The sequence below is a fragment of the Ascidia mentula genome, chromosome 2 (assembly GCF_947561715.1).
Source record: "Ascidia mentula chromosome 2, kaAscMent1.1, whole genome shotgun sequence".
In the NCBI taxonomy this organism is placed as follows: domain Eukaryota; kingdom Metazoa; phylum Chordata; class Ascidiacea; order Phlebobranchia; family Ascidiidae; genus Ascidia; species Ascidia mentula.
This window is the reverse complement of record NC_138567.1, coordinates 6300903-6438949: the sequence shown is the minus strand read 5'-3', so window position 1 is coordinate 6438949 and position 138047 is coordinate 6300903. Positions and strand designations below refer to the sequence as shown.

General features: G+C 39.7%; 14 protein-coding genes and 1 non-coding gene across 19 annotated transcripts; 8 read left to right on the top strand and 7 right to left on the bottom strand.

Annotated features, from left to right (window-relative positions):
- The first annotated feature begins 6832 nt into the window (after nucleotides 1-6832).
- Nucleotides 6833-8978, top strand: LOC145889526 (uncharacterized). Its single transcript, XM_082980495.1, has one exon. The coding sequence runs from the start codon at nucleotides 6867-6869 to the stop codon at nucleotides 8868-8870; it is 2004 nt and encodes a 667-aa protein (XP_082836621.1). The 5' UTR covers nucleotides 6833-6866; the 3' UTR covers nucleotides 8871-8978.
- A 3883-nt stretch (nucleotides 8979-12861) lies between these two features.
- Nucleotides 12862-15869, top strand: LOC145889987 (lysosomal proton-coupled steroid conjugate and bile acid symporter SLC46A3-like). Its single transcript, XM_082981033.1, has 11 exons — nucleotides 12862-12972; nucleotides 13031-13134; nucleotides 13359-13520; nucleotides 13591-13716; nucleotides 13871-14181; nucleotides 14528-14677; nucleotides 14742-14911; nucleotides 15140-15302; nucleotides 15380-15463; nucleotides 15533-15689; nucleotides 15797-15869. The coding sequence occupies exons 1-11, from the start codon at nucleotides 12862-12864 to the stop codon at nucleotides 15867-15869; spliced, it is 1611 nt and encodes a 536-aa protein (XP_082837159.1).
- Nucleotides 15870-18111: 2242 nt separating this feature from the next.
- Nucleotides 18112-22468, top strand: LOC145890545 (lysosomal proton-coupled steroid conjugate and bile acid symporter SLC46A3-like). The gene is made up of 11 exons (XM_082981653.1): nucleotides 18112-18324; nucleotides 18385-18488; nucleotides 18958-19119; nucleotides 19194-19319; nucleotides 20204-20484; nucleotides 20901-21065; nucleotides 21126-21298; nucleotides 21566-21728; nucleotides 21793-21876; nucleotides 21971-22127; nucleotides 22193-22468. The coding sequence occupies exons 1-11, from the start codon at nucleotides 18214-18216 to the stop codon at nucleotides 22263-22265; spliced, it is 1599 nt and encodes a 532-aa protein (XP_082837779.1). The 5' UTR covers nucleotides 18112-18213; the 3' UTR covers nucleotides 22266-22468.
- A 139-nt stretch (nucleotides 22469-22607) lies between these two features.
- Nucleotides 22608-51573, bottom strand: LOC145890544 (papilin-like). 2 transcript variants are annotated; one of them, XM_082981650.1, is made up of 27 exons: nucleotides 51240-51573; nucleotides 45096-45229; nucleotides 40297-40357; nucleotides 38239-38341; nucleotides 36936-37072; nucleotides 32518-32641; nucleotides 31116-31196; nucleotides 30648-30820; nucleotides 30448-30580; nucleotides 29297-29417; nucleotides 28940-29038; nucleotides 28721-28841; nucleotides 28507-28659; nucleotides 27928-28107; nucleotides 27406-27583; nucleotides 27032-27205; nucleotides 26622-26775; nucleotides 26229-26335; nucleotides 25953-26132; nucleotides 25319-25789; nucleotides 24973-25164; nucleotides 24585-24698; nucleotides 24380-24518; nucleotides 24025-24161; nucleotides 23667-23798; nucleotides 23197-23337; nucleotides 22608-23077 (listed from the first exon to the last, which is right to left on the bottom strand). In XM_082981650.1, exons 1-27 carry the CDS (start codon nucleotides 51321-51323, stop codon nucleotides 22872-22874), a joined length of 4029 nt encoding a protein of 1342 aa, XP_082837776.1. In that variant the 5' UTR covers nucleotides 51324-51573; the 3' UTR covers nucleotides 22608-22871. The 2 variants fall into 2 exon arrangements, with proteins under 2 accessions (XP_082837776.1, XP_082837778.1); XM_082981652.1 differs by having other exon boundaries at nucleotides 27041-27205.
- A 2687-nt stretch (nucleotides 51574-54260) lies between these two features.
- On the top strand, nucleotides 54261-67482 carry LOC145890412 (polypeptide N-acetylgalactosaminyltransferase 2-like). The gene is made up of 13 exons (XM_082981404.1): nucleotides 54261-54512; nucleotides 54665-55041; nucleotides 55256-55425; nucleotides 56115-56180; nucleotides 56804-57013; nucleotides 57705-57792; nucleotides 62003-62106; nucleotides 62171-62297; nucleotides 64004-64096; nucleotides 65376-65459; nucleotides 65828-65957; nucleotides 66160-66282; nucleotides 66409-67482. Exons 1-13 carry the CDS (start codon nucleotides 54387-54389, stop codon nucleotides 66562-66564), a joined length of 1854 nt encoding a protein of 617 aa, XP_082837530.1. The 5' UTR covers nucleotides 54261-54386; the 3' UTR covers nucleotides 66565-67482.
- Nucleotides 67483-68203: 721 nt separating this feature from the next.
- LOC145888809 (uncharacterized) lies at nucleotides 68204-76920 on the top strand. Of its 3 annotated transcripts, XM_082979669.1 has the most exons (25): nucleotides 68204-68385; nucleotides 68439-68608; nucleotides 68667-69532; nucleotides 69593-69649; nucleotides 69709-69798; nucleotides 69900-69998; nucleotides 70201-70317; nucleotides 71495-71584; nucleotides 71782-71838; nucleotides 71897-71986; nucleotides 72088-72186; nucleotides 72389-72505; nucleotides 73088-73177; nucleotides 73469-73648; nucleotides 73784-73821; nucleotides 73884-73949; nucleotides 74252-74440; nucleotides 74572-74703; nucleotides 74758-74858; nucleotides 74927-75121; nucleotides 75261-75493; nucleotides 75597-75686; nucleotides 75766-75852; nucleotides 76017-76162; nucleotides 76222-76345. In XM_082979669.1, the coding sequence occupies exons 1-25, from the start codon at nucleotides 68353-68355 to the stop codon at nucleotides 76231-76233; spliced, it is 3444 nt and encodes a 1147-aa protein (XP_082835795.1). In that variant the 5' UTR covers nucleotides 68204-68352; the 3' UTR covers nucleotides 76234-76345. The 3 variants fall into 3 exon arrangements, with proteins under 3 accessions (XP_082835795.1, XP_082835793.1, XP_082835794.1); XM_082979667.1 differs by having other exon boundaries at nucleotides 76017-76920; XM_082979668.1 differs by lacking the exons at nucleotides 71782-71838; nucleotides 71897-71986; nucleotides 72088-72186; nucleotides 72389-72505; nucleotides 73088-73177 and having other exon boundaries at nucleotides 76017-76920.
- Nucleotides 76921-78622: 1702 nt separating this feature from the next.
- On the top strand, nucleotides 78623-83762 carry LOC145890602 (cell division control protein 45 homolog). The gene is made up of 16 exons (XM_082981719.1): nucleotides 78623-78733; nucleotides 78804-78929; nucleotides 79190-79311; nucleotides 79595-79715; nucleotides 79780-79845; nucleotides 79933-80028; nucleotides 81055-81173; nucleotides 81500-81613; nucleotides 81772-81930; nucleotides 82005-82131; nucleotides 82220-82270; nucleotides 82340-82401; nucleotides 82672-82810; nucleotides 82868-82960; nucleotides 83229-83344; nucleotides 83604-83762. The coding sequence occupies exons 1-16, from the start codon at nucleotides 78644-78646 to the stop codon at nucleotides 83743-83745; spliced, it is 1743 nt and encodes a 580-aa protein (XP_082837845.1). The 5' UTR covers nucleotides 78623-78643; the 3' UTR covers nucleotides 83746-83762.
- Nucleotides 83763-84062: 300 nt separating this feature from the next.
- LOC145890601 (protein misato homolog 1-like) lies at nucleotides 84063-86060 on the bottom strand. The gene is made up of 2 exons (XM_082981718.1): nucleotides 85727-86060; nucleotides 84063-85606 (listed from the first exon to the last, which is right to left on the bottom strand). Exons 1-2 carry the CDS (start codon nucleotides 85995-85997, stop codon nucleotides 84072-84074), a joined length of 1806 nt encoding a protein of 601 aa, XP_082837844.1. The 5' UTR covers nucleotides 85998-86060; the 3' UTR covers nucleotides 84063-84071.
- A 523-nt stretch (nucleotides 86061-86583) lies between these two features.
- On the bottom strand, nucleotides 86584-94085 carry LOC145890369 (cartilage oligomeric matrix protein-like). Of its 2 annotated transcripts, XM_082981361.1 has the most exons (22): nucleotides 94052-94085; nucleotides 93736-93822; nucleotides 93460-93663; nucleotides 93273-93387; nucleotides 92401-92545; nucleotides 92162-92318; nucleotides 91886-91984; nucleotides 91626-91760; nucleotides 91411-91568; nucleotides 91159-91233; nucleotides 90939-91026; nucleotides 90554-90726; nucleotides 90283-90426; nucleotides 90083-90206; nucleotides 89758-89876; nucleotides 89526-89648; nucleotides 89148-89309; nucleotides 88542-88734; nucleotides 88071-88267; nucleotides 87571-87743; nucleotides 87062-87201; nucleotides 86584-86847 (listed from the first exon to the last, which is right to left on the bottom strand). In XM_082981361.1, exons 2-22 carry the CDS (start codon nucleotides 93797-93799, stop codon nucleotides 86801-86803), a joined length of 2835 nt encoding a protein of 944 aa, XP_082837487.1. In that variant the 5' UTR covers nucleotides 93800-93822; nucleotides 94052-94085; the 3' UTR covers nucleotides 86584-86800. The 2 variants fall into 2 exon arrangements, with proteins under 2 accessions (XP_082837487.1, XP_082837485.1); XM_082981359.1 differs by lacking the exon at nucleotides 94052-94085 and having other exon boundaries at nucleotides 93736-93932.
- Trnah-gug (transfer RNA histidin (anticodon GUG)) lies at nucleotides 93002-93073 on the top strand. The gene has a single exon. It is a non-coding gene; the product is annotated as a tRNA-His (tRNA).
- A 1206-nt stretch (nucleotides 94086-95291) lies between the features above and the next one.
- On the bottom strand, nucleotides 95292-107456 carry LOC145888658 (uncharacterized). Its single transcript, XM_082979458.1, has 30 exons — nucleotides 107305-107456; nucleotides 106922-107077; nucleotides 106419-106551; nucleotides 106143-106271; nucleotides 105455-105524; nucleotides 105229-105321; nucleotides 105077-105159; nucleotides 104777-104902; nucleotides 104553-104718; nucleotides 103889-104172; nucleotides 103761-103804; nucleotides 103574-103647; nucleotides 103316-103425; nucleotides 102577-102693; nucleotides 102274-102414; nucleotides 101764-101845; nucleotides 101594-101697; nucleotides 101195-101436; nucleotides 100722-100866; nucleotides 100187-100361; nucleotides 99417-99543; nucleotides 98606-98796; nucleotides 98373-98467; nucleotides 98140-98305; nucleotides 97924-98054; nucleotides 97457-97552; nucleotides 97286-97397; nucleotides 96886-97022; nucleotides 95911-96115; nucleotides 95292-95650 (listed from the first exon to the last, which is right to left on the bottom strand). The coding sequence occupies exons 1-30, from the start codon at nucleotides 107328-107330 to the stop codon at nucleotides 95373-95375; spliced, it is 4038 nt and encodes a 1345-aa protein (XP_082835584.1). The 5' UTR covers nucleotides 107331-107456; the 3' UTR covers nucleotides 95292-95372.
- Nucleotides 107457-107866: 410 nt separating this feature from the next.
- On the top strand, nucleotides 107867-111840 carry LOC145888810 (conserved oligomeric Golgi complex subunit 1-like). The gene is made up of 5 exons (XM_082979670.1): nucleotides 107867-108115; nucleotides 108206-108373; nucleotides 108488-108596; nucleotides 108662-111021; nucleotides 111172-111840. The coding sequence occupies exons 1-5, from the start codon at nucleotides 107994-107996 to the stop codon at nucleotides 111401-111403; spliced, it is 2991 nt and encodes a 996-aa protein (XP_082835796.1). The 5' UTR covers nucleotides 107867-107993; the 3' UTR covers nucleotides 111404-111840.
- Nucleotides 111841-112426: 586 nt separating this feature from the next.
- On the bottom strand, nucleotides 112427-113973 carry LOC145889866 (uncharacterized). Its single transcript, XM_082980912.1, has 4 exons — nucleotides 113848-113973; nucleotides 113380-113532; nucleotides 112905-113070; nucleotides 112427-112699 (listed from the first exon to the last, which is right to left on the bottom strand). The coding sequence occupies exons 1-4, from the start codon at nucleotides 113920-113922 to the stop codon at nucleotides 112515-112517; spliced, it is 579 nt and encodes a 192-aa protein (XP_082837038.1). The 5' UTR covers nucleotides 113923-113973; the 3' UTR covers nucleotides 112427-112514.
- A 473-nt stretch (nucleotides 113974-114446) lies between these two features.
- LOC145888795 (receptor-type tyrosine-protein phosphatase epsilon-like) lies at nucleotides 114447-121132 on the bottom strand. Its single transcript, XM_082979650.1, has 25 exons — nucleotides 121038-121132; nucleotides 120769-120945; nucleotides 120553-120694; nucleotides 120308-120423; nucleotides 120044-120205; nucleotides 119794-119988; nucleotides 119556-119656; nucleotides 119338-119442; nucleotides 119112-119208; nucleotides 118890-119052; nucleotides 118646-118713; nucleotides 118340-118485; nucleotides 118028-118124; nucleotides 117764-117966; nucleotides 117378-117509; nucleotides 116916-117055; nucleotides 116573-116708; nucleotides 116410-116513; nucleotides 116188-116276; nucleotides 116051-116124; nucleotides 115863-115988; nucleotides 115685-115801; nucleotides 115187-115332; nucleotides 114926-115061; nucleotides 114447-114849 (listed from the first exon to the last, which is right to left on the bottom strand). The coding sequence occupies exons 1-25, from the start codon at nucleotides 121102-121104 to the stop codon at nucleotides 114775-114777; spliced, it is 3114 nt and encodes a 1037-aa protein (XP_082835776.1). The 5' UTR covers nucleotides 121105-121132; the 3' UTR covers nucleotides 114447-114774.
- A 5383-nt stretch (nucleotides 121133-126515) lies between these two features.
- LOC145888845 (receptor-type tyrosine-protein phosphatase epsilon-like) lies at nucleotides 126516-132566 on the bottom strand. Its single transcript, XM_082979715.1, has 21 exons — nucleotides 132514-132566; nucleotides 132250-132444; nucleotides 131988-132088; nucleotides 131727-131831; nucleotides 131499-131595; nucleotides 131327-131441; nucleotides 131093-131163; nucleotides 130757-130896; nucleotides 130346-130442; nucleotides 130083-130285; nucleotides 129243-129374; nucleotides 129049-129188; nucleotides 128711-128846; nucleotides 128546-128649; nucleotides 128329-128417; nucleotides 128184-128257; nucleotides 127979-128104; nucleotides 127801-127917; nucleotides 127477-127622; nucleotides 127019-127154; nucleotides 126516-126951 (listed from the first exon to the last, which is right to left on the bottom strand). Exons 2-21 carry the CDS (start codon nucleotides 132431-132433, stop codon nucleotides 126877-126879), a joined length of 2388 nt encoding a protein of 795 aa, XP_082835841.1. The 5' UTR covers nucleotides 132434-132444; nucleotides 132514-132566; the 3' UTR covers nucleotides 126516-126876.
- Between the last annotated feature and the right edge of the window lie 5481 nt (nucleotides 132567-138047).

Here is a 138047-nt window from a genome sequence, read left to right as displayed (position 1 = left end):
TGTCCAGTCTTGTGCTCGCACGAGATGCTCCTGGTTTTGTTTGCTTAGCACAGCAGTGGCCAAACTGCGGCTCTTTGAGCCTTTGATTGCGGCTCTTTAATGAATTAGCATTGATGAATTGACATGCATTTTCCCGGTCTTGGCGAGTTAACGTCATATCAGCCTAATTTCAAACATCTTGCAGCCCAGGTGGAGACTCACAGTATCACCACGCAGCACTAACATTAATCAATAGCTGCACTTCGCTGTGAGTGAATAAATTCGTATTTTTTATTGTGTTTGTGTTGTGGCTCTTTTGAAACTGGATTTTGTTATATGCGACTCGAGCATGAAGCAGGTCTGGCCACCCCTGGCTTAGCATGTAATTGATTGCTCGCACGCGATTTCAACGCGACCTGTCCATGCAGTGTCGTTTAGCGACTGTGCGTTTCCCGCGGAATCGTTGTCGCGCAACTCCTAGAAATTTTGGTTCCGCTTTGGTTTTCGAGTACTTGTTTGTCATGATAAAAGGCTGCTGACCATTAGGTTGGATGACAATCTTTCTTTGTTGTCATTTCAAACCGTCAAATGTATGTTAACCGTAAGCCTTTATACAATCCTTTTCCAGAACTCTTAAACCGTCTCTTTCCCGTGTATATAAAGTGATTAAACTTCCTTATGTAACTCACTTCTTTGCTTAGCTTAACACTTCAAATTTTAACTCACTGTACTCGTATATCGGATTGTGTAGTTATTAATACGTGTGTCTATAATGTGTCAACTGATCTTCATAAAAAAATATAAATATCAGGTTTTTAGTTAAAGTCAGGTTAGGAATCAAACAAAAGAACTCGTGTGCGACTTTATTTCAAGTGTACAGATCAGAAAGGATATTCTTACCAATTGTTCATTACTTCATTAACGTTCGGAATCTCTTAATTCGACTTCTACGGTATATAGATTTACGGGGATATGCGCATACGTCAGAGCATCTCATTTCAAAATGAAAGGTCAATTGTGTTTTGACCCACGGTTGCTACGCGATAAGTGTCCAGTCTTGTTTGTAATGACGAGTTTCACTTGGCATTTTGATTCGATATACTCATGTATGTTATAAGTGTATTATGTTCACAAAAAAATAGTTTCGTAGTTTCACATCAGGTTTTCAAATAAAGTCAGTCAAGTTAGGAAACACAACGATTAGAATTGGCGTGCGACCTGATTTGCTAGTTGGCTTGTTTTACTCTTAAATACACTTTGATTCCAATCGGCGGTTTGTTTGGAACTTAACCAGCCCACTTCCTTTTTTCGGTGCGAGACGTCAGCGTATTATTGCACTAAATCCTTTCGTGCCGAGAGGACCTCTTAATCAACTCTTGTCCAGTTCCGCTACATACTGACGCGATTGGTTGCTGGACACAGGCTGGGTTACTATGCAGGCTGTTGTGACGAAACAGGAAGAGGTGGTGGAAACAGGTTGGAACGAGAACTCAGTGTGTTGACTGCCGACTTACGAAATCACAGTAGTAGTTATGAGAGTGAAACACGCACTAGGTGATTTACTTTCATATATTTTTGTTATTATTTCTCTGTTGGACAATGATTTCTGGAGACCTTGGAGTAGTATAGTTCATTGCGCGTTACCGTGTGGCTTGTTTACCATTCTCGGCCTAAGCTTGTTATCCGTTAATTGGCCTTGTTGGGCCCAAAATCGGGCTAGCCGAAGGTTTCAAACTACATAGTAAACAAAATTATGATAGAGGATACAAACGAATATAATCAATAGAATCAAGTTAAGTAATGTCAAGAATATATTTAAAGCTATTGTCTTTCTGCGCTTCCATGGCAATCATGATTGTTTCTTGTGGATTGTTTAGTGCATAACTTTTTCTAATATTTAAATCACTTCTATACGAAAAGTGATCGTATAAAATCAACTAAAGTAAACCCATCTCTCTATTGAAAATTTGTATACTTTGAATCTCTTATTTTCTATATGGCCAACAAAGACTCAGTAACAGATTTTATAACAATACCTGCTAGTAATCCTAAGTCGGTTGTTTGGCGTTGAATACATGCATCAACGGTATCGCTTATTCAAATAGAATCTATTTTTTTCGAATTCAATCATGACTCATTGCAAGCATGGCACAAGGGTGTACCTTAAATATGAAACCGTACATTGCAATCATACTCGGTGTCATCGTGATGTCGGTGTCGGCGCTTGTTTTCTCAGTAACTATACGTCCACCATCTGTCCGACCGTATATCTATCGGGTCGTTTTTTTTCAAGTGTCTCCCGCTGCTTTGCGACCAGCAGTTTATTCGTTTTAATCAACGGGCTGTGGACCGCACATGCCCGCGGTGGAGATCATAACACAAAGTAATCCCTAGCCAAGCCACCCCCATTTCCTAATCCCAGTTCCACACGCAGTATAATTGTTCGAAAGTTTTAGGGGCAAAGGGATTGCGAACGAACGGCATCTGCCGCTTTGAAACAAAAGAAATGAATTAGGTCGATTCGGGCCAAAGAAATTCTTTGATCATGAACGAGTGCAAGTGCACGAACAGAAACTATATGGTTGAACGCTAGAACCCACAAATTATTTGTCAACTTGTAATCCAGTTCTTCGACTATAAATGTTACGTCACAATCAGTCTAAAAATGCAAATCAATCGTGACCCATCTCATATGTAATGGCTTATGTCATATACCTTGTGTGTATATAGCTTGAGCAAGAGGGCTCTGCAATGCACAATATGTTGTGGAGGCGATGGTCGACTTTATTGTGTTTCAGGAAACGAATGTAAACTTTCGTGCTATGGGATATTAAACGCGTATCCTGTTTTGATTGCACTTTACTGACTATATGTATACAAATTATTTAAATATTGACCACAGAAGTCTAACGTTTTCCACTGTATAACACTTTACGTCAGAGAGTCATAAGCAGTAGAAGGCAAAAAAGAATCAGAACTGTAGATTTATATTTGTATTAGTTAGCATAATGTCTTATGTTGAAAGTGTTGCCTCACCGATCCAGAATTAGCCGTTGTTGACGCCCATTTGTGTAAGTTCAAATGAACCATTTCTTCTGTATCACATTAGCCTATAGTTTGAGGCATTACAAACAATTAAGGTGACTGCGGGGACACAGAAACCTTATGACAGGTTATTGCCTGCAAAGCGAAACTATTTTATGAATCCAGTGGCTTCCCGACGAGGGCAATGGATGTTGGCAACCCTGTTCGTTTTTAGCAGCGCACAGTAAGTTTTGAAGTTGTAAATATGGCATTTTTCAAGCCTGTTGCTATCGCAGTTGCACTTCAAACTTGCGACACATTTGACCTCATGTTGTGGCACTTTTGAAACGTTATTCTTTGTGTGCGATAAGACCGCACGAATGCTTTGTGTGTCACATTAAAAAGTGCTGTCTTCAGCTTCCCGATTCAGCAAAAGTTGCCAAACGCCCGAAGGGCATTTTCTTATCTTTGGACAGCGCTGTGCTAACTTGTAATTCGCCTGATTGCCAGTTGTTGTGCTGCAGTAGCCTCGCAAAAGAGGACAATGAGGTCTTTGATGCGGGTATAGCTTTTGTTTTCTTGTCGGGTAAAATGAAACCGTTTTTCTAACAAAAACAGGTGTTTTTACCATTATCAAAGAATTCAAATATATAAACCTGCCGTAATATTTTACATGTACAGTAGTCACGAAAACATCAGTACTACTGTTTTATGTGCTAAACTCGTCATATAATTTTCTATTGCATATTCGTCACTCCGTTGTAGTGTATGTCGTAGAAGTTTTACATTTCAACGTTTAGGTACCGTAACATCTCATTAATGGAGATTCGTTGGTGCGCTTGGTGTGGAATTTCGCCTAATCAGACGGCAATTATAACCTGATACTCGACCGTAGGCCAAGGAATGCTGTAATCGAACCAGCGCGATTGCTGAACGCTTCTAGGAAAAGCTTTTAGCCGGTCACTTCGTGGAAGTCGATTGGAATTCGCCTAGTTACAACAAAGTAGGCTATGTAAGGCATTCACACCTGCAATGTCGAAGTTCTTTCTGTGACGTAAGAACACTCCCCTGACTTCGTATGTCAAGAAATTTCGAACCAAACAACTCTGCTACCTTTAATTGCCATATATAATGACGAAAGAAAATAACAGCACTTACTACGGAACACGATGAAGCAACGGCGTTTATAGTAACACTCATTGCTGTCCCTCAGTTTGCTTCTTATGTATCTATAGTTCTCTGTCTTGTCTTATGGACGCGAAAATAACTTTGAGTGTTTATTTAATTATTCGACTGTGGTTTGTATGACATTAACAACGGAGTCGTTACTATTATTTCCACGAGAAACCTATACTACTTATAATGGGGCCATAAATCCACAAATCCCAAATTAAAAAACGGTCCAATTGTGGTTGGTCAATGCTTGTGCAACAAAACTTCTCAAAACATTCGGCGAATATGAACAACATATATAACTTGTACACCCACCAGCCGTTTGCAAAAGACTGTCATGTGTGCAAAGGTCGGCCATGTTTTCATTGGATTTGTTGGATACTTTTGAGTTGTCACTTTGACAATTTACCTGACATTTTAACTTTGAAGGCAAATGTCAACTTTATACCTATGCGTGGGAGACGTCGGTTTGATGCCGGAAACCTATTTTGAGATACACTGGTATGCGGCGTTACAAAGCTGATATTCTCTTGGTTTTCATTTGCCCAAGAAGCATTATTCCTTATAAAAATTGTCTTTAATCAATACTAACATAAAAAATGGCATCACTGCGTTCGGACGGTTCGAAATTATGACATGTCGTACATGTAATGGTTGTCGCAGGGGTTGTATCTGTGACACATTCATCACATTGGCAGCTTGTTAACAATTACAGCTGCACTGTTTCCAGGGGCAGTTTGCAAGCGTCCGCTATCAACTCCCAGGCGAGAAAAAGGCAGTCGCCTCCGCTGTCTCAATCAGAACCACATGTCTCATATATAAAGGACACGCATTCACGGCGCAGTGTTGAAGGCGATGTCTTGTTTTTCAGTTGGATGTGTTAAATTGAAATGCATCAACGTACTGTTGGTTCATATTTTGTTAAACACTGAGTGCGTTTAGTTGCAAGGTATCTTGTCGCAAAAACGTTTCGAGCACGTAGTCTACATATAAATTTGCTTGTTTTTAAAACATTTAGAGTCATGAAAGGGATTGCTGTTGGACTTAATCAATGTTTGGCCTTCAAGTGGTATTTTGATTTGGCAATCAGTGACCAATCAGGGTCTGTTATTCAGCTTTTATCTATTGCCAGATGACGCGAGCGCTTCCGGAATGGACAAGGTTGCAATCCATTGCTTAACCTTCACAGCGATGTCTGTTTAATTGCACTGTGTAGTGGTTGGAAGGGGGCGATTGTCCACCTGGGCCTAGAGCATGCCGTAACGCTGAACATAGCCGATGTAGTGGGAAACGAAAGGAGTTTTCTTGAAACTGATTTTAGCTCATCATAGCCTACTAGTATGCATATGTAGCGCACAAAATTGCCTTTATTGCTTCACTATGAATTTTTGATTGCAACCGCCCTCCCTGAAGAAATTTCTGGGTCCGCCCTTGACCCTACTGTACTGTATGCAACGCTAGTTTAGTTTTAGTGGCGTTAGTTAAAAATTTTAATATTCCTTTTCTTGCTAATGTTGTTTGGCATTTATTGCTACCTCTGTTGTATGTGTTTTTTACGCTTGCAAGCAAGCAATGAATAGCTTGTTGTAGCTTGCAGGTATTACAATATTTGTGTGTTCATGAGTAACGTGGCCACACAAACGTGTGTTTCCATTGTCATATGTTTGCACACTAATTATCTTCACAGTAAATTAGAACACCTGTCGGCGCCGAGCGCTCTAAACAATGTGACTGAATTATTGACCACGCTCGTCTGTCTACGCATGTCGCTGCAAAACTATTGTATACAACGCGCCATATAATCAAACAGTGTTTCCTTTAACTCTGCTTTCAAACGACAACAATGCTTTACATTTACTTGCTGATCTGTTGGTCGCATTATGGCGGCAACATAAAGATTAAAATTCCTGAACGACGAAGACAGTAGGCCCACATTGTTCCGTTTATAAATACCTAAAGCAGCGGTTATAAATACCTAAAGCAGCGGTTTGCACACCTTGCTGTACTTGCCTTCTTTTTCTCACTGATTATATCATCTTACTGTGCGCTTACTTGGAAGGTTCGAAAGGGCAAGCACCGCATTCTTGTGTTCGTGTACTGTTTTTGTGATTGGTTTATTGTTGTTGAATTCATTGACCCCAAACTTGCATTGTCAACGGGCATTCAGTTCGTAGATTTGTCCCAAATGACTTCCAGTGCTACAGTCGACCACTAAATTCCCAACAGACTCGATTACTAAATTCCCAACTTATTTATCGATTACTGCCCTGCACTGCTATCCACCGAAAGCATTTGAATGTGTATTTATTTCAATCATTCTTTGTCATCAAATTCATCGGCTTTCTAGTTTTCTGTACTTGGCGACAACTTTTGGTGCGATCTAATATTTTGTATTTTATATTACTGCTTATTCAGTGTATGTACACGAAACCTAACCTAACAACTTATTTGCAAGCGTACTACAAGCATTGTGTTGTTGAATTCGTATTTCACGCTTGTTTGTTTTTTGTTAATCGTATCGCAATTTTCCTGCAAATGCCCTCTGTGTGACATTCCTTTTCTGCTGGCTTGTTGAAACTCTGTTTAGTTCGGGTCATTGTTCTCCGGTTTCTGTGCAAGGTTAAATTAAAACGCTTCTTGTTTCAGCCACTCTTTAGGCAAAATAATTGTAGACTTAAACGAGCAACACAATGGACACGAAACTGGCCAAGGTATTCGGGACCTACAACGTCCTCATTAAACCCGACAAGAGAGAAGACGCTCAGCTCTGCCAGACTTTCGAATGTTCGTCCAAGTGGTTTTTGCAAGCGCTCTCCATGCTCGTCCAGGGGCCGAAACCTTGCGAGACGTGCTCGAGGTTAAAGATCTGCGTCGCAACTCAAACGCTGCCACCGGCCAAACAATCTTGCGCGGAGACTCAGACGTCGACGCGAAAGCAAGCGTGTCAGTCTACGATGACAATGGACCCTCCGAAGACATTGATGTGTACAAAGGCTACTGAGACGCGCAACAAACCGAAAGTCTCGAGACATTCGAGATCAACAATGACCGATAAGTTTCCCACCCAGGTGAGCTCCACAATGACTGAAAGGCTTTCCACGCAGACGAGATCAACAATGACGAAGCCATGTCACAAGCCTGCACCAAAGCCAGAACCCCGTAAAAAGACAACCGCGGTTCAAACAGAATTGCCGCGCTTTCGCGAGAAAGAAACAAAGAGTCATTCCAGTAACAAATCTCCTGCATCCAGAATCAATTCACAAAACGACAAGAAGGCGAGCTCTAAGCCGGATTCAAAGCCATTGTCGAAGGCAGAACCCAATCCGAAGCCTGTGCCACATTCGAAGGTGAGCCCTAAGCCGGATTTAAAGCCAATGTCGAAAGCCGAACCGAAGCCTGTGCCACATGCCAAAACGAGCTCTAAGCCGGATTTGAAACCAACGTCAAAATCAGAACCGAATCCGAATCCAAAGCCTGTGTCGCATCCGAAGTCTGTGCCTCATGCAAAAACGAGCCCTAAGCTGGATTTGAAACCAATCTCAAAAGCAGAACCGAATCCGAATCCAAAGCCTGTGTCGCACACGAAGCCTGTGCCACATGCAAAAACGAGCCCTAAGCCGGATTCGAAGCCAATGTCGAAAACCGAACCGAATCCGAAGCCTGTGCCACATGCCAAAACGATCCCTAAGCCGGATTCAAAACCAATGTCGAAAGCAGAACCGAATCCAAACCCGAAGCCTGTGTCGCATCCGAAGCCTGTGCCGCATGTCAAAACGATCCCTAAGCCGGATTCAAAACCAATGTCGAAGGCAGAACCGAATCCGAATCCGAAGCCTGTGCCGCATCCCAAGTTAAAACCGGAACCCAATCCTGTTTCAAGATCGGAACCGAAAAAGGAATCGAATCCGAAACCCACGCCAGATTCGATACCCGAACAAAAGTCTTTGGATCCTAGAACAATTTCGGATCCCAGGTCGGAGAACAAATTGGATCGGGAATCGAAACTCATTCTAGACGAGGCACACAGCACTATCGAACTTTTAGACGAAGAGTTACATAGACTGCCCTCAAACGTGGCAAACCTTTTTATAGATCACTACCTCGTTTGTCCGCCGTCCGAACTTACGTACGTAACGCCTTTGCGCTACCTCTGGGGTTATGTAAAGCTGTTGCAGCATTTGGGCAGTACACTAAACGGAATAAGCGACACAAGTAGGGAACTTTTGCTGCGTTGGACTTGGCATGTGCTTGGACTAATAGAGGACTTCCAAACCCGGCCTCCTATTCATGCCATTCGCTTTGACCAGCGCCTGACGGAACTTGCCCGTTGGATGGGAGGTTGGTCCTTCATGGAGGCCAAGGTGAAAGCTAGGCTCGAGTTTACAAGCAGTGGTTACAGAAGCGACAAGCACAGTCGCCGCAACGGGGCACAACAAAACAATGACGACCGTGTGGTCAGAGCTGGCGTTAAAAGGGTTGCAAGCGATCCCGGTAAGGACGTTGCAGAAGTAAAGTCTTCTGTTCGGGAAACTACCCAAAAGGAGAACGAGACGCGTTTTCGAAGCCCGCTGTTGCGCTGCGGTTCGGCGAGCAATACCGAAGGAAGGCGGATACCGGTTATTGCAAGCTTGAAGAGAGAAAACGTTTGTGGAAGCGAAGGAGACGACAACTGTAAGAGATGGAAGGCGACTTGATTTTTTAACCATTTTTGGATCTATTTATTCGGAGTTTTGTTTTTTGTTATGTCGGGCAAACATCTAACCCTTCACTATTTTCTGTGTTATTTTTGAAATAAAAACGTTTATTTTCTTGCTTCTTAAACGAATGTCTAAGCACATTGTACATCGACCAACATTTTAAAAACTATTTAAGCTCGTGTCCAGTTTGATTTCATATCATCCGATATTTTCCGGTAAAAATAGGCCTACTTCCTTCCTGGGGATTGGCCAATATTGGAGTTAGCATTATAAATTAACTTAGATTATTTAATGAATGTGGACAATGCAAAAACTTGAAATCATTCTGGAAAACAAGTTTAGGAAATCTCTGTGACGACACAAAAATATTATTAGTGGGTTTTTCACGTGTCGTCGCTTGTGACTTGACAAACTCACAAACTCAAATATGTATTTAAAAAAAAACGTGGCGATAAATTCTCCATGTTTTAACGAAACGAGGGGGTTGATTACAGCAAAACACGTCGCAAGGCCCGCAGCAACTTCCACTTAAAGATGGTTTCAAACAACGGCTAGCTGCGGTGCATCCTACATACGAAACGTGTACTAGGTTCGAATAAAACTGCCGGTAGACGTTTTAAGCCTAACTCTGTGCGTGTTTTAAAATGGGATTGGTGGTTGGTCCGAGGGCTATGTCATAAAGCACGAACGATTAAGTTTTTTTTACCACAGCAGGATTTGGACCCAAGATATCCTGACCACGAATCCCGATCAGGGTTTCTGCTAGGTTCACGGGTAGGGCGCTTGATCAATGCTGAGTAACCGTGCCACCTAGTGTTTACTCTACATTGGTTGTGATACACACGCGGCGTCACAAAAGAGTGCAATTACATATACAAAACAGGTTGGCGGTTTCTTTAAAAAAGCCCAAATAGTACACAACACTATATACATAAAATTATAAATGTTATCCCTGTTCTGCATATGGATCATGATATTCAGCGTTGAAACTGACCGAGGTGCCCAAGCAGAAGTGCAAGTTTCCTGTGACAACAAAACATTCGGATTTGCTGAGAGCAAGATGCATACATCACCACATTTTCGAATAACCAAAGTTAACAAAACTATACGTCAGTTTTACCAGAAGAAAAACAACGTTGATTTCGGATAATTGAGTTTATCGTCAGTCGCACACCCGCCTATTGCAAACAATTGCAACTTGAAGTTAATTATTGCCAAATGCAGAAAGTGAGTTATATTGCATTGCACCCCATGCCCACAGTATCAGAATGCCACGTACAAAAAATGTTATTTAGGTCAGATAAAGTTTCTGTGGCGGCTGCGTCCTCGGCTTGACTAACGTTTCTAAATCAGAAAAGAGAAGCTTCTTTAGCGTTAGTGCTCTTTTTTCCAGTGCACTTCTTGTAACAGACAGTTTTAAACAGTCTTAATAGCACGAGCCTTAGCGATATAATGCTTGTGGTGCACAAAGAGCATTCAAAACACACAAAATACCAGAGTCCAGATTTAAAACTAAGATTAGCAGAATTGAGGCGACAAGAAACTACATAGATACCGGGTCAAATATGACATAGATATTGATAATAGTCAAGGCAACGTAAATTCTCATTGATCGTTAGGTTTAATTTACAGGTTGCGGGATTATTGTGAAAAAGTTTATTTGAATATGTTGGAACGATGTGGCCCCTACAGCTACTTTCTGGTGCATGTTGTCTGCACTCTGTGCGCGTTTTCCACATTCATGTTGATGCCTTTGAAAAGTGAATTTATTTTTAAGGTACGTATAAGTATTTGTTCTAATTTTACTGTCAAGCGCGCGGGTTCGACGAGCTTCTTTCTAACCTTTGTCCCCGGTAATTTATTACCCATACATTTCTACGATGCTAAAAAGCGGCAATCGGTGGCCACAACTAAAATAAAAAGCATTTTGACAATAGACAAAGGGTATATGTTACACTGTGGATAAAGTTTACACGCTAGCGCTGATGCGTTTTAATTTTTATGATGCGTTTTAATTGTTTTTTACGCTCTTTCTGTTCATATGTTGATTCCTTCGAAAATTTAGGCATATTTTACTTATCTCACAAAGCATGACATTTCGAACGTCTTAGGGTCATTAAAACAGAGCACTTTCATCAGAATTTTTGTTTTCTGGCAAAACAGGGTGGACGTTTATAAATTGTACTGTAATTGAACGTACAAACTTATAGGCAGCTCTAATTTGCTGCTGAGAATCGTGCGGGCCTGTGTTGTGGTGAAAATTTACCGGGGCTTAAATGTCCGCGGACCGGACTTTTTCGCTTCCTGCCACTTAAAACCAAAACAGAGAAACTTGCCAAATCACAACAACTCTATTTCTCGTAAAGACTTTACAACTAAATCTCAGATTAGAAAGTGCGGACACGTGTTTTCTGTGACGGACATGTTTATGTTGACGAAGATCACGTATACAGTTTTAGCTGTGTCTGAGAAACTGCATTAATTTTAATAGCTTCTATCAATACCGGTTCTCATTCAGTGAATAGTTGATAAACATTTGCGTTTGCGTTCAAAATCAGCTGCATCATGTTCTGAATATGTTTTCACAGGATAAATAACGACATGTTGTGGAAATGGCGGGGCATTTGTCACACTGTGTTTGTCGTTAGTTTGATGTCAGCCGACAATTTCCGCTTCAAACCCTTAACTTTACAGAGCAGGCATGTTTCACGTCAGGTTTGTGGGCTTTGGTTTGTTTGTTTAAATTTTGCGAGCACGCTATGAACACCATCTACAGTGCTAACCAAAAGTCTAGTGCAACACGTGTACCGATTGTAATGGTGAGCGGCATATAACGTATTGGGAACTTTGATTTGATCAAGCAAATGCTGTACATTTCACGTTAGCAGAGGAGCTGGGCTGTCGCAGGCTCGCTGCAGACTTCAAGTCGTTACACCTGAACAATGAAGATAACTTTTTATTGCATTTCCGTCAACGTCATGTGTTTATCTTTGTAAGTAATCGGTTTCTGGTGCTATGTATGATGGTTCTCGAAAGGGTGTTTTTGTTATTGTTTTGCTGGCTTTTTAATTATTGCTCCAGGCTGTATGTGGGTTTTATAACTTACACATTATTTATATAATGTACGAGTGCTTGCAGCCTAAATACCATTTTTTAAAGGGGCGCATTTATTGCAAAACAGTTGTACAGCTATAACAACACACAATAGGACAGTTTTAAGTTTCACTCGAGACAAATTGAAACGGGAGGCCAAGGAATGTTTTTTTTTGCGTTGGGAATGAGGCCGCATTACATTTGCCGAGAAGCGTTTGGTAATGGTGATGAGGTCTGTAAATTAGTAACAGGCATGTTTCAAGATGTTTGCTTTGTAGCAAGTATTAAACCCGCCTTCCGTTTCGTATTTCAGCGCAGTTGGGGTGCTGGTCTTAACGTACAGCAGTCAGATTTTGTTTTTTGATGTTTCCAGTAAACAATACGAACAAGACAGACATAATTTTTAAAACAGGTGTTTTGGCAAGCTTTAGTTCAGTACAAATTGCCACGCTAAGTCATTTGGGAAAATTATTGATTGTAAACGTTACAGAAGATATTGTGGTAATTGACAGATAAAAAACCTACGTACCTCGGGACATGCGAGGGTGTACATGTTGATGTGCCAGGGATTAAACGTCCCTAATCCACTCGACATCACGTGATGATGTTCAAACAAACTATGACGTAATGTAAAAACTAGGCCAGAGGTTACAATCTGGGTGATGTGGCAATTGAAAAACAAATGGGAAACGCAGCGTTTTGCCTTCAATATGGGTCGTTGTTTTGACGAAACATTATTTTGTTCATTAATATGGCATAAACTACTTTCAGCCACAATTTAGTTGTTTTTCAAATTGTAAGCCTGCGTTGACGAAAGTTTAAATCGTGTTTCTGCAGTTTTTTTTTTATTTTTCCTTGAAAAATCAACCTTTTCAGTAACATCAACGGGTATGTAATGGCCAGTTCTGTTAATAACTATGCGGTTTGTGTCCTTTGCTTGATGAACGCAATCATAACGTTCAGCACATTTCTAACAGTGGTTGTGAAAAATCAGTACATATACCGGGTAAGTAGAGGATAACGTTAATATATTGTCCTAATTAATACCGTCAACATGTTTGCAGAAAGTAGCGGAACTTCACAACATCACTCACAAGGTTGTCACTGACTGTAAATCAAACAACACAACCTCTGCCATCGACCAACTCGTGGCAAAAGAAGTTTCAAAGCAAGTAGTGGACAAAGTTTGTTTGTTACACGCGCGTTGGATATTCTTTAAATTCTGTTTACGCTGTGGTTTATACTTATTTGGTACCATACGGATATTAAAGCTGGTAGACAATAACGTACCTAATCACCAAGCTGCGACAATGTTAAATACTTAAAAAGTTGTTGCAATACAAGTGCACTGTTTATTTGTAAAAGTATTTAACTTTCCCACTTGTGTGCCAGATGGACTTTAGAATTCGACATGACCATGTTCATCCCAGCGGCCTTCGCTGGAATCATCGTGACGTCATGGGGTGACAGAGTCGGTCGTAAATTGGCGATGACAATACCTGTGGTTGGAATACTTCTCAGTAACGCGTTTTTCGCTACAGCCGTGTATTTAGAGTTAGTATAAACTTAATGGAAAACTTTCCGTGCTGTTTTCGTATTGTAATGTTTGCTTTTGTTTGTGCAGTTGGCCGTTGAAAGCTTTCTTTATTTATAATTTTGTCGCCGGTCTGGGCGGTTACTACATGACGTTGTTGATGCAGGGATACGCCTACTTGAGCGACATTACCCCAAACGAATCACGTGGAATCAGGCAAGGAGTTATTTCTATTTTCATTTTTGTTTACGCGAGCTAAACCTGGCTTTCTTTGATAATGCTAACTCAAAACGGCCATTTTTTCCATGAGAAATCTTGAAAGTAGAAAGTTCTCGTTAATTTTCCAATAAATGTATTCATATTACCCTAGGATGGTAATTCTTGACACCTGTCTTGGAGTTGGCGGTGGGGTTTCTGGAGTCATCAGCGGCTACTGGATTGACAGCCAGGGTTTCTTTGCCCCCGTCCTAGCTTGCACTATACTGGTTGGAGTCGGACTACTCATTATTCCCTTTTTGCCCGATTCACGAGTATTACGTAGCCAAATGTTGGACGACGCAAGCGATGATGACGCCACGGTCAACAACAACGATGTTGATGTCATAATATCTCGATCTGCTTCAAGCAGTTCTATTACGTCCGATTACGGATCATTTGATCGAAACGGTGAAACAGAGAAAAGTTAGTTGCATTTTTTTGAATTGTTTTTTGGGGCAATAGTTTTTGGTAGAAAACTTTGTGGTCGGTACATCCGCCAAAATTACACATTTGAGTGTGGGATGGTTTAGGACAGGCTATTTCAATTATAGTTTAATCAAATTTAACGCGGGAAATAAACCAATAGTACTTAAAACAATTACACATTCAAATATTGAGTTATAGTAACAATGTTGAAAATCAGTTTTCTAGACACGCAAAACGGTTATGTAGGTTAAATTTATTACCATAAAATGTTGATATATCATATTTTTTTATTATTCACTTTACATTCACTTTATGTTTGTAATGCTTATATTTTCCCTGTCAGAACAAAAACATGCAAAGAAGAAAGGTTATAATCTCCTCGACTTGTTGCGATCTGTTTGGAACGTTTACAGCAGCGAATACAGCCACTGCGATCAGTGCTGCATTACAAGGGACCAAGACAACAACGTCACCAAAATATCACCTTCATCAGGTACGAGGCGCAGAATACCGAGCTCTTTCATGAAGTGAATGTTAATTCTTTTTACATGCAGAAGTTTGTCCGCACGGTGGCGGCAGATATCCGGGTAGGGTTTGGCGAATGTGGTTTTATTTGATTTCGTACGACTTCGCCATGTTCGTCAATGTGGGCACACAAACATTCACCACCATTTACCTTCTCTCGCAACCTCTTTGCTTTAATCCAGTGCTGGTCGGTATACAATCGGTAAGTGGTTTACGGATCTGATTTAGGGAGCGAAAGAACTAGTTGCTTTAGTGAAAAAGAGTCCTTGGACAAACTTTAATTCAGAGTTGGCATTCGTATGCAATCTTCACACTGATTATGTCAAACCCCAAAACAGAAGATAGTGTTTTTTTACAAATTACGTCTCAAATGTTTTCTCAGAAAGAACAGTTGTAAAGAGTACAGTTTATAAATTACATATTTTAACAGGGAATGAAGTTTATGGTGATTGGTTTTACTCCAGTTGTAATTATAATCTACCAACGATGTTTGGGATTTTCCAACAATATGTTAATCATTGTGTGTTTCTTCGGATGGGTTGCATACACCATGGTGATGTCGTTCGCCACTGAAACGTTCGTTGTATTCATCGGTAAGTCGCACCCTCGGTGCCCAGTGCAAGTCAACGTACAAACTGTAAATTTTAAGATGTTTTTTTTTCTGTTGTAGCCACTGCTACGCTGGCATTCGGAAACGCACAAACTTCTTTTATCAAGGCGCAGATGTCCAACCTCGTTTCGGAGTTTGAGCACGGTTCGATTTTTGTGTTGTATACAACATATATATGTGTAATTCTAATCTGATACTGTGTTACGTTTTCAGGTGCTTCGTTCGCTTTACTTTCCAGTTCGGAAATTATCACTTTTCTGCTTTCCACGATTTCATTTTTAACCCTGTATTCAGCTACGATTTCTATCTACCATGGCTTTGTGTGGCTGTTTGCTGCCACCGTGCTCGTTATTCCGATATTGCTAATTACGTAAGTAAACGTTATTTTTTTTACGTTAAACAACATAAAAAGTACTATATTCGTTAAATAACTGTTTTAAAAAAAAGTACTATATTCGTTAAAAAATTGTTTTATAGATGCGTGTGGTACGCTGACCGACAAAGGGATAAAATGTCTTCGGACGATGAAAGAAAATCTCTCATTTCATGACTTGTCAGTTTTATTATGTATTGTTTGCTACGTAATTGACCTTCTAGCCTTAGTAATAGCACCCTTTTACCTGAATGTTCAGGCCCATTTCTCGTGTGTTCTTTTTCTTCATCGGTCAGTTGGCCAAACAAATGTTCAAAATACTTAGAATAAGTATTTTTCAGACTGTACCCACATATTTCTATTGCAATAAAATAATAGGCTCGGTTTTTATTCTTGACCCAGGAAACAAACAAACCATAAAGCTTCGTTTTCTCAACGCAAAGGGTCACGGGTGACGTCACTCACCCACGTACTCTAGGCAACGAACTTTGGTTGAACCGGAATAAGCAAAGTGCAATTTTACCATAACTGAAAATATGCACATTTTGTACTAACCGAACAAACGGTGTGAATGCAAGGGCATAGATTGTCCTTCCTGTACCAGTTCACACTGTAGCTCCTTCTTATCCCGGCAACGCATTTTGGTCAAACTCCACGTGTCACTAATCGGTTAAGTCGTAGTGAACCTGTATTCACAATAATGAAACTTGTTTTTTAGGTTTGTTGGAATGGTATTAAGTTGTTTAAAAAGCCAAATATGCATAATTCAGTAAGCATTAAATGTAACGATCAAAACACCAACAAACTCAACTTAATGGTTTTCCTGTTATTGTAAAACTAAAATGTATGAAATCAAATAGTGGAATCAACAATCCACTTGCGTCTTTCCAAAACACAAACTACAGGCACCGAACGCCAAAACCAATTTCACCAAACGAGCAAGACCGAGCGTTCAGCATTGTTTGCCGACATAATGTTATCAACGTATTTATCAAATTTCAACGTCATCCCTTTTTGTGATGCGCCGTCAGTTTGATGCCAAACGGTTTGATGCGGTGACCGCGGGGCAGAGTTTTTCAAATAGGAAGGCGGACGTTGGGTACGTTTTGAAAAAAGTTTGATGCCGATAACAAACCCGTTGCGGTGAAGTGTTGACAAGGAATGTATGTTATTTTATCTTTAACCTTCCATGATTTGAATGTTTATTTTTGTTCACCTGCCTAAATTTAAGCCAACAGTACGGATTTGTATTAAAGCTACTTCTTAGCACAGATCACAGAATGTTTGCTGAAAAAGTCAATTAGCAGTGAAACTTAAACCCCATAGCGCATGCGGTCGCAATTTTTTGATTAGCAGCCGAGGTTCGTCTACACTTTGCTTACTGCGCTGCGTGGAAGAGCGTTTATTGGCTGTTTGCACAGCTCGTACATATATTCAGCAACTCTGCTTAATTGGACGGAGGTGTAAAGCATTCTGTATGAGCCAAATGACAAATTTGAAGTCAGGTTCCATTGGATGATTGGAAACAACCCTGTCAGATGGTTTGAATACCCGCGTGTCTTAAATCGACCGAATAAACACTTTCAATTTTATGTGAGTTAGTCAGTGGGCGTGCTTGAGAAAAGTGGGACTTTATGAATTTGTGGTAGCAACACAACGCAAACTATTGCTCAAAAACCACCTGATATTCCGCTTGTGTTGGTTTTATGACAAATTTACGACAATGGAAAACATTTTCATGACCAGCAATCCATTCACCACCAGGCGCTGGAATCGGTCATTGGTTCTGTTAATTAGTAACAGAGGCCTGTACCGGGTTATTTGCTTTATTGGAAGTATCAAACAAGTGTTCTGTTTTATGTACAGTCAATATGTTACGTATCGTCGAAACTCGAAACGTGCTCTTAAACCATTTCCTTTATTCTAAGCGGAAGAAAATGTGCTGTACAGCGACTGCGATGCTACAAGTGTCGTTTCGAAGCTTTGGCTGGTGCGTTAATGGGAAGTGTCTGTTGTTTAACACGGGCTAGACAACAGCACACTACGAAAGCCATTAAAGATAGCTTTTGGCTAAAACGTTAAAAGACCTTAAAAACGCCAAACTCTTTTACAAAAAAGCGTTAGAAACGAAGAGTAAAATATCTTGCAGGTCATTATAGACAGAAGAGGCTTTCGAATGTTGTAACCTAATGGAGCATGGAGGTTTGGTTCTCAAGCTTGGGCTATCACGTGATAGTTAATTGACGACTGGTCAATAGGTTAAAGTCCGTGTGAAACACAAGAGTGTAAAGCCTGAAGATCTTAGTTGCATTTATTGTTTAGTGTAAACACTGTTTCTTTCCACAGTCATACGTGTGTTGTTACTAATACTTTGTTGATGTTACTCAGGCGACTGCTTTGAAGCTCTGACATTTTTGCTGGTAGTAGGAAAGACAATTAGCCAGATGAACTAACCAAAGGCATTTTTGGTCGATTTTTTATCGAGCAGCCCAGTGTGTTCCATTTATTTCACGGCCATGAGATGGTCTGTTCGTTTAACAACCGCATAGTTGTAGTTCTTCGCGTTTTAAATATATTTGTCGCATTTAGCGCATTGTTATCATTAGCTCTGTCAGGTGAATACATTTACATGGTGAGTGTGAGGTAATGATCAGGGGATTTCATGTTAAATAAACGAATGGTATGTTGACAGAAAGTGGCGGAGCTACACAACACCACACACAATGAGACCACAGGCTGCAAATCATACAACACAACAAACCCTGTTGATGACGTCGTAGCCAAAGAAGCATCACAGTAAGTTGTGGACTCTAGACTGGGTTATACTATCAGCCCAGACCAAAAAGGAAACGCGCTCCTTTTAAAAAGGCCGTCTTCTAACTGACAAAAGACTGGGTTTTTACACGAGAGAAATCCAACACTGAGTCATTGTTGGGCGCAAAGTTTTTAATTTCTATCCGCTAGTTTTTGGGGTCGAAATCGATTGAAATTGTAATTATGGTCACTTTGCCTGATTTTGGAAGTCAACATTAATTACATTATCATAATCACGTCATTGGAAATAAGTGCATTTTTTTTATCACACGGATCCTGACAGATCATAGAAATAAGCACGATATGGCCACTCTGCTTATAGTGGATGCGTGCACTTTATGCAATGGATGAAGCACAGCATAATCGTGTTGGAAGGAATTATGTGCAAAACTTCTTCATGTACAGGGGTTTGTAAAGAAGTTTTGCTTAAACCCTCACATTTGTTTGGCAGATGGAACTTAAAATTTGATTTGACCATGCTTATTCCTGCGACATTTTCAGCTCTATTTGTGACGTCGTTGGGTGACAGAGTGGGACGTAAGGTTGCCATGACAATACCAGTGGTCGGAATTCTTCTCAGTAACGTCTTTTTGGCTTTTGTTGTCTGTCTAGGGTTAGTATTAAGTCAATGAAAAGCTTCCGTCGATTTATCAGCTGCTGTGATAACGATTGCGTTTGTGTTTGCAGATTACCATTAAAGACGCTCTTTTTGTATTACTTTCTTGCTGGTTCGGGCGGTTATTACATGACGCTGTTGATGCAGGGATACGCATATTTAAGTGACATCATCCCAAACGAGTCACGTGGTATAAGGTAAGGAGTCAATCCTGTTTGCAAAATGACTTAATTGTGAATGTACGTTGCATTCTATCAATATTGAACATTAGCTCATTTGTTTAAATTTACTGGGCAAGAGAAAAATATTATTCAGACAACAGGAAGCAGCCTATTTGTTGGGTGTTACCGATCTCTCCTATCTTGTCAGATATCCAAAATACATCACAAAGAGTGGTTGACGACCAGCGTCATTACGACTTTTTATTTAAAATTTCACAGAAATATTATTTTCGCTACAACGGCATCGTCAGTTTCTGTGCTGAAAATAAAATAAAAACAAACAAAACCGTAGCTCAATGGTAACTCTTGGGTAAAATATCCACAACAAGCGACATCCTGTGAAATATTGGCGTGCAACATCTTCTCCCCGCGTCAAAAATCATACAATCTCCATTGAATCTTTACATAGAGCAGGGGTGCACAACCTTTTTGCTATTGCCGGCCGCAACACACACACCACTGTGTGCTAACGGCCGCCACTGACTGAGTGATTCCACTGTTTAGCTTTTCGACAACAACTGTACATGCGTACATGACAATTCACCGATATGCTATTAATGTTTTATGACGTCACCATCCGTATTGTTGCGCTTTGTCTCGGTTGCGGTGGTTGCACTAGTTACTACTCGCTACAGCGAACGAATGTGTATAACTCGGAAATGGAAATGGGCCTAATTAAAAGCTTAACTCTTGAGACCGCTGAAAAACAAGTTTCAGAAGCAACGACGGCCGCCAATGCATACTTTTTGATATAAATGTGCACGGCCGCAAAAAATAGCGTCTGCGGCCGCATGTGGCCGTACGGCCGCAGGTTGTGCACCGCTGACATGGAATAATACCGCATGTCAAATTTTCCACAGAATGGTATTCATCGACACGTGTCTCGGTATTGGAGGTGGCGTCTCTGGAATAACCACGCGGTATCTGATCGACTTTCTGGGATATTTCGTCCTCGTTCTCGCTTGTATATTGATGGCTGGAGTTGCCCTCGTCATTATTTATTTTCTGCACGATTCAAGGGTTCTACATGACAAGATCTTAAACGAACGGAGGGACGATGACGTCACTATTAACGAGGAAGATGCCAATGAAGTTCTCTTTTCACAGCCTGCTTCCAGTAGTTCTTCAATATCAGATAACGGTGTGTTTTCGATAAGTTTGCATAAGCAAAAGGTAAAGGCTGTTGATGCTTTTCGGCGCAAAAATAATGCAAACGTTTTTAAAATTCACATAGTAAAAAATTTTACCCATTCCCTTAACTCATGCAGTGATTAGAGCAGTTATTTTGAGTCACGAGTTTAAACCTTTACCGGGAGGGAATTTTTTCGCATCTTGCCGCGGCTTGTTATGAAAAATTGGTTTTATCCAGTTTTGCTGCGATGTCACTACCTTCCTATTGACCATTGCAAGAAGTGACGTATAACTACTAAAATTCTAGAAAAGTTTGTTTTTCAATAAATTTGACAACACATTTTTGCACTACAAACATGTCCTTATTTATATACTCTGCCCATTAAAATAGGTGTTTATGCATTTTGAGCTTATTTTACTCTGCAGCAAAATCCACACGAAACGAATCCTTTTCCTCGTCATCCGGACAAACGTCTGTTAGGACAATTAGATGTAATCTCCTTGACTTGATGCGATCTGTTTGGAACGTCTACAGCAGCGAGTACAGCCACTGCAACAAGTGTCACGTCACCAGAAAAATCTCCTCATCAGGTGCAAGGCAAAGAATGCCGTTTTTTTCCGTAAAATAAACCATGATTATTTTTCGTGCAGAGGTTTGTCCGCACGGTGGCGGTAGATACCCGGGTAGGGTTTGGCGAATGTGGTTTTATCTGATTTCTTACAACGTCGCTATGTTTCTGAATGTGGGCACACAAACATTCACCACCATCTACCTTCTCTCACAACCTCTCTGCTTTAATCCGGCGCTGGTCGGTATACAATCGGTAAGTGGTTTACTGAAAGTCTGGGGATAGGTACCTGAGTTTGAAAGCGAAAGAACCAGCCAGTGAAATATTGAGATTTTTTTTATAAATGCATACTTGGATAACCACTATTACAATATTCTAAAAACCCTGAAAAAGTAGAAACCTTAAAAAAATATTTGGCGGTTTTTGGTTCCCTTTTCATAACCTTTATCCAAACTATGTACATAGGATAGATCAACATTACATTCCCATGTTACACAAATAAATAATACTCTACTTCACCAGGGTCTGAAGTTTGTGGTCATTCTATGCACTCCGTTGGCGGTTCTGTTCTACCAACGATGTTTTAATTTGTCCAATAACTCTTTGATCCTCGTGTCATTCGTCGGGTGGCTTTTATACCTCACAATGATGTCGTTCGCCACTGAAATCTTCGTTGTCTTCCTCGGTAAGCTTAACGTTCGGTTACATATAGACCACAGCTACGAATAAACATTTGGTTTCTGTTTCAGCCACTTGTGTAATGGCATTCGGAAACGCACAAACGTCTTTTATCAAAGCGCAAATGTCCAGCCTCGTGTCCGAATCGGAGTACGGTACGTATATTCAACTGCTTACACACGCTATTGTACCAGCACAGAACAGAACGTATTTTAATGTAACTCTGAGGTGATATTGTGTTACTTTCAGGTGCTACATTCGCTCTACTTTCAAGCTCGGACGTTATCACTTTTCTAGTTTCTACGATTTCATTTTTATCCCTGTATTCGGCTACGATTTCTATCTTCCACGGCTTCGCGTGGCTCTTTGCTGCCTCCCTGCTCGTCGTTCCGGTCTTGCTCATGACGTAAGGACCTTATTACGTGGCTTGTGTAATTCTCAACCTATTGTAAATACACTTTTTTTGTTTAGTTGCGTGTGGTACGCTGACCGACAAGAAGATAGAATATCGTTCGAAGAAGAAAGGCAATCTCTTATTTCTTAACTTCCTTTTCTTTTTATTGTTTCTTATTTTAATCACTTCCATCACAAGCATGTAACCAAACACACATTAATGCACCCCAATGTCATGGTCTGTTTTGTACGCGTATAGTCTTGTGCATTGCATGGTTTATTTTTTCGACAAAAGTCTGAATGTTTGAGATAATATTGTTAAAAATTTTTTAGTTTTACTCACACACACAATTCACGCTATTTGTGGTTGTTCGTTATCTGCATGGCGTTCTACTTTCACATATCATTTGCTCTGTCGTCTAAAAATAAAATTATTTTTGCTGAAGGGACGAACAAACCAAAAATTCAACACTTGCACACGGGACGAATGGACGAGAAACGAAAGACTTGTTGTATTCTGAGCGCGAAAAAACGTTAAATAAACGCGAGAGAGGCGTCATCGACACAGGATGAGGTGTGATATTTTTCTATGGTAATGATATAATATGCTGACGCAAAAAAGAAAAAAAAGGCGATAACAAAAAATATGCTGAAACACGAAACAGGCAGCATCACGGACAAATGTTTTCCATTCCCGACCGGCGACTCACAGCGATGCATCGAGATCCCCTGCTCACGGAGACGCTTCATGATGATATCACGACAGGGCCACGTGTTTGTGATGACGTCGCTTACACGTCATGCAGCAAAACTTGGCGTAGTGGCGACACATCCGCGCTTTCATCACCAGCCGACAGTTCGCATATCGCGGATAATCTTTGCACTGCCTTGATGATGACGACGTCACTGATGACGTCATGCGTCGTATTGGTGGTGGCGTGGTGGAAACAGTCGCTGGTTGGGCTGAAATAAGTAAAGGATTTACTTGGGGGTGACAAATTTTCACCTTTGTGGTGACCTTCAAAATGGCGGCAAAGAACAGACAAGGAAAAGGCATTTGTGTCGTTTCAGCAAATACTTACTTGGTTGAACTTGCAGCTGCGCAGAAGCGGAAATAACTTTGCCGCTGGGGGCGCTAGCGATGCAAGTGTAGCGACCCGCGTCGACAATCCGGGTTCGACTGAAGCGCAATTCACCCCAGGATTTCACTGCATAGTTGTTACCTAAAAGAAATAACAACAGGCATTTAATCTTGTGGAACAAAACCTCATGTATTTTATGTTGGTTTGCTGATTTTTTTCCAAGTCTTTACTGATCAAAATTCATCTGGCAAACAACGTATTTTGTTAACTGCGAATTTGTACCTATTTAATGTTAATAATTTGTTTCACATTGTTTTATTTATTGTCACATTTGATCAACTCTTGACAACGTTGCCATTTTGCACTTTTATAGAATCGCATATATATATATCTTCATTATTACTCTTTTGTTGCAATACAAATAGAACATTTTTATAACTTTGTACCGACGCAAACGTGAGACAACTTACTTCTGGACAAGGGCCGTCCATTCTTGTACCACTTCACTGTTGCTTCGCCTTTAACTCGGCAACGCATTTTGGCGTAGCTCCCTGACGTAACAGTGACGTCAGCTGGTCGAGTTCTGAATTTGATGCTCGGTTCTAAAACGGAGTTAATTGAAACGTGAGAACGAAGCGTAATTTCAGTAATTTTTATTAACAGTTGCATATAAGGATCAATGAGGTGGAAGTGTCTATTCTGAATACAGTTTTATTCTGTTATTCAGTGCCATGGTAGTTCATGGTGAAACATGACCTATTCCCATCGATATATATTTTCTTGCTACATTCTTTGAGTGCAAAAATTGTGAATCGTAGAAATTCTTACCATTAATCGTAAGTCTCACAGCTCTTCGCTGCGAAGTTCCGACTCCGTTGCTTGCAACACAAACGTAGCGTCCAGCGTCCTCCCGTTTCGCGGAGGTTAGTATCAGGGAAAGATCCTTTACGTTGACACTTCTGCGCCTTTTTCAAAGGATATCGATGAAATATTTCATCATTTTTTACGCAAAGCAACATACAACAGAATTACAAATAATGCATCAAGCTCGCAAGTTTAATTTGCAACATATACCAACGTTAAGTTAACCAGTTGCAGTAATTTTGTATATCTTGCACAGTTGCCAACCTCGGCTATAACACAATACATTTGGAGACACTTTGGATGAAAACAATTCACTTACCAGGTCATTTCGACTTCCTGGCCGTCTTTAAACCACTTTACTGATGGACGAGGATAACCAACAGCCGGACAAGGAAGACGCACGGAGTTTCCTTTTGAAACGATCATTGAGACTCGTCCTGATTTGAAACGAACTGTTCCTGTGGACAAAAAGGTCTATGTAACACTGTTCGTTAACGTTTCCAGCGCACATAAGTCGCACTAACGTGGACAGCCAAGATTTCTTGGTCCCTTTGCAGCTGATGTTCCGTCTGGACAACAGCCGTATGTTGAAGCTATGCAAGGTGACGTCACATGTTGATTTTTCCAAGCTTGGTTGCCTGAAAATTAAAATAAATTTCATCACACAGTTTTTTTTTGTTATATTAACAACGCACGCAACTGTAAACAGCCATAGGACAAATTTAACTATTGTCTTCCATAAAGTCACTTTGGCAACCTATTCAAAATTACATTCAAAATTTTAAGGTGCCTTTGCATTAATTGCGTTACTCCTCATACTTCTTGTTCTCTTATGCTTGTTTATGCTTAAACTTGTTCTTCCTAAGCTTAGAAAATTTAGTAATTTAATTTGTTGAAAAACGTAATACTTACAGTCCGCTGTGCCTCTTGTTCCTCGTATCTCCTCGCCTGTGGCTGGATTGACGCACCAGCATGTTGACGTCACGTCGCTTTCGTCGCTAACGCATTGCCTGGATAAAAACTCGCCAGTACTTGGGTGGCATTGAGGAGAACGACGACCATCAAACAGCGCCAACATCCGAGTACGTTGGCATTTCGTTCTTCCTATAAAGCATTACCCGAATGTCTTCAACGTTTTCCAACAAGCAGTTTAGTACATGCAACACATTGGAACACAAGGACACAAAGTCCGTTGCATGTTTTCCGTTGCAAACTTGGTGGGAGTTTCTAAACGATATCAAAAACGTGGAAAACTCACCGGGGACAATTGCTTGTTCGTCACACTCCATTTCACACTCCTCACGTGACTTGAAGTTGTTTCGATTCCCGGCGCAACCTCCGTAGACAAATAGTTTGCAGGTCCCATCCAGAATATCGAAATACCAACGCCAGTAATGACCGTAGCACGGGCCCTTAATCTGCCGATCAGTGCAATGTGCCGCCCTGGCCACTATTGACCGGCCTCTGGTGATAGTTGTGACCCGCGAATGACCAGTAAAAGCCTGATTTCTACTGCTTGCTCCTTGGACACCTTCAGGCTGTGGATTGAAAGTTATGGTGGATTGTATTGTTGACGGTTGCGTTTCTGTTGTTGTTGTTGTTTGAGTTGTAGGTTTTGTTGAGGTTGTAGTTGTGAGCTCGGTTGTAGTTGGCCTCAATGTCGTGGCTTCGGTCGTTATCGTTATTCCTGTTGTTGAGGTTGGAACTGCGTCTGTTGTGATAATCTGGTCTGCAAACATTTGCAAGTTAGCAAAACATTCATTGCTTCAGTTAGTATGAAATTCTTGTTGCAAGAATGCCATTTTGCAGATTTAGCTGTATTCACTAATCCTATGCAGTTTTTTCTATATCTTCAACCAGTGCTTATCGATTGCTCTGTGCAGTTTTCTCACCTGGCAGACGACCCAACTTGCAGGTCACGTGACACGCGTCTTCACTCAGGTGGTTGTTATGGTTACTCGTACAACCGCCGAACCAGAAGTGCTCGCATTGCGCTGTAGTGTGGTTGTAAAACCAGCGCGAAACCCAGCTGCCACAATATCCGCCAGTGTCCAAATCCGCGTAACAATAATCTATGCGCAGAACACAATTGTTGTCAATGAACATGGCTTATACAACGATAAAGAACGCTATCAATGAAATATATCTACAGTTATTTCCGAATTTACCGTGTTCAGGGCAGCCCTGCTTCTTTGGACCTAACGCTGTTTGTCCTCCAAAGCAGCAACCGAATTCAGACGATTCGCATGGTGGCGCTGTAGGCACTACTCCACTTCTGAAAATAAAATGACAACATGAGGAAAAAAGGCAAAACATGAAATTATCGGTCAAGGCGCCCGAACCATATGGCAATCAGAAAAATCGGAATTATTCCTGTCAATAACCTGGGTTTTAATTCCGGTGGAGTGAAAAATGTATAAATAAAGGGTTTTCGATATTAAATGCACAATCCATTTTGGGGTAAAAAAAGCTCGATAATCCGTTAATAAAAGGCAACACACTGCAGGTGATAGACATGCTTGTAAGAACCAAACATTGTGGCGTGTAATGTCGATTTATACCTGACTTCAATGCAACCTTTTCCTCCGGGGCCTCTACTTGTTCTACCGTCTGGACAGCATCCATATCTTGATAAACTGCAGTCTTCTTCTTGTTCAGCGATCTTGTTTTGCGTAACACGTTCGACAACATGTAGTCCATCCGCGGCAGGCAACCCTGAAATCGAAAGGGGGTGGTTCGTAAAAATACTTTTTTTCAGTCTGATGTACATATGTTTGCCAACAGTCCACGGTTTGCTATGTTGTGATTTTCGTTTTGTCACCAGTATTTATGATTATTAATCCACTTAATCTGAAAAATTACATGAAAAATTCTCTAAAAGCACCATCATCAGCAGTACCATGACTCAATTTCATTTGCAAAGCAGTAAACGCCAAAATAAACAAAACATTCCTATTAAAAACCATTTAACCTCCACTACGTTGAAGTGGACACGGGTTGGCGCTGCAGATCTGTTCGTACTGGGGTTTCCCCTCTTTGTCGCAATCCCCTTCCTCAAGAGGACGAAATGTGCTCTCGGAGAGACACATCACCTGACGACTTCTCACCCCACCCCCACAGGTAGACGAACACGTGCTCCAAGGTCCTGGTGATTCAAAACGTCGATGTTATGATAAATATAGTTTAGTGCGAATTATATCTTTTTTGTACACGCTTTATGCACTCAGAAAGTTAACTTTTTCCACTGGCAAAACTGTAGCAATGACCCAGACTAACGCAAACACATAACTTTTAATTTAAAAATGGTAAATCGTGCTTAAACACACGTGGAAAATTGAAACTTGCCTGTGAACCAAGTTGCTGGACACCGACCCAACGTACAGTTCTGCATAAAAGGCGGTTTCACATTTTCTTCGGTGACATTTTCGCAGTGCTCATCGGGGAAGACCCGGAAGGTGTTGCCCCGTTGTAGGGCGCACACAACCTTACGAGTTTGCATCCCATCACCGCAAGCTGACGAGCACTAAAAAAGTTGCAGATTGTTACTTTGCTAACTATTAAAAGTATGTGTGATGTTTCGAAGCATGTTTTGCGATGACAAATCTTTGTGGCCTTTGAGACCTAATCTTGGATGTGATGATTCGTGTGATAGAGATATTATGTGTAATACTTATTTAAAGGAACTTATTTCTTTGTCACAATATACTTTAGCTGTCATGGTATTCGCCGAAAACGCATTGTGCTCATAAATATTGTGATGATTTAAAAATATATATCTAATACATTAACATTTAAAAATGAGGGTTTCGAACTTTTTTCCGAAAAAAAGAAAACTGTACTAATAGAGCAATAAACAAAAGTTTCAACCTGGCTCCACTCTGCTGCCATCCAGTGTAAAGTGGTTGGACATCCCGTTGACACAGTGCATGTCTGGTGGTGAAGTGGTTTTTCCAGGCCGCTGCATAACTCGTCTGTGTACATTTTACCTTCAGCATCCACGCAATGAATCATGCGCGTTTGCATTCCTTCTCCACAGTCCTCAGTACACTGCAATAAGTAACATATTGCGACATCGTCGTTTAACAGCAAGCTTAAAATACCTAATGTTCAACTAAAATAATAGGAATTTTGTGAGATGCACACATATTGCCATTGTTTCGACTTATCTTATTAATGCAGCTTGGTGCATGCAGTTCACTAAATTCTAATTATTTGCTGCATGCAAATTTATATAAAACAATATGGTGATCTGGAAAGAAATCCCATGATTGGAAATGCGTTTTTAACTGTAATGTGGTTTGGTAATATGCTACACAAGCTAATATAGACACGCGCTGTTGCAAAAAATGGACAAAAAATGAATATCCTATTAACATCAGATCAGGCCCCTTGCGAAACACTACAAGAAAACTTGTTTATATTTGCATAAAATTTTAATACCCTTACCTCGCTCCATTCACTAACGACCCACTGGAGTCCCGAACATGGACCTAAATCACACGTCATCGTTCGATCAGGCATTGAACTTGATCGGCACGAGTGGGCGGGTTGACACCTGACCTCTCTGGCCATCAGTCCGGGTCCACACGTGGTCGAACACTTTTAAATACGGGCAAGTTAAGCACTGAAAACGTTTAGTCGTTATGTTGGCAATGCTTACCTCCGACCAGTTCCCAACCTCCCAGCCCGGACACGGTTGGATGTTGCAGCTCTCTTGGTTGCTAGGCAACGGATCCGCGTCCTCTTCCTCGCAGCGCTCCCTTCTCACAAGTCTGGGTGGGCTAAAGACAAACACCAATCGTTTAACCCCAGCCTCTTGCCTTGGTGAATAACTTGATCTATTTTGTAACATAGGCCTAATTATATGTTGAAATGTTACCTGTTGGAAAGGCGTGGCGTCTCCGTACAGTACACCTGCCTGTATCGCACTCCCCCATTACAAGTCGCCGAACATCTTGTCCAATTTCCGGCTTTCCATCTAGGAAATATCTCTAAAGTAACCTACAATTATTTATGCAGTTCAAACGTTGGAAGTTCAAGTATGAAGGAAATGTTAGGAACATAACTTAATGCTTTATAAATCTTTAAGACAAACAATATTCATCGCCTTTATGTCCTCTCGCCTACATTTCTTATTGACATTGATTGTGATTACAATTGTAACGTTTGATAATAAATTTCAGAACTGTTTTTTTGGCTTTAATGTCTGTCTTTAGGAAATGATATTTTAACACACCTCGCTTGGCATGGTTCTTCATTGCAGGTCTTGCGTCGCGCCGGTCTTTGTGTGGATTTGCAATAGAAGGAAGATGCTTCCGTTTCGCCCTTGAAACAACGCAGGCGCCTGGTTTGTGTTCCTGTGTGAAGAAAACAACATGTTGAAATTTTAAAGTTAGTTAAATGTATTTTAAACAAACGCTATAGCTGCTCACAGCTCCACAAACAGTAGCAACTGACCACAAGGTCATAAGCACCAGGTCAAGACAAGCATACTGGGAAAAAGGCAAAATCACTGGTGCATGACATTGTGGGTTATTTCCCAAAGGAGAGGGGCACCACTTGGACATCATATAGTTTAACATAAATCATTCGAGATACTTTCGTCACGATTTAACAGCAACGAAAATAGCTCAAAAACGTTGTCTCTGTGCCGATCGCGTGTCAGATTGCTGCGTTCTCAAAGTGATTGTGTTTATTTGGCCACGCGATGGAATGTCTGTGTTTTATGAAGTTGAACAAATGTTGCAGGTGCAGTTGTGTTCGAAGCGCGAGTTTCAAAACATAAGTTAATCCCGTCATCAAAACCAATATTCCTGGCACGTTAAAGCACGTTTTTTTTCTAACACTTGCCAAGCGAAACACCTGCCTAATGTTCAAATCATAATAACGTCACCGTCTATAAGATGTCTGCTAGTAGATGCATCACGACTTCAATGCATGATCGCAGACCCACATCATCGTTTGGGTAGACAGGTTTATTGTGAAGCAATATTGGTGCTAACCGCAGTGCCTCATTTAGTAAAATGCCCCAAGCCGAGACGAAATTCTGGCGTTAATTTTGGTTGTGTTGATTGATAGCAGGTAAACGACGCGCAATCAGTTGTTGTTACAGAGCCGGCGCGTGTGTCTCAAGCGTTAATACAAAAAGTGGCGGGTTCTAATATTACTGTCTCGACAGTCTCGACCTCCCTGAAAAGTTTAACCTAATTGACTACGTGGTTTTGTTGGGTAACGTAGAGGCCAACGGTGTATCAATTTTGACCAATTTATTATCCTAATTTCCTTGTCTGCTGTTGTTGTTGTTGGTGGTGGTGTTAACTCTTACATGCGGAACTAAACCATTGATATACACATGTAACTCCTGAAGTTTTAATAATGTCAACGTACCACCACCACAGTCCCTGCTGCATCGACTCCACTCATTCGCTCTCCACTCGTATTGTCCGTGATTCGGGTCGTTGGTGCCAGTGGGAAGGTAGAAGCTGTATTTTATGCCCTTATTTCTGCCCTGGACAACCAACTGTAAAATACATTTTAAGGTTTAATTACAAGCCTTGAAAGTCTAAGGAAGCAAACGATATATTTACGTCGATGTAAACGGTTTCCGTCGTTGGACCGAGTGCTGTGATACTCTCTGGCGCCCGTCTGCGGTCAATCTTTCTGTGATATCTGAATGTTGTACCAGCCACCTGCAGCGCTAGAGAGTGATCGATCTTCCAATTTCCATTGAGGACGTAGATTTTTGATGAGTTACGCATGGCTGCAGATATATGTGGTTTTCAGTCGCAGTTGAAGGGTTAGAAATTGCAATCAGCAACTTGTAAAGTGTAGTAAACATGCAATCATTTGCAGTGACGGGAAAGTTCATCATAAAAAAACGGCCTTTTTTCCAGAAAATCCCTATATCTTCTAATACATGAGACCCAACCACAGCCATGTTTTTTGTATTACTGCTGTGTTCACAAAAAGTCATATTTCTGTTCAATTAACACAAGTAGTGATATACAATCAAAGTTTATTTTAGGTTTAATGTAACGAAGTTGTTGTAAACTTACCAAGGTAGTTACGGGACGCAACATATTCCTGAACTTGTATGTTGGTAGCACCAGGTGGTATCACCAGAATATCAGTGTAACCTTAAAGTAAACAATAAAGATATCAAAGAAGAGCAACAAAATTGAAATTACATTTTTAATTTAAAGCTTTGGTTTACAAGGGCAAAAATTCCTTTCTGGACAAATAAACGTCTTTAAATTAAAGAAATGGTCGTAAATATTCACAAAAGCAGGAGCCTTGAAAGTGCAGTTAGCGATAGTATCCCAGGTTAGTTCGCTCGCGTCGCTGTTTATTTAATACGTCATAACTGCGGCGTTCGAGTACTTCCATCTGTGATTGTTTGTTGACACAGGGTCGACCGAGCTGCTGTTCCGAAAGTAAACTATTTGCGAGGAATGGTTTGGGGATTATTAAGTAAAATAAACTTTTAGGGAATGGGGAATTTTAAGTAATACCCCGACGTTTTAAGGCGTACTTCACGTCTGACTGATTCTATAACGGGACTGACAGTTGTTTAATAACAAGGACCGTGAACAGATTTAGCTTCAGCCTCATTTAAGCCTATTTATAGTGTTCTCTGCTGGGTCTGGGTGCTTCTTGGCTTGCCAACTCACCAAAACTATGTCAAGAGCTTCCATCTCTGGGGCAAGACAAGAAAACGCTTTTGTTTGTGAACTCAAATGATGAATGGATATTCTGTTTGTGAAACTAGACCAAATCTCGCATTGCGCAACCGCTGTTTAAACTTTGGTTGGAATGTATGCTTTGGAATGTGGTTATTAGCAATATAACATCCTCGTCCTGCAACAGCTGGATTACTGTCCGGCTGATATTAAAAAAGCAAAAATACTTGGGAATTAAATGGAAAAGCAATGAAATTAGGAAAAGTGGTTTCGATTTCAGAGTTGACAAGAGCAAAGAGAAAGCAGAAGAAACAGGAAAGAATAGGAGAATAATAAACAGCGAGTAGGAATTAACGGTGATAAATAAGGGATGAACAGGAAAGCTTGAAAACGAATCTTTTGTTGAGTGACGCCGACAACGTGTGTGGTTTGTTAAACTAGTGTGACAAATTGCCAGGCTCGATCCTGCGAGACGCGATTTGATAAAGATTAATCGTAAGTCCGTTATCGCTGAGCGGTCTGCCCAGGGTTCAAATGCAAGTAGGGCACATTTTTGAGCATTTTACTCAAAAAAGTATAAACAATAGAACAACAATTACAACACAAGTGCATTGCAACTGGTATAACCCAATGTTAAGAAGAGACAATACGCAAACAAGGGCAATTCCTTAAACTACATTATGCAAACACACACTGAGGTTGTTCCTTTAGGTTACGTTGGCATCATTACTGTCGAGATAACACAGAGTCAACATGTGGAACGTTCAACATTACATACCTATTGGAAGTTTAGGGGCAGCGAAGATGTTTGTTACGTGGTAACAAGAGGATCCGTCTCCTCCGCAGTCCCGACAGTTGTCCTCCTCCAAACCGGATCCGAGCATCATGTCGCATCCAACTTCCTGTGGCAAAAACACAGATTTACTTTTTAACATACAAATAATAGGAAATGATTAAGTTGAAAATTGTATGAAAACAAATAGCAGGTATTTCGCACTTGTAACATGATTGCAAGTATTTACTTATGTTTTTAAAGCAACCAAATGCAAGTGCTAGGTTGTCCGCAGTCGGTCCTAGGCGTTGACAGAAATGGCATCACCATTTCAGGTTCATTATAAACCCTTTTAGCCAAGCGATGTGATTAGCCAGCTGTCTATGCTGTGGATACTATCACGAGAAGTCTATCAGCGACGTCCGTGGGCAGTTTTACCAAAACCTCACAGTCAATCAGCACCCGTGGCCGCTTTCGTGAGTGCAGCCTCCAACAATGTAAACACTGGCCCGGTGCCGGCCACAGCTCAAGGTCAATGACCGTGAAAACAAAGTGACCCTTGACCCGGGGTCAAATGCCTTGACACCTGCGAGTCTGCCTAGATGCCTTATACAGATTGGAACAAAAGATACACTCGGCTTAGTCGCGTGTTTGGTTTCTTTGCAAGAAAGTAGGTTCGACAAAAACAGTTTTTGAGAGAAGCTTTATCTTTGGCCCATTTGGAACGGAACTAACGTCATACGTAATCTTAAAACCAACGTAATACCCCCAGAATTCATCTTATTGACTCCATGTACCTATGTATATAACGCAATGCTGTTTTTAAGTTATTTTCAATTTATAACCAATTTTGAACTAAATTCAGAGCGTGCAATGTTATATATTGGATCCCACGTAAACTGGAAGTCATCTAAGTTTAAAAAATGAATGAAAGCCCCGCGTGCCCCACTTTGTTGCTGTCGAGCTGAAATTCTATAACGGGCGCTCATGTCGCGTCGTCTGATTAAATTATACCCCGCGCTCCAGGTGTCCCACGCATCATGGCGAATCGAAAATAAATACAACACCATCGGAGAAGGTATTTTGGCTGCGGGTGAATCGACTTGTTTATGCCAAATCAGATTAGCTGCGATTTGTGCTGTAACGTAAAACCACTATTTTGAAATGAGAGGGATTCGAATGCGCTTCTCGGACATAACAATGCTAACAAAGGGTGGAATTATAGATAAAATTAGTATCCATGAATGAACGACATTTGCGTACACATCAACTGACAACAAGTTTCGCTTTTCACACATGAAACACAGGTACTCGTTCGTCCTGCATAGGTACCAATGTAACTGCGACGAACAAAGGCACTTTTGTGCAAAATGTACTCGTAAGATACGATACGACAACGAGGTTTTATAATTGCTTTACGCCCAGAGAATCGCAAAGCTTGTGTATGTACAGACAGGCCCAGCAGGGGGTGAAGCTTAACAATATGACCTACTTGTAAAAAGTCAAGTCAAATTGAGTTACGGTGTAAATTGCTTGTACAAGCAGCGCAGGTCGGATTATCGTCAAAACGGTTTAAAACAACATAACATGACGAACGGTGTATTGGCACACACGGTGGTAAATGACCCGAGTCGAACAGAGAAAGCATCACACCCACCCTTTTTACCGCTCTCTGCAGAATGCTCTTATTTGTAAGTACAGCGGCGTAACGAAAGGGGCCCCTCTTGGCCCGTATATGGTGCCGGCACAACTTCTGTCACCCCGGTCGAGAACGCTACTGGTATGTGTACTTTCTCGCCGGAAGAAAGGCGGCAAAAAAACTAAGGAGAAAAACACTGCTACAGGGTTTCACCGGGTCACCAATAAGTGGCTTGTCGGGTAAATGTCATTTTTCTTTTCATCTAGCTTTGACTTGTAATCAAGCTTTGGCTGAAATGCCACGATAATCTCATGTATATTTTTACGATATTTACTACAATAATACAATATATATATATTTATTAGGACGATTTAGGTCGTACTTCGTTCATCTTCGCAGACGTATTTTTTGGTAACATTTAATGTATTGCCAACATTGATGTAAATTACGCGGCACCAGTGAAACTCTATATAGCTCCTTATTTCCTTCCGCCTTTACGTTTCCGTAACTTTCCAGACAGCTTTGAAATAAAAGCCCACTGAACTGTCTGAACGTTAACGTATATTAAGTGAATCAAGAGCATTGTGAGAGCACTCCTTGTTCACAGAAAGTTCAGAAATAAACGTCTGAATATTATTGAAATGTTTAAAACTCTTTTTGTCATATAAACGTTTCTTAATAGTTGAAATTCATGTTGATGTTAATATTGTGGGCATTGACGTGTAGACAGGTGGAATTTGTTCTGCCATTTATCAGTTGTTGAGAATTAAAGCGGTCAACTCCAAATAAACTCTATTCCCCCGTGTTATAGATGCCCAAAACAGATTAGAATGAACATACGCTTTCCTATACATCGTACTGTATTGTTTCTGGATTAAATCTGTCAATCAACAAATTGTTTGGGGGAAAAACTGTCAGCTTCGTTGTTGCAAAGTGTGAGGACGAGGTCACATGACACGCCTATCACAATGACCCGACGAAATCGAGTCGCTTCCTCCTACTTCGGTGGCGACAAAGGGTGATTACTGTGGGCAAAGACACAAGACAAACATATCGAATTAAATGAAGTCTGTCTGCCAGCGTGAAACCGTAGAAGCAGACAGGAAGCGACATATGTGGACGTCACTAGCGGTGATGTCATACAAAGCGGATGGTATATTCAAAACGGAGCGATTTGGTAACATTTAAAGGTGCAACAAATTATACACATGAAATTTATGCTCCCGGGATCAAACCACTGCATCGGTTAAACAGGAAGACTCAATTTTCGTCAGCAACATTTGTTTGTGTTGGGAAGCATTTGGCCACATGCGATAACCGAAATTGGCGTTGGCGATTGAAGCATTTTGTTGTTTCCTATTCGGACGCGACGCACTTTTCCGCGCAATTAACGTCAGCAGCAAAGACGTGTGAAAAAAGTTAAAAGCGCAACTTTTGCCGCAAACTTCCTGCTTTCGACCGTCGCCGACCGCACAGAAACAATACACGGCCCGAATCGTTGTGTGCGTTTCCCGTCGACGGGTCCATTCCGAATGGGAACAAAGAACTTTGTCGCAAGTGACGCGTTGCGAAAGGTTTACCCAAAATCCTCCTTTCGCCTCGGGTTCTTTAAAACACTGTTTACGTGCGAGTTTGCGTCACGCCTAATTGGTTCTCCATAAACATCGGTTTTGCTGAGATGATATTTGGCGCGTCTGAAGACTGGACAGGATAGAGTTGGTGCGCTGATCACAGAAAAGTGATAATTTTTATCTTTAATGTAATTGCCACATCTATAGGAATCTGGTACTAATGCAAACGTTCCAAACACTAAACTGTGTTCATCATCAGTAGCGTCAGTCTGCAGATTTTTTAGGTAATGAGTATTTTCCCCTAATGATATTTTGTAATTAATGCAGTTTTGCAGTTTATTTTGCTGTTTAACACCACGGGAAGGTGGTATTGCATCATGAGAAACGCAACTTTTGGAATCAATTTTGTTTTGCTTTTAGTGAAAGAAAATATACCTTCAAATGCGATGTAAGCACTCTTAAACAGCACATTCCGCAAAGTCTGTATGTACGAACAGACCAACTTTAAACCACGATTTAAGTAGTGCAGTTTCGCGAATCGCTCTCCATGAGGTAGTTTAGGATATTTCCTGCTCGTCCCGCCGCTCGCTTGTCAATGTCAGGGTGTCTGCTTACGCTGGGGGTCGCCCTTTGCCTGCTAAACCGCATTGCAGGCGCGTGGAAATGTGACAAGCAGCGGTGCTGGCACGCGTGCAATGCGCTGTCAAATGCATGGAGCGCGAAAGTAGACGTTCAGTTGGGACGTTTCGCCCCTTACCCTAGGGATTAAGTTCGTCGCGTTGGGGTTGTTGTGTTATTACCCAAGCGGAAAATCCGTCGCTTTGCGTGCGCTCGCTTTGTTTGTGATATTGGTGCTGAGTGTGCTACCGGCGTGGGAAATTTAATCACCGGCGAACCGGGTGTGCATTGATAATTTAGGTGGCAAATAGTTGTCTGCTTCAGTGTAACCACAAACCTCACCATAATTGTAGGAGGGGACCAAACCTTTTTTGGTATAATCCCTCAGATTCAAATCAAAAAATGGTGTTCATATGAGCCCTGTTGATATTCATGGCCTCCATAGACTCGTATGGACCCTGGGGCGCCTCACCCATTGCAGTCCCTTTCCTTTGGGCCTAGTTGTTTGTACGCAATACGCGATGGTGAGTAACAGGAATGCGCGTCGTAAACCCAACAACCTTGGATTCTTGTAGTACAAAACGTGGTTAATATACCTGACAAGTGCCGTCCACGCAAACGTCCAAACTTCCATCCCTGCATTTCGTGCCGTCCACAACCTTCTCAGCTTGCTTCACGAAAAAGTTGTCCTCGTTCGGTTGACAATATAAAGCGCACGGGTTCGAAACCGAACCTGGAGAAAAAGCAAATCGCGATTAACGAAAATTCTGTGTGAGTATGAACATCTGTGGGCAAATTGTCTGGGATGACGGGGTGAGAAAATATTAGTGTTACGAATAACGGGTTTTGTGTCTGCTGGGCTCCTATGCCCGCCCTGTAATCTGCCGCAGACAGTCTGTAATCTAAATCAGACATGTTTTTCGTCATACAATACAAATGACTGGGAACGCACCTATCACTTCTTGCTAGGGCCCATATTAGAAGCGGCTGTGATGACGACGAAGGCGTTTTAGATGCTTGCGGATTCTATGCCATGTTGGAAATTCTACGCAAGCGAATATCAAATGCGCTCAACAAGGAAAATTAACTGTTTTTACCGGATGACAAATCTTTTCACTAAAGAACTTCAGATTTAGCAAAAACGTTTGCGCAGCGGAGAAAATGGTCTGTATATGTTTAAAATGAATGCTATGGTTTAATTTAGTAATATAAAAGAAATATTTCTGAGGGTATTTTGCCTTGAAACTGCAACATTTTTCCGCATACAAATCAACAAAAACACGTAAAAATCTTCCACATTCCGCCAGAGTTTGTCACACCTGAAAGGCATCACTGCAAGTTGTCAGGTGGGAAAGTTCGCAACGAGTTTAAACTTCGACACTCTCCGGTGTTTACCATCACACCTATTCGCATCTATACCCCACCACTTGGGCTTTGGAGTGTGCCCGAACAAGTGTGAAAACAAGAGTTCTTCCCACGGGCTGCGAGAAGTTGCATCAACAAAGACCTAGACAATTAAGTGCGACCCCGAGCTTCTAGAATAAATGATTGCCGTTTCGGATGGACGACTGCTTAAGGAGGAGGGTGTCGGGTAGGGGTGCGCCCGTCTGGTTTAATTGTCGCGTCACAATGGGCGCACGCGCGGTGTCGCGTTCCTGTGTGGCGAGGAACGGTGCTTGGCTTTCGCAGAGAATTTGTAAAATGATTGTTCGAAAAAAGTGCTCTGGCATTGTTTTAGTTATGTTTGGTCGATTATGAGTCAATTTTATTATTAATCAATAGAATACTTTGCATTCGAAAATAATAATCGATAATGAGAAATAATAATGCAATGCAGCTCTTAAGTGCTCGCGTGCATCACTTCCTACTGTATACTTGATAACATAAAGGAAGCCTTACTTCCAGTGTAGGGCATCCAAGTGTGTGTTCTCCCGCCAAAAGATTGGTTATTATACGTCGCGCATTGTTCAGCCCTGAAATCCACTCCACCGTCTGGACAGTCCTGCGTAAAACAAATAAGTTAGTTGAGAGGGAAGACTGACGTTAATTGAAGTATATCATACTTGTTTTCTCAATAAACAGGAAAAGAAAGGACAGTTTAATCCTCGCGTAAATACCCGTAAACTGTTTTCAATAGATCGACAAAAATATTTTGAAAAGCGGTAGATCAGGGTATCTCAAAGTCGTTCCGTGCAACACTTTGCCAATTTAGTAAACTCTGGACCCCTAACAAAAAAAAATTTGAAAAACCTGCGGGCGTTATGTCACTGTGGACCCCAATTCCAGAAAGCCTGCGAATAATGCAGAAAGGATTGGGCTCGCGTTCGGTCCTCCCACAAGACTGGACACGTGAAAGCATCGTGTCTTGGAAAGAAACAAAATCTGATCTTGGTTGGCTAATTGGGACTAATGGGGGCTCCCAGTAGAAGGGTAAATGCCCTGCAGCTGACAGCCGGCGTCGGTAGCATTTAATCAAAGCCGTCATGGGGGCAAAGGGGTTATCAGGGCTTAAGTTCACTCCTCGGGTACCCTCGCCCCCTGAGATGACAGAGGAAAGTGAAAACCGTTACCGTGCTGTAATGGATTGCTTGACACGAGGCTTAGTTTCAGAGAAAACATGATTTAAGCAACGTAGAAGCTAATTAAATTTAATGGTTATCACGTTTTGCCTGTGTTTTAGTAGGAAAAATAACAGCCCCAAAAAGATTATGCATCTATTTCAGAAAACAGTAAAACACTATATAATCTCTCTCCTTAAATGCGCCAGTGCTTTCTGGGGCGTATCCTACATTATGCTTCGAATAACAACCCAAACCCTTTTAACGACTAAAGTTCGATCACCCCCCCAATCACGGATTCATTACAAACGACAGATAACTCCAAAGGTTCAACTTTGCCCTTTGACCCAGAGGAAGGTCAGATGCTATCGCGGCAGGCAGTTATTCTTCGCCCATTCAATTCCAACAGACGATCTGTCTGTCGCCACTGATCTTGGGCAGTCTGCCACAATACTAACACAACACAATGGGCGATTGTTACGTAAACAAATGCCCACGTGCCAGCGGTGTGTTCACCTTCAAGTCGAATACGTTTGGCGTTACGCAATGTTGTACGTCTGGCACTGTTTTAGAAGCAGAAGTACTTCGATATTTGCAGGTTTTAAAAACAAGAGACAACATTTGTTTCAAATTGAAACAAGTTATACGACGTTGTGCCCTCCAAAGTGTGTTTCGGGATATCTTGGTCTTTACCATGTAAGTTTGTTCCTAACTTCCACACGAACAGCTGCATCGGTTCGGTTTTACCGATTTTAACAGGTCCATTTTAACGTGGGCACTGTCGCGCTTTGCTCGTGAAAGGGCTTAATCGATAACCGTGGTTGCGACCACACACTAGCAAAGTCGGTTGAGTATTGACAACCACATAAACATTCCTACGTGTGTGGCATGGAAAGCCATACAACTATACGCGGCGTTAGGTTGAACAGAAACTAGGGGTGGTCACTCCCGGCGTCGAAAGCCACTTGAAAAGGGCTTTTATCTACAACTGCATGGTGGCGCGTTAGGCCCGCTCTTTTGAAGCGTATTGGTATTGGGCGGGTGGTTGTTTACGTGCGAAAGGGAAATGGATGGCAAGCCACCGGATTCCGAGCATCACAAGCCCGCGGGAGGATCAAAGTATTTCCCGGCGTCCGTCACGCTTCGATACGCCGCCGATGGCTGTGTGTAGATGATTTTACCCCCGTTTCCGGCCTTACGATTTGGTCGTGTGTAATTCATGGTTTGACAAATGTTTAAAACGTGATATTTGGGCCCGATGTCACAATTCCTGTCTAATTAGGCAAAGATCTCAAGTGCAAAATACTTGTGGCAAACGTTTTAACCACTATACTGTGTTTATCATTGGAGTTAGCATGATTAAAACGAATATCACATTCAAATTGCATAGTCGACCCACCTGAATATTGCAGGAACTGTATTTCTTGGTTGGTCCAATGCAGTCCGGGGTCCCATCGGTCCTGTCAGACAAAATGCAATTTAATTAACAAGTAGAGTATAACGTGGCTGTGGTCTACTGACAATATATTTGTTGCAAGACATTGAAATGACAAAAAGTGATGGTTTTCGTAGATTAGGGGTACGCTCGCTATTGCAACATAACGTCTTACTGGTATAACATAAGTTAAGTTAGGTGCGGAATCTGTATATGTAGCAATTTGAATTGCATAACGGAGCAGCGCTTGGATGCTCGCCTCTATTGTTGCGGTCCCTACATTTCTATAGTTAGGGGACCATACCACAAGGTATAAACCCATCGTTTTGGTGTCGCATATTTGCACTTCTCCTGTTTGTTTGCAATCTAATGCCACAGGAACCGTTGCATTATGCAGAAGTGAAACAGGTGCAGACTGGAAAAGCTTGTATGCTTTGCTTGCAGCTGCATCTTACACCAGACAGAACCTCATGTTTTATTCAAGGTGTGTCGAAAGAAAATCTATAGTTTTTTGATCGGACTTTCCAACAACAACGAACGAAGTTTAAATAGAGGAAATCATTTGAACTGAGCTGACTCTGAAGCTATTGTTTTTCAATGAAAGCATACAAACCAAGAAAGTGTTTATGGACTAAAAGTTTGATTGCAACTGTCATGACTTCGCTATCTTTAAAGTCCAGTTGTCGTTCGCAGGGTATCTTCAATTAATAGCAGGTGTTATCTATAAAAAAAACCTCGTGGGAAAAGATATTAAAACGTCAACCTAATTCTCCGTTCTTAACACCGTATCTTGATTAAACGCTGGGTTTCCGGATATTGCTTTTTTCAACCGAAGCATGACTTAAAACATACGCGATACTTTGATGACAGCAATTGCGCACAGTGTTATCCAGACACAAGACGTCGATTGTACGGGCCCGTCCTCGATTGAAGACTGACATCAAGGCACTGGTTTGTGGCGATAGCAGTGATTTTCATTTGCGGTTTTCGAAATTGCCGCACTGGGATGTGGGGAATATTTGTGGTTTGCGTTTTTCGATTTGATTTTCTCAAGGTTATTAGTGCGCGTCAGATTTACGAACCAGCCGGCGATTGTCTGGACTGAAAACAGTGTACTGTGCCGACAGCTTTGGTGAGATATTGTTGGAAAATTGGCCACTTTGGAGAAATGGATCTGTACAAAGCGATTAAGGTTTTTTCGCACGTATACAGTTAACGTATACGCCACATGCAACTGTACCACACAAAACGTTGTATTCAACTATAGCTACGTGTGGTAACAGTACAAAGTCCGCGTGGCTCATACGCGTTTTAACCAAAGGTCCCGACAAAGGCTACGCAGCCATCCAAGAAAATTCTTCTATCAAGGGAATTGTCACGCAAGCGAGATGGGAATGCAATGACTCAGTTTGGGCTCGGAGCCGGATAGTTTAAAGAGGGCAACACTTGTTGATTGAATTGTAACCGAACGCCTTACACCGGAGAGTTGCGGTTATCTGCATTCTATTCAGCGCACTGGCAACAGAAAAGCACATTCTCGCGACAAAAAGATGTACCTGTGAGGTCTTTTGCGGCATGCGGGTGATCTGGGTCTTGTTTTGTATCAAAACCTTTGTTAAGTAGGGAGAAACTATGCTTTGTTGTGCAAAAAAACAACCCAGAAAAAGTGGGAGTGATTTTAACCTGGAAAATGAACTGTAATAACCCCGAAGCCAGCAGTTAGCGAGATGTGTAGGGGTCACAGAAGGTCATTGGGTGGTCTGTTTGTGTCGATTGCACGGCGTTGGAGTGGAAAAGGGGTGGGCTTCCGCACTGTTAACCAATCAGGTGTAACCGCACGCGGAAATGAGAAGCTTTCTTCCCACGGTCGACTGGAATCGTCAGAGAAGATGCAAAACAATTGATCGGAATTGAATGCATTTGATTCGAGATCATCACTTCCGAATCTTTGTGTCAAAACACTCGAGAAGTCAAGTATGTATGGTGTACTAGGAATAGGCTCAGGACACACAATTATTGCCAATTTTCGTTTGTCCTGGCGATAAATTCAATCTTTAGGGTTTAAATGTAATATAGAGGCAGGACAGCGTGGCATTTACCTATTAAATTATTCTTCCAAATTGAATCATCTGCATTCAAATTATGTGCATACCAGAAATATACAGGACGACCCACCTAAATCATATTAAATTAGGCCATTAAAGCAGCCAAAAATTTTTAATCGCTATGAGCACGAGTAGTTGCTTTCATCAGCTATTAAGTGGTAGGAACTTGTCAGTCACCGTCAATTATATCAAACTTGCTTGTCAGTTAGCTCGCTTGATGTCTGCTCGATGGTTCGTGGAATCGCTGAACAACATACGGTCTCAAGCGCCCAGCGAACGATAACCGGCTTTAATGCATTCCCGGTTTCCTAGTTCGCAATTCGAATCCAGGTTTACTCATCGAGTCGAAACCAAATTGTGCTTTGTTGTGTGTTTAAAATCTGGCGGCCAACATAACACAGGTTTATAGAACGGGTAAGTGTGCTTAGTACCAAGGCTTGTGCTACATTGAAGTTTTATAAAGCAAAAATATGTGTTTTTCCTTTTTTACGTCTGAGATAACAGAAAATGCCCTAATCAAAGAAATGACTACAGCAAACAATTACAAGGTAAACCGCAATATGCCTACTTGTTAGTTTAAATATAGGATAAGCAAATGACGATGCAATGCCCTTGTGGGGGTTGCCATGCTTTCCTGTTTACTTGTTTGCAACTAGGCACGTGCTTGTATGTACCAAACTAACCGTGAGATGGACGGGTATTCGGAAATGCGTTCTCACACACCTTCAGGGAGCAGCTCCATGTGCATTAGCGTGTGAAAGTCGCTGTTTGGAAACCATGGCCCTGTGAAGCGTTGTCACGTTTCAAAAACACTTCTTGTGCGCTCTTTCAAACTTTTGTTCAGTTTCCACCAAGAAAACATGTAGCTTCGAAATTTATGCGACCAAATCACAACGTGCGCGTGCATTTGAATAGCGCCTGGAGCGCGTAAGGCACAAAACTACGTTTTTTTTACCAGAAGAGCCTTAGTTGTATCACCTGCCCGATTTACAGCAATATCAGTACATGTACTTCGCGAAAACCTAATACGAAGCATGCTGAGATTTCATAACTGTACGTTCCATTATATCCTGGCATTGCTAATTATCGGTCACTGGTGGGGAACCCACAGATCACAGTAGTTCCCACAAACCACAGGGAACTTGCCGATTTATTACTAACCGTGAAAACCAGGTGTTCCACGATAGGGCACGTGCTTGAAAACGCACACAGTATGTGCGGTATTTCAGGCACTTTCGCTATTGGCACTTTACACTTAATCCAAGCCAATGTTACGCCAAAACCGATCAAGAAAGACCACAGCTAAGAACATGAGTTTTGCAGAATTGTCGTCTTATCAACACTTCACATTAGGAAAAAAAGTCTGAAAAACTATTGCTGCAACAACGGCAACTGTAAACACCAAGGTAAATATGCATAAACAAGCAACAAGCAATTTCTTGGCTAATCCACATTAAGATTTAATTGTTTCTGGAGTCCAAAAAACGTAATATCACTCTTGCGTGAGTGATGGCTAGTGTGCTGTAAACAAAGTGGTTGATCGCTGCAAAAACTTTTAACAATCGCGGCGCTACACCACCAACGTCACAATGCCGCTTGTTCGATGTTTGTTAGCAAACAAGGCGGATTCCCAGGATCGCGACCGCGATGAGCGCTCGTTGCAGCAAGTTTATACCTGATGAATGATTAAACTGGGACAAACGAATTCCCGCTCGAACCGGGGAGAATGGGCGAATTTATTTCCACAGCTAAAGATTTCGGGGTCGTTTTATGGGATTCTCGAACTTCGACACGTCAGGAACTTTCGGGGTTGGGTTTTGGGATATTTGGGAGCCCAGCGGCTGAGGGCCTTAATGCATGATTCGTCTAAATGCCCCCGCCTTTGTAGGAATTGTTGCTTGCACAAATATATCAACTTTCCGTCGAGCGATTTGGCGGCGCCAACTTGACGCAGGAATTACAATTTCACAAGATCTCGTGAAGTGAAAACGGCATTGTGACATCACTGAAGAACACAGCGGATCTTGATTTCAAAAGTTATCTCGCTTTTTGAACACATTTTTACCGCCAAAATACATTTTCAAGTATGTTTTCAAGTTCTAGATGTGTGGTGTGTTATATTTCAGGATCAAAACGTGTTTTCTGCTGGAAGCTGTATCACATTAAAACATTCATATCATTGCAAAAATCTCTTGGCACTTGGCACACATTCCTGAATCGCCATTCTCAGGTGGTAAACGCTTTAATTTCTTCAAGGTACCCCTTCAATTCGAAACGCATCCCCACAAGTCAAATCGATTTCGCCGCATGCCGACTTTTATCGGATCGTTGAGGGCTTCTATAAATAATCAACTCCCCTTCCGACGCTTACAACAACAAACCGGCCTCGAGTACTCGATTGTGACGTCACAGATGTTTCGTGCGTGGCCATTGGAGCGTGGCGAAAATATCGACTGCCGTTCACGTGTCGGTTCAAAAACGTAGAAGTTTGAAACAAAGATGACTGCTGCGTAATCCTGAGTAATTACTCTGTCACTTTAACTATCACTATAGCAGGAGAACTCGGTCTAAACATGTTCTTTACGCCATTCTAACTGACTAATTAGAAAGCCAGGATGCAATGCATTGACCCACAAAATCCCCCTAACCCCTTCTTACCTGGTGGTCTGGCACTCCCGAGCCATATAGGTGATTCCCCCTCCGCACGAACGCGAGCAAGGGTGCCACTCCCCCCACGCGCCCCAACCGCGGTTAAATCCTTCTTCAAAGCGCGTCTCGTCGTGTTGCAGCGTCTGCAATGAAGTAGCGTTAACTCTTAATGTTCAACATTTTTAATCCTGTACGTTAAAAGTATGATGATTTGAAGACATGTGCTATTCGTTTGGAAAAAATATGGCGATATATGCTGTTATGTTCAATCATGATTTTCGAATAAGAGAAATTCTATGCATAAAAGTACATATAACGGTATCGACTTCCTGATCAGGCGGAAATATTAAATAGTTATGAGCTTGTTGCCTCCTTGATTTTTAAATATATACGGACAGAAGCAATTTGTCGAAAACATCGGTTTGTGCTATGCACGAAAATGGCATGTAAAGGAAGACGAATGTTTCCAATTTGACTACGTTTACATTCCGCAAAGTTTGTTTCAATTGGGTTGACTGTCTTCAGACCTTTGTTGGGGCCACGTGGGTCGCTAAGGTCGTTGACCACTTTGTTGTCTCGTAATGAGCCGCGTTGTGGCCAAGGCTCCTCGACTGCTTTTGGGCAGGCAGGGTTAAGCTTGGCGCCGTGTAGGTTTTCGTGGCCCTTCGCTTTGTTAGCATGGGGGCTTTAACCTGTTTGGCTTCGATAGGATTTTTATTCTTGGTAATAAAATTTCTTGGGGATGGTTTTTCTTTTGCACATGATTTCTGCTTTCTGTTTAAGTTTCCCTAAGTGTTTTGTTAAGATTTAAGTTGGCGTATTGTTAAGGTTGAAATGCAATAGGCTAGATGGATTTTGGTTGCGGAGAGATAAACCACACCGTATTTACTTCAATCTAACAAACAGGCACTCTTACAACGTAACGAAATAGGACACAAGCCAGCACGGCATCGAAAACCGAAGAGCAGGTGGGGTTTCAGGTAACTTCTCTTCGGTAAAGAGTCTGACAAAAGTGAAGAGCGCAGATGTCTAAGCTTTCGGAATGCCTGCACTGTGGACTTTTGCCCCGTGTTGTATCAGATATGGGCGTGTGAAGAACGCATCAAAAGGCTTTGGAATTTAAGTGGGTCTCTCTGCAAATTTGCATGCTATAGCATACAAAGAACAGTACGTGATTGGTGCACGCTTCCTGTGTACCCAGGACGAATGTTGTTTGTTCGGAACTAAGATCGACTGTTATATAATAAGGATTTTCGCACTACGAACCAAGGTTCGCCTTATGTGTTTCTATATGATGGTTTTTCTGCAAGACAGGCAGATTCTGGCTCCAAGAGTGTCCCCCAATTCGCCGAGCAATGAACAAGAGCATGGATAATAATTTGAAAACATCCCAGTCCGCAACACTTTGTGACGAACTGTTCTAAAATGCTATTTTCCGAAAAATATCTTGACTGACTTTCAACACTGTGTTTAACATTTACGTTTGGGACATTAAATTATGAAAACGTGGTGTTTGGGATTTCCAGCTGTTTGATGTCAAGACTGTTTGATGTGCAGATCAACATTCCGCAAATAGAGTTATTTTGCACTTATTTTTAATCAACATCCCGTTGAGTTCCAGGAATACACGCGATCGACAATTGATATATTTTATTCTGCGCATGCTCGTAGACAGAGAGTTTTCATTCATCCGGTCTTTGTTTGCGAGATCTCCGACACGCGTCAACATGTTGATCGCGTCTCATCATTTGTCCCATTGTTACGTCACCGCGGTTGCAAACGCGCAGTGTGTGACCTGTAGTACACCCGGTCCAGGTGACGTAAGCGATAACGGCCAATCAGTTGAGTGGGTGCACTTGACAGGTTGCGTCATCAACCACAAACGGACTTCACACAAGGCCGCAACTTGGAAGTAAAGTGGCCAGGAGGACTACATGTGTTTCTTTGTGCCTGTAAAATGTTTTTTTGACAAAAATCGTTTTATGTCAAAACACACATTTTTGTAGGCCTGTAAACTGCCCAAATAATTTCTCTGATTTCCGAAAGTTTTTGGTCGATGTTAAACTTCGTCGAGCTGAATGCGACAACGTTGGTAGGTTTAGCGTACGTATAGTGTTGAAGACAAGCATTGCCCACAAAAGCGCTTGAAGATTTCGGAGAAGATTTTCGTCGAAAATTGCCAAGTGGGAAATACAGACAAACGCTCAGATTTCCAGTAAAGCGCCGTAATCGCGGTGCGCACTTGCGGTAATTGCTTGCTGCGGTCGCAGGCACGCGATTTAAACACTCCGCTCTAACCAACGTGACGTCATAATGGCCTATCGCGCGAGGGCGCCCAAGCATGACCGATTGATAGGAAGGAGCCTCGATCTCCGTAATCATGTTGGTGTAGGGGGGGTGGAGGTTGTAATCATGTCCCCTGTGGAAAAAACTGAAAGGTGGCCTTGTGGGACACGCAGAAAACATGTGCTTGCATGTGTTGGTTACAGGAGACATCATTTTCGTTCTAGAACTCGATGACTTCCAACTCTCGCGTATTACTATATCCAAGAATGGGCTCTGACGCGCACCAAAAACACAAGGTTTCGATTTTTAAACACTTTTTCGTCGAATTGCGACGCACCATTGTGACGTCACACTCGACTGCACTTGTGAGGGCTCCTGGTTGAAAATCAACTTTCTTGTCGATAAAATCGCGTGAGTCACAGTCGACAAATAGAATTTGCGACGCGACGTCTTCCTCGCGAGACGCGAAACGCGCGACATTGCCCGTCTGTGATTGGTCAGTCGCGGCCAACTGATGAAATAATAGTAATTACGGTGAATAATCAGGCTTTGTGGGAGTTTGGGGTGAATAACCAAAACGCCCAACGTTTCATCTTGTATTTGGGTAAAAACTGTTGCTGTTTATGGGACCTAACACGTTGAGACGGCTTGCTTGTTGCCAGGCAACCGGAGGAAACCGCTCTGTGGGAAATTCCGCCAATGTTTGCACGCAACCGCGGCATTGTGGGAACACAGCGCCGCAGCAGGCCGCCAGCAGGGGGTGCAACTGACCCCCCGGACGTGTCGGGCCGTGGCCGCGTGTTTGCTTTGCTCCCGGGTTTAAGCAAACACCAGAAATTAACAATGACAGGTCGAAGGGCTTGTAAGTGGCGTTGCTGACAAGCTGGGTGGAAAGTGTTTGACCAACGTTGGGCCACGATTTCTTCGGCTGCCATCCAATGAAGCTATGTGTCAAAGACAATGAAATCTAGATGGACTGACAGTTATTGCTAAACAACACGATCATTGCTGCTTCTCGAATGAAAATATTGCCGTGGTTGATAATTTCTATCATTATCCCGCTCTTTAAAACATGTAACGTTTTCACTACGTTATTTGTAGTTGTAATGTAATAAATCTTAAAGGTTGAGTGAAAAAATAAGCCTAATACGATACAACAGCTGTTAAGGCTGTCAATATTAACTTTACCCATACTTTGAGCTGATAAATATATATTGTTTTAATAGGTGTTGTTGAACCAAGAAAATGATATCCCGAATTGACATGTTGTTTGCTTTACTCCGCTTGAATAAGTCATTTTGTTTACACTCCCCCACTTTAACTACCTATACATAGCGAAATGGGTGGGTCGTCCCAATGCGGTGCAACGTCATAGCCGAGAATAGCAAGACAAGATGTAAGTAAACGACTCGGCACAAATTGCCCACAGATGTTCCTTGAGCGTAATTGTGCCGGCTAAGTTCGAGGTCAAGTGCATAATTTGCCTTCTGATTGTGGTTTTGCTGCTTCGGTATCTTCAGAGCGGGACCAATCCACCTAAGCTGGACAAGCCGAAGCCCCGTAATTGTAGCCTTAAGACCCTGTGTAGTCGTACAATGATGCGAAGGTGGCAGGGCCATTGTGGTATCGTATGCACGTTCGCGGGATTAGAGGATGACAACCCGCAGTGAGTTGTATTTGCCATTCGATAAGTAGGCTCTTTTAGGCGTTCCGTATCACCAAAACACTTCGCCTCTCAGTGGTTCTCAAAAATAGCGATTTTCCGTCCATTGCTGGTATGCTTCCAGGAAGGCTTAGTGCGTATTTTCTGGTAACGGAACACACATCGAGTTTCTTGTGTTAATTTTGTGAGCTGCGTACATACGGCCATTCTCTCGACATGTAAGGTCTCATCAGTGCAGTTAAAGTTAATGTTAGGTTGGTTCGGTCCATGGATAACTAGTGGTTTGATCTCAAATAAGTCGCCTTTATTAGTCGGACTAGGTTGCTTTTGGGGGAGATTGCGCTTGTTGGCTTTATGTTAAAAACAGGATTGTTTACATGTCATTTGCGTTCAGAGAATCCCCAGCATAATAAATAAACCCCTCCTCCGGGGCGGTGACCTTCCTGAGTCACTTATCTTCGATAAGCGCTTGTAATCTTAAAAGCAGATGGATTTGTACGAGACGTGCGGTGGGCGGACATCATACTGTTCCCGCCGCTAACAGCAATCCCAGATTCCCAGCACGAGAAGAAAATTCCATCAAACTCAACCTCTCCCATCTCAGTCGTTCGTTGTTGTTCCACAACAAACCACAAACGTGCCACGCTTGTGGCATTCTGCGCCAGGGAAGTTTTCTTTGTTGAAAAGTGGGAGTTGAAAGAATTCTCAGCTCAAGTGTGGATATTTAAAATAACCCGAACGGTCTGTGAAGAAATGGATCAGACACAGTAAGGAACACCCGCCATACGCCAACCGAAAGTGTAAACAGCTTCGACAAGCTGGGCATCTAACAAATTAACCGCTAACCAAACGTATACGCAGATGATGGGTACATGATAATAAGCGGCGCGAGGCTGTGCCAGTCTGGCGATCAGCTTAAATCAGCCTTTAAATTACAAAGTGAGCCCGCGCGTTAATATCTGCTGTTGCCGTCTCCAAAACACATGTCGCTTATCAAGAGGGGCAAGCAACTCCTTGAATTAATTGACCCTTACACATAAATTGCTGGCCGGTTGTATCAAATAACCATCGCTGAGGACGTGAAATAACCTGCTGCTGGCGAAGATGATTGAGATGGGCTTCAGCGGTGACCAGGTAATAAAGTAGGAAGCCTCAATCATATACTTGGCTTGTCACTGTCACGCGATAACCATAGTGCTGGTCGTTGGTGGCACATTGCGCCTGATGACACGTGCAAGTGCCTCGTTCAAGGACATGGTTTGTGACAGTTGTGGTGGACACTCGTGCCAGTTGTCTCATTGCACTCGATGAATAATGCCGAGCGTACGATACTAGGTCAGCGAAAAGTGACTCCTACTCTCGACAAGGATTTAAAGCTGTACTTTTGTACAAGTGAAATTGTACAAGTGACCAGCAAATCCTGATAAGAGGTTGAGATTTTCGACCACCATGATTTTCACCAAATAAGGATACGAGATCAAAAATCAACTGCACGGTTTTTCGGCTCTCTGCTACAGTTGTCTTATTAGTTTAAATGTTAATGTTCATTAACAAAACTAACATAATCTCTAATTGCAGTCTTGGGCCATACGTAATACAAAACAGATTTCCAGTGTTTCAACGCCTACGCGAAGCAGCCCTTGCGGTTGTGCTGAAGGGAAACCCCCGACATACTATTACTGTTGTCACTGTGATATGGTCCATACTGGTATCCCCGTCTATATAAGAGGTGCGATCAGACAGGCGGCTTATGGGTACACGAGATGGCAATCAGATCTACCCAAGGGTCGTTCGTGTATTGGCAATCTTACGTCGCCCAGCCGAGGTATCTGATAAGATACAACGAGCGGTTTTCTTATCTTTATGCTTGGCGAAACGGGTGCACACGTGTTATGTGGTGGTGCGCAGCGGTTACAAGGAGCTGCTTTTGTGCAAAACGCCTTGTGTGTATTTGCACTCCGTCGGGGTCTAAGTTTCACTGTGTGTCCAGCTTATCGGGGCCATTGTAGAGCAATTAAGTACAGCCATCCAACGACTAGTCGCGCTAAACCCCAATAAGATAACCTGATTGGAATATATCTTTCCTAAAGTTTTGACGGAGTCTTAATGCACCTGAAACTTGCCTACAACTGAAAGCTATCTGCTTGAATTAGATAGAGTTAATGCGAAGCTTACATGTCAGGTTTAAACACAAATTCACTCACCAAAACAGACAGAGCGGAACAACTGGTTACCATCCATAGCAGCCCGGTAGCCCCGACAACCCGTCGCCGCATATCGAGGTTCATTCTCTTGCGGTTTGCAGATGCTTGAGCCAATGTGCCGATGCGTTGCAGTGCAATGCAGACGTCTGCGTTCTCACGTCGCTGACCGCACAGAAATGCAACTGGAACAGATCTTCGAAGTTGTCTTGGCGTTGTCGCTTTTTCACCATGCAGAAGGCGAAAATTTAGAACAAAATTTCAATTTAATCTTTCTTTAAGTTAGGTGCAGTACTTCGTTCCCAGAAAACACCTTATTCGAACGCGTACACCTGCCAAGAGCAACATAACACCTGAAAAAGAGGTCGAGCGATCCATTGATGTTTGACCTGCTGCATTGCCGAACGAATCTAATCAATTCAGACACGTTAGGGCGAGCTCGGCCGAAGTTGTCTGCCAATCGTTTGTGACCAAACAAAGGAGACCGTCGCCTCTCTTACCTTTTTCTCGTTTCGCCTCCGCGTCAGGTCTATTGATGCGAAGCGCCTCGATTCCAACGGGAACTGAGGCGTTGTTCGGGGTCGCGTTTAGGCATTATTTAGGTTTAGACTAAACCGGAAATGGAATTCATTAAAAATTCTGGACCCTCACTACTGACCAACACATTGTCATACGTAGATGTGTGTGGACATTAAGTAAATATGTTTGGCTACCAATAAGTATTAGGACAACTGATGTTGTTTTGGCGACTCAATAACTTATGTTGCATAACACTGTAAACATGACGGGTCACAAAACCACCAGCCATTGTGTCGTGCCTAATCCCAGGCTGTCTGTCATGGATTTCGCTATCGACTATATTAAATAACGTTAAACTCATGAGGGTCTTTTTCTATTGGCGCAACTAATCAACATTTTCACCTTAAAGCTTGCTTTTTTAATGATAATAATAATCCAGTACTGAGTTCATACAGTGCATGGGAATTACACCATTAGTCATCAACTGCATCAGAGTATGTAACAACTAACATGCGGTGAAAGTTCACTTGCGGTCAAGCGCAATTGTTGTTTGCGACACATGGGTACTCACTACAACGCAACTTCGGTCCCCCATTGCCATGTTGTGAAGCACAACTTAATGTTTGGTAATGCTTAACTTGCACAATTAATGTTTGCATAATTGATAGTAAAAAACTCAAACTAGTCTTTTATAGGACTTGGTTTAAGCAAGCCACATTTCATGCATTAATAGGCCAAAGCAGTTTCCTGGTGAATGAAAAAATGGTCAAGCCTGAGGCCTTAAAGATTTTCCGCCACTTTAGTCTCTGATGCGCCTCCAGTGGCAAGTTATCTTGTTTGCACTTTCGCCTTCACCAGTAAATACAGCCACAGTGCTGATGGTCGTACTTCGTTTACGCCTGATATCGCAAAGCAGGCAATAAAATTGCTGATTTACGACCAGGGCATCACCTTTGCGCCGCATTCGCTCCTGTGTTTGTAAACAAAACGTCACGACGGCACTCCGTTGCTTAGGACGGGTCTAATTGGTTTGTGTGCGCTAGTCAGCACTTTCGACCAAGAACATTATCCGCCCTAATTGCCGCCGTAGGGATGAATGTTTTTAAACTTGGCATTTACCGAGTAAGTGGTTTTGAAAATCATGTACGACACAGGAAGGTAATAGTGAGATTGCTGTCACTTCGCGCGACCGCTATGTTTAACAACATTTATTTTAGCACCTGCGTTCCACAACGTAACTACGATGTTTGCGGGAATGCCACTCCCATGTCAATATTTCACGAAAATATCTTAATGGGGTCCAATCCCTAATATCCTTATGTCAGTTACATTGACAAGCTATTGTGAACCCATATTTTGGCAGTGAACGAAACAACACAAAGTAAATCACTTTTTCAGGGCAACAGGATTTGTTTCCATGGCTTTTCAGGATCGTTTCCATGGTAAAATCCATGCAGAATAACCAAGAAAATATTAAAACAAAACTTACATTATCAGTTGTTAGTTTATTGAAACTTTGAGATGTTTTTCCGTTAAAGTTGTGTCACAACTTTGTCGCTGAGCAGTTTTGTTTATTAGAGATTTTTATCTTGTCGCTGTTATTTTTGTTTAACCACACCGGGATTTGAACCCAGGATCCTGGCCACGAATCGCTGTTGAGCAGGTATATACAAAGTTCTCTTGCGCCACAAGTCGGCTATATTTAAAAAAAAATTAACCAGCAAGTGTCGCTATGGAGTACTTTGCCAAAGGCTAAACATGGTTTAATTCTCTATCAAAAAGAGTCACATTTCGAATAATGTAAATAGGCCTAAGCCTAGCAATCCCCATAGACGGCTGGAACAACTTCTAAACAAAATCTGCAATTTTAAATTACAGTCAATAATTGATTGGTTGTTTATCGCTCTGTAATGTGTTGGCGCAAATACACCATCATCTTTGTGTGCAGTGGCCACAGCACACACACATTATAGCTCACTTTGCAAAGTTTTAACCATTGTGGACTGATCAATATGGTCACTGCACACAGCTAGTTTAATTTGGCGCACCCCCTTTTGGTTGCATTTTTGTCGACTTCTGGTTTGCCAGAACACGAAATTGTGAAGTTTGAAAGTTCTCTGTGTGTGAGAAAAAGTTTTTAGGCCACATCTTCCTTGTTGATATCACCCGAGGGAACCTACTGAGGACAATAGACAAAGAAAATTTCAAAACAATATCCCTATAAGGCAAGCCTTTCCTAAGAAATCCCAGTTTACCGTTTTAGAAACGTCTGCCGTGAATGCCGCAGGGCGAATGAAGAAGGGATAATTGAGCAGTGAAGCGTGACTATTGTGACGTTGCTGTTTCCATGATATTACGCACCGCGACGATTTAGCTTCACTTGTTGAGATGCGCGCCAGGCGTGGGAAGGTTAATGTCAATGCTGTGTAAGAGGACGTATTCTAATTAGTTACAATTCATTGTTAGTCCACTGTTTTTGAATGCTATGTATTTCTTTTTAGTGTAGAGTCTTTTTGGGTAGTTTGGAAGAAGATCCCACTGGCAACATGATTTGACCAAGGTGCAAACCGTCGCACAATTTGGAACAGTTTTGTAGTTTGATTATTTATTTCGTTAACGGTCTATCTCGTAATGAACACAATAACAATGAAAAGAAAATCAAGACTTTTGATGGTCGTCATTTCTGTGTGGCTTTGTGGAATATTTTATTATTGGGGTTCTTTTTCAAATCAAGAAAGTGGAAAACCAGATAAATCGGTAAGCTGTGGATTAGTTTAAATAAATCTGCTGAAACGTAGCTTCATTTCATGTTATACTAAACCTATATAACAACTAACAACTGGCTGAGTATATATATTAAATCACATCGACTAGTTTAAGCAGGCAACTGATTTTGTTACAATTTGCAGTTTGAAAAGGAATTTGGTGAATATGATCGTACACCACTAAAGGAATTTGACTTTATTAAAAGTGAGACTGTTTGGCAAAAAGAGGAACAGAACCAACTTCTTGGGAGGTCTAACAACCTTCTCAAGGAAGCACTGCAAAAGAAAGTGCACAAAAGCCTTCTTGGTAAAATGAAGGAACAACAAAACTTTATGAAGACAGATAATGAGGAAGTTGTTAAGTTGGGTGACATCAAATGGAGGGACTTCGATGAACTGGGTTACATGAAACCCACATTTTTGAAGCCTGGTGAAGATGCCTATAAAAGAAACAAGTTTAATCAGCAGGCATCTGATAAACTGAAGTGCGATCGGACAGTCCCAGATACAAGACATCAATTGTAAGACTTTTTTCACATAGTTGTTCTTCAGCATTATTAAAAATAGTGTGTATTATTTGATACCACCTGCATTTATGTTGTCATTAGGTTTTGTGTATAATATTTTTTTCTTGCCTTTTATTTAATATCCTAACTTTTTGTGTAAAAACGTTTAATATTTGAGGTAATTCTGTTTATAAATTGCAGAAATTTAAGTTTTTTTTTAAATAAACAGGTGCAGAAATCAATTTTGGAATGCTCATGCCCTCAATCCAACAAGCGTTATCATCACATTTCACAATGAAGCCAGGTCTACTTTGTTAAGGACGATTGTCAGCATTTTGCAAAGAAGTCCAGCTCCCCTTATTAAAGAAATTATACTTGTTGATGATTTTAGTGACAATCGTAAGTTCAGCATTTGTTTAAGTATTAAAAAACAAAATGCTCATAATAATTAGCATATTAGCTTTGACTTTTCTCTGCCGTATAATCAACTCCCAAAATTTTACACCTAAATGCTATATGTAAGACTCAATTAATATAAATATAACTGAACTTTTTTGAAAGCTTACAGTCAAACTTTTGTTTACCAAGAATTCTAACATACATCAATAATTCAATGTATAGTTTAAATCTGAAACTTTTGTGTGCACTGTGTCTTTCAATACATGTGTTTGTTACTGCAGGACTGAATAGTTAAAACATGCCACCCATCCCCAACCTTATTTTTTCTGTCTGTATCAGGTTTCAGCTAATGATTGATGGTGTTTGGTTTGGCTGAAAAGCTGCCCTCTCTTATCAAGTGGGGTGCTTTTGCTTCTAGGGCCTGACATTTTAAGTATCTCCCCCTTCAGACAGATTAGAAACAACCTTGACCCCACAGACAAAGCCCTTCCCTGTAAAAGCAGGAATCTTGCTTCTGACTCATGTCTCTGAACAAATCTATGCCCAAGTTTGAATGTCAGAAAAAGTATGCACATCAATTTATTGTGCATGGCTGCTGATTACTGAAAAAGATAATCCTGCCAAGCTACCTTTTAAACTGTTTCTGTAAAGACCTTCAATTAAATTCTGTTTTAAATTTTGCATTTCAGCTGAAGATGGACAACTTCTATCCAAAATTGAAAAAGTTCGAATTTTAAGAAATGACAAGCGAGAAGGTGTGTTTTGAAACAATGCATTTGTAGTTAGGAAACATTTTTTAAATGTTTACGCAGATTTTATAAAATATAATTGTTTAGGCAAAAAAAATGTGACAGCATTGAATCATTGTCTATTAACGACAAAGAAATGTTACTTACATTTTTACAACATAAATAATTGATGGTTTTCCTAAAATCCCCGGAGAATTTCCTAATATATTTGCTACTGAGTGTCAAAGACATAATAACATTGATCCAGCATAATGTGGCAATAAAATGCATGCACTGAGTGAAGGCAAATCAATACAAACATTGACCAGAGGGGCTTAAAACCCAGTCCAAAAGTCAATATCTGATGCATTTTATTGTGTGGGCTACATCTGTTGTAGAATTAATGTTCATATGTGTCTCATTAAATGGGACATTAAAGTTAAGTTAATGGATAAATTTCAAGCCTTTACTGCAAAGTATATTAAAAGTGGGAGATATAAAAATCTAATAAAACTGCTGTGTGTTATACTGTATGCTGTCATTGCAGGAGATTGATTCATTGGTGTCCGTTATTTAGTCAGCTTTGTTTCTTTTTTGCACAAGATACAAACATCAAGTCTTCCCCATTTTAACCACCATTTTTAACACAGGTTTAATGAGATCTAGGATTCGCGGGGCCGACGCAGCAACGGCGCCAGTGCTCACGTTTCTGGATTCGCACGTGGAATGCAATGAAAACTGGCTGGAACCTTTACTTCAACGGGTTACCGATGACCGTACGGCGGTCGTGTGCCCCATCATTGACGTCATCAACATGGACACGTTCGAGTACATAGGAGCCAGCGCCGATCTGAGAGGAGGTGCTTCCCCAGTTTTTTATATTTTCTGTGTAAGATTTCTATGACAAAACTTTTTTATTCGGACACGAGGCTCTTGCTTTAAAGGATTTTAAGGACAATCATAATACAAGCTATTTGTCGGTAATAGCAACCTTGTTCTGCATCCTTGCTGGCAGTGAGTAACTGCGGACATTTTACGTCATGTTCGTTCCTGCTATTGTTAAGAAATAGAACAATTGCCCACTGAATAATCGCCGCCAATTTATATTCTATTGTTCATAATTGTGGTGATTGGAGGGCATTGTTTTCAGGTATCGCCACTGTGTAGATGCGGTTTTGTATAAAATCACTGGTTGTTGTTCTGCATCTTGTTTGTCTGTTGAGTTCTTTACCATGTTTTGCATATAACTAACTTCAAATTATATTTTGTCGCCCAATAGTAAAACGCGATAAACACATTTATCCTATCATGATGCCGACTTTTTTGCAAAGGCGTTTTTCAATCGCTATGCAGTTATTGCCTCGTGTCGTTGACACGGGGTATAATGTCAAATCCAGATCTTTGATCTCGTCCGAGGCGCCGAGAAATCGGTTCCAGGCTAAGCATATTTTCTTGCCCCCAGGCCTAATAGTCCCAAATCGCTTACTTGATACAATTGCGCACTCTTGGAAAGTTTGCCAACTAACTTTTTCTTGTGGTTTCTGCATGCAGGTTTTGATTGGAATCTTGTGTTCAAATGGGACTACATGACGGCGGAGGAACGACGAAGCCGAGCTTCAAATCCCATCAGCCCAATAGCGTAGGTTTTTATTACATAAAATGAATTGGTTTGACCCTGTTTCGCAGTTGTAACTTACTTGGTTAAACTTTAGCGTAAATTTGTCTCAGAAAAAATATTTTGGTGCTAAAATTATGGGCATTATCCCGCTTTAACACAGCGGTTTCCTGCACTAACACGGCCCGTTAAAACAGATCCGACTCCACAATGGCCACAATTTCGTATGATGGAAATCCATTTAAGCCTAAAACGACTTGAAGGGAAGTCAATTATATTTTAACTGTCGAATAATTCCTTTTCTCGGGGTAAACGTCGCTTTTCCACTCCAGCAAAATGTCCATTTGTTTTGCCAACATTTGCACTCGCACATGATTCCATCAAAAACTACGCTCTTTTAAGTATAGTTACAACAATTCTTCAATTTTAAGCCTTACTTCACGAAGATTGTAACCTTCAAGCAGGCGATGTATTGATTGAAATAACGCCAGAGGGCCCACGATTGTACGCATGATATGTTTAGCAAATATCGTGGATCGGTTAAATGCAAAACACATGCTGTTATTGGAGATAACTCGATTTCCTCAGCTCTACCCAAGTTTTGTGTAGACCGCAAAGCAGCCTACGCATTTACGCAGAAAAAGGCGGCACTTCATGTATCATGCAGTGTGCTTCGTAGGTACCAGCACTAAAGTTATACTGATCTTTAACTTACTGTTGCAATGTTCACTCATAACTCAACGCAAGATGGATTAAACTGTTTTCCTTCGGCGCTAGTGCATTATCGGCCATAAGACCATAGTAAACTGTTTAAAAAGGTGTTTAGGTACAGCAATACGACTCACAGTTCTGGCGCATTTTTATTATTTATTTATTGCATTTTTATGCCACCGACTCTTGCAAACTTAGCAACAAAGCCGCGCTTGGCAAAATACATAAACAGGAAACCCGTTTTGAGAGGGATAAGTTCTCTTATTAAAAAAGGGCCGCTGACTGGCGCGGCCTCGTGGCGTTTGGAGTTCAAGCAATTCACGTTCACCCATGCTCTTCTACCAAGTAAACAAGCGCAACGAGCGTGAACTTTTTCTTTCTTCCTTGCTTGATTTGATGTTGACGGGCGCTTGTGGCGGTTTGCTGGCGGGCGATGCCCTTGATTGGATTTTTTAACGGTGGTGGTAGGCTTTCGCTTTTTCCATCAAAACGATCGGGCGAGTCGAGGCATTTTCATTATATTTGTGGCCTGTGTTGCTGTGTAATTTGGTTTCCTGCCACTTGTGTGGTCTCGGCCTAATATTCGCGAAATTCGGAGCGTTTTTGATCGTAGTTTTGAAGGAAGTTACGCCAAGCTTTTCTTTGAAACAATACAACGACCATATCCTCATAAAGACAATGATCGTATAATCACCGTGTAGAGGCCTAACTTAAGTATATAGACTCAAGCATCGTAAAAAATCATGCAACGTTACGCTAAATCAGACGGTTCGTATGCAGCAAAGGAGTCGATCTTTTTTATAACTGGTCAATTTTGCTTACAAGCGATACGTATCCTGAAGTTTCTTCATGCTCCCTTTGCGCTACACCTTGGGGATGGGGCTATCGTGCGTTCAACTTTTAGTGCTGTATAGGTGACCTTAATGGGCATGTGTGTTTCAAAGTACCCATCATAGTTAAAGTACCAGTTCATGAGTGAAAAAGGCCCTTGCTTGGGTCTAATTGCCACCGACTGTCTGCGATTTTAAGTCTTCAAAGCAAGGAAATGATCAATTAATCGACCGTGGTTTGTCTACCAATCATTACCCAAGTGGCCGAGGCAGCTTGTTAACATTACCAGGTAATCCGCAAATCACGTGATCCCACCGGGACGTCCTATCGATCTATTCGTGTCTGGATTGGATTTTATCCTGTTTCCTATCCTGGGGTATGTTCCAGCACTGGGTAACACCATGAGGCTTTCTAATACGGTTTTCAATAGACTTGTTGCTCTTGCTTTACCTTGGCTTGGCAATAACTTATCAAATACGGCAGAGGAATAAAAAACGCTGTGATGTGAAGGCAATCTTTTGCCTGTGATTCCTGAATTTGTTCGTGTGTGGGTAATAGAAACTCCTGTGTGGGCAATGGAAACAAATTTCTTTCGTGTATAACATTTGTACCATTCAAGTGCATCAATTACCATTACACCTATTGTACACAATAGGTAGATTGGCAAAATCAGCAACGCCCGGGCAATTTTGTCATGGTTCGGTACTAGGTTGTTTTACTTGTTTTTCAAAAACGTTTGTTTATCCGTGCATTTCTTTGTAAGTTTGTAGCACTGTTGCTATTTACCCAAAGTCAAGTTCTCTTTGTAGCAGTTACTTTGTTGTCATTTTAACGTGAATAAATAGGGGCATTAGAAAAGTTGTTTTGCCGTAGTTTGTTCAGCCGATTCAATGGAACTCTTATCCTTCGCCGTTCACCAAATATAACTTTTCTCTCTCGGTTTATCTCCCGGAACGAACTATCGCACGATCTCCGGTTTGACGTAAAACCTTCAGTCAAACTGCGACCATGTGTAATGTCTCGTTTATCTTCAATCGTTTGTCTATCACCGAACACACAGGACACGCCCTGAGCTTAAACTCGACGATTGCGATCTCAGAGTTTGATTTCAGAGATTGTAGACTTTAGCCGGAACTTTTCCTCGTCTGCGGTGTTCTCAATTGTATTGGGTTCGCATGGCTGAACCTTCGACACGTAACAATCAAACCGACACAATTTCGTGTGAATTCTGTGTAATAAAGTAAATGGCTCAAGTCAAATGGATTTCATTCCTCTGCGACACAATTTTTGCAGCATTGACGATGAAACGTTTTATTAACATTTGTGCACGGATTTCAGTATTTTTGGTCGTGTTTTTCGGCGTCTATCTTACTTGCCTAATTGAATGCGGGATATACTTATTTTTGGTCAGCTTAAGTGTACATCAGTGAGGTTTTTACTACTATGGATGAACAATAAGCAGCGAGGTTTTTGAAACCCAATTAGTCGTTGCTTACAACAAGTCGTGGAGAATATTCAATAATTCTTTTTTTTTAGGGATTACATTAAATGTGGTGTAACTGCGCCAACATTTGAAACTGTGCCACTCACTGTTTCAGTCAGGTATTAACTTTTGTTGACCTGGTGTAACCGTCTCAAATAAAGCACACCAGGAAAGGTTAAACGACTTTCTTGTTCATCTTCTTTAAAACGTGCTCCGCATTCGGGCCAGGCATCGTCCATCACCCGCACCGTATGTGTCCTGATTTGAACGCAGATTTACGGCTGCAACCTCGCGCACGAATTGCTGAACACATTTTTTTTTACCCTTTCATGATTTGCCGGAGTAGAGTAAGTGCTCGCAACACGTGGAAGTAATTGGATGTTCGGTTATTATGCATGAATCTTTCCCTGTGCTTAAAGTTAAAAAAGCCAAGGTCAGTGATTATATGTTAAATTTCACAAAGCGATCTGTGGACAGCTCGGATGGTCGATGTTTATTGAGAATATTGAGAATAATTATATACATTTTTTTTCTCAATAAACATCGACCATCCGAGCTGTCCACAGATCGCTTTGTGAAATTTAACATATAATTATATCGATACGGTATGCGATCGACAGCCTGCTTTTAATACATCCATTTTTTTCATTCTTTAATCACATAGCCAAGGTCTGTATGTGTTTTACAAGTGTGTTGATAGTCATGAGGGTTGTCTGGTTGTAAATCCCTAGTGTCGCGTGATTCAGAAATTACCGATTGACGTACACGTTTTGCAGATGTAATACATGTGCGATGCAGACTAGACAGCTTGTTAACGTTGCTAGGTAATGAAGCAATCACGTGATCCCGCGGGGACACCGGATTGATCGGTTTGTGTCTGGGTCGTCATCCATTCTGCGTGCCTTGCTCTGCAGCCAACCTCAAGAACTTTGATTTAAATAAATGCAATGGTTTCCCTTGAAGATGCATTTTATGGGGTGCCGAATTGGTTGCTAGATGACATGTTTGATTTTGGTCTTATACACTGTTTCATCTGTTGAAAGCTCGTGAAGCCACCGGAACTTGTCCTGATAAATTGTGTGAATAACATCTTGTATGTAACCACACATGAACAAAGAATTGCCAATTTAATGGAAAAATTATGTTGCCCTAGAAACAGCATTAAAATTTGAAAAATATGATAAAAAACGATACTTTTAATTTCCACAGAACTCCAATGATTGCCGGCGGTCTCTTCTCCATGGATAAATCCTACTTTAACCAGCTCGGTAAATACGACACCGCAATGGACGTGTGGGGTGGCGAGAATCTCGGTAAGACGCTTGTGACGTCAGGTGATTACGTCACTAATGCACGCAATTTGTTGATTCGTTGCAGAGATATCGTTCAGGGTTTGGCAATGTGGCGGAAGGCTGGAAATCATTCCCTGCAGCCGAGTAGGTCACGTGTTCAGAAAACAACATCCCTACACATTTCCTGGTGGAAGTGGGAATGTTTTCACAAAGTAAGATACCATAAAAAGTGTTTCCAAAAAATTATTTTTGTGATTTGAGAGGATTTTTGTCGTGCATTTTCTGCCGTTCGCTGCGTCGTTTTTTGTTCGGGGAAAACAGTACAATGGAAGTTGGCTGTTTATTTGCGCAGAACACAGTGTCTGATCTCATTTTTTTGGTATATAAGGCGATTAGGTCAATTTATGAAACCAAGAAGCATGTCACGCCAGAAACAACAAAACCCTTGACAAAGTTTTAAAGGTATATTCTAGGGTAGACGTTTGGGTCTGAATTTGATCCAAACATAGGTGGATATTTGATCTCAATTCAACAACATGAGGGCCCTAAAATACAAAGCATTTCAGTTTATGAATAGCTTTGTTGTCTCATATTTGCGATACAAATTTATTGCACCTTTCTCCATTTTGTTGGAGAAGGTATAATTCTCCACCGGTAATTTTGCATAAAATTCCATGTAACAATCACGCTTGCAGGCGCTAAAAATGTATCGAGCAATTCGCGGTTAAAAACGGAATGAACCTCAAAACCCAACGCATTGTTTTCGTATAATTCAGGAAATGCTGGCAACATTGGTTACACCGCGAAGTGCTATTCGCTAATATGACGCATGGGGGACGATTTTTAGTCCTATTCTTGTTGCAAATTGGTTATTTGCATTGTACAACTGACCGCATCGTTATCGCCGGTTTAACTGGGTTTATTGCGATTGAGATATATGAATTTTGTATGTAAATGATGCCGTTTCCTCATTAGCACATGAGCAGTGGTGCCTTTGAACCCAAAGTTTTGAGGGAGCTTTGAACTTGCAATTTTAAACTGTTTTAACCACAACGGTACTCAGACCATTTCTTTTTGAAGTTGTTATTCGGAATGCGGTAAAAAACATCGTATTGAAGCGAGCTGCTCTTTATTGTACGACGAGTGTGTATTGTAAAACTAACGCAAACCAGAAACACTTTACACAAAGCGAGAGAACGTAAGAAGGAAGGCAATATATAAACTGCGTTACACTCCACCGCAGTATGGATATCAAATTAAAATCAAATCGTGTAAGCTGCAGACAGGTGGCCACTGTTTCGACCTAAAAGGTCTCATCAGTGCAGCTGGCGTGAATATCAGACGACTTTGCTGACCAAACGACCAAATTCATATTATTAGCTCCAGTTTGCTTAAAATCAAATCGTTTGTACTTTGCACCAAAAACTACTACGCTGATAAAAGATAAGCACAACAAATAAAGTGGAATTGGCTCTATCGATATACGTATATGTCGTATATATTCCATGAACAGGGGCAACACAAAACCTCGAGGTAGTCGCCACGTCCTGCGGCATTTCGTGAAATGCCAACCAGGCAGCGATTTGCTTCCTGACCTTGTTTGGATTTGGATTCGTCCCAAACCCGACTGTGCAAGTTGTAATCGAATACCTCAAGCACGAAAAGTGGAATAACGCGTCATCGGTTGTGTGTGCGCGCGGTTTCTCGAAGTTTTGCGGTTGCAAGAATTATGTTTTCGAGTCTTGAAAAACAAACTTTGCTGATTTGGGGAAAATGCATCATTGAGATTTGAGTCAATTTTGTCAATTAAATCGCGGGTGTAATTAAGTGTAATCAAAGGAAAAAGGTGTGACAGGCTATCGGTATTGCATCGTGGCATTAACGATCGCTGCTATAACTTTGAATCGTTTATTTTCAGGAACACACGTCGTGCGGCCGAAGTATGGATGGACGAATACAAGGAATATTACTACTCCGCTGTTCCTTCCGCAAAACTGGTGCCGTTTGGAAAGTAAGCATGTTAAATATGGTATAATTACTAGGTATATCATTGTTCTATCATACAATGCATTCTGAAACATTGCATTCCATGTACAGTACATGCCTTCTAACAAATCATCACTTGTTGAAAAATGAGCAGGGGTAATTAGGTGAATTATAAGTTAATCCAGTCGAGCAAAAACTGTATCAGTCAGCACAAAACAGCGAGAGAAAATGAAAAAAACATGAACAGAAACCTAATCATTTTCGCGGTTTGTAGCCCCAAAACGCTTGCATTCCTACGAGATTTCAGCCATCGAACAAACTTGATCCGCGTTCGTTTGGTTCCATTACTCATCGTAAAACGTGCCCTGATCCTACCCATCTATCCCTTTATCCCGAGGCCGAAGCGGCGACCCTCAATGTTCCTACAAGTGTGTGACGTCAGTTTCTCCGCTAAGGTTAAGGGGGTTGTCGACCTTGGAGTGGTTGAGTTATGGTTATGAGCAAGTTGGCGCTCATTGGCGATAGTCGTCAACTTTTACAGAACCGCCGACCTTGCTTCTCATTATGAAACCGACCCCACGTCATTGTTGGGAAGGCGGCTGCATCGGAGCGTAAAACGTTTAGACTGCCCGTGTTGTGTGTTGGGTGTAAAAGCAATTTGCTGCCTAAAGACCTGAGACTCGGATAGCGATTTCGCGGTTGTGTCTTAGGCATGTTGGGCTAAGTTTGAAGTGGGACAAACCGTACATCGTTTTGGAGACTTTCCCACGCCAGCCAATGTACACGGTTTCCAAACATACTCGTCGTATTGCGCCGAAAATTTGGTTTAGAAATACGTGACGTTCTGGCGCAATATCTACGACCACAAACAAGAAACAAAGAAAAACATTTTCGGCTAACATCTAAACATTTTGCGCTTTTTCCAACTTTAACACTTTTTACCACAAAGAGATGTAATTTAGAGACCGGATCGATACTGAGTGTAGAGTCTTGCCGTAATCCAATTTCTTGGTCGTACATGAATCTCACTGTGTGGCCTTGTACCCTTTCAGGAGCAATTTTATCGGGAAGGTCGCAGGCGTGTGTTTGGAGCTTATAACCGATGCGGTTTCACGCTCCAAGTACTTAACACAGCGCCGTCGTGTATTCGTATGAATCGCTCGCTTTTCTTATAATCCCTTTTGTTTGCACGGCAATAAAACTTGCCGTTGGCTCGCTAGGGCCAAAAGACACCAACTTTTGTTAAATGGTGACTTCTTTATCGTATTGACTTGTAGTGTAAAAGAATGTTCTTGTGTTTGTAGCATCGATGAACGTCTCGAAGTCCGGGAAAGAAACAAATGCAAACCTTTCAAGTGGTATCTCACCAACGTGTATCCCGAGCTCAGGTTCAAATTTATAATTTTCTAAGTTTTATTTTTCAAAACCATTCTTACACTTTTCCTATCTCTTGACTTTGAAGTCGGTCGATCCCGCTATAGGCATGTATCGATTTTACCTGTACTTGTTTTTCAAGCGACTTAAGGTTACTAAGTCAAGTGAAATTGTAACAAAAAACGCCGAAATCAGTTTGTACCCATACAGACAAAAGGGCATTGCGTAAACATAAAAATAACGAGAAAATGGTAAGAAAATGAACAGAAACCTATAGAGATTGAGGCCGATGCAGTTGCTTAATCACCATTCGTCTGAGATCGCTGATACAGCGTTCGCTTGAGCTTGACGTCTTAACGCAAATACTCGCTTGTGTAAACAGAGTCCCTGACTCAGACCTCCTAGCATTCGGCTCAATCAAGCAGAACGGTGAGTCATGCATGGATACACTCGGCCACATCCACGACGGCACAGTGGGAGTATACGAGTGCCACGAGGCGGGCGGGAACCAGGTAAAATTGGCTGCACCTTTTTCGCTTTGTTTTTCGCCCAGGCATTCATGCGAGTTGGTCGTTAGAGGTGGAATGTTCGGTTGTGCTTTTTTGCATAAGATTTTTATCTAAAATGAACTATGACGTCCTGATTGAAATGCAGTTTTGAACGATGCAAGTTATACAAAACTTGCCACTGAAACGAATCTTGGTAAATTTGCAGGAGTTCTCTTTGACCAAGGATAAACAACTACGTCATCAAGAGCTGTGCCTCATGGCCAGCGACGGAATTCGCGAAGGAAGTGTGATAAGGTTGCGTCAGTGTGACGTCAACGATCCGCTGCAGGTAAGATATTGGTCTTGACAAAACATTTAATCGACATTAACACCCCTACTTTTCGCATTCCGTGTACTTTCTGTTGATTAATTTCTTCTGATATTAATTTTACTATTTTGCGGATACTTTGTACAGCGCTTCTTGCACGGAAACAACCAACTGCGTCTCGATGCCTCCAGCTTTTGCATCGACAGTCACTCGAGTTCGAAGGTCGGTCTCACCCTTTCCCGCTGCAATCACGGCGAAACTCAACACTGGAAATTCACAATGGGTGACCTGCCGCGAAACTGATGACGTCATCTTAGAGTGACGTCACTTCGGATCGTTGAAGATGGCCAGAAAAATGAAATAAGCTACCGGCTGTTGCGCGGGCCTAATAAAACTGTACGCCGAACAGCCTGTGACGCATTAGCTTACGTCATCAACGGTGGCGAGTGCTTTCCCTTCGGCTCACTTAGCGCATTCCAATTACTGTTTTTGTTCATACTGTTGCCATTACTGCAGATAGTCGTGCACTTAACGCTCTCATTTTAAACGTTACTTTTGATGGCACGCCATATCTTACATACAAGGCCCGCTCGGTTTAGGTACTTTCCCGATTTCCATTCGTTGGAAATTTGCACAAAATTTTTTTCGCCGCGCTCGTATGCAAATCATTGTGCTTTGTGCGTGTCACTGCGAAACGCGAGACGAGCTGGAGCGCTTTTGAATTCTTCTGTCGCGCAGTACCACGAACGATCCACCTTTCAACCGCCGTGTATCAACTGCCCGTGACGTCATCCAAGGACGCCTACGGCGCGCGAAACACTTGTCAAATTTTCGTGCAATAAAATCCCTTTACCTTTTCGTAAACCGTAATAGAAAATCCTAACCATCCTTGTAAGATTTCCTATTTATTTTATCGTTTTTTTGTCTTTCGCATCCGTAACGAACACGTTCTTCGGCGCTCCCCAATCGTATCTGTGCAATTCCCTTTGTGTGTGTGATCGGTATAACGACTTGTTGTGGATTCATATTCGGTTGAAATCGTAACGGTACGAGCAGATCGCCTGGCGCTGTAAATGATCGACAGGAGATTACTTTTTGTCTTATATTTGCTTCATTTCTTACCGGTAACACAACGGCAGTTGCTGCATTCGTGCGCCCCGGCTAAAGCTTGAGATTGCGACGAACTAACACGTGCTTTCAAATACACGCCGCTCCAGCTTATGCCTCGTCTTGGAAGTCGTATGAAAAGCTACTGAAGCAATGCCGATACAGAGTAATCATGTAGGTTATCAGTATAGCTGGTGAAATGTCAGTCAATGAAAGTTATGTTTAATTGTGCCAGAAGGACAGATAATTAAACTATCAGTAGTATAGCGTTGGAGCGTTGGCATCTGCAAATATGGAAATATTCTTGTGGCGACCTATGACAAGCAAAGTCACGACGCACTAATTTAAGAATAATGGATTTGATCTTGCTATCTATTGCTGTGTCAATCACTTATCGCGGTTGTCAATGTCCAGTAATACAATGCCTACTGATGTAAAAACGTTCTTGGTTATAATGAAGCGTGGGCACAATTAAATTGGAATGAGGATATTGATCATAATGCATGTTATGTGAAACATCTTTCAAAGTTGCTTCGCGCATTTAACATATTCTTTAACCATGTATGGATGGTCGGAAAGGCGTTGGTCGTCTTGCAGCCGCTCGACGAGTTTTTGCAAAAGCTTGTTGTTGCCCTAGTCTGTTGTCATTGTACATTTTGCCCTTATTTCCGACCTTTGCCATGTAACTTTGTCATACTCGGATTCTACATCTTTCGTGCCCCCTATGGAGGGTCAGGTTTCAGCTCAGTTCAGAGTAAACAATCACCATCAGGGGTTGTTCGGCTCATGTAACAACCCTATATGTATAAGAGCAACCCCAGTGTTGTACCAGAGATGCAGAATTAGCTTGTCAGCTTTTGCAAAAAGTGAAGTTGCCGATTTGAGCGAAGTATCAGTAGCTTTGCATTAGTTGGCGCTAAGTTATGCCGTTTCACTGAAGAACACAACCATCCACCGGTTTAACAGTTGGACCCGAAAGGAAAAATGCAGCATTTCAGAGAAAAGGGGATGGGAGAGGTTTGATTTTTCGATTATTTTGTTAAGCTCATTTTAACTAAGTTGTTTCCCAGTTTGTCGAGTTTGACGCCGATGATATTGAATGCGACCCGAATTGTTATGAAGCAGGCCGTGGCGGTTACGGCGATGTATTGTTTGGTTACCACAAGAAATTAAAACAGGATGTGGCTGTCAAAATCTTTTCCTATGGTGACGCTAATGAGAAGCAAAAGATACTAAGAACGTAAGTTTATCACTATAAGTAGAGATTAATAAAAAACTTTTTTTTAAACTTTTTAAAGTATGAGAAGTGAAATGAATCACCTGGAAAAAGCCAAACATAAATATATAGTGCGTGTACATGGTTGGGTCCAATGGTCATTTACAATTGGAATCGTGATGAAATTTTGCAAAGGTGGAAATCTACACAACCTCTTGTTAGATACTTCAATTGAGTTGGGTGTTGATCTGCGGGTCAGAATGTTGCTAAACATTGCCAAAGCTATTGCTTTTTGCCACAATTTGATGATCAAGAGTTTAATTCACGGAGACATAAAACCAGCAAACATCTTTGTGTCCAAGTATATCATTTGTAAATTGGGCGACTTTGGCAGTGCGATGCTTGCATATATAACCGGTTCAACTAACCAGGATTGCTTGTTAACCGGGACACTCGGAAAACCTCAATATACGCCCTATTACACAGCCCCAGAAAGATTAAAAAATCCCGAAATGAATCTGACCAAAGAGCTCGATATTTATGCCTTTGCTCTCCTCATTCACATGTTTCTCACACGTCAATTGCCCTATTCGCCCCAAAGCGACGAATCATTGAGATTTTGCATCATGGAAGGTCGTAGACCCGAATGTGCAGCAATACAAAAAATGAAACAGTCTCTGAGCAAAAATGAAAGAGCATTAGTAGATGTCCTTGAAAAGTTGATGTATCAATGCTGGAATCAAGAACCGTCTAGACGCCCCACGATGCAGTACGTCGTAGAACAACTGCAGTTGCTTCTTAAACAGCAAAGTACGTCGGTTATTATGTTCCAAGCAGCAAAAGCCACATCTCACATGGAAGAAAAAAAAATCTTTATTCGATCAAGAGAAAAACGAAACTTTCCAGTTCCAATCTACCAGTTTAACATTAGAAGAAAAAAGTTCGATGGTAATGGTGATTAGATTTAAATTTAAAGCATATAATGCGAGCTAAATACATGCATTTTAGAATTCAAAGATGACACTGACAATTCCTCAACAGGAACGAGTGTGCGTATTGCAGAAAGTGAGTTACAAAAATCTGTTTTCAGAAAGTTTAAGCTTTTTTTTGTTTTTTATACGTAGAAGGGAGAGCAATACCAAGCGGTGACGACACAGGAAATTTCACCACCACCAGTTCCATGTCTGAAAACTTGAATGAAGAAAATGAAAAAGGTATGACTTCATTCACTGTAATTCGGTTTGTGTAAAAGTTGGAGCTTCCGTGCTTTCGTGTTTTCGTATTTAAATAAATTTGTCAATTGGCTTTGTTTCAGTTGCAACCTCTTCAACTTCCATTAATGAAGATCCAACCTCGTGTAAAAATGACGAATACCCGGCCAAACTACCACAAACTACCTGGATTGTGAGTTCAGGTATGACCACGCGTGCTGAATGTGTATTTACATTTGTGACCCTCAACGTTTAGTGGTAAAACCAGTTTTGCAAACAATGGCATTTCGCTCAAACCATAGTGTGATATAGAGAGCAAACATATTAAACAAAAGTGCATTTAAGTGTTGCATGCTTTGAGAAGTGCTTATCGATCTGATATGTGATAACTATATTGTAATTTAGCTGTTGAACCATCCAGAAGCAGGCATGATGGTGGTGTTAAACCTTTCCCTGAGAGCGTGATGGGTGATAACATCATAAGAAAATCAAATGATGAATTAAAACTGGAAAATATCGCCGGTAAGTTGTAAAAAATCGCTTTAGCCAACAACTACCAGAGGGGCCAATGCCCACGTAATAAGAAGGTGTCCTTGAAGCAAAGTTAAATGTCGCTGATGAGTCCCTTCAGCGACTCCTTTTTCCGTTTCAAAATACTTTTGTTACTAGCAATCTGACACTGGAACGCGGCAATACTAAACAAAACGGCGCATAGGTTGCAAATGTTTGTAAAACATATACTAAACATGAAACAGGGTGGTAACCTTTTAACAAGCTTTGACAATGGCTTTGCGTCAGTGGGATCAAAACCTTTATATAACTGTTGCTTTGTTTGACATTCAGTACGTGTTTGCTCGTATATAACCGCACTCCCGAGTAACAAGAAACTGTCCGCGCAATAAAGCAAAAGAGAAACAACTAAACTGCTCGCAAGGTGACAAGTTGCAAATGTGTTCCAAACCATGACCTCTACGATAAGCCATATGCCAAGTGCCGCATTAACTATTAGGCAAGCTCTAATCCTTTGAGCTTTCGCAAAATTTTATAGAATAGGTATATTAGCTAAACAAATACATGCAATAGTTTCAGTGATTATTGACAACACACCAATGGTTTTTGAACCATGTATTGTTGAGATCATTACAATGTGCAATAAAATATAGCGTTTTAAACTTTAGTGCCGCTGTTGCTGTGATGACACCTTGTTGAGCGAAAACAAGTGCACTGAGAACGATTAAAAAATTAACCGAAAGTTTCAAGGTGTTTCATTTGTTAAATTTGATTTGATCTAAAATAGCATACGTTGTGTAGCATACAGTAAGCATTCATATATGTCTTTGATTTCGCTTTTTGACATTCAATACGCTTTGATTGTACAAAAACTTTATCAACAAGCAACCTGACACTGGAACGCGGCAATGAAACAAGAGATTCAACGAAACCCTGCGTGGGCCGCACTCGTTGCAAAGATTTATAAAACGTGATCTAAGCATAAAAGATCTGGTGTGACGACATTTCAATATGATTTGAGCGAACCGGACACCTGTCTCTATTTTAAAAAAATTAAAAACCGTTTGTCGATTTGCAGTCTTTATACCCACATATACCTTGGCTTTTTGGCACCATGCAACGTAATTTTTGAACTGCAGTTGGCTCAGATTGTTATCACATACAAGTTATTTTCCTTTTTTTAATTTAGATGGTGCCAATTTAACTCCGGAGAAACCTAAAGCTGAAAGCCCAATTGCAGCAGAAGAGACGACGGACAAAAGCAACCGAAAACAGCAAGGTGCTTTTTAGACGATACGTTTTAGACGACATTCACCTTGCGTATTAGGCACCATAAACGTCACAGAAGTAATGTACTGACATTGCGATCAAAAGGTAGCCTGGACGTATTGCAGCTCTTTTCAACAAACTGTACAATCATAAAGCTACTGACGACTTTTTGAAGCATGTAATGCGAGCTAAATACGTTCATTTTAGACTTCAAAGATGACACTGACAATTCCTCAACAGGAATGAGTGTGCGTAATGCAGAAAGTGAGTTACAAAAATCTGTTTTCAGAAAGTATAAGCTTTTTTTGTCATTTATACGTAGAAGGGAGAGCAATAGCAAGTGGTGATGACACAGGAAATTTCACCACCACCAGTTCCATGTCTGAAAACTTGAATGAAGAAAATGAAAAAGGTATGACTTCATTCCCTGTAATTAGGTTTGTGTAAAAGATGGAGCTTCCGTGCTTTCGTGTTTTCGTATTTAAATAAATTTGTCAATTGGCTTTGTTTCAGTTGCAACCTCTTCAACTTCCATTAATGAAGATCCAACCTCGTGTAAAAGTGACGAATACCCGGTCAAACTACCACAAACTACCTGGATTGTGAGTTCAGGTATGACCACGCGTGCTGAATCTGTATTTACATTTGTGACCCTCAACGTTTAGTGGTAAAACCAGTTTTGCAAACAATGGCATTTCGCTCAAACCATAGTGTGATATAGAGAGCAAACATATTAACCAAAAGTGCATTTAAGTGTTGCATGCTTTGAGAAGTGCTTATCGATCTGATATGTGATAACTATATTGTAATTTAGCTGTTGAACCATCCAGAAGCAGGCATGATGGTGGTGTTAAACCTTTCCCTGAGAGCGTGATGGGTGATAACATCATAAAAAAATCAAATGATGAATTAAAACTGGAAAATATCGCCGGTAAGTTGTAAAAAATCGCTTTAGTCAACAACTACCAGAGGGGGCAATGCCCACGTAATAAGAAGGTGTCCTTTTGAAGCAAAGTTAAATGTCGCTGATGAGTCCCTTCAACGACTCCTTTTCCCGTTTCAAAATACTTTTGTTACTGGCAATCCGACACTAGAACGCGGCAATACTAAACAAAACGGCGCATAGGTTGCAAATATTTGTAAAACATATACTGAACATGAAACAGGGTGGTAACCTTTTAACAAGCTTTGACAATAGCCTTGCGTCAGTGGGATCAAAACCTTTATATAACTGTTGCTTTGTTTGACATTCAGTACGTGTTTGCTCGTATATAACCGCACTCGCGAGTAAAAAGAAACTGTCCGCGGCAATAAAGCAAAGATCTGGTGTGACGACATTTCAATATGATTTGAGCGAACCGGACACCTGTCTCTATTTTAAAAAAATTAAAAACCGTTTGTCGATTTGCAGTCTTTATACCCACATATACCTTTTTGGCACCATGCAACGTAATTTTTGAACTGCAGTTGGCTCAGATTGTTTTTACATATTATTTTCCTTTTTTTAATTTAGATGGTGCCAATTTAACTCCGGAGAAACCTAAAGCTGAAAGCCTAATTGCAACAGAAGAGACGACGGACAAAAGCAACCGAAAACAGCAAGGTGCTTTTTAGACGATAGGTTTTAGACGATATACACCTTGCGTATTAGGCACCATAAACGTCACAGAAGTAATGTACTGACATTGCGATCAAAAGGTAGCCTGGACGTATTGCAGCTCTTTTCAACAAACTGTACAATCATAAAGCTACTGACGACTTTTTAAAGTTTTAAAGCAAATACGGGACCGGAGAAAAAATATTTTGGGTGTGAAATGATGTGTCTTCTAAAGATTGAAACACATTAGTTTGCGCTGAAGTTTAACTAAAACGCTTTGTGTTTCATTTGTTAAAGCTCCAGATAGTGTTATTACCATTGATGAGCATGGTGAGGAAAAGGAAACTCTTGCACTTCGTGAAGAAATGCCGGCACTTGAAGAGGAATACATTGCACTTCAAAAAGATATGCTTGCGCTTAAAAAAGAAAGCCTTGCCAAACTGAAAAAAAAGTTTGACGTCGACGCGATGGTTGTTGGTAAGTTGACGATGTGAATCAGTAAAATATATGCAACGTTTAGTAATGTTTTGCTTGAAACGAAAAAATATGACAGTTTGTGTACACTGTTGGTTCTCAGGATTTGCATTTATAAAAGAACTTAATTGTCTTTAGAGCGACCTACCAACAACAAAGAACGTTTCGAACAACACGTAAGCACGTAAGAAGTCATACAATAGGTTTTACTAAATAGAGTTGTCATGTATTTTGTTAGACAACAACAACGGACATTCCCAAATCTGACGTCCCCTCAAAGCAAAACGTAATTACTGAACAAAAGGTTCGTTAATGTTTTACTATAACTGTGACTTTTTCCTTAAAATTCCTCAAATATTAACTTCACGTACAAAACGAGACTAAACCAAATTGCATTTAATCTTGTTTCTACATATTAAAAAGACTAAAAGTAGTATTTTCTATCAAACACATTTCAATCATTTTTAGCAACCCTAACATCTTACAGTTCAATCTGCTGATTGTCGTGTCATCCGCCTATTCTGAACTTATTATATGCACAATTTTACCAGTTTAGGTTTCTAAAAGCAATGAATGACTACGCTTCTTTCTGTTTGTTCCTCACAGGTGAAACTCGTCGAGGCAATTAGTGGGGAATTAGACATGAAACCCTGGAAATGCCTTCTAACCTCTCAAAAAGTCGGAAAAGATGGAGCCAAGGCAACAGCTGGCAGATGTGTTGTTATTTTTCCACCTTGTGCTTGTGCTGAGGATGTTACCATATCTATCACGGCATTTTACCCTGATTCTTCTAAGGTACACTCATCGTTTTATTCATTATTTCGTTCTTTAAACAAAACAGATACCTCAATAAGTTTTATTTGACTTTTGTACATTTCCCCCAGACAGGCTGCTAAGGCTATTTTACATCTGATTTTGTTTTACAGTCAACCTCAACCGATGGCAGAATAACACCAATCTTAAAATGTGAGCCAGAAGGCATGCAATTCAATCAACCAATAGAAATCACAATTCCGACGTGCTTTCGAAATACCAGCGACATCCCAGTAGATGTTGTCGTAAGTTGAAAAAAGCTACAACTGAACATGATTAAAAATGTTCCACTTTTTCAGGTGCGGGTAAAATCGGAGAAAGAGGACTGGCACTCTTTAACTAACCTGAAAATGGATAAAACCACACGGTCGTTCTCTTTCAAAACGAACCACTTTTCTTTGTACGTTAATTGCATCCGGCTATTATATTGTATTTTTCCTGCGAATTTAATACATTTGTTGCATTTAGTTTTGATGTTATATTTACCAACACGCGAAAGTACATGGGGTTCCTGAAAGAAAAGGCAATAATCTTTGCAGTACCAACCTACCAGGAAGAAATTGTACATGAGATTGTAGCATCTGTGTATATCTGTGACTGCATAGATGATGCGGGATCATATCCGGAACTCAGCACCGTCTTTGATGCAACGTTTTTACTGAGGTTCGTCTGGACTGTGAATATAGGAAACAACTACACTTTAAATTTTGGAAAATAGAAATCAAACGAGTCAAAATGCACATATTCCGAATCTAAAATAGTTACTTTTTTGTGGTTACGGTAAATATATGTCATATATTAGCGCGTGGCATCCACACCTCGAACTGACTATAACTGGCGATGGAGTGAATGTGGAACCACAAACTGTTATTATGGAAGGAGCATGGGTAAACTCCAAAGACCTGACGCAATTCCACTTGTCACGTGATGGAAACTGGAAGGTTGGTATTAAGATGCTGAAACTCGACCTCCGTTGCACGACTTCAGAGGAGCCCAATATAAAAAAGCATCTTTTTGTGGGAGGGCACAATTTAAGTAAGTTGATATTGAATTTTTGTCACATTTTAGATTCAATTTATTTTGTATTGCTAAAAATTTACTCCACTGGTTATAACCAAATGAAAAAAATGCATCACAGTGCCTCGCCCCCCTCCTACAACTCACATTTACATCGATACAAATATTACCAATTCCGTGGTTTTTTTGGACTCGACGACTGACTCGGAAGGTTTGGCATTATTTATTACGTTGCTAATATTTTTCGGGATCATTGTTAAAAATTGAAACGACATATGTTTGTTCTACAGATGCAGCAGCAGATAACGTACCGTCTACATCAGAAACTGAACACAATAAGCAGATTAATTCAGAGTCATCTACTCTTAAGGATATGGGTAGGCTACCACAACACTATATTTTACTGAATTTGTTTTGGATTCCGTGAAGTTTAAATTGCATTTAAAAACAATCTTTGAAATTTGCGATATTTCCTTTGAGAAGTGTTGACCAGTTAATACTATAGGCTACATGTTTTCTCAATGCTATTTTTTTCTTGCAGAATCGCTCCTCCACGGTCTGGGTCCTCTTATTGAAGAGTATGTCAAACTTATTGAGAACGGAAAATACATGAAGTCAGACACCACCAGACGGAATATTTCTACGAAAATGAAAGGCCCAGCTCAGGAACTAGGAAAGTACCTGAAAGTAAAGGCCGAAGAAAAAAGGCTAGAGGAAAAATATGCAGAAACTATCGTATTTTACAGGCTCGCATGTGATCGCTATTTGGTTTGTAATGATCCCGAAATTGTAGCTAAGGGTTTGGAAGACTGCGTGTGGGGGTTTAAAGCAACAGCTCAAAATATTTTCTCCGCACCAGCAGTCAATTGGGAGCAAAAGTGTTTCGTAAAGTTCTATGTGATCAGTCAGATGCAGAATATGCGCATTCAAATCAGGAATACTAAAAACCTGGGGGACAAACTTAAGACTGTATGTGAAGTGTTATGTTTACATTACATAGAACGAGTTCACGACTTGGTCGGTGATTGGTTAAAGCAAGAAGCCACAATAATGAGTGCTTTAAAGATTTTTGACGACGTGTTTGGTGAAAACGCCGAAGATAGCAAAGTGTATGCCGAACTATTGTTTAACATAGGAGTTCTTTTTCATAACACATCCCGACTGGAAAAGAGCGCCGAATATTATACAAGAGCGCAGAGAGCGTATCGCCAAACGAAAATCATAGACGATGAAGAAAGAGAACACAAAATCCAAAAATGCCTCACGAATTTGGAAATAGTTTGGAACATGATCAGTCTATAACTATTTGATTATTTTCTATCAAGCATTTTTATTCGCCTCCCCCCGTGTTTGCTTAGAGCTCTGTCAAATTGCCATTTTGATATGTTTGTTGTGTTGTAAATTTTTTTTTTTTGCAAGTACATTTCCCGTCGATATGTAAATAAACCTACTTTACAAAACAAACATGTTCTATTAGGCGACCCCTAACTAATCCCTTACAAAATGCATTGTCGTTATTTATAAGCAAGTTTATGTATTTCTCTATCGAAATCTGTGAACCAGATATTCTTTTCACTATAGAAGAGTGTCGTATTTTTTAAGGGAATTTCCCTTTATTTTTGTAGACACATGATTTTGTTCGTGGACACCCTTTGGTATCATCGTCAGATTGTCTCAGAGATATTTAACAGTGCCACGATAGCGTGAGCGCAAACTGAGCTCTTTGATTGTTAAGTCTGCTTCTGCCTCGTCGTACAAAGCAACCAGAATTCGGATAACATCCCTCTGGTGAAACGCGAGACGAGCTGGAGCGCTTTTGAAATGTTCTGGCGCGCAGAATTTGTCAAGGCAGACAACACCAGGCAGAATATTACCAAGAAAATCAAAGGTTCGACACAGGACAAACTAGGAACTCATAACTAAAGCGAAAGAAAAGTGCTCGGAGAACAAATATGCATAAGCAATCCTTTTATATAGACTCGCATGTGGCCGCTTTTTGGTTTGCAATGACTCCGAAACAGCAGGAAAAGGTTTGGAAGATTGCGCGTGGGGGTTTAAAGAGACAGCTCAAAACATATTTTTGTCGCCGGTCAGTTCTGAACATCGATATTTTGTAAAGTTTTATGTGGTCGCGGTGATGGAGGTCATGCGAGTTCATATTAATAAGCTCAAAAAAGTTGACAAGAAAATCCAAACGATTTGCGAAGTGTCATGGTTGTATTGCATTGAACGAGTCCATGGGTTGGTCGGCGATAATTCAAAACAAGAGGCCACAATACAGATGGCAATAAAGCTGCTTGATAATTGCTTTGGCAAAGATGCCGAAAAGAGTAAAGTTTATGGCGACTTGCTCTTTGATATAGGAGTTCTTTATCATAAAACAAATCTTTTGGGAGAATCCGCCAAATATTACAGGAGAGCAGAGAGAGCATACCGTCAAACAGAAGCTATAAGAGACGAAGAAATAAAAAATAAAATCGAAACATGTCCAAAAAATTTGAAAAAACTTTCAAATAATAACAAGCCGCAATCTACCAGTTCCTAACTTTTGACTCTTTTGTCTTAATCGTTTTTCTTATTCGTTCTGTATTGGCATGCAGCTCTTGAGTTTTCGTTTGCTGTTTTTGCAAATTCACCCTATAATGCACTTACTACTGATGGAAATAAATTTTTTGCTCGCTCACTTGTTATGAAGTGAAAGCAGCTAGGTGGCTGAGGTTGCTGACTAACTGATCAGGCGCAGACTAATGCACATTATTGTGGGTTTGCAATTCGGTCCATCTGTTCAATGCCGAACTAAAGTAACAAATTAAACCACTCATGTATTTTCGTCCAATAAATGACTTAAATAATCGGTTGTTTTCCATTAAAAAATTAGAGAAGCGACATATTACAATTTTCGTGACATTTCAACAGTTATAAAAGTTATTCATGGGGTATAATACAATTTTCGTAACAATTCGGTTATTATTAAAATGAACTAAATCGTGCAAATAAGCTGTGCATTTTGGATATTAGTAATTGGCGGCAAAGTTTCAAGTTTTCCGAGTTACTTTTGTTTGCAATTGTAACAAAAGTCGAGAAATATATTACTGACACGCTATATTGTGCTTGATTGAAACTGTGTCGTTACTGTAACAAAAAGAAACATTGTGTATTTATCGTTTTATGATTGATGTATTGGTTGGCATATTAGCAATAATCGACATGCTGCTAACCGATCCAGTAAAAGATTTCTTTCATAAAATAGTTAATCAGGTATGTGGTATGTCAATATTTTATCTTTGTTCCCGTTTGATAAATAATGCGCGTGTTCCCTTAATTTCAGAGGGTGCTTGTGATGGTTGCACTGGATGTTGATGCCTTGTGTGCATGCAAAATTTTGCAGGCGTTGTTTCGATGTGACAATGTTCAATACACCCTTGTACCTGTATCAAACAAAAGTGATCTGGTGGTATGAAAATCTTTTTTCTGTTTATATCGTCTGCGCAAATAATGATCGCCGAAAAAAATCTTCCACACATAAAACAAACTTTCCAATCTGCTACCTTATCACCAGATCATAAAGTTGGACAAACTGGCAATTTTCTCATGGTGATGCATTAGCTAATTGTTTTAGTGAATTGGCGATAAAATTGCAGAAATTCTTTCCAATGTGCCCTTGTCGTATGAAAATTTAAGGTTACATTGAATTTATTTGTGTCATTTCTGCAGAGGGAGTTTGAAGAACACAAAGAACAAAACAAGCATATCATTTTACTGAACTGTGGAGCAAACATTGATTTGCTGAATACCCTCGATCCACCGGATGACATAACTTTCTACGTCATCGACAGGTTTTTTTTTTTATTGTTTTCAACTTTTTATTGTATTTTATTCTAACCTATGGATATACCTTAGATCTATGGGTCACTTTTTTGTCTGTTAAGGGTATAAGATACCACACAGCACTTTTTCTTCAATACACCTTATTGTTTTTTGTCTGACCGGTCGTTTTTGTCAGTCACTGTATTAATTTTTTACAGTCAATTTTTTTTTAAGTTAAACATAATTTTTTGGTTTTTTAAATAAAAGCAAATATATACCATGTGCTTAATTGTACAAACCTGTGTTTTTCAGTCATCGACCTATTGACCTTGTAAATTTTTATTGTGAGCGACAAGTCTACCTTATTCTGAAACATGACCAACAGGAAATTGAAACCATCCCCGACTATGATGTTATCTACAGAGAATATGATGTAAACGCAATCAACCAACATTTGTATTATAACATTAATTTAAATAATCTTTTTATTTGCACAGTCTGATGAAGGGAGTGATGTTGAAGATGAAGATGAGCAAAGTTCCAAACGAAGAAGATTCAATGAGGTGATCATTTAAATTCTCTTGAAGACATGGTCACATTGTTTTTTTATTCGAAAACATAAAATACAGCACTGAGTTTTTTTGCTTTAGTCATCGTTGATGAGAAAGAAGGAAAGGCGAGAATGGGAGGAACGAAGGAAGGAAATAATATTCGATTATGAGGAGTTTTCATATTATGGCAATAGTGTAAGTTTTTGTTTTTATGGAGATTCTAAACCATGTTATATATATTACTTATAAATAATACTTGCAAGCCCATCATTGGTTCGTTTATTATATTCACTTTAAACAACTTGTGTTATGTATTATATGCATAGGCGTCGACATTTCAAGGTTTTGTGAAATATTAAGGGTGACTTTTCCAGGTTTTAAAAACACGCAAAAAACATTCTGTCAGTCGTGTCACCCTAAACATAGGAAACGACGCAAATTCTGTTTCGTGTCAGTTTCTTCTTATACCGAACCATGTTGTTATAGCATTAAACACTTCGATAACGTACCCCCTTACCGAAAGCGGGACTTTTTTGTTTCACTTGGTCTATTGCAAATTTACTAATTATGAAGTAACAAAAAAATCCATTACCCAACAATGTCAATTCTTACCATTATGTTACAACAATTGCTGAGCTTCATGACAATCCACGAGACCATAGGCGCCTAGTTTTCATTTTTCCAGGGGGGGCGGCTATGTTATGACGTCATAATTTGTTACTATGACGTCATCAATGATCAAAAAACTGTGTTTGAATTACAATGCATGAGGCGTATTAGCCAAAAGGGCGGTGTTAACAATAAACGCACGAGATCGGTCTACGACACAACCAATAAGTACCTGTACTTGTTGGCATATCATACTGCCAGACTGACGTTCAACAACCGATGTCAGCTACGCAAGCGAAACTATAGGTCAACATATTTTGTGTGCGTCGCGCAAGAAACACATTGTTTTTAGGTCTTTTTTCTTCGAACGTTACAAATGCGACGAGTTACAAGGTGCGGATAGAGGCGCGTAATAGCCACTGTTTTTTTGGGGAAAAACCTGGGGGGGCACCGCCCCCCTGCCCCCCCGGACTAGGCGCCTATGCACGAGACACTTGTGTTTGTCATGATTGTGAAGGTGATAATAAATACATGCGTTTGTTTGTGAAGGGTGACATGTCACTCCAGTCACCCCTAAATCGACGCCTCTGATTATATGTATATACATGACAGGCATCAATGATAGTATATGACCTTGCTTGGAGAATGTCAAAAGACAACAATGAACTTTTGTGGTGGGCCATTGCCGGAGTAACCGACCAGTTTCAAAACAAGCGGATTGGGAGAGATAGGTCAGTCACTGTTAAAAGTCGTTTCATTGCTGTTATACCACCTGTTTAGCAATTTTTAAACATTGTACAAAAGGCTCTTTAAGCCTCTGTTCTGGCTCTGTGAGACAGCAAGCTATTTCCAAAAAGAAAATAATCTTGTTAACCACTTTCAGTACACTTGCACTTACCTGGGCATTTAGTGGTCAAAGGGCATACATCGCTCTTTGCATGTTAAAAAGGTTGCAAACTCTGATGTAGATAGATTACTTTTTGTGTCTAATCAATTTGTGAATGTGTTCAAAAATGTTTTGTCTTAAACCCTTTCATTCTTAATTTGGTTATTTCAGGTATGTAACTGGTGTTCTTGAGCTACAAGGTCACATGTCACGACTAAATCACACCAATGAGGATGAGGAGAATTCAAAGTCCATCGATTGCATGAGAATTAGTTTTGAGCACGAGTAAGTTGGCTTTAAAAGAAAACTTTGATAAATCAATTAACAATTCAAGCCCCTCCATGGGATGTTATCCTTCTATTTTCTTGATAAACTCTGCAAACCAACAAAAATGCACTAATGACTTTTCTCAAAAAATCAGGACATTATCAATGTTTTTCTAGTTTGGATCTAGCACTTTACCGCCATTGGTCATTGTTTGAGAGTCTCTGCCATTCCATCTCCACTGTGTCAGCGTTTAGAGTGTGGACCAACATTGGAATGAAAAAACTGCACCAATTCCTTGCAGAAATGGGAATTCCCCTTACACAGTGCAAGCAAAAGTAACATCTTTGTCATACATTGCAGAAAAATATCTGGATTTGTTGATTGTATAAGAAAATATTTTTTTTTTTAGATATGAATTTATGGACACAAAAATGCGTGATAACCTTCAAACTCTGGTGGAAGAATCAGCACTGAAGTTTGGACTTAAAAATCTAAAATTTCAATCTTTTTCTGCCCAATTTGGATTTAATCACAAGGTAAACTATAAAGCACGCTTGTGATGAATACTAAGCTGGGCTGTTCGCATGTCCAACACACTTTAAACAAGTCATATTTTTTTTCAAGATTTGTGCGAGCGATGCAGTTTATGCCATAAATGCTCTGCTTGAAAACATAGTAAGTTAAATTGACTTTATTGCCTGTTTTATCTTCGCTTTGCAAACAATTTATTTTACTAATCATCAGAAATTAAATGAAGCAATTGGAGACAAGTCAAACTTTGTTGATGCTCTGGAGGGTTTGTCAAGGTTGGTTTTGTCTTCTGTCCATAAAAATAAAAAATTAACTGTGACTGCAGGGATATTTGAAATATTGTAATAATGCAAATGCCCTCAACAATGTCATAATGGTGCAACAGACTGTTGTCTTATTTCAGAATCTTTATTTTAAACCATGATTCAGGATACATGTTCCTTTTATAAGCAAAAATTAATCTTAAGACAGTATTTTTCATGCCATTGGCTTCCAGTTTGTTTGCAGCTGGTTATGGTATGATTAAATTTAATTGTTTTCATTAGGATATCAGCACCGAAGATGAAGGAGGGTCTGGAGTTGGCAAAACTTCAATTGCAAGCAATCAGAAACAATGTGGGAACATTTATAGATGTTGGACAAGTATTGAGTTACGGCCCATTCCTTTACACCAGCATTAAGGAGGTAGTTGCACTGGTAATCAAATGGAAGTGCTCAAACTGAACCTTTCTGTTTCTTAAGGGAAGTCCAGACTACAAGTACTTTTCGCATCCAACACACCTCAATCTATTTTCCCACTATTTACTGCAATCTTACGTCAGGTCTCTGGGAAAGGTAAAATATGAAATGAACATGTTTGGTTTTCTTAATCAAACTCAAATTACATATCTGTGTGAGGTTAAAACACTGAACGTTTCTGAATGTACAAACAGCTTAGTTGTTGTTAAAACACTCTTTTTCAACCTCACACAGAAATATAACTTGCGATACGATACAGGATGGATAGTCTGCTAGTGTACCTTAGTTCCAAGATCCTGATTAGTTTAATACTTTGCAATACATTTTAAACTCAAAATATTGATGAATAATTTATGTAAACTAGTCAAAGCGTGAGAAGGCCATGCACTTACCGCTGGTGATATGTGCACCATGTGATGTGGAAGAGGGCATTTCAATCATTGCCGGAATCCCACCTCTTGCAGATGACTCAAGAAAGAAGTTAGTTTTTTATTGCAAATTTATAAGTAGTAGTGTTGGAGATATGGAGTTTTACTGCATTTCTGAAGATAGTTAACTGAAAACTGGGTTACCTGATCATTATAATTTTATGACATATTATTTTTGGCAACTTTTACAACCCATTAAGATCTCGTTATTGTGTTTAACATTCGTATGGTACTTCATAATTGTTGTGTGCAATAGTTTCAAAATTAACTTTATTCTGGTGTTTTAACTGATCATTGTTATTGCTTTTCAGTTTGTTTGGAAATGCATTTATCCATGCAGCAGAAAGAACCAAATCTCGAACCTCGCATGACTTTTTCGATTCTGCAGTTATCACAATGAAAAACGAGGATAGAAGTAAATTTATTGATGCTCTTATAACCATAATGACATGAAAAAGTTTAAATCAAACGTCTTGCACTCGTTCAAAACATCTAGAAAAAAGTGTTTCATCCTTGAATTCTATTTATATCATATTTTGTGTTTTTTTTACTTCTTTATTTGACTTGCGCATTCTCCTGCGCTTGGCTTATCTTTTGTGTAATAAACATCAACAACCTTATTGTGTACACAATGGGTATTTTTGATAGAAATGAACTGTTCAGGATACTGTAATTACAAAAAAAAATTCACAACAGATAGAAATACACAGTGACACAGCAAACACATTCTATTACAAAATTTACAGAAATGTTCTTGGATTTTTGCAACAGCACCTATTTTAATCGCTATCATCATCACTGTCATCGTCAAACACTGTAACACCACGGTAATCTCTTTCCAGGGTGCGAAATTTTTCAATTGCCTCCGTTAAATCTGATTCAGCATCATTGTTACCACATCTGGAATGCCACTTTCTTAGTAACAAGCCTTGCTCATAACTGGTTTTCAGAAGTTTAGAGAGGGCTGTTGTACTTTCCAGCACTGTTAGTACTGGAATGTTTGACACTGAGGTCTGGCTTTGTGATACAATTGCACCATGACCGTTCTGCAGATTCTTGCAAGAAGTTGGTGATAGTTTTCCACTCAGCAAGTATTCAGTGTACTGGTCTGAATATGTGGTCTGCTTCGAAAGGTTGGTTACACTTCCATCAAACTGGACCGATTTTGAAAATATTTGCGGAAAAGGAATTGCTGTTTTAACAGGTTGCTCTAAAATGGTAACATCACAGTGTTGGTTTCGAAATCTTTCTTTCATGTACATTTTAATCATTTCCTTCGGGTTGGTACATTGGTGTAATGCAGATTGCTCTGACAAATGTTTCGGAGACTCAAACTCCAAAGGAGTCATGCCATTCAGTGAAATGTTCTGTGAAAATGTTTTGACAACCTGCTGTGACAACATCCCACTGAAATCAGTGCCAGGTGTGAGGGAATGGTAAAAATTTTCATCAGCATACTCGCACAAAAAGTCTGCAAAACACTCATGTGTAATATGGTTGTAAGGTAATGGCAGAGAACAAGACATTCCAAGCAGCTTTCTGCTCCCAGGAGCCATGGTCACAGCAATGTTCGACATTGAAGATTGTCTGTTTCTTTGTCGATATGAGCGTGACATTCCTTCCAGTCCTGCTGCAATTATTGCGCTGGTGTGATAGTCCAGAGATGAGTCATAAAGCAAATGGGGAAATGTCCTTGATTTACCTTTGGAAAGATCACAACATGTCGATAAAGGTACAGCTAGACCACAATTGTCCAACATGCTTGCCAAAGTAAGAATACTTGCCAGTGATCTATTTCTAAGTTTTAAACCATTAGCAAGTTCCCCAGCTGGTTGTAACAACGGAAAACCAACACAGGTTTTACCCTTAAATTCATCATTCAAGTACTCCGTCACAGCGGATGCCATACCGCCAAAAGAATCATGCATGTTACAGAGCATGTGAAAGCCTTGCAATCCATCACATTCTTCTGCATAGAACCGAAGTGATTCTTCAATTTCCATCCAAACTGTTTCATGTTTAACTTCTCCATAGCCAAAGTGAAAAGAATCAAATTTGGTTGTGCCAATAGGGTTTGAATCAATGAGCACAGTGCTTCGTGGATGGTAGTGGATTCTTTTGAAGTCTGACCAGGTTTGAACAGTTTTCTCAAGCTTGTATGACCTAGGACTAGCACTGGAATGCGACAAATCTCCATTTTGGTGCCCATTAGACAGGTCATGACATTCCTCATCTTCTAGGTCTTGAAGATATTTATTTTTTTGTGCCGCTTCTGATTGACGAACATCAACCCCGTTATCCCAAAGAAAATGCGCTGAAAAAAATTTAAGCAAAATTCAATAATATCTCGTTAAAATTATCAGCTTGAAAACAGCTATGCAAGTTTTTCAAATGTTTGGAAAACTATTAAAACGTTTACGATTCTCATTCATACCATCTTCTTCCCCGTAGCTTTCTCCGTTGTACAATGATCCGTGTGCTGACAAGCTCCCAAAACTGTCCTTAGTGTCAACTAGTACAAGTCGGGGAGTAAATGTCGTTTCCCCGCGCATTGTCTCCCCTTCCCGAAACATAGCATCGGGGTCAATTTCGGAAATCTCGTCTCCATCTTCGTAGGCGAAAGAAGACTCCTGAATGTTCCACCAATGGGTTCCTACGTAGTTCGCATAATTCCCCAGCTGCAGAGTAATAATTTCGTTCGGCATACCTCAACTTTATGCACCCAATGCAACAACTCCAAACATCATTGTGAATGATAAATAACCAGTCATTTCCAAAACAAAAGGCACGTTGTAATTATTTGTTAATCCGACACAGCACAGTCTCCGATTTAATCTCTCTCCGTAATTTAGTTCAGAACATTTTTATGAACCAACTTCTATTTCAAATGTGCAGTTTTAATACCTCGTATGATCTGTATGCACATGCTTAATATAGCAATAAGGTGTTGATTACATGGATCTCAATCAAGTGGTTTAGTGTTAAAGCCTTGTGAGGTTATTGGTAATCGCGTCTTCAAATATGTGAAAACGACTGTCCGAAGTTGGCAACATATCGAAATATGACTAAATTTTTTTTTTTAACTTTTGCACAGATAATTAGGTTACAGTATATAACCTATAAGCTGGCACTCTTTTAATATTTGTTAGTTTCATTATAGCGACGGAAAGACATTATAAGGTGAAGTATCTTAAATGAACTGTGCGCCTATACTATTGGGGCGAAAATTTAGGTTCAATAGCACCACATGACATTAAATTTATTTAAAAATCAGTCATTTATTTACCACAATATATATGCGATTTGCTGAATATAAACACAAGTTTAGGCGAAATGCCTGAAACACGCAGACATGTATCAAAAACCCAACAGCACATTACAACATTCTTTTCCAATTTGTAAATAGAGACGTTTGCACAAGGTAAGCCATGATTGGAGGGCAAGGAATAGGAGATTGCAGTACGTTCACAAAAGCTACGAGCTCGGGCAATTGAAGCGTGCACTCCTTTCAAGTTTGTCCGGTTGCATTAAGATGAACATCTTGGGGCAAAGTATCTGAAAAAAATCAAAACAATTATTAGCAACAGTTATGTCTACAGGGGTTAATGTTAGAAACTAAATCACGGTATTATACGAACTTGTGGACATTAGGGTCGTATTTTCTGTTGCAAATAAAGCATAAGTAGGCCTCAGCATATTCATACAATTATTTCGAGCCATGTCAAAACAACAACTTTTTCATACAGCTGTTCGTCAATAGTATACCTACCATTGCACCGGTACTGAAGATTCGACCAGATAACATTTTCCTGACTGAAGCAGAAGCATCCGAGTCTCCCTCCTTTCACTGTGTTGTCGAGGATTGTCCCGGTATCCGCAATCAGCGTGGAATGTTCGAAGAATTTAATTCTAGTAACACATACGATTGATAAATACCAGCTCTGGGGTCAATTGTTATTTACTTTGACTGAACGGCTGAACGGTTCATATTCTGTCTCAAACATTGTTGAACTCATACAGAACGCATTGCCAAGCACACGGTGAGCGACGTAGATGAATAACCTTACTTCGATTGTTCGTTAATAACTTATCCTGAAGGGCCATAATAATCATTTGGAGAGCTACAGACAGGTGTACACACTGTTTCGACCTAAAAACTCTCATGAGTGCAACAGGTGACTGTGGCACTGGACTAGCTTTTAAAAGAGCAGACACAGAGATACGCAAATCGCTAATAACTAATTTCACAATATCAGGGTTTGTACGTTTTCGTTTTACCTGATCAAGCCAACATGGGGTCTGTGTTTCAGTTCCCATCTGTATGACGTTCTGTCCTTCCAACCTTGCTCCATAGGATCGCTCCAGAGCACAGTTATCTCACCGGGGGTATCCATAAAGTGCCACAAAGCATTCCTCATTCGCTCTCCGGGTCCTTTGTTTGAGTGTACGGCCTATAACACAAACTAAAGTTATAAAGGCTAGAAGCGTTCGAGTCTTCAAAACCTTTTTTACTTATTATCAATATTGTAACTAAATTATTAACTGTAATGTTTCATCGGTATTCGCAAAATTGGTCGTGCTTGGAACAAACAGATTGCGACTTCCAGACAAAAACGATTTGGAAAGTGAGTAATTTAACCATTTTTGAAACAAAAACACCGTTCACAGATGATTGGCCATTTAAAAGGAAAATAGCGAGTCTTCTTTACAAGAATCACGTATGTTGTGTAGCAACATCAGGTAGCCACATCAACGTCACGTTAATGAATATCACCAACCTTCAGTTGTAGACCAGGTTTGGCCACCGCCCGAAATGGAGTCGCCTGCCAGTAAGTCTGCTCGGTTTGCTTCCAAGTTACAACGTAGTATCGTGAGCTGCTCTGGTAGCTGAAGATAAAACCTGCGTAGTCGTCATCGGTCGCCGTGTTGACGAAAAACGTCCCGCTGAAATCCACGCCGTCAAAGGAATCGAAACCTTCGAGAAAATAAAAACGACGGGCGTTGTTTTTACTTTCCGCGGGTCCATTACAATCTGCTATAATATCAAAATAATTGATGGAACGCTATTTGCGGATTTACTCATAGTTCTCATAGTTTTAAATAACAAAAACATGTCAATGTTTCCAACAGTATGGGCCAGTTTCTTTATTCAATTAATAATTGATCATTTACGTCAAAAGTCTTAAAATTAAATTGTAGGCATCAAAAACAAATTCAATGGTGGCTTATTTTGTGTAAGGTCTTCATACCCACTGCAAGTCCAGGATCACTGTTTTGCGTTTGTACGATTTCCCGTCCCTTGTTGAGGACAACCCAGTTGGGGTCGATCTGCGCATCACCCCGGGGGTCAAGGATCACGCTCTGGTATGTCCTGAAGTCAGTAGTCGCCACTTGTACGTTCTCCGGACATGCGTCCTTCCAGTCGTATACTTTATCGCCATCCTGCAAAGCAGCAGTGTGTGTTACATTCGCCAACGGCGGGAATGTACCATGAAATGTGTTGTGTATCGTATCGTAAACCCAACAAAAGGGCGTTTCATGTTCCCCGTGTTATTAACGTGTATTAGCGATGCGGCTTGAACCTGTGGAATTACGGCAAACCTCGGTGTGTGTTGATTGCGGTTCGGTCATTATTTGCATGTTTGTGTTTACCTATAAAACACGCGCACCGTTAGTGTCGACATACGTGAACTGTTTGAGACTTAAAACACATCGGGTTGCCCTTAAATTCACCATTCAGGCACTTTGTCACAGCAGATGCCATACCGACACCACAGGTTGCCAAGATATGCGGAACTGTGGCCGCCCACATTCATAACATCTATTCTCCTAAAAAGACATAAAAAAAGACATACCTGGTCGTCCTGGCAAACGTCCCCTACCCCATCTTCGTCTGTGTCAGTTTGTTCTGGGTTGAAGACCAACCGACAATTGTCACCAGTGGTTGTGATGCCGTAATCTGGAATACCATCGTTGTCGTCATCATCGTCGCATACATCACCGACGCCGTCGTTGTCCTGTCACGTTGTCACATTGAATTCCCAACATATTAAGCTATAATCTTACTTTATGGCTAGGCGACAGGCCCAACAAAAATGGGGGCAATCCGTGCCACTACCCATGCGGGTCTAGGGGGCAGATGAATTTTTTGAAAAGGACACATACGTTTGTTTGCTTTGAAACTGGGATTACTACGACAAAGGCTCCACTATAAAATGTTTGCGTTGACATACCGTGTCCAGTTGAGCGCTGTTGATTACGTAAGGACAATTATCGACGCTATTCTGACGTCCGTCGCCATCTACGTCAGCGTCGTCATCACAAACGTCACCCACCAAGTCATCATCTGTGTCAATCTGTTATTAAAACGAAAAAAACTATTAGCTTTATGGTCATTTGAACATGCTTCCGTTATTAACATCCGCAATAAAATGCATTCGAGGTTGAAAGTTAAAAGTGTGTTACCTGCATAGCATTGCTCTGTGAAGGGCAGTTGTCACAAGCATCTCCCACACCATCGTTATCCAAGTCACTCTGGTCATGGTTGGGAGTGTAATCACAATTGTCCTGGGAATTTGGGATTCCTACACAAAAGGATGTAAAAATGTAAAAAACGTGTGACGTTGGTCTCAAATCCCAAGAATTTTGGAGACTTCTTTGGTGCATATGTAAGGTTATAACTTTCGGCATATGTCAGATAAAAACTGGCAACAACAAATCAACCAATGTCGCTTGAAGACATGGTTGAAATCAAGATGTTTCGACAGCCAACACCAACGCGTCCACTTACCATCACCATCGATGTCATTGTCGCAAACATCGCCAACCCCGTTTGAATCTTGATCCAATTGTTTCGGATTCTTCACATTCGGGCAATTGTCGCAAGCGTCCCCATGTGAGTCGCTGTCTGAGTTCTGTATGAAATTGATTTAACACATTAGCAGTGAGACGTTGTTGAATGCGCTTTGCTGCATTGAACTGTTTGCAAACCTGCTGATCGGCGTTGGGAACAAAAACGCAGTTGTCCTCCAAGTTTGTGACGTCATCGTTATCCGCGTCATCGTCGCATGCGTCACCGATTTCATCGTTGTCCGAATCCTCCTGACCGCTGTTGGGCACATACGGGCAGTTGTCCTGATTTAACCAGAAAAATTAAACGTAACATTTTTTTCATTGTGGTAAAAGCCTCATCAGAATTAACCATTTTCAGTCAAAAAACACCATAAAAAATTTAATGCTGTCGTAATATTGGTTTTATTACCTGCTTGCACGACTTCTCGCGACACAAGAGTCCCTCGTCCGGGAAACCGTCTTGATCCGTATCGGTTGCGCACAAAAATCCAGACCCGGCAAATCCCACGTGGCATTCACACAAGTAGTCGCGGTTGGTGCCGATCACACGACAATCGGCGTCGTCGCTGCACGGGTTCACGCCTTTAAGGTTTGAAACGGTTTAACAAAAGATATAAGGGGGTATTGGTCGTGTTATTTTTATGCCTAAATTAAGTTTGAAAAGAGTCTCTAATTTTGATGAAAACATGTGGAGAAATAGGTTTGTTAATAATGTAAACGAAGGTATTGAAAGGATGTTATATCTGTATATGTCAATAAATGCATTGGTTGCGGCAGACGTTTAATTTCCTTACTTCCATCACTGCAAAGTCGAACTTCTGTGCATCCTGCAGTCTGGTTTCCTTCATAACCATCGATGCAGCCTCCACATTGAAATGATCCCTAAATAAATCAAAAACTTTGTGTTAGGACTTTTTTCACTGTAACATACCATGTTATAAACCGAAAAAAACACAATTGTATTCACAAAACGTGAAATTGATGGTATGTTGCCAGCTATTATACCGCACCTACCTCTTCATTTAGGCAAGTCGAAAACTCCACGCATCCTCCATTGTTTGATGCGCACTCGTCTATATCGTTGCATATCTGCAAAAAGAAGCATCTGTGAGCCTTTAATGCCAAACATAAGCTAGTATCAACAAGATCGGATTCCTTGCAATAATTTCGCCTGTGGTTTCTTTATGTAAGTTAAGTGAATGCTTTTAAAATGCAGAAACATCTACAAATCGATGTGATTGTTACATTTGATAGGTCTGTTTGTACCTGCTTCACAATTCCGCTGTTAGTTGCATTTGATTCCAGGTAACCTTTCGGGCAAGCCGTGCAATAATAACCGCCCTCCGTATTTACGCATGACGTCAAGAAGTAGCACGGTTCATGTGACACGCATTCGTCGATGTCTTCGCAAACCGTACCGTTACCTGAAAATATTTGACGTCATCAGAAATCATTTATTTCTTTAGAATAATGAAACATACCTTGGTACCCGGAAGGGCAATCCCCACACTCGATCCCTTGATCCGTATCAGTACAATCCACACCCGGCTGACACGGATCATCTGAGCACGTGACTTTTACTTCATGGTGCTGTTCGCGGTACGTGTCTCTTGTTCCTAAAGTTTTTGGTTAAAAAAACAAATTTCAATCTGTCCAATAGTTCACATACGACGAAGTAGTTACAAAGAAAGCAAAAACATTGGCATGAACAACTAGCAAGGGTGTAGTCCTATATGCTTACCGCATATCGCGCAGTTTGACAAAGTGTTTTTTAATGCTCGTGATTCAGCAGCTTGTTCCTTCATTGCTTTGTGTATGTCCTGCAGTACGGACGTCAAATCTGCGACGGAAAAGGTTTACATAAAAATACTGTAAGTTATACAGACGACAAAATTAATGTTAAGTATACGTGGGCTTTCATATGACAACTTCTTCCATCATATCCGCACTATTTTTCCCATAGCCTATCATTCTCATTTTCAGTAAGTATCATAAAAACATAAAATATATGAAAGACCTGATAACTGCACTACAAGGTCAGAAATCGGTTTGTATTTGTTGGTTAGATCGTCGGCTGTCTCCGGTGTATCAGATTGTGAGCAAGCAGTGACGTAATTTCTGCGTAGGAAAGGAAGGGTTTTTCCTGGCACCATGATTGCCTGTTTGATGTAGGGCTACAAAAATAAAATGGTATAAACCCCATAAAAACGACTCGCCTTATGATAGTACAAGTGATTTATGTTTGCACGAACTTACCTCAAAATTACGCCTGACTTTTCTACCAATCTTGATTATTGGCGTCAACGTAAGATTTTCTTGTCTTTGTATAAACCATGGATTAACATCCAGGTGGCCTTTTTCGACGCAATCTACCAAAAGTGATGCTCTTGCCTCTCCAGGTCTGTGGACAATTTTATATTGTGTTACTCACTGGTTTTGTCGATACCTTCTGATACTATAGGTCTTTTAGGAACGTCAGGTCCTCGAGGAATGGTCTATATAGGCCTTGGATGTAACCACTGCACCTTATTTAGTTGCCCATTCAAAATTTCATGGCTTTCCAAGCTGATTGACATAGGATTAAAAATTGCCGTTTCTGTCACCCCGCATACTTTAGCAACGCCAATAAGCAGACCTTACTTTTCAAATTGTTATTTTTCAGCAACATTCTAGACAAAATAAAGCAGGCCTATACATTCAATAAGTGTACAAGCGTTTGAGACATAGCAAATGCAAACTTCACAAATTACTAATTAAGGTTAATAATACCCCAGTGGAAAACAATCATAAGGAGAGCCAATATCAACCTTTTTTCACGCCACGGCAGTGCCCGCGACCGAATGGGGTAACGGGCGACGCTGTGATCGTATAGTGGTTAGTACCTCACGTTGTGGCCGTGATAACCCAGGTTCGAATCCTGGTCACAGCACTCCCTTTTTCTTACCATATTGTTTTACTGAGGCCGAGTCACACTTGCCATATTTATTTTTCCGTTTGGCCGAAAAAGCAGCTACTTTGCGTTTTTTTTTACCAGTAGCCTACAGGCCTTGTGTACAATTGTATCCTTCAGAATACAAAATGGTATAAGCCCACTCATTTTATTTTACAACTACTGCATGCAAACCTACCTTATTACTTTGAAGTGCAACAAAATATTATGCCATTTGTGGTCTGCAATCCAGACATCTCGAAAAACAGTCGCAAGTATATCGTTTCTATCATCAGGAGTTATACGCACAGCAACTGCATCAAAACAAGTGAAGTGATTTTAATACAAAACCGTAATACAAATAAGTTGATAACCATGTTTGCTACCTTTTCCTTTGTGTCCGTTCACAGATATTTCAAAATACTTTTGACTTCGATCACCCTCTGTGTCTTTGTAAAGCCCAACCGAAACGGCGTCATCTCTTGCTGGAATCTTGACGTTCGCGACAAACGAGATTGCCTCATGGTGATGTAACAAGTTTGCGATTTTTTCGGGTGACCTTGTTGGGTCAGTTGCAAGAAGATTGATCTCTGTTCGTAATAAACATTTCAAAATTAACTAATACATTGACTTGTAATGAGGCCACATAATCATATACGTACCTGAACTTAGAACTCCGAGAACACAATTCAGAACCAAAAGCGGAATTACTTTTATCAGTTCCATTGCAGCAAAAGTCTCAAATCAAGCTGAAGGTTAAAATGTTATCTGATTTAACTACTTCCTCTGCTGGAACTTTGACACTTCACAAAAGCTGATAATATTTACACCGCGATCTCGCCAAACTACGCGCCCTAAAACATTCAACTCAAACAAAAAACAATTAGCACATTACTTGTGACGTCACCACAAAAGGGTGATCAGTGCCTGAGGTAACAAAAAACAATTGCAAGTATATTTTTACTGGTCCTAACTTACAATGTCTAGGCATGTCAGAAGTAAGAATCGTTTCTATCGACTTCGTGTCTTGGTTGCACGAAAAAAAATTGTCCAATTGACAGCCACATCCTCAAAAACTTAATGGAACCGCCCGACTGCGACGAATCAAGATTACGTCATACAACAGGTGCATTTCCACCGAACAATCGTTCCCCACTCAAGGAACCGTGGCGCGCACGGGTCTGGTGTGGAATTTCAGGTGTTTACAACCTAACCGGGGTGTAGTGGGCGCAAGAGGGGGTCTAAATTTTTGGAAGCCATGTGGTGGCCACTGCCCGCTAAAACCCGAAGTTGATACAGTTCAACTTTTATCTAAAAAAAGGCCTAATACTATATTTTCAAAAAACCTACCACCATGTCGTCCAATGCACTCTAAAATAAACCTTTTAAACGCCAATACTTATAATTATTATTATTATCTCAGCAAAACCCCAATCTTCCGCACCACAGCCACCTTTTCCGTTCACAAGATGTTTTGAGACAAGTCGGACTATTTACACATCACGATGAGCACAATTACAGGGTCGAAAAGGTCAGTATCAGATTTCTACAAAAACTCCAAGCACTTCAACGCAATGATTGATGAACCCTAAGCAGTAACTAATTTTATCATGTGAAACTTACTGTGCGTTTTGCACATGGAGTATCAAAATAAAACGTGCCTGGCAAACTTTGACATATAAATGTCAGAGGGTCTAACAAAACACAGTGTCACGTGTTCCACAAATTGACTTTTATTTTTATCCGGTCAACACACAGGAGCAGCGAAGCTGATGTATTAAAACATAATAAACCGAAAGTCCAGTGTTGGTGAAGGCAGTTGTCGAAAGTACTAGGTGCGAGCACTGTATCAATTCAACTGTCCCAAGTCCACCGGTACATGTGACGTGTTGTAATTATTCCAGCGCCTAATTATACCGCGCACGTTAAAGGTTCCCGCTGATACGCAAACACAAAGCGAGATCTATTATACAAAGGTTATAGCTGTACAGAAAAGACCCCCCATACCCCCCTCCCGTGATCCAGTGGTGGTTACGTTAAGGTGGAAACAACGTCAGTCTGTCGTGCTTATACGTATCGCGCTGTTGCATAAGCAAAATAAAGATATTAACAAAAATACTTATTTTTTGAATATTTTTATAGTTCCAGCTAAAGTAAGTACGTCATATTATACCCCACCCCCCTCCCGAGTTTTAGGAATCCCCCCACCCTTCCCTTTAAAATACATGCATGCTTTAAACCCCATTTCCCTCCCAAAATGTTATCTTGATTTAAGACTAAAAACGCAAAAGCTACGAAGCTACGAAGCAGCGTCAGCATTCTGCTCTTCTGCCACTGGTAAGGTCGGTTCATTTACTACCAGCGGTTCTTCTTTACATTCCACGGCATCTGGTTCACTCTGTGCAATCTGTGCTTGAATTTCGGGATCGTTTTTCTCCACGTCCAACGTCTCATCCGTTTTCCCCTCGCCATCATCCGAAGTTTTTTGACTTTCTTCGATCGTTCCGTTAGGGGAATCCCGGGATGTGACGGTTTCGGTCACAGTCAAATCAGCAAGTTTTTCTTGCGTTTCGATTTCTGCAACACGATCCGTTGAAACAAGCGATCACATTTTACCCGGCAGTCAAATAATATATCTGCGTTTAGTTTCTTGACTAAACTTAGTTGGATAGCGACACAAAAAAGCTGTTTTTGCCCTAAGGATGGAATCATATATGCCCCACTTGCACAGAATTACGGAAATAAATATCAAACAATATAAAGCTAAAGGTCTACAGTAACCTACATTTACACAAAATAAAACGGTATTTTCGTTTTTATATACACAGCCACTTTACCTTTCGTTGTAACTTCGTCGCTTGTAACTAAATCGTTGCCTTCTTGCAGGACTTTGTCATCTTTTGTAACAGTAAATCCTTCCAATGGATCTGCACGTGGTTCATCCAGCTTCACTTCTTCAACGTGATTACGTGTAAAGTTGTCATTGGGTGGAAAGGTGTGAGGACGCGGTGTATTAAGCGACAACCTCTCCATGCCGAGGACCTGAAACAAGCACAGTTAAGTGGAGGTTGCGAAATTAACTAAGTCGGTCATTTTAAATGCTTTCTCGAAAGAAAGTCACATGGGAGTCAACTGAATTGATCAAATATAGAACAAAGTACAGTTGTCGTTCGTGAGAGAAGAATATTATTGTTAATACGTCTATATTCTTGTCTTGCGAAATTTTGATTGTCACGGAAAGCATCAAATTAGCATTGGTTTGCATGGCTTAGCTAAGTAAATTTAAATTCTTTCACGAAAATAAGTTTCTTGTGGTCAAAAATTAACTAAATTGATAGAATATTGAACAAAGTGAAGTTGCTGCTTGTGAGAAAGAATATTATTACGTTCTTGGGTTGCGGAGTTTTTGCATGCCGTTGAAAACATCACTTTAGCATTGGTTTGCATGGCTCGGTTTCTCAAACAAAAAGTCACATGGGTTTCTACACTTGATCTCAGAAGTAAACTAATTGTTTAAATATAGAACAAAATGTGAAGTTTTCATTTGTGAGAAAATAATGTTATAATTATTACATCTATACTATTAATTGCCGTGGAAAGCATCAACTTAGCATCATGGCTTAGTAAGTCACGAGCTCAAGAATCAAAATTTAACACAAGAAACTTTATCATGTTAAATTTTTACAACAATTCCTTTCACGACGGCCCTCTTCTGCTTGAGCTGCACGTAACTTGTTCATGTGACATCATTTTTAACGATATTTTACCTTTTCGCAATCTTGCAAAAAAAACAACACTGCGCGGTCCTTTACCTGGTGTATTTGTCGGAAGGCGATTTTCAGAAGGGCGTACTGTGAAGTCTTGGTGATTTCCTCCAACTGTTGGTCGGTGCAACAACTTAAAACATCAACTTTCTCCTTTTCGCATGGATCTTGAACTCCAGGTCGATCTGAAAAGCGGCGTTTTTATGAGACCAAATAAGTGGAACCGGGTTCTATTGCAACCTCTAGTGCTTACAAGTCTTGAGATACGAGTTTTCTGGTCGTATTGTTAATTTAGAATTTTTGTTGCTTTAACGTTTTAAATTAAAGGGAAGTAAAATTGTTGAAATGTTTTTTTTGACGACAGTTAAAAATGTCGTTCAGCCGATAGAGACGCATACACCAATCAAAAGTATTCACAAAAGTCACAAACGCGAGCCACAATCCATACCTGGAAGCAGCACACCGCCAGCCAAAACCTCGAAAACTCTTCGGAATGCATCACCGTGTCCCATGTGTTCGGTGGAACTGGACAAGGCGGTGTACACCAAGTTCTCAATCGCCTGAAGAAAAACGGTAGATGCCTAAGACGTTTACACTAAGGCTAAGTAGACGAGCATACCCAGGTGGACAGAGGACTCCAAACTTTTTCCCGTAGTTTAAGATCTCTGAGGATTCGGATCATCACAACACAGCAATCTTGTTGACTGGCACGAGCCTGGCAAGATTGTAAATAGTTAACTCAATGCCGCCACATAATCGGTAGTTGGTAAAAAACAAAGCAGTAAGCATTTTACCCCAATCATATGTAGCGATGTTTGTTAATTGATTTAAAGTGTTATTGGGGTAATTTGAAGTAAAAACAACGGAAACTGTACAGCTAGATATCACACAGGAAATCAAAGGTTTAATAGTGTAAAAAAAGAAAGCGATTTTTTGTCACAGCATACTGAAGTCGTGCATTTACGGGGGACATGCTAAGAATTGGTGGTACCCTTACATATTACAGTTGGTTTTAATCTGTTACACTGTGTTTAAACGAAACAGGAAAATATATATTCAAATGTGTGCAGGCGTCCAGACACCAACCTGAAACCATTTGGCATGTCTTAGTTCAGCAAGAGCATCAAGCAACAATGGTTTCGGCAACATTCCCTCAGGTTCCTCAACGTCATCGGTGTCTTCCTTAGTTTCCGAGGTTTCCTCCGATCCTTCTGCTTCTATGAGCAAATAGATATCGTGTAACGACAAATTACGAAGTATACTTCCATGTAGGGTTACAACTGTAGTAACAGACATGTTTACCTTCATTTTCTTCGCCGATTTTCTCTTCTGTCGGTTCAGATTGCTCTCCATTTTCTTCCTTAGTTTCCTCTTTTTCCGCTTCTTCCTCCTGTTGTTCCTCTTCTTTGGAAGCACTTGCTTTAGGTTTAGATTTGTTTAAGGAAGTTGAACTGAGTGTTAAGTTCACCTACATGAAAGGAAATAATGTATTTACCTGCGCAAGTTTGTATGTTCGGTAAATCCCAAATACTTACTCTTACTTTCACTTCAAGTTCAGCTTCTATGGTAAATCCAGCTTCGCCTTCGATCAACTCATATTCCAAATTTTTGTCTGCTTCCTTTAACTTTTCTGAAAATTATTGCAAAAACTTTAAAGAATAATTCCGATTTCAATAAATTGGACGTTATAACACTGTCATCTTCTGCCGCTGTTCACATAATGTGATTTTTTTTTATACTATTTAACCTGACTTTTGATATAAGTTACCTGGCAAATGCTTCAAAATTCTTTGTAGCAATTCTTTTGTAGGTATAGCACCACACAACAGCACAAGACTGACATTTGGGTCGTTGTGAATCAGGAGACCTTTAGCCAGAGTTCCTACTCTGTTCACTGCACAAAGTATTCGGGGTCGTGTGTCAACCATCTTCTTTTGTTGTTTCTTTGGTCTTTTTAGACTGAAAGCAAGTTTATACATTGGTTATTAAGGTAAGACTGTTTCCTTAGTTTTTTCAGAATCTAGCCCTCTGGTTGGCATTGTTTTCTAATCAGCGACACCAATTTCCTATTGTGGTATTAAGTGAAACTAACAGAAGTTTCAAATTGCAGTCAGCTGATTTATTAGTTATTTGCCGCATAGCTTTCTGTGTTTACTTGCAATTTCGAATGTGCAGAAACTGAAGATGCCCGTGCAAGCGAAATCGATTTTTCACGATTATTGATAAATAAGCTGACTGCAATTTGAAACTTCTGTTAGTTTCACTTAGTTATTTAGGGTTTCGTTATGGCAAACCGCAATGCCGTTTAAAATGAACTTGACGCAACGGCGGCGGTTGGTCGAGTTCATTTGTCTGAGGCCACACTAATATATGTTTTTAATATCGTTTTGATTGTTGTTTTTTTTACTAACTAATAGCACACGTCTGTTGCAACCACAGGGGCGTCCAGAAAAAAGGTGGGAAGGAGTTCAAAATTGACAGGGAAATTCCCCGTTTTTGCAGTTGCATCATTTGTTATTGAACCTTCCCCGATTTAAATTTTTTAGAAGTCTCGCTTGAAAATAATACTTTTAACTCACATTTGTATTTTAGCTTTTTTCTCGGTTTTATCCTCGTCACCAGAACCATTCTTCTCATCCTCCCCATCTTCCTCCTGTTTATCAGACTGGGAATCTTTTTCAGCTTTTTCTTCTTCAATTTCCTCAGCTGCATAAACCACAGCAAAGGAGTGTTAATATTTGTATACCTATGGTTAAATACGTACATGAAAGTACCACAAATTAAATAAATGTGGCAGTCATTCGGCAACTATAACACCGACGACAAAATATGTTCAAATGTTTTCTTTAAAGTTAGTCTTTTTACCCATTTTAATTTAACAAAAACCCTTCTAGCGATACTTAACATAACGTACAGCAAGTAATATAACAAACAGAATAGATTTTGTTACTTGGCATCGAGAGCGACACTGCACACTTAAACAGACTGGGGTGTTCACTGTTTTTAATTATTTTTTAATTAAGTTCTGCACAAACGTTACGTTTATTTCCTCATGGTTGGAATCAACATACGTGTTTCGGAATACAGTCGAGTCAATTTCTTATATTCCGTTACATCCTAATGTTTACAAACTGGCGAGCCGTTTTAAGTTTTTAAGAGCGTCGCGTAACAATTTATAAAAGATAATTAGATTTTTGGGAGGAAAAATACAAGTTTATTACAAGCCAATAACAAGCTAGTTCTGGCTTCAGCGACCAAAAATTGTAAGATTTAGAAATAAATCGGTCTTAAAAATCCATGCGCGTCGCTGCGTCGCACTAAAAAAAGTTTAAGAACCATTGAAATTCACCAGTTTTTGGCAAAGGATGGTCTTCGTCCACGAACTGGTCAGACAAAGCCTTCAGAGCTTGTTCAGCAATTGTCACCAGCTCATGTACGGACTTTAATTCTTCTTCGTGTGGGTAAATAGCGGCATGTTTGGCCATAATGTGACGATCATCCATGGTTAGTTGGTTGCGGATTTTCTGCAAAGTTTGTGACGTATTAATTCAGTTGTACTTTTTGTTATGATGATTATTAGATTTCTCGTTTTACCCAAATTGTTGGACAAATACAAGAAACCTGCTTCTTACCTAATTTAAAGTAACTAAAGGTGAAAAGTCAAATCAAAGTTAGCATCCCCATTTGGTTGTAAATTGTGCCCAATTGAGAAATTTTTGCAGGTTTCGCATAAAATTTGGAACTTTATCGCAACAAACAAAAAGTATTGACATTGAATTTATACTGTAGGTATAGTTATATAGCAGTGCAAATGCATTTGCCATACCAGTCAATACGCCATATTGATAGAATACACATACAAAAGCAAGTAAACAGTTGCTTACATGGGGCTGCCAGTCGCCAGGTCTTCCATCCATGGGCATGGGTACATTGGGCCGTAACCTCATTCCACCTCCACCAACAAGACCCATCGTCGCCTCCTTGTGTCTCATAATCATCTGGTTGATGAAGATGTCTTCCGGATGTTGACTACACAACATGTCAAAGTATATTTAGGAGGGAAAAAAAGGGCAAAAGTTTTCTGAATTTGGGACAAATTTAAAATTACGGCACTTCATTGTGAATTAGTACTTTATTGTAAACAAAGATTTATAATGTAAATAGGTGATTTTTGTTTAATTAAACATAAATATTAAAGGTAATTAACAAAAATTACACTACTCAAATTAGTGCTTCCCAAAATATTTTGTCTGTGGAACATTGTAAGATTATTTATTTTGCTGAACGAGATGGTAGAACCCCTATTACTTGGTAATGGAAGCCTTCAGTTTCACAGATAAACTTAAACACAACTTACTACTCCTGACTCTGATGTATTTCCTCCATCCATTGCTCTTCCAGCCTCCAGTAGTTGTTATTTGGATACCAACCTCCAGGTCCACCTCTCGGAATACCCATACCTCCCCTCCATGGACCAGGCATGGGAGGTGGTGGTCCCATCATCCACGGCCCCATCCTGGGCAGGTGGGGTGGTGGCATCCCCCACATTTCAGGGGGCCCACAGCCCCGGTCCATGTATGGGGGCATATGGGGATGTCCCTAAATAAAAATGAAAAATATTATGCAGATTTCCTAAATATTTTTTGGTTGTTTCTGTGTTGAAATAAGAAAAGGAAGGATAAAAATTGTAGTTTGACCAAAATTAGACAAGTAAGCCTTTTGGATAAGGTGTAAATATTCATAGCCATGCACTAACCACAGGGGCAGTAACTAAGCTCATTAGTGGAGGTATGTTGGGTTTTCCCCCTTTCATGTTCATGTGAACCTGGTTTTTCCTGTGAAACTGGTTGTTTCCACCCACTGGAAACAAATACATGTCCGTGTCAAATAATTGAACCACAATGGAGATATAGTGCAACAAAATACCCTTTTTTGGCTGAATTTCGATTTTCTCAAACTCATCATCTTTCACAACACCAAAATTTTCTGCCAGGTCTTCATCAACTTTCTGAAAATATAAGATGAAAAATATAGTATCATTACTTAACTTTATGCTTAAAATAGGTATATAGATGTTAAATACGTCAAGATGTTAATTGCTTGCCCATATTTCCGATGTATATATATGTGTTGATGAGGCATTTGCAATTCAAAGGGCAAATTTATCATTTAACCTTTTGGGCAGAAGTCTATACTCCACCAATATTGGAATATTAACTCATAATTCATGTGGCATGCCATGAATAATCATCTCATATGCCAAAACTTTTTTCTGCTCTAGACTGTTTACAAAAACAATGCAACTTTTCGAGTTGCAAAGATATTCTAAAATATAGTATGTTTGAAGTATTCTGAGATTTTAGGATACAGTTAATTGAAATGTGGCACAAAGCATCTAACACTTATTAAACATGAACTTTAAAAAAGATTACAAACCGATCTGGGCGGTAGTTCACTGGGATTAATTTCGCCCTGTTTGACAAGAAAGTCAGCAAAATTCCAAGCGGCTTCAGATTGTGATTCTTTTTTCGATGAAGCCTCGCCGATGCCAACAAACTTGTAGCCTTGGATGCGAAGCTGAAAGTTAATTAACAGTGCATATTTTTGTTTTGGAAAGTTGTAATGCAACCCAAAAGCATTTTTTCCAGGTCAGTTTGTACTCAAGATTTTGCATGGGCAAATGTGCATTGTTTTCAACCAACAATAAACAATTCAAGGAGAAAGAATTGAACTTCCTACCTCGCATCGAAATGTTTGGTCAGGTTTGTCGCCTGATGAATGAAGATCATAAACAGGATGCATGTGACGAAACCCAAGCCATGCACATAAGAAGGCCTTGATCTCGGTGGCTTGCATCTGAGGAAAAATAAAATGCTTAATTGTATAGGCTTTGGTTCTGTGTCTAAAGTTCATAATGGCTTCACAAAGAAATCTAAGCATGAAATGTAGGTGTGTATGAAAATCTGTATTAAACATTCTTGTAATTGGTGTGAAAGTATATTAAACATGGTACATACCAACATATTTTACAGCAAATGTAAAATCACATTTTCACTGACCAAAGTACCCAATAAACACTAGGGATTTGCGAACACTAAAAAGATTTGGATTCAACCAAATGCCTGTGGCAAACATTTGGTTGAAGGTCAAAAATTTATATGTTGGTTGCAAAAAATCACACGCACATCATTTGCATTTTTGTTGTAGCAACATAATTCTAATGCTAATGTAATTATTCATGTGCTAAATTAGTTAGTGATGTTACATAATATCCAATTTCCGTGCATAAATTTGAACGGTAATGGGCAATTTAAAGTGCTTTGTCAAAAAAGAGTAAAACAGATTGGATGATAGATTTGCAGTCAATATTGGGATTTGGTCAGGCACATTCCCAATAAACACTTCTCACATATAAGCACTATCACACATCAACAAGTTAATAACTTGGTTGAAAATTTTTTTTGGCAAGATAACCAACCAATTTATCTTGATCTTCTTCTTTAAAAAAATCCCTCTGCTTTGGTAACCTTGCTCCAATCTTCTTCTTGTTGTCAGCCGGTGACCACAACTCGCGATCAGTTTTCTCACCTAGATTAATCACAAAAAAGCTTGGTTAGTTGTTACGTTGGATATTTCTCAAGAGTTTGATGTAGTGAACTTGGATTTGACATGCCACAGGTTGAGTTTTCTGAAAAATATATATAATCTAGTTTTACCAAAATATGTGCAACAATACCTCTTGATTGACGAGAGTTCGGACTATAACGTCCATTGTCTGGAAACCTATTCTGGTTATCCCCTCTCGCGAACCTATGGCAGAACAAAAAGTATATAGGCTGTAAAACTACAGAAATGTTTTTTGTAAAAATTTTCAATGCACAATGGTTGGGCATACGTAAGCAAAACTCCCATAGTGTACATACCTGTTTCCAACATTCTGACGCGTTCCGTTTTGATCGAAACCATGCTGCAACAAGAAGTCAAGTTACAAACATAGATCTTCACCCACGTTTCTTTAACAAAGTGTTTTGTTAATCTGTTGCCATCTAACCTGGTTCCAGTTTGCCCTGTTTCTTTCATCCCAGTTCCCGTTCTGTCCAGGAGGTTGCCTTCCCATTTGCCAAGCCTCGGGAAAGGGAGGGATGTTCGGGCCCTCTTCATTTAATCGGGGTTGATTTCGGGGCACATTCCAATCACCCCAACCCTGGTCTTTGTTCCAGCTGTCACTCCAGTTATTTTGGGAACTATTGCGACCCCAACTGGCTCGAGCGTCTGGTGCGAGAGTACTGGGATCAATTGGTTGGTTGGTGAAACCACGGTTGTCAATGCTTTGACCTAAAAGTAAAATAAAAATTGCTTAAAAATGTGCATTTTTTCTTTAATCAGTTACCTTTAGCAATGGTAGCTAGTTATCATAGGTAGTTTGTACCACAGTGTTTGGAGTTGAAAAACCTATTTAATTTGTTTAAACCTAAGCGTTTATTAATTTTGTTTAGAGTTTTTGACCAGCTATTTCTAAACTCTGCACTGTGATGCCCTTGCATGCTTTAGGTTTTCATGGGTGTTAAACAACCATACTTTGTGATTGTATCACCCCACTCTCGAGTGACAACATTTCCAAAAACGGTCGATAAATAAATATTAAAAACAAATTTTCTGCATTATAATCGTTGTGTCTGGCACCACAGACAATCACAAGGAACATAATACTTTACCCCTTTGTTGCTGATATTGAGGACTGTTGTTGGGAAAATTGGTGTTTTTGGGCTGAGAAGTATAAACAGGGGGCTGGCGTTGTATGTTTATTTGGGCTTGTTGGGGTGAGGGTTGGTTCCAGTTGTAATCGCCCCCCGCAGTTCCGTATGCCCCTCTTGTTACATTCTGCAACAGAAAAAAAAAATTTATTTATGCTGCAAAAGAAAGGGTGTCATGCGTTTACTGGTTGTTGAAACGTTGGGTTTTGTTGTGTCCAGTCTTTCCCCTGTTGGGGCTGTTGGGGTGGCGGAGGATGTGGTTGTGGGGTAAAGGTACTTCCCCAACCCATACCACGATTACCCACATCACTCTGATAGCAAAACATATGCTTTAGTGCGTTAACATATTGTAGGTTTATCAGATTTAGTGCTTAACAAAAAGCTGTAGCTAATTAACTACAAAATGATAAATGATGAATATTTGCATACTGACAACATTTTTTGTATAACAAAGGTACATATTGGCATAAACATTTTCGACCAACCTGTTGTTGATTGGGCAAAGGAATGCTCATGATTGGATAACTTTCATTTTGATTTCTTTGTGTGTTTGTGTTGCCCCAAGAAGCTAAAAGGAAAATTATTGTTCATTTTATTATCTGTCCCACAAGTAACAAATAATCCACAAAAATCATACTTGCAACAGAAGATTGATTCAAGCTTGTTTGAGGACTGGATTTTGCTCCAATCGGTGATTTGTAAGGCTGTGGAGTAGATGTTGGAGCAGCAACTAAAAACCATGAATTATTGTAAATAAAAAGTCTAAGTTTATTTGTACCGAAAGATCGCATTATTTACAATACGCCTGGTAAAAACAGCGACACAATGTTTAACTGCCTAGAATTTGCAATGCTTTTAACAACCTGAATTTGTAAGTTGCTGCTGTTGTTGTTGATACTGATGTTGCTGCTGCATAAATGCTTGGTGGTAAAACTGTAATATACATAATATATAGACTGTAAAATAAATAAAAGAGTAGCTATGTGGCAACTAGATACAACACTGTGGTGCAACATTTTACAGGAAGTCCACTATAACATATACAATACTCAATCTCTAACTATTTATATTAACTATACATTGCTTTGAGACAGAATACAAAATAAGTTCATTCCCTTTAACATGAAACATACAAACAGTAGTAAAAGTGAGTTTAGATGTATAAACATTGCAAGTTTTGTGACAGCTACCAAGTTGAATGGTAAATTAGATACTATGCTTTGAATTGTGTTGAAGATGGTTGGATATGTTCACAGGAATTGGTCCATGTCTCAAGGGAATTGTGGTTTCCTTCTCAAACAATTATGATATAGATTGATAAGCAGAACCACGATTGAATTAAAAAAACTTGTGGTTAGTTTGTGTTGAAAGATTTTAGCAGGTCACAGACAATCCATACCCCCTGCCAATGGAAACTTCTACATACTTGTGCATCTGGACCAACCAACATTCTTTCCATGCTTTACAAATGAACAGAAACACACAACAATATAAACTCAAAATACAGCATAAAATTAATTTGCCACATAGGAGACATTAAATGTATCTTGCCTGTGCATGAAGCGCTGCCATTTGTTGTTGTTGTTGTTGTTGTCTGGTAGTTTGTGAAGATTGCTGTTGTGCTGTTGTCTGTGCAACACCAGATCCTGTGTTTGCTGTTGTTTGGTTATACCACAGGTTCTGCAAACACAACATATATATATAATGAAAATATCAGACATAACAATTGCAGTGCATCTATACACGGTTTGAGCTGAAATATTAACACTGTCATTAAAAAATCATTTAAATTACATTAAAAAAACATGCAATGACCTCTAAACTTACCGCGAAGTTTTGAATTCCTGGCTGATTGGTTGTGCTGGTGCTGGCATTGGGATACCCGTAAAAAGATTGTGAAGGAAATGTTTGAACACTTGTTTGTGGAGGAGTTGTACTTACTACAGGTGAAGGTTGGTATCTATAGACATACTTTTGATAATATACTGAATTTAAAAATACAGAAACATATCCAGTCGGATTATAATGCACATGACCGGTAACGCCAGTGAAAAAAAAAAAAATTTCAGTATTTTTATCTATTAGGCTTTGCTAAAATCACTGTTAACTTATTTATTAAAAATGTAGCCAGTTGATTGTTGTTTGATTTTTTTTTTGACAACACCAGATGTCAGGTGACTGTCGATTGCCAATTAACAAACATTGTTTTTGTATGCTAAAGTATTGCTTAGTTTGTTTCGTGTGGATTACTAATAAAATTTTGTGCAAAAAAAGTTCATTACGCACAAAACTTGCTAACGATAAATTCAGGTAAACAAGAAACTATTTACCCAAATGATGAAGCTACTGTTGCAGTTATTGTTGATGTGGTTGTCACACCAGTTCCAGAACTACTGTATGCTCCATACTGTGTATAATTAGAGGTTACTTGATGAGGATTATTATACCCAGTTGCTGCTCCCGTTGCAGTTGGTTGACTATATTGTCTGAATCAAAAAGCAACAATTTTAATGAAAAAACATCTTAATTTAATAAATAAACACTCTGATAACCAGTTGTGTGTTACAATAATGTGGCATATTACTCTAGGGCATCTACTTAGAATAAATTGATAACACCTTTAAGCACAAAGAATGGGGATATTAATTTATTTTGGAAATTAGTGATTATTAAATAATCTAAAATAAACAGTAAAAATGTGTAAGACTCTTACCCGTACTGCCCCGGAAAATAAGCCATTGTTCTAAAAGAATACTCTAATTTATTAAAGACAAACAACTACATTCGTAAAGATTATGGGAAAAACCCAATTTTATTGACATAAAATCAGGTCCCCTTGATTCTACTTTCCAAAATGCAGCTAAAACTTTGCCACGCAAGACTGCACTCGCCTGCTCTGTGACCTTTGACATTGGCGTTTAACCGCTTAAAAATTTATTTATAAAATTAAATATGCCAATTAACTTAATGCTTGCAACGAACTGTTAAGTCGTAGATTAAACACTTGAATATAAAGGTGTTTACCAAGTACAAAATAAGTTACTTTTCACTTGTAAAGCGTGGTATTTTGAGTGTGTCATTTTTTTAAATAAATAAACTTCGAATTACTTTTTTAACAAATGAAATATTGTTTTTTATTCTATAGGTCAACGCACTGCCTAACCTATGGGTAATCTTGCGTCAATTTCCAGTTTATCATGGCAAATTTGCCTCCATTTTGACACGTGATGTAAACTAACCTAACATGGTCGAGTGCGTACAACACAACTTTTCGATTGTTGTAAATTTTCTTAGAGAGTTGCAACTTGCTAGGCTTAGCGCTGTGCTTGCAAGTTTGTTGCACGTTTGTGCTTGACTGAGCAAGCAATATTCATTGACCCACACCCACTGGTGTCAAACAAAATGGATTCGGTCACGCAACTTTTTACCGACAAAAATGTCGAAAATATGAATGAACTGGAAAAGAAAACTCGCAGAGAAATTGAATTAAAGAAAGAAGAATTGCGTCAGATGGTGGGAGAAAGGTACGTTTGTCTTTTGGGCGAAACAAATCGCCGTGACTGGAATAAAATACAGTTTTTGGTAAGCCATGGTAAAATTTGTTCTTAAAACAGATACAGAGATCTAATTGAAGCAGCAGATACAATTGCTGAGATGAAACGGTGCTCAGCCAATGTTGGGGATTCCATCAAAGATTTGAAGCAGTTTTGTTCGGCCAAATCTGTTCGAACCAAAACTGCAATGTTTTTCAAACCTAAACCAGCTGGAAATAACCACAAAAGGTAAATACTACCAACTCCTGAACATTGTCAATGATATATAAAGGCAATACAGGCGACAATAAGAAGTGATTCGAGACATATATGACCTTTTGCAAATAAAATCTAATAATGCAGGTATATGGAAATATCTGCTGAAGCAAAAGTTTTGATGGAACTTCCAGAAAAAATTTGGTCCCATGTTGAGGAAGGCCATATGGTTAATGCATCATTTCTGTATCTTCAGGTATGCAGGCTAGTAATATATAACATAAAACTTTCTTTACTAAACTGACCTTTGTGCCTTTTTAGAGTCTTCAGGTTCTTAAGAATCTTTCATTAAGTGCATCATACAGCCCCATCTTGCTATGGTTTCCAATGTTGGGTCAGCAAGCGCAGGCTGTAGCTAACCTAGGTTCTGCAATACTTAAACAGTGCAATTCCCGACTAAGTGACCACTTAATGGATCCATCAAAAACTGCTGAAGCGCTTTGCTCTATTGTACTTTTGGAAAAACGGTCTGCATTTGATATTTTTATGATGCTGTTGCGGTCCAGAAAATCTGTGATTTCAGAAATATTGTCCTCCGATTCTGCCGGTAATTCATACCACAGCCTTGGAGCAAAAGTCAGGATATGTGAAAGCATATCAGTCCTGGTACAAACTGTTTTGCATATTTCAAAACTTTTCTGTGAAGAATCAGGTGGTTTGGTAACCGAACTGCTCAGAAAATGTGCTACTCAATCATCTCAGGACGTCATAGATAAGTTTATGGGAAAGCATGAGGCCACCAAACTGTGGAGCAAACACCTGCCTGCTGAAACCACGAAAGACTTAGCTAATTTGAGCAATGTTGAGCTTGTTATAAATCAGGAATTAATGCAAGCAGAGTGCATTTCATGGCTTGCAGGTGCGAAGCAGACCATTGTGATTGGCATAAAAGATTTGCTTCAGTTTACAGCTAATGCCAAAGATCTTGCAACAATAAAGTCCTCCTTGCTTGAAGTTATCAACATTGATCCCGGTCTTGAATCTGATCCAAATCAGTCAGAGTGGTTTTATGCTGAGGGAAATCCTGCACAAGAAGCAGAAAGGAAATGGCACCCAGCTTGTCTTTCCGTATTTAAACGTGAACTAAATGTTTGGGAGGAAATTTTGAAAGACTTATTTTTAGAAAAAGTCAATCAATTGGTGACTTCCACTTTTGATGATCTGTTGACAGACAGCAAACAGGTGTTCTCCTCCTACAAATCTGGTACTCATGTGAGTGTGTGCTCGTATGTTTGGCAAGAACATGAAGATGACATTCCACCTTCAATGGCTTGGAATCATTGGCAAAGCAGGAAGTCCCAAATCCTCAAAGACCAAGGTGGCTTATCACTGAAAGCTCTTACTATAACGCCAAGTGTGCACAAGCTTTGTTCAGTTATCAATTCAGCAATTGCTGCGTTGCTAAACGACTTGGAATATTATGTACCAGAAATCACAAAAAGTAAAGCAGACAAGCGAAAACCTATGTTTGGGCTTCAACAAGAACTTGAACCAGACACTGATGTGGAGGGTAAGGCTATTCGTTTTCAACTAAGAACCATTTGTCTGCAGTTTTTGAACAATTTGCTCAAATATATCTCTACACTTATTGATGAATTTAAGTCAGACACCAACGAACCAACTCCAGAAAGCTGTGCTAAAGTATTGGAGCTATCATTGGTGTGCAGAAATTTCTTTGAAATCTGTACAACTTGCAGACTTTGCTGCAGCCTTCCTGAAGAAAATCCCAAGCAAACCTCACTGAGAAGTCAGTACAGAGATATGGTAACTTCAAGAACCAAGGTTGACATTGCAGACAGTGAATGGAATAATGTAGTTGAGGCAATGAATGTACAATGTCGTGAGTTAATGTGTGTATGGTGTAACAGTATATTATCGAATGTTTACAAGGAATACAAACACCAATTGCTTTGTTCTGTGGAAAATGGTGATCTTCTGAGAACGATTACCACTTGGGATTTGCTTTCTGTTGAAGAGGAAAGTGAAACAGGCTCAACAGTGACTTCACAAATTAGGGTTCCAGCTTCCACAACATCGTTTACACAGAGATTACTTTATTCCCTTTGTTCAAATATAACAAATGTTGGAGGCTTTGCAACTTGTCGGTATACACTAAGAGATGTGTCACAAAACTGTTTGAAGTCAGTACTTGAAGCATTTTCAGAGCTTCGACATACCTTGTCTACTGCAGACACAAGTCTACACGGTCAGAGTAGGTCGCAAGGTGAGGCAATGCCACCCTCTCAAACATGGGCGTTGCAATTGCTTTTTGATCTTCGCTATATCCACACATTGCTCTACCAAGCTCCACTTATGGAAACACACAGTAAAGATGTTGATGATGATGATGATGACGACGATTTAGATACTGACCTGGGTGAAGAATCGTCCACATACACATTCACCGAACTTGTTGATTGGTTGGAAAGTTTTGTGGACCCATTTGACCTGGACGTATTTTCTCCCCACCTTACACGCAACATACAGGGACATGTGCAACGTACATCTGTGATGCTCGGAATATTGGCAGCTCCTGATCGAGTGGGAACAACTGGTCAACAGAAACTGGGCATTGTGAAAGACTCCCACAATGTCCTGCCAATGGCAGCCAATTGCGGAAGGTGAACATTTTTTGTTTTTTTGTTTTAGCATCCAGTTTTGGAAGCTCTGTGTTAGATATCTATAATACAATTGTTTTTTTAATTAGGACTAATCTGACTTCAAAAGTACTGGTTTCCATGTCGAAATTTACTTACATACTTCTATTGTAGGTTCTCTTATCTGCCAGTAAGTGGAAGGTCAAATCGTTCCCATAAACGTCTCACATCCACCATTTCTCGTCAATTGCCATTAGCATCAGCACTGCAAGATCTCACACGAACTGTTGATGAAGATGAAGAAAAAAATTCACAACAGAAAAAGCTTTCATCTTCAATTTATTCCAAACTTGGAGCTTTAAGCTCATCATGGCTGTCAATGTCTTCGTCATACACAGAACAGTAAAAGAGGCCTGTGGAAATCTACATTTGCACAATCCAAATGCTTTTTAAGATTTTTTTGGCAGTAAGATTAAAAACAATAGTGTAGTTGACATGTACATGTACAATATTGGCAAACTAAATGCGCAGTAGGGTTTCCTGCTCTTCATTATGTCCAAATGCTTGCATTTGTTTTTCAAACACTATTCACAAAGTGCTAACCGGTATTAGGTGAACATTACTACATATAATGTTTTATTGTACACTTAATAAACCAGCTTATTAACTGTTGTCAATATTATGTGCAATTTAATGTTTTATTACATTGTTGTTTCAAATAGTGCTGTGCGATATGCATTGGTGCCTCTATTTAACCATCTTCACAGAAAAATGTTTTTCAGTGTCGTTTATGTTTTTCCAATTTTTTTTTTCTGAGTTCAAGAGTTGATGTAACAACTATGTTTGTAAATAAAATAATTAGATTATGCGATTTTGGTGCCAGCTGGTACAAAATGATGTTGGTCGTTGCATGAGTTTCGTTGAACAATGCGGAGAGGTGTGCCGGAAAGAATCCGCATCGGTAAAACCTACAAGCAATGTGAGCTATTCGCATAATTACGGCGCGTGCATTGCGAATGCGATTTATAAACGGAGATAAAAATTGCACAAAAACCACCGCAAGCGAATTAAGTGCGCGAATAGCGACTCGATAATCGAATAAAGTCATTATAGCAAAATTACAAACCGTTGTTTGGAAAAGCAATTTGTATCAATGTGAAAATGTATGACGTCATGAATTCAAATTCTGGCAGTGAGTAACCGATTTGGTTTCATTTGGCACATTCTTTGCAATACCCAGTGAAAAGTTTTTGATTTACATAATGATGCTACTAAATTTCTTCGCTCGCATTGCTCGTTTAGCTCAGTACAACAACCTACATACTATATTAGTACCCAGTTCTGACGAAAGTTTATTGATGCAGCAAGCGTCCCCTTTATTTCATGTTACCTTCTCAGCTGTTACACTTTTATTACGCTATTATTATATACACTGCAAAGTTTATTGTACAATCATCGACATACAGTAATGATAATAAAACCATGTTGTTAAAGGTAGCCTAAGTTAAAATTTGTTATTAGCCAGCCTCGCCGATGTCGGGGTTTGTGTTGGCGATAATAATTTTTGAATGTTGTGGAAAACGCGTCACAAGAAATCTTCTAGAAGGTATGTTGACATGGGCGAACACATGTTCCCGTATCACGACCGATGACAGTAGGGAATATCCCCAAGGATGCTTCATTTTGGTCACAATGTAGTGCTCTACAGAAAATTAGGAAATGAAACATTTAATTGCGTCTAGAAATTTTGCGAACAACTGATTGATTTACAAAAATGAATTGATTCAATTTTATGTCCTATTTCAGCGGATATTCCGCCTCACAATATCAGTCTATTACAACAAATATCGTATTACAGAAACTTCTTTACAGTTTTTTACGAGTTTAATTAACTGTTGTTAACGTACGTCTCGGTACAACCACAACAAATCCGTCCCGTTGCCTCGGCCCAATTCTGTATTCCTTCATTTCTGCTGTTGTCGGGTTGATGACGTAAATGATAACAGGCATCCCTCGGAGAAAGCTAATGGCTTCAAGTCCCGGTAAGTTATGAAACACAACTTTCGCCTCAGGCTAAAAATATGTAATGATATGCGTTAGGGATACGTTGACGGGTGTGCTTGTCTGTTACGTACCCTAATTTGTGCCAGTAAATTATTTAGGCGCAAACACAATTGTAGTAAAGTCTTCTTATCTGAGACAATTATCCCAAGCTTACGAGATATACATGTAACAAAGTGCAATAATACAGATTCTGGACACCTAAAAACTTTTTATTATTCATTATTAACGCAGATATGAACAGGAAAAATCCTAACGTTTGTCAACTCTAGTATTCGTCAGCACACATTTATAAAATAAAGCACCTTGTCCTCAACTTACTGTGATGTAAACGTAAACCGTTGAAATTGTCAAGGTGCCGTTTGTTGAGTCAGAAACATTTCCAACATTCTCAACGGAGGCGTGGATGATTGAAAAATTTCCCCCAGCAGGGTTCCGAATCCATTCGCGATTGGCGAGACCCCGTAGTGCGCCCTTAGTTTAACAAAGTTTTTTTTAAACAAAAATCGCTGTCATCGAACGTTAGATCTAACATTGTTTAGTTGTAAAGGACTATTGGGCCATGACGTACAGCCTACGAGGTTAATGATTTGCTTTGCTCACTGCGCACCTTCGTAATAATAATAAACACATTTATTCACATGAAGATATAGAATAAAAAGGATTTGCGACTAATTGTTTTTTGGTAGTAAAGGCGTTGTTCTACAATTTTATTCCATAATTAAAACAAAAATTAAAAACGCGAAAATTCTTCATGAAAATAAGTTATTTAAGTTAATTAGGACTTACCGTGAACTGGGACGTGGTTGGGTTGAAACATAAAACTAGGTAAGAAGCCACAAGGATAATATTAAAGCCTTCCATGCTTTCCACTACTTCGCAACACGCAATAATGCCTGCAGCTGCAATCTGCCATATCTTTTATTCCAAATACACGATTAATCTCGAGTAACTCGTGTTCCACAATTACAAAACTAGCGAAACGTGACGTGTTTTCGGGATAGGGCGACATTTGGGCACAATTAATCAGTCTGCGATGATGCTGTGCCAGGGTAAGTAGGGTTTCTCTTGTATGCTAACGACTTGATTTCAACTCATTATCGTTGACCGTGCATTACGAAAGTTTTGCTGTTTTTCTTTGAAAATTGTCCAATATTTTGCATGGCGAACAGTAAGTGACGTTAAGATAATCAGTCTTTTGTCTTTGTTGCGGGTATGTGGTATGGGTTTACCGACATTTTTTCGCCTTCCTACAACGCATTATGTTTGACCAACAGCAAAATCTCGTTGCTCTCCTGGTTGCGAACGTTATATTTTTTAATTAATCCCCGAACACAACTTACTTGCGACCATATTGTTCTTACAAAAAAGGAAGTTAAACAGGTTTACTATATGGTCGAATGCCAATTCGAAATCCAGTCAAGGCAGTGCAACACAATATGTCCACATTAATTTCACATGCACGACAACAGTTCAACGTACAGTAGAAAATTATTTTTACATGCACACAATTAAAAAAGAAAGCGTTTGAACAAAAAAAAGGTTCGTAACTAAAGGGATTATTTGCATTGTGTAAAACAGTGGTAACTTTTATCGCAATGGACATTTAAAATTTACAGAGGATTGCACAAAAAGCATCAGGACGATAATGTTTTCTTAAAAATGTTAGAATAGTTGTAAAAAGATAACAAAACAGCATGTATGAAAAAAGGCCTTTCATTTGTAGTTGGAATATGTGCTGAAACCATCCAGATACTTCAGAACCACAGAGTAGCAATACACGTAGAGCTCCTTAGACAATAAATGGTAAACAATATAATCTAGCCAGCTAATAACGAAACAGGGAAATACGAAACAATTGGCCTACTTTGTCATCCAGCATGTTTGGTCGCATGTCTCGTAAGTCTTTTACAGTTCGGAAAACATCCACTCGTTTTTGAGTCTTAAGGCGTTCAAGGATCCTTGTCAGAGCAATAAAAGTACCAGTCCTCGTTCTGCCATTGCTACAAAATAGGTGTTACACGCATAACATTTGAAAATCGTTCATTTGCTGAAAATCCTACAATGACTGGATATCATAGAATGGCTCTTTAATTTAAAAGCTATAATCTGGGCCCTGTTAGTTCACCTGCACATGACCAACACACAACGACAGTTGCCATCTCTCTTCATCCCTTGCACGGCTTCAATCACTTCAACAAACTCCATTTCTTTTGGTGGTTTCTTAGCTTCACTCCATCCCTTTACTTGTACAAATGTCATCGGCTGGTCAACCTGAGTGTTTAGGGTGAACGGTATAAGGTACGTAAAATAAATTTTGTAATAGTAACGCAGTGATCCGACTTGTCAGGAAAGAGTGGCTGGCCCAACTAGGCTGCAATGCCATCGCTGTCTATAAACCTAATGTATGATATACTAACGTAAGAATGTTAGGCAATATTAGTTACAGACAGTGCCTCTGTTTCTGGGTCTAATAGATTTCAACAGCTGGGTGACTATATAGTGACGGTTTGGAGGAGAACCAGTCTGGTGATTAAAACACGAAGGCATTGCCTGCCGCTCACTTATCGTTATTGGCCCTATTGTTTCTATAACAATAGCCTGGTTTCGTTTCCTTCAATCTTACAAAGGATTTCGATGACGATGAAATCATGAGTGTGGCCATTTTATACGGGTGATATTCCGTGAGTTGCTCAACAGTAAGGGTAACTTCACCGCAACGTAAAGGTTTGTCTTTGGACACCTATAGAAAATGTATACATAGATAAAACTCCCTTTGTTTCTCAAGTTTAAACCGGTTGTACCTGAAATGCCATGTTCAAATCCACAACCGTACGCGTGCCATTTTGTACAGCCATTTTCCAAAATAACTCCATCTGGTCATTTGGTGGAATTTGGGCAGCTATGAAACACTCTGAAGTGTCTTGTTCCTAACAAATATGGCATACTTGCTTGTATGTGAAATTATTTGCCAAACCGAATGTTTTTTTACCTTTATGAACGATGCATTGAAATGTCTCACTCCGTTAATATCTTCATCCCAAATTCCGAGGGCAGTGTTTTTGTCTACATTTGTATGTGTAAATAATGTTAGTCATTAAAAAAGGCATAAATTAAATGTAATCATACAAGTGGTTAAGTCGGGGGTTCCTTCAAGCCAACCCTCTCCGTATCGCCAACCAGACAAGGCTTTGTACTCAGATTTTTGCATCATTGTCCTAAAAATTCACGTGTAAAGTTATAATTAGCATTGAATTCGGACACATTAAGCAAATTAAACAGATTGATGAGCCACCGGATCAGGCAATAAATTATCACACTCTTAGCCAATATTTTTTATTGGGTTCTTACATTTTATTAGAACTCATTGACTGAAGTTCAATTGCATCTCTGTCTGTTTCCACTTCTAGACCCTCTCGTTCCACTAACAACTTATACAGGAATATGTATTGTTTCTGTAAACGAAAGTACGTTTATTTTTAGAATACTATGCCTTTGCGGTAGATTTATGTACCAGGTTCTGAATCATGTCGATTCTATTTGTCCTCATCCGTAGTACAGTCTGCGGGACGTCGACATTTCCTTTGTCGTCCAACTCATCGAACAAAATATCCATGGCAATATAAGTTCCAGACCGACCAACACCAGCACTAAAACACCAACGCGGGTTATCGTACATTAGTGAAGCAGCATTCGGTTACATTGAAGCAGGTTTAGACAACTTAAAACAACATATAGGCTACCAAAGAAGCAATTTTTACACGTGCCATATACTAAAATTCTATCGCAGTAATGCTTCTTGCAGCGCAACTTTCTATTCGGATACGGTTCAAAACCTTAAACTTCATGTGCTCTACCTGCAGTGAACAATTACAGGAGCTGAAGTTTTGTGTAAATCTTCCACCATCTTACGTAGGTAGATCATGTTTGTTGTAGTGACAGGAACTCCATGGTCTGGCCAGGTTGTGTATTGGAGTTGGGTAACCGTTCGTTTTTCCTGAAATATTTTGAATAATGATGTTAATGCACGACCCGCGCTATAAGCGGATGTACTTGCAAGAAAGGTCTCGTGACGTGCAACCTCGGTGTACAAACACAATATTTTCAATGCCAGTAGACATAACACAATACTTTCAATGTCAGCAAACATAAGACAATACTTTCAATGTCAGTGGACATAACACAATATTTTCAATGTCAGTGGACATAACACAATACTTTCAGGTTGTGAGAAAAACACTTACTTCTATGGATGCAAACTTCAAAGAAAACAATGAGTTTCGGGTTTGTATTCAGCGATTAATTACAAAATGTGTTACCTCTTCGTGCCACAGTAGAAATTTCCTTTCGTAGATTCCACCCAAAAGCACTTCTTGTTGTGCTTGTACTTTTAAACCTGGGGTTACTTCTAGGTGAGAACCGACGTTGGGCCAATATTGTTCGCATTTTGACTAGAAACAGATTAGAACGTCAACTTAATTCTTATCGTCACTGAAGGGAAATTGCAAATAAAAGGGGATGTTTGTCTCATAAAACTGACAAGAGCTAATGTTCGAAAAAGAAATTCCACGGCGAAGCGGTTTCAAATATTTACGTTACGTTCGTTTCAGGTTTAAGCACGTGTATAGGTTCTGAGGATTAGCTGGCATTTGATCTAGGACGTATACAAATGCCAGTCTTGGCCCGATCACGTTAGAGGACCAACCTTTCCCTTTTCCATCAAACCAGTTAGCATCACAATTATTGTTGAGTTTTCTTGCCAAACCATCAGCCAGAAATCATTGATCGTTTCCTGCTTAGGCCCTTGGGTAGCGATGAACTTCTTCTTGTTGCTGTAACCCGGTATATAAGCAGCGTTGATGTAATCGTTGTCTTCCTTTTCCTTCAATATTACTCGGGCATGATCGTCTGTAACAGGATTGCATCAATAACTACAGCAAAATTGTTTTGAGTCATTTTTGTCACTTACACGGGTAAATATTTTTGTATCTGTTTCGCGTGGCGTTTTCGGGAAGTTGCGAAACCGTATAAGATTGTTGTCTATCCTTGCTTTGTTTGTCGAGATCCTGTAATTAGTACAGTCTAGTCCTAGTATAAAACCACACCGTTATCGCACACCGTATTCCATCAAATTTCTTTCTGGCATCTTCTATTTTTGGTAGGTATACACTTAAAGTTTTGTGATAAAAACATTGCATTCCCTCTTCTTTAAGATTAAGAATGGGCGGTTCTTTCGCATTAAAACAGTAAAGCACAGAGCTTCGTTTGTGGATCAACTTACTTGAAACTCTCCTTTGAAAAAACGAAAACCCGCCGCAGCATTTTTCTGGTAAACGCTAAAAAGCCCTCTAGATTTAGGATTGTTCTTACTAGTGGCGTCGACCACGAACGAGACGTTTTGGTAAATGCCGTTGGACTGAGACGCATCTGAACAAAAAACAAAAGCAGAATACAGAATTTTTGCCTTTCCATTTGCTGTGCGTTTTGATGCAAAGTTACAAATATTTCTTATGCAGTTTTAAGATGTTCGATGTTTGCTGTAATGCACACAAGTAGGTTGCAGACAGAGAAATGAAAAACGCCGTACCTTCACCATGGCCAAGAGGAGGCGTTGTTGTAATTTCTATTGCATCCGATTTCGTTTGCCGATATTGTCTGATAAAGGTAAATAATGGCACTTTTGTTTTGAATCAAAATATCGAAAAAGAAAACTTAGCAACAAGGCAGTGATACGCCTTACTTTATGATTTAATTAAAATAAGGGATCAATTGTCACGGATCATTAATGGCAACTTCTACAAAATTTGTCTACAAAATAGTATGATCTCCACCTTCGCCTGTAGTACCAGAATCCGACAATGATTCCCACAATAATGAAAAGAGGTAATATTATGCAAACCAACAGCACTGTGGGTGAATTGTTGGTGGAGATAGCTGCAGTAGTGTTGCTGCCGGAATCGACGGTAGTCTTGCTAACGGACTCGACGGTAGTGTCTGCCAGGGCACAATCAATGGTAAAAAAGCGCAAGAAATAATCTCGTTGGCATTGTTACCCTGCGGAAAGCAGCTTTCTGGGGGAATACCCGAAGTCGAAATCTCAAGAGCAGTGGAGACATTTGTTTTTACACAACCGGTTAGAAATGCTGAGACCTGCAGACAAAAAGAAGGCATTGTTATTTGTACATGCCCAGGGTTCGAATTACATTTTTATATTATATTATGTAGCACTGTGTAAAGACATTACGGCACAGAGGTAAAAGGTTTTCGATTAGTATCAACCCTGATATTGTAGGTCGTAGAGATGTTTAAATTTTCGATTTGAATCGATAGATTAGCATAAGGAACGTAAAAAGTCTGTCGCATCTCAACCACGGTAATTTCCATCTGAAAAACAAAAAAAATACGAAAGCTGCAATAAGTCTACGCCCATCAGCGAATATTACCAAGCCTTTGTAAATTTCTCAAGTTAAACAAGTATGCACTGTAGTTAAAGTTACCTCGGCCGAAAGGTTTTGACTTCTAAAAAATTGATCCAGTCCGCTCCAAGTTATATCAGCAATAGAAGAATTGCACGGATATTTTTTCACAAACACGACAACTACAAACAAATGGACAAACGTTAAATCAATTAGTATAATTAGTAGTATATGCACGTGTCAACCTGAAACACTGCTATTATTTTAAACAATGCGTCTTAAACAATCCATTTTAGTATTTGATTGCAAAAGCACTTGCGTTTCATTTGACAGGCGTAGTAAGCCGGTTGTCCCACGCAATCGACACTCGATTTCTCCCAACCATCTCCATAATGGAGCGCCCCCTGCTGGCAGGATGTAACGTTGGAAACAGAATAGTTTGCAGGAGATCCGTCGCTCCAAAACCAACCACCAAGTTGGGAATTGCAACGAGCCCCGATCATAACATTGATGTCTGTGAACAATAAATACTTCTTATTCGAGATTTTTCAAACGAGTTAAAATGTTACCCGGGATAAATGTAGATTTAAGGAAAACAACGAACGCTCTGTATGAGCTGTTGACACTTCTTATCATTTGATATCCATTGCTTTTACTTTGATATAAATATATTTGCTTAAATCCTGCTTGTTGTTTATCCGATGCAAACAAAGAAAAGCGCCTCCGCCAACCTGAAACAATGCACAAAAAGTAACGTTTTACCACCACGTATATAAACAACATGCCTTATATTGAAACATTACGTTAGTGAAGTAGATGTAACGTATAATTACCATTCCACCGAGGAGTGTTTTGTTCGCAATTCTTGCCAACACCCACTCCCCATTTTTTTCTTGGCCAATTAGGTGCTTCGCAGAAAAAAACTTCGACTGGGCTCATTGCTGTTTTCCTAAAGAACACAAACCATTACATGGACGGAATTTTACGGATACTTTTCCTCTCCACGAAGAACTAACGAAGTTGTTGATCATTAATTGTGTCAAAATATTCCCAACATTGTTATTGTTTTGATATTTACCTTGTAGATAAATCCAGGTACCAGAGAACTGGAGGTAGAAGCTGTTTCGCACTTTTCCAGTAACTAACCTCTTCCGGAGTTGTTTGAAATCTAAACCTTTCCCCTTCCACAAAGTCGTAGAAAGTCCAAACTCGTGTTAAACCTTATACATTTACACTGTTAGTTTGTACAAATGTATTGATACGGCTTCCATTTAAATAGGCTCTCACAGCGTACCTGATGTATATTTATTTGTCATTATTTGGATTAGTAACTCTTCGATATACTGATCATCGGTCATGGTTAAATTTCCACCAAGCAGCGAACATTTCTCTTGTGCAGTGTTCGCATCAACGAGTTCATCGGACAAAGTTAATAGAGTGTCATTTAATACCGTTGAAGTGAGACCACAATCTAAAAAAGTTATTTATATTCTATGGCCATTTTTTACAGTTAGGAGATGATTTTAAATATTATATCTGTTGTTCGTTTCGATAAAGGCTTACCAGCTGTAACCTTTGACACAAATGTTATTCCAAAAAGTAACAGAGCAAATGCAAATTTACAAAACATCTTGGGTCACAATGTTACATTACATTCTGTAAAACATAAAATTACGTTAGTGTAATGTCTCTTTCATATATTACGTTTCATATATTACATTTTATATATTACATGCTTGGTGATGTAATATATGAATTTTGTTGTATGGTACCATCAAATAAGCAACAACTTCACTCCTAGTTGCAAAACGTTGCATGCCTGTTAACCTTTTGTCGCTTCAGCTCTTCCAAACAAAACATAACAATGCCTTACTCCAGGAGTTTTCGCTGGTTTTGCTTCCCGCCTAACACTACGCATAGCTTACGCTGCAAGTGTCGCAAGCACTATACTTTAACTTTACTTCCTTACACTAGAAGATACCGCGCTACGCAGGTCAGTTGCCTCTGCAACCGGGAAATCACGTTTGCGTCATCGCCTGAGAAAAACACTCATTAACCATTTGTCAATACTAGAAAACTTCCCTTCCCAATACACAAAGGTTAAATGCCTGAAAACATTTTGCTATGTACAGCAGCGTATAGTTGAATGGTTGTCAATTTGCATTGTCAAAAAAACGTAAAATAACATCATGATTGCCACAGATTTACAATATAAAGTAATAATATTGTAAATCTTTGGCAATTTCACGAATTTCTCTTGCAACATAAAGATAAAAAAGAGTAATATTATGTGATTGGTTGCAAGTAAATTTAACAGAGTAATCTTTCTCATGTGAAACCGCAGGGCCTCCTTTCATTTTTGTAATCGGATCTCGCATTTCCTGGAACCTGCCCTGGTTACGGTAAACCCAATAAACTTTCATGACCGGGTCAAAATACTGCGATCGCAAAAGATTAACGAGGCTATGAACATTGAGATCATTCAACGTATCTTTTGCTTTCGTTTCATTTTTGTCAAAACGTTGTGGATTTCGAAGGCATATTGACCATGCACTGTTTTTTTAATAAGTGTTATCACAAGCAAGGTTGTTGTGATAAATGTATCGCTCTTTGTCACTTACACAGGTAAATATTTTTGTATCTGTTTCGCGTGGCGTTCTAGGGAAGTTGTGAAACCGTATGAGCCTGCTGGACATTCTTGCATTGTTTATTTAGAACCTGTGGTAAGACAAACCAAGCAAAACTATGCCATTAGTATTCAACTATTGGCCACACAAACGTATTCGCATCCTTGTATAAACTCCAACGGCGCACCCACTCGTCACGCAGTTTCCCGTGGGAGTATAGAAGGCTGTGAAAGTTACAGCCCGGTTACAGCATGTGAAAAAGGTCAAAACAAACAGTTGGATCCAGAGCGACCTTAATCGAAACGTCACGCTTTTTAATAAATACCCTCTGCTTTGTCCAATGACAACATTGGAACATACTGGTTTAAACACAATATATATTATTTACTGCTCATTGTAAATGCTCGTAACCTCATTTATTTGCACTGTTTAGAATTTCGTATGCGGTTAAATGACTGGTGTAATATGCTCTCAAAAGTTCTGTTTCAGGAATAAAAATTGTGTATCCCGGAACGAAAAATGTGTTACAGAATTATTTTTGTCATCTAGAAAGGATTTATATTAGGAAAACATTAAAGAAATTTAACATTAGTTTATGAGCAAAACAAGATTTTGTTCGTCTCTTTATCGACATCCAGTGTTCAGTTTTGCCCAGGTCGAGATACGAAAAACTATTTTGTTCCGATTAACTTAACACGTCACTAGCAATTGACAATTTAAATACAGCAGTATTGAAGTTGAGTTTTACTGCAACGAACGCTATGTGAATAAAATTACGCCACAAATTGCACGCAATGCAAAATAACGACAAAAATTTTTTGCATTGAAAAAATATGCCCACATTATCTTTTAAAGATAAAGATAAGCTATCTTTGCAACCATAAATGATATAAAAACAAATGAAGAAAAGTAATGACGTCACTGCACCCTTTCGTAAACGTTGTTTGTTTCATCGGGCGAAGGTGAAACATTGGTATAAGTAACCAAACCCTCTGTTGGATATTCTGGTATCGTTTGAATTTCTGCCAAGCAAAATATCCGCACTTTTACGCTAACTCAAATACAACGCATAGTATAGGGTACAAATACCGAGGTGTATATGCGAATACATTCCAAACTTTTATTTGCTAACAGCACCCCTATGGAATTTATGAAGATATTGCGGCACTCAATGGCGTCACACCAATGGACTACCGCCACTTATGAAGCAATAAGCCTCCATGTCTGATTGTTGATGGAGGCTAATATCATTGTTAACACTGAACAACGGTATCGTGATATAGAATTACACAACCGATAAACCGTATGGTGAAAAATTACCAGTGTGAAAATAAAGAAAAATCCCACGGCACCCCTGAAGGTTCAAATATAACCTCAGAGCGACACGGCACCCTGATTGGGAATCATGTAATGTGCTACTAACTAGTAACTACAGTGTAGTGTGGATGAGGTAACAGAGGTGTATATTCTACTGACTGATTGGTGCTTCGTTCGTGATTGAGCGATGTGAATGATTGGTAGAATTATTCTGTGGATCGTCCAATTCACAAGGTTGTGTTGATTGGTCAGAAGCCGCCGATTTGGAGTTGTGGCACCTGGTTGTAAATATATCACGTTATGACATCTCACAGGCAAAGGGTGTTTCGTTGCCACTCGTAAACATTCAAAATACACATCTATGTTTCTATGCTTAAACAACGCTTTCTGCTGTAGGAATGGTTTGTGTAGCATAGCGTACCTTCGCTTATAGAACACAACACACACAAGGGCAGCTGTAAGCACCAGAAAAAAACCTGGAATCACTCCAATTAGAATAACGACAGTTAATTTTTTGTTGCAATTAGCAATGCCGAAGAAAGATATGCCTGCAAAAGAAAAATTTCAACAGGAAAAACTCAACAATTACCCTGCGTAAAACAACGTCTTGGGGGAATACCCGAAGATGTAACCGTCAGAAATGTAGTGACTTTTTCTTGAACGCAACCGGAAATTAGCGCGGACACCTATAGAGATCGCACAGTTATGATAAATCCTTTTTCAGGAAAAGGTCATTTTCGCTTTTGCATTAATGCACTGCAGGCTACTAACCCGGAAAGTGTAGTTGCTAAAGTGGTCCAGGTTTGTTATTTGAGCTGAAGCGTTTTCGTACGGAATGTAAACAGAATTCATCAACTCCAATACAGTGATTTCTACCTAAAATGATATAAGCCTTAGCTTAGGAAATCATTTCTGGAAAATATAAAAGTGCAAATAAGAGTTACCTCTGCAGAAAGGTTAAAACTGGTAATGAAGGATCCCAATCCATCCCAGCTGATAACAACACCGGAGGAATTGCTGGAAAAATTCGAAACTGAGGCAACAACTGCGAAATGTGCAATTCAATTGTACAGTCCTTCACGTTTGTGAGGTATTTCAACAATCTTACATTTAATCTGACAGGCGTAGTAAGCTGGTTGTCCAACACAACCGACACTCGATTTCTCCCACCCATCTCCATAATGGAGCGCCCCCTGCTGGCAGGATGTTACGTTTTAAACAGAATAGTTTGCAGGAGATCCGTCGCTCCAAAACCAACCACCAAGTTGAGAATTGTAACGAGCCCCGATCATAACATTGATGTCTTGGAATCGGAAAAACAATACATGCCGAATCGCTTATTTTGAATTTGCTAAATAATTGAACATTACCAGGTATAAATGTGGATTCGTGAAAATGATCGAACGTTCTGTATGAACTGTTTACGTTCCTTATTATATTATAACCTTTGCTTTTACTGCCGTATACATAGACTTTCCTGAACCCTACATGAGGTTTGTTTGGTGCAAACAAAGAAAACCTCCATCGCCATCCTGAAAAAGTATGAAAAATAGCTTTGTACCGTCTTATCATTATAAAACGTATGTTGACAACATCACACATATTACAACGCTATTTTAAGTGAATAAAAGTTTATTCAGTTAGCTTACCATTCCACTCAGGAATGTATTCTTCGCAATTTATGCCAACTCGAACTTTCCATTTTTTTCTGGGCCAATAAGGTGCTACGCAGAAAAAAACTTCAGTTGTACTTACTGCTGTTTTGCTGAAGAATAAAATTTAAAGAATTTAGTATATTTTGTGGATTGATCATGTCCACAATAAAGCATTTTTACCACATGCTTTCTGTATTATCGTTTTGACTTTTACCTTGCAGACAAATCGAGGTACCAAAGAACTCCAAGTTGTTTCGCACTTTTCCAGTAACTGACCTCTTTCGGAGTTTTTTGAAATCTAAACCTTACGCCATCAACGAAATCGTAGAAAGTCCAAACTCGTGTTAATCCTCATGCATTTTCATTGTTAGTTTGTACGAATGTATTAACTCTTAACTTCCAATTAATAGGCTCTCACAGCTTACTTGATGTATATTTGTTAGTCATTAATCGAATTAATGACTCGTTAATATTCTGGTCATTAGTCATGGCAAGATTTCCGCCAAGTAACGAACATTTCTCTTTTGCATTGTTCGCATCAACAAGATCATCGGACAAAATTAATACGGTTTCATTGTTGCGTTAAAACCACAGTCTGAAATATTGTCAATGTTTTTACGTTGATCGCTCTTCTCAAATGTCATGCCTATAGTCGCCTTACCTGATTTTACCTTTACAAGCCATGCAGATCCCAAAACTATCAGAAAACACACAACCTTTTTATGTATCATCTCAGAAATTTAGGATTACCTCTAGCGTAGTGTTTGAGACCAAACCTAAAAACTGACCTGACCAAAAAACAAATAGCTTGCGAATGGAGATGTATTTGAGTCGCGCTTTAATGACGCTTTCCACGATTGTATTTGTAAGCAAAAGTTATGCAAATGACAAACCCTTGTTTCTGCATGCATTATGCCATGCATTGGGCTGGTGTGACGCATTCGCCAATTTAACAGTTAGCGACAATAAGGTTACAGACGGTCATCTGCGAAAGTAAAACACAAACAAAATTTTTTAACTTCTACAAACTATTTGAGTATGTCTTGTTTTTGGCTACTGCATGCTGTTTCTCACAAGGCTGTATGACAGCCCATAGCTTTGAAGTGCTTACTTACATTTTAGTTTGAAAAATAATTTTGCAAAAAGCGACAATACTTGTATTTTTCTTCATTGTTGCATGGCTGTGGTTGCAAACTGTTCTACCTACGATGTCATGTTTGCGTAGCACCTTCACAGTCGAAAGTGCTTGGCTGTAAGATCGACTGGACTGTGGGAGCAAACAGACGTGTGGTGCAAATAATTAACTACACAAGGAATACTAAAACACACTATTTGTTAAACTGAGATTATATTTTCATTAGTCCATAGCTACTCCAACGTTTCTATGGTTACTAGCAGAGATTTTCAGGATGAGAGGTAAAGGAGAAAGTCCCGGAAAAATGTTTGAATGAACCACTTCCCCTGTTTCCTGCTCAAATTATGATCTAACTCTGAATTCATAAGTTTTGAATGACTGTAATTATAAGTTGATACGCAAGATGAAGATAATTTGAAGGACCTCGGTATTTTTTTAAGTAGAAGTAGATTTAACGTCAAAAATCATTTGGACATCCCTTTTTTCAAAAGATTTGTTTGGATATGAAAAACAACAGTTAAAAGAGCACTTTATAAATTACCGTGTGAACAAAACAAATCAAAATTGGGTATAATCACATAATATAAATAAAAAAACAGAACATTACATCGAAAATGATTGATTAGTATGATGCAAAAGATATCAAATTTTCGACAACTGAAAGTTCGTCATTTGCAGTTGGAGTATGTGCTGAAATCATCCAAGTATTTCAAAACCACGGAGTAGCAACACTTGTAGAGCACCTTAAAATAAAAGTCATGCAATATAGTTTAACAGCGGTATATGAGGAAGTAGTTAAAACGTAATTACTTCCTCATCCAGCATGTTTGGTCTCATGTCTCGTAAATCTTTCACAGTTCGGAAAACGTCCACCCTTTGCTGAGTCTTCAGACGTTCAATTATTCTTGTCAGAGCAATAAAAGTACCAGTCCTCGTTCTGCCATTGCTGCAACAATATCAAATGTAGTAGTGTGTAAAGATTTGTTTACTGTACTCTGGAAAACTGTGTGCAGTACCATCAAATTTCTATACGAAAACACAAAACACTTAAATGACTATACCGCAAATTTAAAGAGACAAAGAAGTAATGCGTTATGGCTAGTAGCGCAGTCAGCGTGACATTTTGGCGAGATTTGAATGTTTTTCTAAAACTTTGAAAAGGATATGGGTCTTTCCACATGGCTACGTTAATGGTTACAGGCTTTTCTTATTTCTTTTAGGCTTAAGGTTTTATTGATATATTCGTAAATATTTAGGTTTATGATTACCTGCACATGACCAACACACAACGACAGTTCCTATCTCTCTTCATCCCTTGCACGACTTCAATCACTTCAACAAACTCCACTTCTTTTGGAGGTTTCTTAACTTCACTCCATCCCTTTCCTTGTATGAATGTCATCAGAGTGTCAGTCTGAACGCAAGTGGTAAAAACCTTTAGGTGTTTTAAACTATATTTTACAATGATATTCACTTCAAATTTTGACAGGACTTTTAAATGTTAAAAATGTGGCATTTTGCAAACGCATTGCATAAAACTTCCTTCATCATTAAATGCAATCTACGTTTTAGTTTGTGTTTGTCAAACTTACGAAAGATTGTGATGAAGATGTAATCACAATTGTGGCTAATTTATATGAGTGACCTTCCGATAGTTCTTCCACAGTGAGAGTAACGTCGCCATATCGTGAAGGTTTTTCTTGAGAAACCTAGAAAATGTACAAAATATGTCATTTAATCCCCAAATGTTTTTTTGTGTACCGGTTGTACTTTCACTGCCATGTCCAAATCCACAACAATACGCGTGCCATTCTGTACAGCCATTTTCCAAAATAACTCCATCTGGTCATTTGGTGGGGTTTGGGCAGCAATGAAACACTCAGAAGCGTCCATTTCCTGGCAAATAGACCATGTATATTTATATTTTTAGTATTTATCGCCAATATTTGTCAAAAACAACAACTTATATTATTACATGTATGAACGATGCATTGAAACTCCGTAGTGCGTCAATATCTTTATCCCAAATTCCGAGGGCAGCGTTTTTGTCTATATTTGTGTGTAAAAATAATGGTAGTCAATTCTAGAAAAACAGAGGCATGAAATAAACGTAATCATACAAGTGGTTAACTTCGGGTTTCCTTCAAGCCACTCCTCTCCGTATCGCCAATCGGACAAGATTTTGTACTCAGATTCTTGAATTCTTGTTCTGCAAACGGGCAAAAAGGCTCTTAAAGTACATCTACCTTAAAAGTTGCATGCACTAGAAGTGCAATGAGTTAACGACTTTAATTTATTTTTATTGGGTTTGAACATTTATTTTTATTGGGTTCTTACAATTCATCAGAAGTCATTGACTGAAGTTCAATTGCATCTCTGTCTGTTTCCATCTGTAGACCCTCTCGTTCCACTAACAACTTATACAGGAATATGTATTGTTTCTGTAGATCGAAAGCAAAATATTTATCACAACTTAAGTTTAATCACACATTGGTTATGTACCAAGTTTTGGATCATATCTGTTCTGTTTGCCCTCATCCGTAGTACAGTCTGCGGGACGTCGACAGTTCCTTTGTCGTCCAACTCATCGAATAAAATATCCATGGCAATATAAGTTCCAGACCGACCAACACCAGCGCTAAAACAAAACAAGTGTCGTTAGAATCACGTTCGCTGCTGCAATACCTTGACCAAATATTTCGTGGAAGCCAATATCCTCAACACACACAAGAAAATGGAAAAAAATGATTTTTGTACTGTATATGTAAATAGAATTTTAGTCTCATCATCATGCTTACTGATCATTGTAAAAACTAACATTAATTCTCCACGTTCTGTACCTGCAATGTACAATAATTGGAGCTGAAGTTTTGTGTAAATCTTCCACCATCTTACGTAGGTAGATCATGTTTGTTGTAGTGACAGGAACTCCATGGTCTGGCCAGGTTGTGTATTGGAGTTGGGTAACGATACGTTTTTCCTGAAACAAGTCCATATGTATATGAAACCCACAATTAATCCACATGTGCCGTACCTCTCCTTGGCATAAAATAAATTTTCGCATGTATATTCCACCTAAGAGAACTTCTTGGTCTGTTTGAATTCCATAATCAGTCGTTACTTCCACATGTGATCCCACACTTGGCCAATATTGTTCGCACTTTGCCTGTAAACACGTATTTATAGTAGGTTAAGGAAAGGAATCAGCAGGACAAACCGAATTAGTATATGGATCGTTTGTTAGTATTGAAAATTTTTGATATTTGTTTGTTTTCCTTTTCTTACTTTCTTTGTCCATTCGTTTGTTTGTCGGGCAAACTCAGTCGGTCTAGAGTAATATTGTTGACAAAGTTTGTTAAGTTGATAATTAAGGTGTTTTGGAATGTATTTTCATCATCACAGATACGGCATGGTTCTACATTTTTCGTGCTTAAGTTCTTTCCGAAGTCGTGGTTTAATGGTTTGTCCCGGTGTCCCAGTCAACATACAGTGATTTGCTGTTATTATGACGTCGATACCCAGTTGGTGGAACAACATTTGATACTGTCATTGTTTTGCAACCCGTGCCCACGCCCAGACCGAGTGCTTCATATATTACTACACGTCTATGCATGGCATGAGATGGATATGATTTGTAGGTCGATTTTAGTGTCGACGAACTAGTTTATGTACACAAATGCCTGGCTAAACCAATATCTTATTACACTTATTTTTTGCAGGTGTTTGTGGCAAGAATTTATTAGTTCGTGATAGTACTGATGGCAACCTACAAATATTCTGCTGGCAATATTCCCCGATTAGCAATTCCCTATTCCACGCAGTGCACTTTTATGCGCATATTTAGCTTTCTCTGCATATCTAGTTCAACTCCAACCTTTCCCTTTTCTATCAGACCAGTGAGCATCACAATTATTGTTGAGTTTTCTTGCCAAACCATCAGCCAGAAATCATTGATCGTCTCCTGCTTAGGCCCTTGGGTAGCGATGAACTTCTTCTCGTTGCTGTACCCCGGTATATAAGCCGCGTTGATGTAATCGTTGTCTTCCTTTTCCATCAATATTACTCGGGAATGGTCGTCTGTCAAAAAAACATTGTGTCCAACTGGAAATATGCTGTTTTGAGTCATTTATGTCTTACACGGGTAAATATTTTTGTATCTGTTTCGCGTGGCGTTCTCGGGAAGTTGTGAAACCGCATAAGGTTGTTGACTTTCTTTGCTTTGTTTGTGAAGAACCTGCACGAAAGAACCTGTGTTGATTTTACATCAACCCATGTAGAATTAACTGCCTTAGGCATCCAGCTACTGTCCAAACAAACTTATTCTATTCTTTAACTATTGAGCTGTGGAATGAAGCCAATGAAAGGCTTGATTGGTGAAACCCACGCATTACACAGTTTCCTGTGCTGTATGAGGAATGGTAACCTTTAGGGCATTAAAGCTCGAAGATTATCTGAGGCATATCATTTCATAGAGACGCTGGGTTCTTCTTTGTACATTTCCATTGATTTTGCTATAACAAACAATAGTTTTTGAAAACTATAACCCACCCTAAACTCTTCGTTAAACAAATGAAAATCCGCTGCAATGTTGGTCTCGTAAACTTTGAATAGTTTTTTCTGATTGTTGTTTTTGGACGTGTCTGCGTCAACCGACAAATTTTGATAAACTCCATTTTGCTGAACTGCATCTAAGCCGCAAGTAAGTATTTAAATCGTACGTTAACTATTTTTGCCTGTATGCAATGTTTGTGTGCCTGCAATATTTACTTTGTTAATAGCTGCACCATTAGTCATATTTATAATACCAATAAAATAAAGTGTATTTCTGAAAAGGACAGGGCTGTTTCTATCAACTCAATATAATCCTTAAACGATCAACATTACCTTCATCTTCAGCATATGCTGTGGGATGTGGTGTGAATTCGTTTGCTTGAGGTTCGCTCTGCTTTGATTTTCTGCAAACATAATAGAAGCTTGCATCGGGGTTTCCAAAATATTTAAAGCCCTTTTTGGGGAAACGAGCAATGGTGATATAAATCGCATCTAAAAATTATGTTCAAAGATTCAATACTGCAAATGCTTACGATGCGTAACAATTACAAGTATTTATAACCTTACCTTCGTTTATACCATAATCCGATGCAGATTGCTGCCACAACCGTAATAATCACCAAAATTACACAAAGTATCAGGACTGTGTTGTTATTGTTGTAGTTGCCAGCGTTGTTATTTCCTGTTGGACACAGATAACGATCAATCAACACATTAAATCACCTCAGCATTTGGTTACCGTGCTGAAAGCAGCTTTTTGGGGGAATCCCTGAAGTCGACACCTCCAGAGATGTAGAAACATTTGTATTTGGGCAACCAGAAAGAAACGCTGATACCTATTAATGACATCGTTTAATGACTTTTGTGATAATTTGAATGATGTTTGTAATTCTGCTACAAACATCTGTCTCAGTTTCACCATATTGTTCTTCTTTTACCGACATAGAATATAAGAAAAAATACTAACTTTAATTCCGTAGTTCGTTGACATGTTTAAGTTTTCAATCTGAACCGATAGATTCGCATAAGGCAAGATAAAAGTTTGTTGTGATTCAACCAAGCTGACCTCCACCTGGAAAAAGAGACGAAAAAGAAATTCCGAATGCAGATTTATATAAAAATCTTTTAACAAAAAAACTCGTTATATAGATCAACGGATGATTCACCAGCAATCACACGTTCGCAAAACACGTTATGTCGGTTACTTCACTGTCACGAACTAAGTTACCTGAGCCGAAAGATTTTGATTCTTAATAAACTTGTCCAGTCCAGTCCATCGTATAGCAACAATGGATGAGTTGCATGGATATTTTTCCACAGTAGCAATAACTGCAAGCACAGGTGTAATGAATTAAACAACATAACCTGCCGATACATAGACGTAACACTACCCCAAAATTTGAGACAAACTTGAAAAAACTCAACAAAATAGTTTCAAATGTGACTAACAATAATTGCTTTTAACATAGTAGCATTGCCGTGATACTTACATTTAAACTGACAGGCGTAGTAAGCTGGTTGTCCAACACAATCGACACTCGATTTCTCCCAACCATCACCATAATGGAGCGCCCCTTGCTGGCAGGATGTAACGTTTGAAACAGAATAGTTTGCACGAGATTCGTCGCTCCAAAACCAACCACCAAGTTGGGAATTGTAACGAGCCCCGATCATAACATTGATATCTCAAAACGAGGAAAACAAGATTGTTATTTCTCATGAATGTTCAAGATTTTAACGAAGCTTATCTCAACCTGGAGTAAATGTGGATTGTCGAGACTCAATAAAGATTCCGTAGGGATGGTTAATATGTCGTAGCATATTAGAATGGATATTGTTTTCGTATACGTATACTTCCTTGTATCCCGGTTGAAGTGTTTTTGAAGCAAACAAGAAAAATTTTGAATTCCATCCTGTAATCAGAAAATGTTAACGTGGTGTTAAACTTGGTTTTATAATTAAAATAAATTGTTCTGATGTTATAAGTTTACAGCTAACTGGTAAATCAATTTTTTTAACAGAAACGTTTCAAATAAAGTTTTGGCCATGTGCAAACAACAGCAATATTTGTACCATTCCATTCAGGTTTGCGCTGTTCACAGTTATTGCCAACTCCCACTCTCCACTTTCTTCTTTCCGCATTAAGCGCCTCGCAGAAAAATATTTCTTCCTCATTTCTATCATGGCTTCTGAATGATAAAGTTCTCGTATAACCTCTAAGTAAGTTTAAATTTTGTCAAACGTTGTCAAATAATACTGGGTGCCTTCACAAGTTACCTTGTGAAGAAATCTATGTACCAAAGTACACCAAGTTGTTTTGCGCTTTTCCAGTAACTGACTTTAGTTGAATAGTTTTGAAATCTAAATGTATGCCCGCCCACAAAATCATAGAAAATCCAAAGTCGTGTCAAACCTAAAATATTGTAAATAGACATATGTCTTTATTGACAAGTTTTTTGGCTATGATGTACAAAATTGACAAACCTTTGGTATACTGTTTGTTCATTAATTGAATTAAAGCCCCGTTTATATACTGGTCATTAGTCATGGTTAGATTTCCACCAAGTAACGAACATTTCTCTTGTGCAGTATTTGCATCAACAAGATCATCGGACAAGGTTAATATGGTGTCATTTAATGATGATGATATGAGGCCACAATCTAAACACAGATAAACGCAATGTCTTGTTGGTCCTTTTCATCGACTTTTATTGCCTTTAAGGCTTACCGTTTGTTGCCATCATTGACATCCCCACATTTTCTAAAATGAGCAAAACAGACACAAACTTAATGAACATTGTGTACTATGAATATCTACATTTGGTAAATCTATTTTAACTTGGTTGTTTGTAACACATATATTCGTCGCTCGTGCTTACATTGCAAACAATCTTATCGTACAATCTGTATGTACAGGTTTGAAACATACTCCAGTGTTTTAAAACTAAATCTTTACTGCTTAGCTACCAGCTTAACATAGCACTATCTTATCTGAAGGTTTCTTAAGCCTTTGCTCTATGGCGGTTTCTATACCAACTTGCTGCAGAACTTCTGAACTGGCACTGTACGATACGTTTATATTTACATATAGACAGCTTTCGTTGTCTGGCTAATGCAGAGAATAAAACAACCCATCTAAACGAAGGTTGGTATGGAAATGAGTACTAAGGCTTATTTCCCATGGCTTGCTAAACATAACATAACAACGCAAAGCATTGTGTTGTGTTAGGTTGGAGCGACTCATTCGAATAGTTTACATCCCACGCTTTGTTGTGGGATGAATACACGGGTTAATAAAGGCATGACATTTTGAATCAGCAGCATTGACTCATATCACGTATTTTTCGAACGCCGCGCGTAACCTCTACCTAAAATTATTTTTCAACAAAATTAGTATTTTGTTCCCCACCAAAACGTGCTGTTTGAGATATTGACGTTGGCAAATCACAACACTAAGCACAGGATTATAATGCTTTGAAAAATTATAGAACATGCACAAGCACTGAAAACAAAGCTTTGGAATGTGGAATGTTATATCCAAACGATGATCTTTTGCTGTAACTTAACTCGGTAGGACGGTGATAAGTCGCGTACTGGAATTAAATTAGGCCTTTCGAAGTTTCGGCTCTTTAAACTCGTTCAGAAAGAGTTGGAAAACATTTTCGGAATGTTTTAATGGATTTGGAAGGACGAAAATCTTGCAGTTCAGCATTAAAAAATACTGACACATCCTTTCTTTGTTCCCTGTCCAAATAAACACCCCAAGAAAAACACACCTAACAGTAATTTTTTTTATTATACAGCCAGAAGATGATCAACTTGGATACATGGAGATTGAAATCACAATTTTTATTACCAACAAAATGACATTGAAATCCTAGGCCAAACTGCAGGATAAAACCATTACTAACCAAACTGTAATCATTTTGAAAAAGATTTCCAAACTTAATTGGCTTTTTGGAATTTTTTTACCATGTTCTCGATTGTGAAGTATAAGATTCAGAAAATGTATATTCATTCTGTAAAGAAAGCTGTTACGTCACTTCATACTTTCGTACACGTGATTTGGTTGATGAGAGGAAGGTGGGACGTTGGCATACGTAATCTGGTCAGTTGTTTGATGCTCTGTCAAGTACGATTAACATCCTCATAGTTTAACGGTTATTAAAAAAAACGTCGCTACTAACTGTTTGATGAAAGGTAGCCTTCCTCTTCCGTTACTCGCTGATGTGATACATCGGCAAGGTCAGCTTTTTTTGGACCGCCTGATTGATTTTTAGTTTGATCCAAAATGGTTAGTTTGGATATGTCGTATCTGGTTTTGTTTGAATCCGTCATAACGTTTAGAAGTTCGTGGATAAATGTTTTATAAAAACCAAACAACCAACGTGACGTTTTTTGATCTACCAAAAGCTCTAATTAGGTAATAGGACGTACACATCGCACAACGAAGGGAAATGAAACATGCCATGCAATTCTGAAAACCCTTTATATCGTAGGTAAAATGTGTAAATAGTCGCATTCACCTCCGTTTATAGAACAATAGACCAAACACTAGGATGGCTGCGAGAACAAGCAGAGCCGAAATCACACCAATTAGTAAACTGGGAATATAGTTTTCGACATTGCTACTGTTGGACTCAGGAAATCCGGTTGATGTTGTTACTAAAATATATTGAACTCTAAATTAACAAACGATTATATAATTAATTGTTATTTTGCTGCTCTGGTTGAAGTGAGTCGTTGGGGGAATACCCGATGTTGTAACCTCCAGGAATGTCGTGACGTTTTCTTGCACGCAACCGGAAATCAACGCTGACACCTATCGGCAATAAAGCGACGGACATTTATATGCTTGGACATGTTTTGAATTTTAGGTGAGACAAGATATACTTTACTTTTATTTGTCTCTATTAGGGACGATAATGTTATTTGATCTTTTAGATATCGAAAAATACCAACCCGAAAAGTGTAGTTTGTTGAGTAGTTAAGGTGAGTTAATTGAACTGATGCGTTTTCGTATGGCACGTAAACAGAGTACATTAACTCGAATGAATTGATTTCAACCTGAAATAATATGGGTATAGGAAATCATTGAGGAAACGTGTTAGTTAAGAATTACCTTGGCAGAAAGGTTATGATTCTCAATAAGGGATCGCATTCCATTCCAGCTAATAACAGCTACAGAGGGACTGCTTGCAACTTTCGTCACTGATGCAACAACTGCAAAGTGTTGATGTTAAATGAACTTCGTCTCGTTGCTGTAACCCGGTATATAAGCAGCGTTGGTGAAATGTATATCAAAAACATGGTTGTTTCAAACCAAAATGTTGTGATAACTGTGTCTCTCTGTGTCACTTACACAGGTAAATATGTTTGTATCTGTTTTGCGTGGCGTTCTAGGGAAGGTATGAAACCGTATGAGCCTGCTAACCATCTTTGCCTAGTTTATTTAGAACTTCTGGTAAGACAAACCATGCAAAACTATGCCATTACTATGCAACTACTGTCTGCACAAACGTATTCGTATCTTTGTATAAACTCCAACGGCGCACCCACTCGTCACGCAGTTTCCTGTGGGAATATAGAAGACTGTGAAAGTTACAGCCCGGTTACAGCATGTGAAAAAGTTTAAAACAAACAGTTGGATCCAGAGCGACCTTAGTCGAAACGTCATGCTTTTTAATAAATACCCTCTGCTCTGTCCAATGACAACATTGGAACATACTGGTTTAAAAACATTATATATTATTTACTGCTCATTGTAAATGCCCGTAACCTCATTTTTTTGCACTGCTTAGAATTTCGTATACGGTTAAATGACAGGTGAACTCTCAAAAGTTCTGTTTCAGGAATAAAAATTGTGTATCCCGGAACGAAAAATGTGTTACAGAATTATTTTTGTCATCTAGAAAGGATTTATATTAGGAAAACAACATTAGTTTATGAGCAAAACAAGATTTTGTTCGTCTCTTTATCGACATCCAGTGTTCAGTTCTGCCCATGTCGAAATTCAAAAAACTATTTTGTTTTTCGAAAAATCAATAACTTAACACACAATCGACAATTTAAATACAGCAGCATTAAATTGAAGTTGAGTTTTACTGCAACGAACGTTATGTGAATAAAATTATGCCACAAATTGCACGCAATGCAAAATAACGACAAAAATGTTTTGCATCTTTGGCAACCATAAATGATATAAAAACAATTGAAGAAAAGTAATGACGTCACTGCACACTTTCGTAAACGTTGTTTGTTTCATAGGGCGAAGGTGAAACATTGGTATAAGTAACCAAGCCCTCTGTTGGATATTCTGGTATCGTTTGAATTTCTGCCAACCAAAATATCCGCATTATTACGCTAACTCAAATATAAAGCATAGTATACAAATATCAAGGTGTATATATGCGACTATATTGATTCCTAACTTTTATTTGCTTACAGCACCCCTATGGAATTGATGAAGATATTGCGGCACTCAATGGCGTCAAACCAATCGACTACCGCCACTTGTGAAGCAATAAGCCTTCATGTCTGATTGTTGATGGAGGCTAATATCATTATAAACACTAAACAATGATATCGTGATATAGCATTACACAACCGATAAACCGTATGGTGAAAAATTACCATTGTGAAAATAAAGAAAAATCCCGCGGCACCCCTGAAGGTTAAAATATAACCTCAGAGCGACACGGCACCCTGATTGGGAATCATGTAATGTGCTACTAACTAGTAACTACAGTGTAGTGTGGATGAGGTAACAGAGGTGTATATTCTACTGACTGATTGGTGCTTCGTGTCCTCTCTCGATCGTGATTGAGCGATGTGAATGATTGGCAGAATTATTCTGTGGATCGTCGAATTCACAAGGCTGTATTGACTGGTCAGAAGCCGCTGATTTGGAGTTGTGGCACCTGGTTGTATATATATCACGTTATGACATCACGCAGGCAAAGGGTGTTTCGTTGCCACTCGTAACCATCCAAAATACACATCTATGTTTCTATGCTTAAACAACGCTTTCTGCTGTAGGAATGGTTTGTGTAGCATAGCGTACCTTCGCTTATAGAACACAACACACACAAGGGCAGCTGTAAGCACCAGAAAAAAACCTGGAATCACTCCAATTAGAGTAATGATAGTAAGGTTTTTGTGGCAATTAGCAATGTCGGAGAAAGATATGCCTGCAAAAGAAAAAGTTTATTCACTCAACAAAAGTTCAGCTAGAGAAACTCAACAATTACCCTGCGTAAAACAACGTGTTGGGGGAATACCCGAAGAT

Excerpts from the sequence above, each read along its gene's own strand:
- LOC145889526 (XM_082980495.1), top strand. The coding sequence starts at position 6,867 with ATGGACACGAAACTGGCCAAGGTATTCGGGACCTACAACGTCCTCATT.
- LOC145889987 (XM_082981033.1), top strand. The coding sequence starts at position 12,862 with ATGGCCAGTTCTGTTAATAACTATGCGGTTTGTGTCCTTTGCTTGATG. Across the intron at positions 14,182-14,527 it reads AAACGGTGAAACAGAGAAAA|AACAAAAACATGCAAAGAAG; the intron begins GTTAGTTGCATT and ends TTTCCCTGTCAG. Across the intron at positions 15,464-15,532 it reads CGTTTCGGAGTTTGAGCACG|GTGCTTCGTTCGCTTTACTT; the intron begins GTTCGATTTTTG and ends TTACGTTTTCAG.
- LOC145890545 (XM_082981653.1), top strand. The coding sequence starts at position 18,214 with ATGGTCTGTTCGTTTAACAACCGCATAGTTGTAGTTCTTCGCGTTTTA. Across the intron at positions 18,325-18,384 it reads CAGGTGAATACATTTACATG|AAAGTGGCGGAGCTACACAA; the intron begins GTGAGTGTGAGG and ends GTATGTTGACAG. Across the intron at positions 22,128-22,192 it reads GTTCCGGTCTTGCTCATGAC|TTGCGTGTGGTACGCTGACC; the intron begins GTAAGGACCTTA and ends TTTTTTGTTTAG.
- LOC145890544 (XM_082981650.1), bottom strand. The coding sequence starts at position 51,323 with ATGAACCTCGATATGCGGCGACGGGTTGTCGGGGCTACCGGGCTGCTA. Across the intron at positions 29,418-30,447 it reads CAGCAGGGACTGTGGTGGTG|GAACACAAACCAGGCGCCTG; the intron begins GTACGTTGACAT and ends TTCTTCACACAG. Across the intron at positions 23,338-23,666 it reads TGGACGGCCCTTGTCCAGAA|GTAACAACTATGCAGTGAAA; the intron begins GTAAGTTGTCTC and ends TATTTCTTTTAG.
- LOC145890412 (XM_082981404.1), top strand. The coding sequence starts at position 54,387 with ATGAACACAATAACAATGAAAAGAAAATCAAGACTTTTGATGGTCGTC. Across the intron at positions 56,181-56,803 it reads AAGAAATGACAAGCGAGAAG|GTTTAATGAGATCTAGGATT; the intron begins GTGTGTTTTGAA and ends TTTTTAACACAG. Across the intron at positions 66,283-66,408 it reads ACGTCAACGATCCGCTGCAG|CGCTTCTTGCACGGAAACAA; the intron begins GTAAGATATTGG and ends TACTTTGTACAG.
- LOC145888809 (XM_082979667.1), top strand. The coding sequence starts at position 68,353 with ATGCAGCATTTCAGAGAAAAGGGGATGGGAGAG. Across the intron at positions 72,187-72,388 it reads TACCTGGATTGTGAGTTCAG|CTGTTGAACCATCCAGAAGC; the intron begins GTATGACCACGC and ends ATTGTAATTTAG. Across the intron at positions 74,441-74,571 it reads TTTACCCTGATTCTTCTAAG|TCAACCTCAACCGATGGCAG; the intron begins GTACACTCATCG and ends TTTGTTTTACAG.
- LOC145890602 (XM_082981719.1), top strand. The coding sequence starts at position 78,644 with ATGATTGATGTATTGGTTGGCATATTAGCAATAATCGACATGCTGCTA. Across the intron at positions 82,271-82,339 it reads ATGCTCTGCTTGAAAACATA|AAATTAAATGAAGCAATTGG; the intron begins GTAAGTTAAATT and ends ACTAATCATCAG. Across the intron at positions 82,402-82,671 it reads GCTCTGGAGGGTTTGTCAAG|GATATCAGCACCGAAGATGA; the intron begins GTTGGTTTTGTC and ends TGTTTTCATTAG.
- LOC145890601 (XM_082981718.1), bottom strand. The coding sequence starts at position 85,997 with ATGCCGAACGAAATTATTACTCTGCAGCTGGGGAATTATGCGAACTAC. Across the intron at positions 85,607-85,726 it reads AAGCTACGGGGAAGAAGATG|CGCATTTTCTTTGGGATAAC; the intron begins GTATGAATGAGA and ends AATTTTTTTCAG.
- LOC145890369 (XM_082981361.1), bottom strand. The coding sequence starts at position 93,799 with ATGGAACTGATAAAAGTAATTCCGCTTTTGGTTCTGAATTGTGTTCTC. Across the intron at positions 91,761-91,885 it reads GTCAAACTGCGCGATATGCG|GAACAAGAGACACGTACCGC; the intron begins GTAAGCATATAG and ends CAAAAACTTTAG. Across the intron at positions 91,234-91,410 it reads ACAGCGGAATTGTGAAGCAG|ATATGCAACGATATAGACGA; the intron begins GTACAAACAGAC and ends TTCTTTTTGCAG.
- LOC145888658 (XM_082979458.1), bottom strand. The coding sequence starts at position 107,330 with ATGGCTTATTTTCCGGGGCAGTACGG. Across the intron at positions 105,322-105,454 it reads GCAGCAACTTACAAATTCAG|TTGCTGCTCCAACATCTACT; the intron begins GTTGTTAAAAGC and ends CATGGTTTTTAG. Across the intron at positions 101,698-101,763 it reads CGAAATTCAGCCAAAAAAGG|TGGGTGGAAACAACCAGTTT; the intron begins GTATTTTGTTGC and ends ATTTGTTTCCAG.
- LOC145888810 (XM_082979670.1), top strand. The coding sequence starts at position 107,994 with ATGGATTCGGTCACGCAACTTTTTACCGACAAAAATGTCGAAAATATG. Across the intron at positions 108,116-108,205 it reads CGTCAGATGGTGGGAGAAAG|ATACAGAGATCTAATTGAAG; the intron begins GTACGTTTGTCT and ends TTCTTAAAACAG. Across the intron at positions 111,022-111,171 it reads ATGGCAGCCAATTGCGGAAG|GTTCTCTTATCTGCCAGTAA; the intron begins GTGAACATTTTT and ends CTTCTATTGTAG.
- LOC145889866 (XM_082980912.1), bottom strand. The coding sequence starts at position 113,922 with ATGGAAGGCTTTAATATTATCCTTGTGGCTTCTTACCTAGTTTTATGT. Across the intron at positions 113,071-113,379 it reads CGGTTTACGTTTACATCACA|CCTGAGGCGAAAGTTGTGTT; the intron begins GTAAGTTGAGGA and ends ACATATTTTTAG. Across the intron at positions 112,700-112,904 it reads TGTTGTGGTTGTACCGAGAC|AGCACTACATTGTGACCAAA; the intron begins GTACGTTAACAA and ends AATTTTCTGTAG.
- LOC145888795 (XM_082979650.1), bottom strand. The coding sequence starts at position 121,104 with ATGTTTTGTAAATTTGCATTTGCTCTGTTACTTTTTGGAATAACATTT. Across the intron at positions 120,424-120,552 it reads TACCTGGATTTATCTACAAG|GAAAACAGCAATGAGCCCAG; the intron begins GTAAATATCAAA and ends TGTGTTCTTTAG. Across the intron at positions 116,709-116,915 it reads CCTGTAATTGTTCACTGCAG|TGCTGGTGTTGGTCGGTCTG; the intron begins GTAGAGCACATG and ends TTGGTGTTTTAG.
- LOC145888845 (XM_082979715.1), bottom strand. The coding sequence starts at position 132,433 with ATGATCGGGGCTCGTTACAATTCCCAACTTGGTGGTTGGTTTTGGAGC. Across the intron at positions 129,375-130,082 it reads GTCTGATAGAAAAGGGAAAG|GCAAAGTGCGAACAATATTG; the intron begins GTTGGAGTTGAA and ends ACGTGTTTACAG. Across the intron at positions 128,650-128,710 it reads CAGATATGATCCAAAACTTG|AAACAATACATATTCCTGTA; the intron begins GTACATAACCAA and ends TTCGATCTACAG.